The 142,391-nt window shown below is 51.0% G+C and overlaps 1 protein-coding gene across 2 annotated transcripts; it reads left to right on the top strand.

The window, feature by feature from the left end:
- Positions 1-41,481: 41,481 nt before the first annotated feature.
- On the top strand, positions 41,482-87,389 carry TLE3 (TLE family member 3, transcriptional corepressor). 2 transcript variants are annotated; one of them, XM_081095783.1, is made up of 20 exons: positions 41,482-42,549; positions 43,150-43,250; positions 43,727-43,790; positions 44,757-44,801; positions 60,534-60,596; positions 62,134-62,208; positions 71,057-71,261; positions 72,817-72,833; positions 76,801-76,920; positions 77,753-77,803; positions 78,455-78,607; positions 79,036-79,168; positions 79,667-79,851; positions 80,644-80,720; positions 81,481-81,730; positions 82,095-82,342; positions 82,750-82,897; positions 83,633-83,783; positions 84,630-84,706; positions 85,405-87,389. In XM_081095783.1, the coding sequence occupies exons 1-20, from the start codon at positions 42,526-42,528 to the stop codon at positions 85,510-85,512; spliced, it is 2,295 nt and encodes a 764-aa protein (XP_080951909.1). In that variant the 5' UTR covers positions 41,482-42,525; the 3' UTR covers positions 85,513-87,389. The 2 variants fall into 2 exon arrangements, with proteins under 2 accessions (XP_080951909.1, XP_080951908.1); XM_081095782.1 differs by lacking the exon at positions 72,817-72,833 and having other exon boundaries at positions 62,134-62,238; positions 71,057-71,341; positions 79,667-79,866.
- Positions 87,390-142,391: the final 55,002 nt, after the last annotated feature.

Genomic DNA, 142,391 nt, shown 5'->3' on the forward strand with positions numbered 1-142,391 from the left:
GCCTCTCAGGAGCGGGAGAGGTGAGGAGCAGTGGGCAGGGACAGCTGCTCGCACTTTTAGTGTTATCCAATTTCTGGGAATTTCCGGCAGTTCCCAAGGCTGGGGCCCCTGTTTACTCCCACTGATCTGCCCCTCGCCGGGACGCCCGCCTCCATGCAGGACGCCTGTGCTTTCACCTCCGACTTTCTGTGGAGTTAGAGATGCTCTTGGTTTGCTAGACTCGGCACTCCATTTCCTCCTTCAGTTCCCAGCCTGGGTGGAGGCTAACAGCAGACACGTCTACAACGTGCAACCCTGCCCACCGGCCACAGCTGAGTGGAGCAAGGATGACCTCCTGACCCAAGCAGAGCCAACCCTGGTCCCTCTAGAAAATTCATAATTGAGGTTGAGAAGCAGCCAGACAGCTGGACTACTTTCTTGCCTAGTAGAAATGTAAATATGTGGCTGTGGGCATAAAGGATGGACAGTCTAGACAGAAAGTGATGGGGGGGGGGGGGGCAGAAGGTAGAGAGGGAGGAGACGGGTGAAGGGAGAGGGAAGAAGAAGAGGGGAGAGAGGCCCAGATAAGCAGGGGAAGCCTACTCAAGAAATGATGTAATCTCAAGTAGAAAGACAGGCCAACAGAGAGGTTGGGTCCTTGGATGACCTCCCCTAAGACTTTTAATTCTTCCTGGTTTCCTTAGGGGAAACCTCGTTTTTCTGATGAAGCTAGCTTGAGTTGGATACTGTCACTTACAACCAAAAATATCTTAAGTAAAAACCAACCCAGCCCATCTCTCTAGGCTCTGAATGGGGAGGCCTGTGAAGAGTACACATTTGATTGTGGGGAACTTCAGCATCTGTTCTTCTCCCCCGAGTCCAGCATACAGTCTTAGTTTATAGTAAACACAGGAGGCCTATGTTTCCCTGGGAAACAATCACCGCAGACCCCTTTGCTGGAAACTTCCTGGGCCAGGGGATGGGCACTGACTAATGAGACTTTTTCCTGGGACTCTGAATCCTGAGCAGAAGCAAGGAAGGAGACAGGCTAGCCACCAGCAGTGGCCAGCCAGGGAGGTAAGGAGGGCTGCTCCTCAGGAGCCCAGGGGCCACCCCGCTTCCTGTCCGTTAGTTCCTGGCTGCTTTCATCCTTCCTACTACCCTGTGGTCTCCTCACCCCCTCTCTTCAAGCTCCCCTTTTTGTTGAAGTTAGCCCAGTTAGCCTGCTACTGCGTGCAGCTCAGGAACCCTGCGGACCTGGGAGGAGGGACCAAGCAGAGACTGGACAGCTGTGTGTGTAGAACCTGCAGCTCCAGCGGCCTCCCCTCATCTTGGGCAACAACTAGAGACAGCGCCCTCACTTTCCACTGGGGCAGTGCGAGGGAATCCTGTTTGGTTTGACAGGCAATGGGGTCAGATCTCTACGCAGGAGCTTAGAGAGATTTCTGATTTAAAAATAAAAATAATAAGATGGAAAATGAAATTCATGTGGCAGATATGATTTTCAGATTGGGGGGTTGGTTGTGGTTAAAAATGATAAAGGGGGGCTCTTAGTGATAAATAACTTGCAGTGGGTTAGCCCGAGCAACGTTGCTGAGAAGTTAGGATTCCAGTTTTGCCTCCTGTCTTGGGTCCCTCCCACCTCCCTTCCCATCCCTCAGTGATCACCTGCCTGCGCCTCTCCCTCCACCTGTCTCCCTGGACCCTGCCCTAGGCAGGCGCCCGCTTCTCTCAGGGCTGCTCTCCACAGTCTGCCCCCACGGGAGAGGTGCAACTTAATGTGAGCTCTGCCTAAACGTTACACAGGCTTTCCAGCCCCACCCCCGTGCCCTCCCATCTCCTCTCAGCTCACCCTCACCTATGAATCTTCTGGAAGAGTCGCCCTGAGGACAAGCCATTTACTAACTCAAGGGAGAGCAGGGAACTCACATCCCGCATATCAATGAAATTTATGAGTCATGGATATCACAGGGACCTGTTTTCATTCACCACTTCCTTTCTTCATATTAATTTCTCCCAACAGCCCACTTATCTTCCCTCTTGGAGCCTTGCCCACCATTACTTTCCCTGATACGGGGGTATCTCTAACAGCCTGAAGCACTCAACACAGTGATGGCTTTGAAGTCGGCTGGCTCAAGCACTCACAAGTTACTCTCTGTGGCTAATCAAATAGCAAAACAACCTCCCCCGGCGATTTGGAGGAGCTTGGTGACAGCAAGACATTGGCCACAGAGCTGTCAGAACAGGCCACGTTAGCCTGATGGCCGGCAGGGAGGCCAGCTTTGTCATGCATTCCTGGTGGCAGTGGGCAGTGGCTTTTCTTGAGAAGTATTGCTCTGTGGTTACTGAGGTTTGGAGTTTTTTCCTTTTTTTCTTTTGAAGGCAAAGAGATGCTCCATACCAAGGGTCAGCTGGATGGTGGTTAAATTTTTTCTGACAAAATGAATCATAGCAGCAATAGTGGTGGTTAAAGGGAAGAGACGGTCTCTAGGAGCTGGTCTCAGTTCTGCCAGAGAACTTTGGACAAGTCACAGCCACTCTGAACTTATGTTTCCTCACCTGAAAAATGAGAAAATTGGGTTAAATCCTCCCTAAGGTCCTTGAAGCAGAAGGTAATTCAACTTTTTACTGCACCTTGCAGCTTAAACAACACACTTTCATGCTTGTTACTTCAGTTGATGTTCACAGTAACCCCTGAGCTAAGAGGGGGATTATTGTCTCCACTCGGCAGCAGAGAAATGACTTGCCCATGTTACACATCCTGCAGGAGATGGGATTGAACCTCCTTTATGGCCTGATCTCTGGGTCCAGGCTCATCCCACCTTCTGGGGCTGTGATCCAAACCTCTCTGCCCCTTCATCTCCTCATGGACGTTCTGTTCAAGCCAGACTTCAGGGGTCATCCTGTCTACTTCAGCTTCTGCTAAACAACTGAGACCCATAGAGGGAAATAAAAGGACCTCCCCACGATCACACCGCAAAGTACCCCAGTCTCCTGACAAAAACCCAGAGCCTTCCCACCCCACCATCCTCCTCATCAGTACCATCCTCCTCATCAGCACCACAAGGCCAAGAACACCTGCATCTCAGACCTGTGCTAAGGATGGGTCTGTCAAAAAGGTGACACTGGCAAGTCCTGGGCACATCTGGGACACCACCACTCTGTCATCACTACCCAAACTGTCTGCGTGGGGCCTTGAGAAACTGGCACTGGGGTCCACTTGGGGCTGACATGCCGAGAGCCCATGACAGGATCGTCAGCGCCCTGTCACCCCTCAGTGTCTCCCTGGTGGCCCCCCAGGTCGGCAGCACACAGTTCATCCTGTGGACTCCCCCAGTTCCTCTGATTTCTGCCGAGGCCCAGTCCCACCGTACTTTACTCCCCACGCGCATGCCCTGTCACCAGGAACACAGGGCGCATGCAGGGTCTGGCCAGTTACAGGGCCGGCAGTGTCCTCTCCCTCCTGCCTGCCTGGAAAATGCCAGCTCTCTCAGAACTTAGCTCAGTGGGCCCCTCTTCCAGATGTGGCCCCGCAGAGGGAGTGCTTCCTCTGCCCGCCCTGTGGTGCTCCTGAATTAACCTCTGTGAGAGCGTGATGCTCACACACGGCCATTAGGTCTAAAGGGCGCCCCTCCTTTCCACTGGCAGCTCTGTGAGGCTGCACTTGATTCTCCTCAGTATCTCCACTGCCTGGACCTGGAGGGAGGGAGGACCAAACTTCCTCACTGAGAGGAGCACTCCAGGCCCATTCACACCACCGTTGATCAATGTGTGAGTCAAACCTTTCCAAGCCTCCACGATCTAATCAACAAAATGGGGACGACAGTACAGACCTCATCTGGATTGTAGTGAATTCATGATGGAAAGAGCTTAGCACACCACGCACAGTAACAGGAGCTATTGTCATTATTGGGGGAATCCCCTGTGAGGTTCTCCCCTGAGCTCACAAGAAAGCCCCAGGGTCTTCACGCCATTTGCAGGAAACACCCAGAGGAGCTGACAGCGCCTGCTCTGTCCTCCCTCCTCCAGCCCCAGTCAGAAAACCCCTGGTCAGGTCCCAAACACAGCCAAGCTGCTCTCCTTTCCTTTGTTGACACAGGAAGAGCTGGCCCCTGGCTTTGGGCTGGGCCTCCCACTCTAAGTGCAAACACTGGGCTCTGTAGTTTGGGCCCCTCTGAAGGGCCGTTTCTGGTGAAATACCGGGTTTTGAAATAATTCACTGCTTATTTGCATTCAGAAGCCCATACAAGCTCAGGTCTCACAAGTCCTGTGTTCAGAGATGCTGAGGCTCTGTGTGGGTACAGAATGGGGCCCCAGTGGGGGAACGCAGCAGCCCCCTGCTCTCTGGGCTGGGCCTGCTGGGGCCGCTTGGGAGAGCAGATAAAGGCCCAGGACACACTCCACAGCAGCAGTGAGGCAGCCATGTGCACGGACAGATTCAGACCAAGGATCAAAGGCTCAGGCCAAGGGTTGGAGTGAAAGCTGAGCCTCCTGCAGTGCTTCTGCAGACATGCTGGGCCCAGATCTTTCCAGTCCCCCTCCTCCAACCACCGGCACCCACCTCTCCACTCATAGGGACATGGAAACTCCTCAACCTGCCAAGAGCCAGTTGGAGAAGAATGGACGTTGATTTGAGCTGTGTGGCTCTAAGGAGCCATTAGCCCAGTTGCGTGGGGCCGAGCTAGAGGTTCTGGAGAGGGAGGCAGGGTGGACTTGACGGAGACCCCATGGGTTTCAACTGATCCCCAAGGAGGATGAGCTACCATGTCTTGAGTGGTCATTTGGGCCAGGTGTCTTCCAGGCCTTGTTTTCTTTAAAACTTCGTGACATGGCTATGCCATTCCCATTTCACAGATAAAGAGACTGATGCTAGAACAGATTGGGCTCTTGCTCAAGGGCCAGGGCCCTGGGGGAAGCTCCTGGCACAGGGCCCAGTGACCTGCCTTATGTGCAGGGGCTCTGGGAGGTGTTTGCTGAAGGGCAGCAGAGTCAGGGCTCACGGAGAAGGGAACATGGAGGAAACTGGCCCAAGAGCATAAAGATGAGATGTTTGGGACAACTTGAGAGTCTGGAAAAGCCCAGTGTGGCAGAGAGAAAGGAGACTGGGGACATGAAGCCAGACAGAGGCAGGCGCTAACCAAAGGGCCTCCATCCTTCCTTCCCTGTGGTGAGGTGCCCAGCCCGGGGCCATCTGCCGAATAGGCAGCAGCAAATACTGACTGAGCACCTTGCAGGTGCCCAGGGCCTGGGAATACCCCAAGAAACAGACAAAGGGCAGAGAAGTGAATTGATTGATTTATACAACCATCATGGGCCCTCCATGAGGAACACAGATTTCCAAAGCGTATGTCCTAGAGTTCACATGCATTTCTAGGCCTCCATTGGAAGCCTGTTTCTGGTAGTTTGCATGCAGTGGAGCTGTGTCTGTGCTATCATCCCATTTGTCAGGTGGGAAAACAGGCTCGTGGATATGAATTAATGACAGGGTGAGTGACCTGAATCCCAGCTCCGGGCCAGTTAGAAGCTTGGGTACAGAGTGGTGCTCCTGGAAACTCACTGCGAAGAAGGGGATGGGACTACCAAAGCGAGGTGGACAGAAGTGCTCCTGTGCAGAGCGGCGAGGCTGTCGGACCAAGCAGGGCTGTGGCGGACACAAGGGGCGCTCTGACTGCTGTGTAGCTGAGTGAGGGTGGGCTTGGCGGACACAGGGGGCGCTCTGACTGCTGTGTAGCTGAGTGACGGTGGGATGCTTCCTGCTCCTCAGAGGCTCGGTCTCCACTTCTAAAAATCAGGCCTCAAACCACCGCAGGAATTAAAGGGCACCAAGTATGTGGGTCACCAGTTGAGAGTCTGGCTCAGGAGCTGTCACTTATATCATGATTATTTTTTTATTATTTTTATTATTTTTTATTATTGGAGGAAACTCAGCACATCCTAGAACAGTCATTCTCAAATTTGTCTCCACATTGGAATCATCTGGTGAGCTTTAATAACACTCTTGCCTTGGCTCCACCGCCCAGAGATTCTGAATTAAATGGCCTGAGGTTGCGCCCAGCAGCAGGACTTTTTGAACTCTCCAGAGGGTCCTAACATTCGCCCTCAGCTGAGAACCCTAGCCCTGGAGACAACTGCAACCAACCCAACCCAGAAACAGATGTGGCGGGTCCTAACCATCAGAGTTGCCAAGAAGGGACTAAATCTGTATCTGGGTACAGCCTCTGAGAGCAGAGGAACATATTTTAGAAAGCTGTCAAAGTGGTTAATTTCTTTTAAGCCTTGGCTCTTAGGGGAATAAAGTTCAATTATCTGGAAAACTCACTTATGTGGAACTCCTCACTCCCTAATGACACTGGCTAAATGAGGTGTTACCATTCTATAGATACTCAAATTAGAGTCTTTGTGATTCTTCACCCAGAAAAAAAAATCTTCCAGAGGCTTGGCTTGAAGCACACCCTCACTGCCCTGCTCCTTAGGCAGCAGGCCCTGCTGAAGGCTCGTCATGGGAAGGGATCCCTGACTTCCTGGAAGATTTTTTGTTTCGAGCCCAGCCAGTCAAAGCGACATGCCCACTTCCATGTTGCCCTGGCTCCTGGGGGCCACTTAACCCATTTCCTCATGCACGTACCCTCTTCCTCCCGCCCCCATCCAACCACCACATTCCGATCCACTGGGAGAGTCACTCGCAGGCGTCCTGCAGACTATGGCTCCACGTGAATATTTTGAATGGCTTCTCTTATAAAGACTAAAAATAAAGCATCTGTTTCATTTGTTTTATTAGCCCATTTTTAACCAGAGGGGTGAGAAAAAGAAAACAAAAGGTGCTTTCATTATTAAAATCTCATCTTGTTCTTACGAACCCCACGCAAACAAAACGCAGATATGGAACACTTATCACTGAGTTTTCGTGACCCAGATAAGGGAAAGAGAATGGAAAGAAGGGTCCATGTCCCAGGAGCCTTTGCAGCTCTCAGATTAGATGTTTACTTCTTTGTTTAATGCCCATCTTTTCCCATTTGACAAGGCGCTCCAGGAGAGAAGGGACTGTGTCCATTTTGTTCATTGCTATATCTCCAGGACCCACCTCGCCAGCAGTCAGCATGCCAGAAGCCAGAATTTGTAGAATAAGATGATCCTTGAAGGGGTCCTGGTTTTTGTAAGTTTTGAATTAAAATTCTGGGAGGGCCGAAACCGGTTTGGCTCAGTGGATAGAGCGTCGGCCTGCGGACTGAGAGGTCCCAGGTTCGATTCCGGTCAAGGGCATGTACCTGGGTTGCGGGCATATCCCCAGTAGGAGATGTACAGGAGGCAGCTGATCGATGATTCTCTCTCATCGATGTTTCTAACTCTCTATCTCTCTCCCTTCCTCTCTGTAAAAAATCAATAAAATATATTAAAAAAAATAAAAATAAAATAAAATTCTGGGAGGCACTAGCTATGTTTGCTAGGGCTACCATAACACAGTAGCACAGATTGAGTGGTTCCACACAGAAATCTGTTGTCTCACAGTTTTGGAGGCCGGAAGTCTGAGATCAAGATGTCGGCAGGGTTGGTTCCTTCTGAGGCCACCCTTCTTCTAGCCGCTGGAGGTTTGCTGGCCACCTTTGGTATTCCTTGGCTTATAGAAGTGTCACCAATTTTTGTCTTCAACTGGATTAGGCACTATTCTGGTGTCCATGTCTTGTTCAAATGTCCCCTTTTTATAAGGACACTAGTCATATAGGGTTGGGACTCACAGTGATGACCTTATTTTAACTTAATTACCTCAATAAAGATCCTTACTCCAAATAAGTTATATTCTGAGGTACTGAGGACTTCAACACATGAAATGAATTGGGGGGGGGGGGAGGGAGGGGGATCCTGACCTATGACATCATTAATTGACTTAATTAATTAAATAAATAAGTTCATATCACAATACATAGTAGGTACCTCCTATCTTCTAGGTGCTTTGTTAAGTACTGGAAAGCTATAAAGTTGATATAGAAAAAGTGGCAGATATCAAAATCAAAATCACCCAAGGAGTGGAGGACCATGAGAGCATGCTCACGACATGGCACAAGGCTCAAGTAATTTACTCTATGGAGGGACCAAGGAGTCTGCATGGAAAGGGTAGCATTTGAACTGAGCCTTTTGGAGATAAATGGTGTCCCCAGTTGGAAGAGGGAAGAAGGCTGATGGCCAACAGGAGAGAAGGCAGGAAGGTGCTGGGCATTTGAACGGTTTGGTGAGGCTGGGATGTAATCAACATGAAGGCATGAAGTAAGAGAGATGTTTGTAATGAGGACAGACGTGGGAGGCTTATATATGTTTTGCTGTTGGCCGGGAGGAGCCAAGGCATGTGGTTGAGGTGGGGAGTGATTTAGGGAGATCACACCTCCAGCGGTGCAGGAAGAGGAGTGTAGAGAGCAACTTTCTAAAAGCCCAGAACTGTTGGGGTTGCTGGAGTAGAAATGAAGAGCCACAGACTCCAGGCTTCCCCAGATGTGAGCCAGGACAGCTGGACAGTGAGGAAGAGGTGGGGGGTGGGGATGGTGGGAGTACCACATCTCAAGAGAGGGGCATGGACAGAGAAGATGGGAATGAACGGAAGCTCTGAGTGAAGTGGTGGAAGAGGTGAGCTGAGGCTGAGGCACTGCCGGTGGGTATGGCAAGGCAGGAAGCATTCAGGAGAGATCACGGCTGGATTGAGGTGGGAGAAGGGGACATTATAAGAGATGAGGTCACCTGGAGGAGAATGGTGGGCATTTGGAGGGAAGGGGTGAGGACAGGCCCAGGGGCCTCCGTGATGGTGAGTCTCAGTCATGGCTCCATCTGGAGAGCCTGCGGTCATACGAAAGAGTGAAGGCCCCTTCCAGAAGAGCCTGATTCCCTGGGCAGCAATGGGAACAAGCATTGGATGTGATTATACTCTTCACCTGAAGCTATGTTCATTGGTGAGAGAGAGAGAGAGAGAGAGAGAGAGAGAGAGAGAGAGAGAGAGAGAGGTTTCCCCAACCAGGGTTCGAACCAGCAACCTCGGTATGTGCCCTGACCTGGAATCAAACCTGCATTCAACTGAGCCACCTGGCCAGGGCCAAGCATTGGTGTTTGTTTGTTTTTAGACAATGGTTCTCAAGCTTGGCTGCATATTGGAGTCACCTGAGGAGTTTCAAAAACTCCTGATGCCTGGATCACATGCCCAGAAATGCTGGTTTACTTGGTCTTGGGAAAGGTCCGGGCATAGGAGTTTTCAACGCTCCCTAAGGGAGTCTGATACATCGTTCCGAGTGAGAAGCACTGCTCCTCAGACCAGGGAGGAGTGATGGGGAGCGAACAAGAAGTAGGACCTGAGGACCCTCAAAGCCCTAGAAGCCCAGGGAAGGGGTGAGGTAGTGAGAGGAGGGCAGAGGGGTTTGCACAAAGAGGTCATCATCGCCATGTGATGGAGCCATCTCCCACTGGCTTCTAAGGGCCATTTGTACACATTTCTTCCCAGCTTTGTGCTCAGTGGCATTCCATTTGAACCTTGAAATCTGCCATGGTGAGAAGATGGGTACCATGGAAATGGGTAAATGCTACCACTCAGGATACAGACAATCCCTAACTTCCCACCTGCTACCCCCAAGCCAATTATTAAGCATTTACCAGCATGTCACTATTTTTATGTTTGGCCTCCATCTGAAGTCAGAGTTTTAATCCACATACCTTCCATTCCAAGACAGATTCCCTCCTGAGATCTCCTATTTTCCAGCTGGAAATATGTCTTCTGTGCCCTTGGCCCAGGTCCTTTGCTCTCCATCCATCCAAGCAGCTTTCCTGCCTCTATCACCTGCTACCCACAGCAGCCCACAGTGGCCTGCACAGCCTGGCCCTGCTCTTTGTGGGCCCTGGAGGGACCATGGAGACTCTAGAAGTGGCCTTGGCCCCTAGGGATCCCATCTCACTGCAGAGACACCAAGGGCAAAGAGCTGAATGACCAGGAAGACATGGGTGACAGATAAAGCGAGAAATGAGAGACTCTCACAGCCCAGATTGTCAAATGAATGTGTGACAACATTGGGAGCCTTGCAAAAGGGGTGGGCTCTGCTGAGAGGCAGGTGGCAGGTGGGTAGGAAGGTGTCAGCTGCTCAGTCATCCGTGATCATCTCACAAGGGTAGGACATCTCACATAATTTTATTGCTCTAAACACATTCCTACATGGATTTATACCTCTTATCCTCTGCACCATTCTGGCATGTCCCTGAAGCCCCTGATGGACTCTCTGGGAGATGGCCGTAGTAGAGAGCCAGGCTCCCTGAAGAGCCTCTGATGAACCCTTGCCCAGCCCTACCCAACCCTCCTGTCTTGGTCTCCCACCATGTTTAGCTTTGGTCAGGAATCCTCTCTCCTTCCAAACCCCTGGGCAACGGTGGGTGAGCTGAGCCGTCGGCTCCAGCTGGCTTCCACGCGGATCCATTGGAAGCACCTGCACAGGAGAAATAAGATGGCCCAATTTCTGGGGGCAGCATTAATACATTGCACTGGGTCCAGGAGCAGGTAATTAAGCTACGCCCCAAAAGCCAAGCACAGGAGAGTGGGTAGAAGCCTGGCATTATTGGTTATGGTGAGGTTCTACCCCAGGAACGAGTTGGGAAGCTGACCAAGCCACCACATGGATATGGGATTTGTCTTCTGTGTGACGGTGGAAGGCATAACTTGACCAAAGGAGAAGTATCCACGAGGCAACACACCTCAAGTCCAGGAGGTGCTTGGCGCTTAAAGCTACAGCCTGCTGCCTGCACAGGCCTCTGAAGTTGGCAAAAGCAAGGGCCAGACTGGTCTCCACATACTGGAAACTGGTCAAAGAGAAACCTTTAAAATCACCACGGCCACCACACAGGGCAGTGCCCTCGTCCCCCATGCCACTGCAGCCCACAAGGTTAAAGGCGCCGGAGACAGTCAAAAGGTGGCACTGCCATGTGTTTACCTCCTGATGTTAGCACCTGGCCGCACTCTTCCTCTAGCCCTGAGACGCAAGACGGTTATGAAGCTGGTCTCAAAAATGCTTGTTGAGATGGACCAATAACAGTGAGGCCCTCTCAGCATCTAGGGATAGAAAGGGATGTTAACCTGGACCACTGCCTTAAGCTAAGGGAAAACTTACAAGAAGTAACGTCAGGCGCTGCCAAGACGGACATAGCCATTACAGACCTCGGTGTCAAGCCCTGGGCTGGGTCTGGACCTTTGCTCCCATTTAACATCACTGCTCAGAAGACCACTAAATATTCCCCATAAACCTCCCTGGTGGTAGGCAGGCCTGGTGTGGAGGTGGGAAGGCGAATCTCTTAAAATATGCATCTCTGTACTCTCTCCTCCACAGAATAGCATTTTACATTATTAAACAGAACACCACACCTGAGCACACCTTGCAGACAGGCGAGATAAAGGGTAAGCCCCGCCCCATCACAGGAGGGTCCCTAGGCCGGCCAGCGCAGATGATCCAGGGCCCCTGGAGGTAGTGTCATTGCCAGTGTTTGTTTTCAGGTCATTAAATACTTAAGGGAAGGAGAGACGAAAGCCAAAGTGCTCCAAGCCCCTGTTGATTAAGTATCAATCAGAAATTAAGACAGAATAAGTCTGAAATTGTAATGATCCTTTTAAAGGACAGCTCCCAGTCCCCTTGATTTTTTTTTTTTTAAATCTGTCCGGCAGGAAGCTAAACAACTAAAGCATTGCTAAAACACAGGCCACCCAGCACCCTTGCCTCTCCCATGGGCATCACTCTCCTCAGGGTACATGAGGAGGCCTGGGGCCCTCAGAGTGTCGGAGTGCCCGAAGTCACAAGGCTACTGAGTGTTCACACATGGCAAACCGACTCCAGGTGGCCAGAGCCACCCTCACCTCCACTAGAGCAGCTCGGGAGTGCAGGCGGACAAATCCCCGCCCCCTCAGATAGCAGGCGGAGATCTGGGCTCTGGGACACACGGTGAAATTCATACTTCCTGAGAATTTACTGTGCCCTGAGTTCACACTGTTCCGTTCCTCATGTCATGTAATCGTCACAACCACCAAGTGAAGATACCATTATGAACCCCCTTACTGATGAGAAAATTGAGACCTAAAGGTGGTGAGTAATTTGCCCAAGCCACCTGGATGGTAAGCGCTGGGCCCAGTTTACAAACACAGTCAGTTTGATTTTAGAATCTCCACGTTTGACATCTGCGCACCCCACCCATCCCAGCTACTGGGGAAGGGGCCCAGTCCTTGTTTCAGACTGCGCCCCAGTCCTCTCCTTGGGTTCCCACATATCACTCTGAAAATGAGCAGATGATATCTGGCTCCAGCCCTCTCTCACTGGCTCCAAGAAGAATCAGTGGTCTCTTGAGGTTCAGGAGTCAAAGGGTTAGCTTTAACTCTATTCCCCTATTCGGGGTAGGTTCTATGCCTGAGTTATTTTGGTTTTTAATTGCTTATTATTTAATTTCTGTATTGGGAAGCACAAAGTGATCTACTGCAACATTATTAGCAAATTCCAGTTTTAAGGAAATAATTACTGAATTCTCCCTCCCTGTGTTGAGTAATTCCTTCCAAGATGCTCAAAGACATTAAGCATTTTCACCAGGATGGATAGCAGTTCTGTAATATGCAAATAAAGTAACTCGGTAATTACCAATAAAATGCTTACTGAAGTGACAAATTTTTACTCAGCAATGAGTTGGGGGGAAATGGCATCATTTGTTTTTTAAGGGTCCTTTAACCTTGTTTGTTGGCATTCATTTCTGTCCTGTGTTTTGGTCATTTAAAAAGACAACATGCCGAAACCGGTTTGGCTCAGTGGATAGAGCGTCGGCCTGCGGACTGAAAGGTCCCAGATTCGATTCTGGTCAAGGGCATGTACCTGGGTTGCAGGCACATCCCCCGTGGGAGATGTGCAGGAGGCGGCTGATCGATGTTTCTCTCTCATCGATGTTTCTGACTCTCTATCTCTCTCCCTTCCTCTCTGTAAAAAATCAATAAAAATATATTAAAAAAAAAAAAGACAACAGAGCCAACAGGCCTCCCTCCGTGAGGAGAAGGCTCTCCTGGGAGTTCCTCTGCCCACCAGCCTCACCTGTTCTCCGGGGCCTGGTGCTCCACTCTGGGCGCTGCCGAAGCCCAGGCACTCCGCAGACTTGCCCGGATTTCCTCTGTGTATGCTGGGAGTTTGGCCTTCAATGGGGTGCATCACTGATCCTTCCAGACGGACAAATAGAGAGTGACTTCTCCGCCAAGAGCAGCTGCCAGGCTGATCCCAAGTGTGGCCGTGTTGCTCCTCTGTTTTCAAATGCTTCCCTTGCGCTCCGGAGGTAACAGTACAAACAGTATAAACATCCATTGTCTGTTCTCCGGCCTTTCATAATCAGTCAGTCAGGGCACTGGGCACCGTGAGGGCTCCAGTTACCTCTTCTTCAGGCTCACCCATGCCTCCCCATGCAATCTTGATTTCTTCATCTGAAAAAAGGTATATTGGTCTACATAAGCTGGGTTATGCAGCAAGCAAGTCCAAAATTTCAGTGGCTTAAAACAGACAAAACTTAATTTTTGCTCATCCTGCATGCCCATCATGGGCCAGCCTGAGTATCTGCTCATTATACTCAACTAATAGTAGGCTGATGAATCATATGCAGCAATAAAAAAGAATGAAATCTTATCATTTGTGATAACATAAATGTACCTAGAGGGTATTATGCTAAGTGAAATAAGTCAGACATGTGTCTACCAACAAATGTCATATGGTTTCACTTATCTGATAAATCTAAAACAAAAAACCAAAACAAACAAATAAATAAGTAATACAAAACAGAAATGAACTCGTAGATAAAGAGAACAAGCTGATGATTCCTAAAAGAGAGGGGGTAAATGGATGGGTGAAAAAATAATTAATTAATAAGTTTTTCTTTTTTTAAAAAAGCAGGCTGATGATGCTGTCACGTTCTCAAACATTGCTGGCCTGTCACCATGTTGGAGGGAACATGGAATGTTCTCCAACTTGGAATGTTATGTACTTGTTCTCACAAGTCATTGTCACACATAACAAGAGGCTCAGGAAGTGAAATTCTACTTGGTACTCAGAAGGAGGAGAAACAGAAACATATGAGGATAACACTGAAGACTATCATAAATGCCGATTTGAAAATTATATGTTATCTCCCTCATAGGGTTGTTGTGAGAACAAAGTGTGATCACATTTGTAGAGAGCTTAGCACAGTGCCTGGCACCTGGTAAGTGTTTAGTCAGTATCAGTTACTGATAGGCGCTCAATGCATGTTTATTGGATGAACATTCCAGTGCAACGTTCTGTAGTCACAACCAGCTCTCTCTCTCTCCCTCTGGATCCCTATAAATTGTGGGAAAGTCTTCGAAGAAGAGGCAACAATTGAACTCAGTTGAGCAGGTTGCAATGCCAGGAGATGACACTCCAGGAGGAAGAAAGCATGAGCACAGGCTGCGAGCTGGAAAGTAGGATCCCCAGAGGGAAGAATCAGGTGACGTCACAGGAGTAGTGTTTTTCAGGGGTAGTCTTACATTCACTAGGTGCATCTCTTCCAAGAATAAGGAAAGAGCTTCATTCTAAAGCCCAAGTTAACAATTCCCAAATCAGAAAAATTCCTTCAGTGTGCCCTGCACCTAATTCTTGGCTTGGAAACTGTCACAGGAAAATAAGGTTGAGGTTAGATTATCAGAAACCTTGATCTAAAACCCAGATTCCAGCTGAGAACTTAAGCCTCCTGGCTCCAGGGCCAGTGGCCTTTCCCCTTTCAGTGGCCCACACTGATGGCTGACCTGGTTTCTTCTCCTTCTCATTGCCAGAGGGTCCGTTTCTGGGTGACCACATTTGCCCCGGGACAAGTCTTTCTCTGCTATTTGCATTGCTCACTGCTCAAAGGCCCACCGAGGCCTTGGAAACGTGCCACCCACATCCTCTCACACTGGCCCAATTGTTTGTGGCAAATGCTTTCCTTTTTGACTCTGGACCTTCTGGAGGAAATGGTTTCAATAGGAATAACTCTGAATTCTCCCAGGCCTTGCCATCTGGGCGTCTAGAACGGAGCTTCCAGGATATATGGTTCTTTTGAAGGAAACAAATTCAATTGGTGATTGTGTTCCTACTTAATATGCCTGAGGAGTGCTCTTGTACTCTTGCCAGGGCATTTTTTTTTCATTCAACAAACACTTACTGATCTCCCTCTGTGCACTTGGCACTGGGCTGAGTGGGGGAGGGAGAGGTAGGGAGAATGGAGATTTGTGAAAATGACTTTGACCCAATATAATAAGCGACATAATAGAGGTAGGCAGGAAAGACTGGGAGCCCAGCAAGGGTGGCTCACTGCACCTGGCAAGTCAACAAGCCTCAAAAAGAGGCAACCAGGGCCACCAGGCACTGAAGAAAAGGGATCTGCTGAAACTTAGGGGTCCTGCACTTACTCCACAATCTTTCTGGACAGCTTTGGGATGCATACAATAAAGCATGATTCCAGTGAACCGACATTTTAATGTGGACCTGTTTTTGCCAGGCACAGTGCTAGGGGACCAAGGAATCCAAAGAGGAGCCAGGCAGAGTCCCTGTCCTCAGATTGCTCACTGTGTAGTCATGGCACTTTAGGCTTGGGCACAGATGACTCTACCACATCCTGCCTTAGAAAGTCCTGCTGCAGTCCTTCCAAGTGGAAAGAGAAAACTAGTTCCAGGGACTGGCAGATACCAGGGCAGGCTTCCCAGAGGAGGTGGTAGGATTGGGTTTTTGGAGAGATGGAAAGGTGGGAAGGATGGGGTAGGGGGCTGTGGCACAAAAAAGTCAAGGAGACCACAAAGCCAAGTCATACACACACACACACACACACATACACACACACACACGCACACACACACACACGCGGATGGATGGAGAAGTGAGGGCAAAGCTAGCTGCAGTGGGATAAGGTTAGACGTGACCCTGCTGGCCTGAAGCCACCAAAAGTTCACCACCCAAGAACTTTGTCCCATTTCCTCTAAGGATCTCATCTTTTAGCGGGCCTTCTTTACTGAATATCCCCATCTATTAAACAATAATCTCTGTGTTTTCCCACAGTATAACCAGTGTTGGCTCAGTTGAGATTATTCTAGCCAAAGAAAAAATAAAATTTTCTGAACATGACACTCTGGTGTTCCAGACCCTTCAATGGCTTCCGTTGCCCTCAGGATAAAGTCCAGCATGCAGGGCAGTTGGCCTCCTGGCCCCGCACCTCTCTGCTGGGCCTTGCCATTGTTTCTTCAGACCTGCACACTCCCCCTTCAGACTTCTGAGTATGCTGCCCCTCTCCATGGAAGCCTCCCTCCCGTTCGTTCCCACCTCCATGTCTTCTGGCTTCTCTAGGCTCAGACTTCAATGCTTCCTCCAGGCAGCGTTGCCTGAGCCCAGATTTAGGTGAGGTGCTGAGCTCTGATCACACTGTGAGGGCTTGCTTTTTCCTTGCCTGTCTCCCTCAGGAGGCTGTGAACACTTGGGGCAGGGACTTCGCATGCAATCCCAGTGGCCAGCACTCTGGAATACAGTGGTGTTCAATAAAGGTCAAGTAATGAGCAAGCCATGAATGAGTGAGTGAATGTGATGTGTCATTGCAGGTTGACCTGGAGAGCCATGGCAAAAGGTACCATTCACATCCACCAAGCTTCCTGAAGGAATGGAAAGACCCTACAGCCTACCCAGGTAACCTCGTCACAGCAACCATTGTCACAGCGACTAGACCAGGGACTCCTAGCACAAGAACTGAGGAGCCAGGGGGATTTTGACCCAGGGAGGGGCGTGCCCTTCTAGTCACAGTCTGTCTGGGAGCCCCTCTGCACCCCTCCCCCAGTCAAGAGGGCTGGGCAATGGTGGAAGCATCAGCCAGGTTGCACCTATTTCTTCCATGGGTGTTTTTCCTGGTCGTCTTTCTATATTTCTCCACCTTCTGACCCCAAGTAGGAAATAGGATCAGTGCTTCTGATTTCTCATGAGATTCCCTCACGTTTGAAACTCATCCTTTACATGGTTACCACCAACAAGGGTTAACTGTGTGCCTACAGTGTGCCCAGGTTGTGGTCCCTGCTTGTGACGGGTTTGGAGAGAGGATATGAAGGGTAAACCTGTCATTATGTAATTCCCATAGGAGCCCTAAGCAGGGTGGGCAATGGGTGCACAGGAGTCTCTGCAACTGAAATTTAGAGGGTGCCAAGATGTGAAGGAATGTTTTTAAAGGCCGCGTGTGTTTTTCAGCCCTCCTCTCTAGCCCCATGCTAATCTACAGAGAAGATGGCGCAGGCGACTAGTTGGCCAGAGGCACCCTCACTCCCTGTCCCGTGTGGCTCCCACCTACTGGTGCCCCTCTCATGCTTCGCTCCCAAGTTCCCATATTGTGGCTAATGACTTTGGCTATCACTTATCCCAACCTTGAGCTGCTTGGTACACACACACAGCCCCTGGAACTTCACTAAACCACCTGAGAAGTGGGGATGATTTCCCCATTCAGCCTGAGTGTCCAGCTGTGCACAGCAGTGATTTGAGCTCAGATCTGGAGACCCTGAAGCAAGGGCTGCAGCATCCGTTGTCTGGTTTGGCCGTCACTGCAGTGGGTTGGGGAGTTTCCTCACCTGGCAACCCTTTGGCGGAGCTCTCCACGGTTGGACATTAGCTCACATTACCACTTGCCAGTGGGTGTCAAGGGCCCACCCACAAAGGCAGACTAAAGCAACTCCCTCATGGCCAGCCATGCAATGCCAAGGATAGTGGTTGCCCTCTGGGCAGAGGTCTGGCCATGGGAGTAAAGATAAGGAGGGGCAAAGGAAGATAAAGAGCCCTTCCCTCCCATTTGGTTCCCAACCTCTAATCTTTCCTCACTCCAACCCACCAAAATCCACTTGTTCATCCATTCATTCCCAGTGAGCACTCTGTGCAGATACTTACCTCACTCAATCCCTGACAACCTGAGAGCTTCACTATTATCCCCTTTTTACAGAGAAGAAAATAGGGGCTTAGAAGCTTGCTGATCCAAGGTCATGTAACTGATAGGGGCTGGGATTCCAAGGTAGAGCTGTCTGGCTCTGCAGGGGGCCCACCCCTCCCTGCCTCCAGTTATACTGCCGTCCTCTCAGGGGAGGAGGAGCCTGAGAGCTCAGAACACATGAGGAGGAGACTCCAGAATTTCGGGGCTCCTCCTTTTCTTCCTCAGACAGCTTGCTCAGCCCAGGACCCTCAGGGAAGTCCCTCAGCCTCCCTTAGGTTTCTCTCCCAGGCCCCAAAACACTTATCTTCATCATGGGGTGCAGGGGAGAGAGGGCTAATTAACAGTCTGCTGAGGGCTTTGAAGATGAAAAACAGCCTTCAAGTGGCAGCCTATTATCCCTAAGCTTCACGCACAGAATAATGAAATTCCAGGTTCCAAATGGAGAGTAAAAATCCTTTAACAAGGTGATAAAGGGAGGCAGGCGCGGGCCAGGGTGGAGGGCAGGAGGGCAGTTCACTGGCGCCTGCAATGTGCAGACCCCAGCGTCTTGGGTTAAAAGCCCGTGACCTGGGTCAGCCTAAGGCTGGGAGGCTTTTTCATCTCTGGCTGCTGTCCCTGCCAGCAACCTGAGACATCGGAGGAAGGGAGAACCAGGCTCTTTGGAGGAGCCGGGCCTGGGGGAGCCAGGATCTGAGGACCCTGAGGCCGATGGTAGACTTAAAGGATCTGGGTTGGGAGTGGGGAACCCTGAATTCTGGTCCTAGCTCTGCTCTGATTCTGTTCCTGACTGTGGACAGGTCCTGCTCTCTCTGAGCTGTTGGCCTTAGGAATTGCCCTGCATTGCACCCACCCTGTCCAGCCCCCCCACAAAGCCCTTTAAGGATAGGCGATGCATTCCCAGCATTGTGGAGCCCAGTGCCAGCACAGGGCTTAGGGATTTTCTGGGGTTCTTGGACTTTAGAAGTTTAGTGGGGCCCAGGTTACCAGGGCTGGGAAGGAGTAGCCTCCTGTCCCCTCCAGGAGTTGCATGATAGGCAATGCCTGGGGCAAGGCTGAAGCCCTGAAGGAAGCCGCCCCAACTCAGCAGCCTGCAGTGCCTCAGGACCTACACTCCCAGCTGCCCCCCTCATAGGCAGTGGGTTCACTGAAGGCAGGGATCAGCCCCACTCAACTCTGGACCCCTATGTCTACCACAGGGGCAAAGCCACACTCAAACATAACTTCTTGGTGTTAGCAATCCAATAAACAGTCTTGAAATTGAAATGGTAAAAAGTTACTAGATTGAAGAGATTGTGGAAAATTCTCATCAAAAATTAATGACTCAGTGGTTGAGCATCAACCTATGAACCAGAAGATCACAGCTCAATTCCCAGTCAGGGCACGTGTCTGGGTTTCAAGCTCTATACCCAGTAGGAGGCAGCCAATTGATGATTCTCTCTCATCATTGATGTTTCTATCTCTCTCTCCCTCTTCCCTCCTCTCTGAAATAAATAAAAATATAATTTAAAAAAATTTAAAACTTGACCCCATCTCCATTCTTTGGATAAATCACATAACCTCTCTGTGCCTCAGTTTCCTCAACTATAAAATAGAGATAGTGATAGGATCTATTTCATAAGGTCCCTCTAAGATTATATGAGTTAACTAGAGGCTTGGTGCACAAAATTTGTGCATGGCGGGGGGGGAGGGGTGTCCCTCAGCCCAGCCTGCACCCTCTCCAATCTGGGACCCACTGGGATCAGGCCTAAACAGGCAGTCAGACATCTCTCTCACAATCCAGGACTGCTGGCTCCCAACCACTCCCCTGCCAGCCTGATTTATGCCTAACTGCTCCCCTGCTGGCACGATTGCCCCAGACTGCCCTCCCCTGCAGGCCTGGTCGCTCCCAACTGCCCTCCCCTGCTGGCCTGGTTGCCCCCAACTGTCCTCCCCTGCCAGTCTGGTCACCCCTAACTGTCCTCCCCTGTTGGCCTGGTCCCCCCCAACTGCCCTCCCCTGCTGACCATCTTGTGACCACATGGGGGTGGCCATCTTGTGTGTTGGAGTGATGGTCAATTTGCATATTACCTCTTTATTATATAGGATTCCTATAAAGAACTGAGAACAGCTTCTGACATATGGTACTTAGTCAGTTATTATTAGTTATTATTAGTAGTATGGTTAGTTATTTATTATTCTCTTCACCTCTTCACCACTATCTGGAATTACTTTCAGCCCTTCATCGCACAGGGAGAGGAGACAGCCATTAGCACAGCTGTGATGAGTAAGCCCTAGCACCCCAACAGCACATTGCAGGTACTCAGAACTCCTAATCAGCATTATATTTCATCCTTAAAACAAGCTTGAAATCTAGAAAAGTGGATACTGTTCTCCCCGTTTACAGATGTGATCACTGAGGCACAAAGAGCAAGGGAGTTGTGTATGGTGACTCAGCTGGGCAGGGTCGAAGTGTGGATCTGAGCATGGATTAGAGCTCATTTGTACAGTTGAGAAATGTGTATTGAGCACTGCTGGGCCAGGCACTAGGGATGTGAGGATAAAGAAGACAAACATGTTCCTTGCATAACAAGCCAGAAAAAGGTGAGTAAATAAATAAATAGCACAGCTTGTGATCAAGGCTCTGAAGAAAATAAACAAATCAAAACTAATGAGGAGGCTGTTCAGAGAAGACATCTCTGAGGAGATGGATCCAGGCTGTGCCCTGGAAGATGAAAGGTGAAAAGAAGCCAGTGCCTTCCCATTGCTCCTGGCTGCCTCACCACCAGCTCTCGCTAAGGTGTAAATGATTAACTGTAGGTTGGAGCCTGGAAGCAAGATTAGTAAACCGAAGGGGAGAGGGAAACTGAGGGAGCGTGGAGTCCCTCAGGGAGGAAGGGAAGCATGTGCGAGAGAAGGAGGGGGCTTGGAAAGGCAGCGGTGCCTCGCAGGGGTGAGGACGAGAGTTGCAACGTTACAGGGCTTTGCTAAAAACAAAAGGCAGAGCTTGGAGGAGAAATTCCCATTGGTAAGAAGGAAGGGTATGTGCCTGAGTCCTCTCTGTCCTGGAGACAGGCAGCAATTTGAGGCTCTGAAGGCAGGAAAGCGAAAATCATCTGTGCCTGCGAGGAGGGATGCAGGAAGATGGCCTCCTTTCTCATCAAAACAGCAGAGGCAGCGCTCCACGCGGGTCCCCGAGGGACGGCGCTGCCCTTAAGTGGTCCCATGTACCCCTCACATCCTAAGGAGTCCCCACTATGTGCCCTGCACCCTACTTAGCTCTGAAGAGAGACAAGAGAAATAAGCCTGTAACTGCAGGTGTGGTCAGGCCCCAAAAGCAGAGGAGGTGTCTTGGAGGAAGTCTGTTTGCACTGAGACCTGAGGAATAAAAGGTGAGGGGCCGTGTTCCCGGCAAAAGGAGCAGTATGTGCCACGGTGTGCTGGCTGATGTATAATACCGTCTCTGGGGGCAGCGGGGGAGCTAACTGGCAGTGTTTGCCAACTTCTGTGGTGTTAAAACTCTGGCTGTGGCAGGATGTCACTGACATGGGCAATCATAAGCCAGTGGGTGGCAGCTCCAGCCCATCACTGGTGTGCGAGGCCTGAGGCAGGCACTTGGATGGTTGAAGGGACAGGAGCCCAGCCAGGGGCACCAGAGGATGGTGCTGGCCTTGGAGGAGGTGTGGGCTTTAGCCTGCAAGTGGTATGTGTAGACTGTGAGCGCAGGTCTTTGTTTCACCTTCCCATTCCCCTCAGAGCTCTGCCAGGTTACATCCTGGGCCCAGAGTTCCTGGTGTTAAGTAAGGAGGAGAGAATTAATTAATTAGGTCCTCACAGGAGCAGTCGCTGGCTTTTCATCTGGTGAGAGGGGGCAGGCGCTTTGTAACCATGGGTGGGATGTCCCTGGAAGAACTCTGTCTACCCCTCAGTGGCAGGACCCAAATTCCAATCAAGCTGTCGGTACACCAGTCCTTCTGCCTGAGGAGGTCCAGCTGGGCAGCCAGGCTGGGGTGGAAAGGTAAGATACAGACCTGAATTGTGCCCCTCCAAAACCCTGGGAGCTCTTGGCTGGGGGCATCTCTCCATTCCCATTGCAGAGAAGGTTAGAGCAAGGCAGAGGGGGACCAGGTGATGGCAGATAGGCAGAGAGCTGCTCCAGCTCCAGCCCCAGCTCCAGCTCCAGGCTCATAGGAGGATCAGCCACTCACAGGAAGGAGGAGGGGCTTGGAAAAGGCAGGACTGAGTGGCGGATCTTGAGGACAGGGCACTTCTTGAGGACAGGGCACTTTCATTTCCCACCCCCCACCCCACTGAACCTGGCACCCTGCACCTGGGCCTCCTAATCTTCCCAGTCTGAGCCCGCCCTAAAAATCCCTGCGCTCCACCTATTCCCTCTCCCCTACTTCTAGCAACCACTAATCCTGTTACTGTCTCCATAGTTTTGCCTTTTCCAGAATGTCATATCATTGGAATCATACAGTGTTGTTAGCCTTTCAGATTGGCTTCTTTCGCTTAGTAATGTGCATTTAAGACTCCTCTATGTCTTTTCCTGTTTTGATAACTCATTTCCTTTTAGTGCTGAAAAATATTCCATAGTCGGAATGTACAGTTTCTTTATCTATTCTCCTACTGAAGGATATCTTGGTTGTTTCCTAGTTTGGAAATTATGACTAAAGTTGCTATACACATCTAGGTGCAGGTTTTTGTGGAGACATAAGGTTTAAACTTCTTTGGGTAAATACCATGGAGTGAAATTGCTGGATTGTATGCTAAGAATATGTTTAGTTTTGCAAAGTGACTGAACCAGTTTGTATTCCCATCAGTGAATGAGAGTTCCTGTTCCTCCACATCCTCGCCAGCATCTGGTGTTGTCAGTGTTTTGGATTTGGGGCGTTCGAATAGGTGTGTAGTGGTAGCTCATTGTTGTTTATGTTTGCATTTCCTTGATGACACATGAGGTAGAGCATCCTTTCATATGCTCACTTGCCATCCACATATCTTCTTTGGTGAGTTGTCTGTTCAGATCTTTTGTCCATTTTTTTTCAATTGAGTTGTTCATTTCCTTATTGTTGAGTTTTAAGAAATCTGTATATGTTAGATAACATTTACCAGTATGTCTTTTGCAAATATTTTCTCCCAATCTGTGGCTTACCTTCTCATTTTCTTGATGAGTTAAAATTGTCATTATTAAAACAACTACTGTGTACACAGCATGTTGATAACAAAGATCAAAATAAAAGAAAAATATCCTTGATTCTATTTCTCTAAGGATGACAATAATGACGACTATAGTGACAACCGTTCCTATCTTTGTGACTCGCTGTGTTCTGGGTGCTCGGCCATTGTCTCAGGTCACCCGCCACAGAACCTGTGGGGGCAGATATTATTATGTCCACTTTACAGCGGCTAAAAGAGGAAGCTCAGAGAAATGAAGTGGCTAGATCCAGACCACACACGAGGAAGGAGTGGAGCCAGAATGCAAACCCAGCACTGTTAGTCCCAGAGTCCTTGTTCAAAACCAGGCAATTTTAGACTGTGCCGTTTTCATCTTTAACCTTCCCCAGTAGGAGGTTTAAGTACAGTTCATGTCTCTCCCACCCCCAGATCCTCTTAATTTTTATCATATTTTTTCAACTTGAGGATTGCCTTGGGAGAAAAGCTTTTTGATAAAAGGACAAATTGAGATTCTGAGGTTAAGTGACTTGTCCAAAGTCACACAGCCAGCCAGTGTGTGACCTCGGACAAGCTGGTTTCCAAGGACTCACAACCTGTAACTCTCCTCACGACTCCAAGTGGCCCCAGAAAAATCTCCCCTCGGCCTGACTGCTGCTGTCATCTCCTGTCTTGCTTCCTTTCCCCCCTCTTCCACCCATCCTTCTGTGGCTACTAAAGGGATCATTACACACTGCCCACCAATCATGGCTCTCCCAGTGATGATCAGCCCGTGTTCTCAGAAAGATTCCCCAACTCCCTGGCATAGCACTCCAGGGCACCAGCATCCTAGCTCTTCTGCCTCCGCAGCCTCGCACCACACATGTCCTCCTCCCCTGAGCCAGGCCTCCTGCACCTGCTTTTTCTTGAGCCTGCACAACTCTGTCCACGTTGCTTCTATGCCTGGCACACCTTTTCCTCTTCCTTTACCCACTGACTCCACCTGAGCCCAGAAGAGCAGAGATGGCTCCTCTCCTCCAGTGGGATAAGGAGAAGCACTGACTGTAATCTAGGGCAATGCCAAGCGCTTCATTCAAATTTTATTTAAATCTCATAACAATTCTGTAATAGGCATCATTAGTTCGTTTTGCAGAGGAGTAGACTGAGGCTTAAGAGATGTTCAATAACTTGGCTAAGGTCACACAGTGGGTAAGTGGCAGAGGCAAGATTTGAAACACTATCTAACTTCACGTCTGAGGGTCTTGACCCTCATCACTGATTCCCACCCTCCCAAACCCTTCCTACCCGCTACCCCAAACTGCTCTACAGCATTTCTCTATGATCATATTTCATGTGCTCTTTAATTTTCTACAGACTTTTCTTTTTAGCAGTTTTAGACTTTCAGAAAAATTTAGTTTGGAGTACAAAGAATTTCCATACACCTCCTTATCCCCCTCCCAGTTTCCCCTATGGTTAAAACCTTGCATTAGTGTAGTACTAATGCATTTTTTTATGATTAATGAGCCAATATTGATATATTATTAACTAAAGTCCACAATTTACATTAAGTTCACTGTTGGTGTATATTCAGTGGGTTTAGACAAGAGTATAATGACACGTATTCACCATTATAGTATCATACGGAAGAGTTTCACTGCACTAAAAATCCTCTGTGCTCCATCTATTCATCCCTGCCTCCTCCCTAACTTCTGGCAACCATTGATCCTTTCATTGTCTCCATAGTTTTGCCTTTTTCCAGAACATCATATAGGTGGAATCATATAGTGTGTGCCTTTTCAGGTTAGCTACTTTCACTCAAACAATATGCATTTAAGTTTCCCCCATGTCTTTTCATGGCTTGATAGTACATTCCTTTTTATCACTGAATAATATTCATTGTACGGATATACCACAGTTTGTTTATCCATTCACGTACTGAAGGACATCTGGGTGATTTCCAAGTTTGGGCAAGTATAAATAAAGCTGATATCACAGTCCCTCCTTACCTGTGGTTTCACTTTTTATGGTTTCAATTACCTGTATCAACCTCAGTTCAAAAATATTAAATGGTAAATTCCAGAATAAAAATTCATAAATTTAAAAAAATATATTTTTATTGATTTCAGAGACGAAGGGAGAGGGAGAGGAATAGATACATCAATGATAAGAGAGAATCATCGATCAGCTGCCTCCTGCACGCCCGGATTGAACCCGGGCATGTGCCCTGACCAGAAATCGAACTGTGACCTCCTGATCAAGGAGATCAACCACTGAGCCATGTCGACCAGGCAAAAATTCATAAATATTAAATTGCACACTGTTCTGAGTAGTGTGATGAATTCTCACACTGTACCACTCCAGCATGTCCACGCTTTATATGCTACCCTCCAGTTAGCCACTTAGCAGCCATCGGAGTTATCAGATTGGCTGCGGTAGGCTCACAGTGCCGGTGTTCAAGTAAGCTTTATGATAGGCTCACACCATTGTCACAATGCCTATGCCACTTATTCACTTCATCTCATCATGTAGACATTGTATCATCTCACATTACCTCAAGAAGGGCGAGCACAATACAATAAGATATTTTGAGAGAGACTATATTCACATAACATTTATGATAGTATATTATAATTGTTCTTTTTTATTAGTAGTTATTGTTATTAATCTTTACTGTGCCTAATTTATAAATTAAATAGGTATTATAAATTATAATAGGAATGTATGTATGGGAAAAAACATGGTATACATAGGGTTCGGTACTATCCGCAGCTTCAGGCTTCCATTAGGGGTCCTGGAACGTACCCTCATAGATAAGGGGAACTACTGTATACATATTTATGTGCAGGTTTTTGTGTGCATGTAAGTTTTCAATTTGTTTCAGTCAGTACCAGAGAGAATACTTACTGGATCATCATGGCGCTTTTACACGATGTCGCTACCTCTCTCCCTACCCCAACCGGAGAAGGCAAAGAATGTACCTTGTACTTCTCTGTCTCCAAGATTTACACATAATCGGTCCTCAATGAACGTCTATTGAAATAAAAACACACACAGACAATTATGTAGCTCAGATTTTCCAGGACACTTTAAATTCCCTATCATTTTATTCTTTGTAACCAAATGAAGATTAAAAATGCCTGTGTAAGGCTTTTCATGTTAAAACATTTTACAAGCATTTTTTTATTTGTTTGTTTGTTTGTTTGTAAGTCCTTTGTCAGATACTGACTCCTGCTTTGGATTCCAAATATGCAGCTGCTGGAGGAACAGTGCGCGAGGTCTCTCTAACCTTGGTCTAGGCGCTTTCCCACGCTGGCCTTGTGCTCCCCTGGGGCACAAACACAGGGCTGGGACCAGCTGACCGGAGCTCCTTCAAGCTAGGCTGGCCTAGCATCCCCATCGGATGAACCACCTATCCCCACCCTCCTAGGTAAGATGGGCTGAGAAGGCAGCTGTGGGGGGAGCCAGCTAAGATCCCACTCACAGAACAGGTCCCCAGGCCCCAGCAATAGGAAGGAGGGTTGGAGCATCCTTCCCCTTTTCACCGAGATGCCCCTTCTTTCTAAACCATTCATTTTACCACACTCATAAGAACATTCACTGAACACGTATCACATGACAGGCACTAGGCTAAGTCCTAATGGACTGATTTAATTCTGGCACCGCCCGATTATGTAGGGACTATTGTCACCCCTGTTTACAGGCCCCATCCAATCCACAAATATGCACTCAGTGCATACCACATGCAAGCACTGTTTTAGGGCCACAACAGAGAGCAAGGCAGAGTCCCTGGCCTCATGGAGTTGGCATCCAGGGCAGGAGACAGGCCATCCACACAAGGGAGCTTTATGTTTTGTTTCAGCGGTTCCCAACCTTTTTGTGGCCATGCCCCACCTAAGCATCTCTAAAATCCTGGTGCCCACCCTGTGACATGTAATTCTTATTCAAAAAGTGACTCCCATTCACGTGGAGGAAGCCTAAAAGGCCACTAACTTGGTCTAAAAAAGCTTCCAAAGAACACGGCATTCATGAAAGAGAAAAATAAAGGAATGAAAGGACAGTTGAAGTACTGAGGAAGAAATCACTAAGAAATTGTTAAAAAAATAATAATATAAAGTGTTATGAAAAAAATAGCAAAAAAAAGTTTCAAAACATATAATAGAGAACTGAAATGCATAAACATGTCACAATATATATTTATATACTGTATATGAGGCCCCTAGCACCATAAGAAATGCAAAAAATTCACTGTTAATAACTCATCCTCGAATTGCCCCCTCCTTAAAAATCAAATTGTGCCCCTGTGGGGGGTGTGCCCCACGCTGGGAACCACTGTTGTGCTTGAAGGTGACAGTCCTACCTTAGAAAGAAAAAGCAGAGTAGGGAGGGCTTCAGGAGCGGTGGGGAGAGCAGCAGGCCCACTTCAGTATTAAACAGGGTAGCCAGGGGGCCTTGTTGAGAAGGTGGTCTTCTTAGCAACCATTTGAGAGAGAGTTAGCCGAGTGGATTTCTGGGGAAAGAACCTTCCAGGTAGAGGGAACAGCCAGCGTGAAGGCCCAGAGGCAGGAGTGTGTCTGAGGAGGAGGCCAGCGGAGTGAGCAGAGGGGCAATGGGGCTGCTCATGGAGGGCCTGGTGGGCCCTGTCACGACCTGAACTTTTCTTGGAGAAAATTGTTAAGCTGGGCCAGGTTTTGAGCAACAGGGTGGCCCCATCATCCTGACTTCTCTGGTAAGAGCAGACTAAGGGTGGAAACACACAGCCTGTGGGGCTGCTACCCTCATCCAGCAGAGACCTGTGCTGGCGGGACCTGCTGTGGGCAGTGGAGAGACAAGTGCTAGATTTGGGATCTACTTGAAGGGTGGGAGCCATCAGGGTTCCCTGAGGACACCGTTCATGTGAGAGGTGTGAGTGGAAGCCCTGACCCAGGCAGGCCCTGTCCTAGGAGGGAGCTCTCTCGGGGGACATTCCAAGTGTGCTTTTTCCCAGGTAGGCTGGTGATGCAGGGGCCACCCCAGCAGTGGAAAGCACCTCCTACACCTCCCCTTTCCCAGCAGCATGGGCGTCAATCCCAGTTCCTCTTGGTGTTACCATCAATGGCTTCCTATTGCACTCCCCAAAAGCTGACCTCCCAGTCACCCGGCCAGGCATTCCAGTTAAAGAGGAGGTAGCACCAGAAGTGGAACTCCTACCCTGGCATCCCCATGGCCCTGGGGGTGGAGGGGGGAGCAAAGGGAAGCTTTCCTCTCAGCATTATTGAAACTCATTGGACATCTCCAAATTTTTGCACAATCTCTGTTTCACTGCAATTAATTCAGCATTTAATAAGCTCCTACTGTGTGTGCACCTAGCCACTGAGCTAGGTGTTGTTTGCACATAAGAGGGTTAGGCCAGCCTTTGGTAGAAACAGCACTGGTGTTTGACTAAGAAGATATGGGTAGTTGAGTTGTGTTCTGCAGTTAGTAGCTATATGACCATGGACATATCAGGGAACTGTCCAGGCCTCTATTGCATTATTTTAAAAATGGGGACAGTGGTTCCTCTCCAAGGGAGCATGAATGTAAAGGTGACTTTACAAACTGAAAAACACTGATCATGCACAGTCTGGGGGGAGAGACCCTCATATACCCAGCTAACCACTGTAGGGAGGACATCAGACACCAGTAAGGATGCCACAGAGCTCCGATGGGCATGACTCATTCTGACCAAGGGGGGACTGTGACTACTTTATGGAAGAAAGGGCCTTGAAGAGTGGGTGGGATTGCATTCGCTTAAACAGAGAAGAAAGGGCCTTTCAGGTAGAGGGAACACACAGGCCAAGGCAGAGTGTGAAGGTACATTGCGCATGGCTACTGGGAGCTACGGAAAGGTTTGGAGCAGGGCAGTGGCAGAACCAGATTTGCCTTAGAGGTCACACTGGCTCCTAGAGAGGGATGGAGTGGCATTGCTATGGCCCAGCTGAGCAATCTGGAGGCTTGAGCCAGCTCTACTGTTGGAGAGGGAAGCCTGCGGGTGTGCATGGGGCAGTCCAGGTGTGTGTGGGGAAAGGCAGATGGAAGTGGGGAGCCAGTGAGAGTGGGAGCTTGGGCCAGGCTGAGCCAGCTGGCTGCCCACACCCCCTCCCCCAGCCCTCCTTCCAGCCCAGCCCACTCCCAGCTCCTGGGAGCCTAGAGACCTGTTTGTTTTCCTTGTAAAGAGGGGAGCCCTGCCCTTTGTGAGATTTCTGCTTGGGTAGGAGCAAAATGTCTACTTGGGCTGATGCCTGGATTTCCAGCTATTGACACAGACTCTGACAATGAAAGCAAAGGCCCCCCCCCCCGGGCCCCCCCCCTCCTCCCGAAAAAAAAAAAAAGACTAGGTGGCTGATTAAAATGTTCTTCCCCAGGGTTGTTCAGCCCTGCCCTGGGAAGGCTGGCTGGAAATCCTGGGGAGGAACTCTCTCCTCCAGAACTGCAGGCCCAGTACAAAGTGGGGATTGAAAATGGTTGGGGATTTTCTGCACCACCACCCTATCCAGCTGATCCAGCTCCCGAATACATTGCTTTTGTTGTTTCAGGCCTTCCCTAATAATCAGTGTCACTGAGATGATTGTAACTTCTTTGAGGCTCAGTTATGTTTCTAAAGCAAGACAATGATATTACCACTTCAAGAGGTTTAGTATAGGTCAGATGCCCCAAAGAATGAACTCTGAGACGGAGCAGGGCTGCTGGATAAAATATAGGGCACCAGTTATATTTGAATTTCAACATCGAAGATTTTTTTTTTTAGTGTATGTCCCATGTAATATTTGAGACACTTATATTAAAAAAATTATTCATTGCTTATCTGAAATTTAAATTTAATTGGGTGTCCTGTACTTGTATTTGTTCAATGTGACAACAGTAGGATGGAGACAGGCTACGTGCGGGGGTTGAGGAGTGCTCTCAGTGTGTGTACCCGCCCAGGAGCCAGGGAGCAGACCAGAGCAGAGCGAGAAGTAGGGCAGTGGTGCTGTCACACAAAGGTCTCAGCCAACCTGACATGGGGCGGGTGGGGGGGGGAGGGGGGGCGGGGGAGAGGGAGCTCTAGAGCTGGGCTGGCCTTCCAGAGCTGCCCCACACTGAGGCTAGGGCTCTGGGCCTTGATATTCCCATGTCCCGCCTGTGATCAGATTCCGGCTTTCCTGGAGGCGGGTATGATCTTGGGCAAGGTGTCTCTGCTGAGGGTAGTTCCAGGAGAGGGACTTAGCTCAGCACTGTCAGCCCCCAATGCTCTCTTCCTCTGGGGCATGGAGACTGCAGTCCTGAGGGGAGTCTGGGCAGCAGCCCACCACAGCAACCTTGGCCCAGTGTTATCCAGTTGGTGAGACAACTGTGTAAATAGCTTAGTTTAGTAGTCAGTGATTTCAGCATCCGCCAAGAAAGGTCAGGTCACTTAACATGGCCTTCGAAACCATCAACTATCAAGGTTCAAGTTACCTGCTCTTCCACTTTCCCTCAGCGCCTTTTGGGAAGCCCTTTCCCCAATCAGGGGCATGATCACAGTTCCCCTGTGCATTGATGACCAACTCTGCTCCAGCCTTCAGTTTCGCAGATCCCAATCGAGAGCGTCATGCAGATCTTCTCCTAAAGATTCTGTCTCAAGCCCAGACCCCAATCACAGTCATGGAGGCTGTGGTCTTCCTCTGTCTGGGTCTGGCCTCATTCTTGTCTTAGTTATGAGTTATGAGGCTGCAGTCAACTGAGTTGGAGAAGACATGCTCACCACTGGCTGAAAGGGGCTCCCTGCATTGCCCGTTGCAGGGGCAGCCTGGCTGTGCTTCCCAGCGTCTCTCTGGGTTTAGCCTTTGTAGGGTAGGAGGCTGTCGGAAGGTGGGCAGGGGCTACCTCTATGTCAGGGCCTTGCTAGCTCTGGATGAGCAAGTCCACAACCTCACTCCCCGCCTCACGTCTGCGACTCACTGAAAACCCACCCACCTACCCGCCTCGCATGCTCTCTTTTCAAGGTCTCCAGGGGCCCTCTGATTAATACTGACCTCCAGCATATGAGTCCGCAGCTTCCCTTTTTCCACCTCTCCCACAAATGTGAGACATATTTAAGTTCTGGGTACAGAGAATCTGCTCTAGTAGAAAGATGTGCAAGTTTGGATATAGATAAAGAGGCTGAGGGGTCTGAACACACCGAGACAAAGTGGTTGGTGTGCCACTGACAGCTGTTGAAAACTTGCTGCCAGCTGGGGTTATCCTACTTAGTTCTCAGAGCCACCCTGTCGGGAAGGCACTATTAATATCCCCATTTTACAGATGAGGACACAGAGCCTCAGCACAGTGGTTCTCAACCTTCCTAATGCCGCGACCCTTTAATACAGTTCCTCATGTTGTGGCAACCCCCAATTTCACTGTTACAAATTGAACATCATTAAAGCATAGTGATTAATCACAAAAACAATATGTAATTATATGTGTGTTTTCCGATGGCCTTAGGCGACCCCTGTGAAAAGGTCGTTCGACCCCCAAAGGGGTCGCGACCCACAGGTTGAGAACCGCTGCAGAACCAGTGCTTGCCCATAGCCTTCCACCCACCTGTCTACCAGGAGAAGCACTTGAACTCTGAATGATAGAGGTGAGCCCTCTGCTAAGTTTCATGGATTCCTCTGTTTATGCTCAGGTTTAACAGCCTTGAGTTATTTTTCATCACTATTCTTGTAAAACAGGTAAACAGCAAAGAAAGACCAAACACCCCAAAAAGCCCAAGTCAGGCTGAGATTGGCTCAGTCGGAAGGTTTGCTGGGAGAAGCAGGAGTGCACCAGTCAGGACGCAGGTGCAGGGAGCAGGAGCCACTCTAGGAATGTGACACAGACAGCGTTCAGTGGAAGGAGTTAGCCACTGCAAGGGCTGGAGGAGAGGGCTGGGGAACTGGGCTTCCAGGAAGCATGCCTAGAACTCTGAAAAACTCACCTGCCAGAGGGGCTGCCTCTTTTTTAAAAATTGTGGTTAAAAAAACACACAAGCACATAAAAATTATCATCTTAACCAGTTTCAAGTGTCTAGTTCAGTGGTGTTAACTATGTTCACATTGTTGAGCAACAGATCTCTGGAACTCTTTCAACTTGCAAAACTGAAACTGTACCCACTGAACAGCAATTCCCTTTCCCCTCCCCCAGCTCCTGGCAGCCACCATTCTACTTTCTGTTTCTATGAGTTTGACTACTCTGGATCCCTCATATAAAAGGAATTATATAATATTTGGGTTTTTTTAAAAAAATATATTTTATTGATTTTTCACAGAGAGGAAGGGAGAGAGATAGAGAGTTAGAAACATTGATGAGAGAGAAACATCGATCAGCTGCCTCCTGCACATCTCCCACTGGGGATATGCCCGCAACCCAGGCACATGCCCCCGACCGGAATCGAACCTGGGACCTTTCAGTCCGCAGGCCGACGCTCTATCCACTGAGCCAAACCGGCTTCGGCATAATATTTGGGTTTTTTCTTTTAAATATGTTTTTATTGATTTCAGAGAGAGGAAGGGAGAGGGAGAAAGAGATAGAAACATCAATGATGAGAGAGAATCATCATTCGGCTGCCTCCTATATGCCTTCACTAGGGATTGAGCCTAAAACCCAGGCATGCGCCTGACTTGGAATTGAACCATGACCTACTGGTTCATGGGTCGACACTCAACCATTGAGTCACACTTGGGTGGGCAGTATTTGTCTTTTTGTAACTGGGTTATTTCCCTTAGCATAATGTCTTCAAGATTTATCCATATTGTAGCATCTGACAAGAGTTCCTTCTTTTTAAAGACTGAGTAATATTCCATTGTATGTATATGCCAACTTTTATTTTTCCATTTAACTCTAGATGAACATTTAAGTTGCTTTTTCTTTTTGGCTATTGTGAATAATGCTTCAATGAAAATAGGCCTGCAAATATCCCTTCGAAATCCTGCTTCCAATGTTTTATGCACATCTTCCAGTTATATACTCAGAAGTGCAATGCTGGGTCAGATGGTAAAAATAGAACTATATTTAATGTTTTGAGAAGCCTCTCTACTATTTTCCACAGTGGCTGTATCAGTTTACATTCCTACCAACAATGCACAAAGGTCTGAATTTCCCTACATCATCTATATTTTCTATATTTTTTTAAAGGTGGCCATCCTAATAGAGTTGAGGTGATATATCTCTACTTCCCCATCTTTTTCCTACCCCATCAACTTCTGCAGTTCCCAGGACCTCCTTAGAGCACAATTTGAAAACCAGACTGGTTTATGGAAAGTTCATTTCAAGGTCCAATTCTGGTTGAACTTGCTGTTATCAACTTGTGCGGTGATGGACGATTAACTCTCTCTGATCCTCAGATTTTTGAGCTTTTAAATGGGGATAATTTTCCCTGCTGTATGTGTTGTGCTGTGCCTGAGTCCATAGATATAACAGTGTTTTAAGCTGAAAACAAACACAGAAGTAAGGTGGTGTTGGTTATCTGCACCTTGCATTATTCTGCAGATGTTTTGCAGTGGGTTAGTGGTCAAATGTTAAGTTAAACCTTCAGACTTTCAAAATGAGTATCGTTTTGCAACTTTATTCCAACATCAAAATTTGACACGGTGTATCTGCCTTATTTCCTCCTTTCTTACAACTGAAACCCCCTTCCTCTGTTGCTACCCCTATCTCTCCATGTTACCAGAATCCCAGGCTCTATCTGCAGCCGGGCTTTTATTTCTTTTAAAAGATTTTTAAAATATATTTTTATTGATTTCAGAGAGGAAGGGAGAGAGAGAGAGAGAGAGAGAGAGAGAGAGAGAGAGAGAGAGAGAGAAACATCAATGATGAAAGAGATCATTGATAGGTGCAGCCTGGACTTTTAGAGTCCCATTGCCCTCTTCTCTCTGCCCCCTAACCTCTGCCCTGCCCACCCTTCTCTGGACGCCCTCCTACAGAACCTCAGTTCCAGGAAGGGGACCCCCAAAGAAGGCAAAGTATATACCATTCCTGGGCCAGACCTTTCTTTACGCCCAACTGCATACAACCCTGTCCTCTTTAGCTCTTCACCTTGATGTATTTCAGAGCTGAGCCAATGGCTACTTTCCTGACTATTTTCTAGTGTAACAATGCCCAGAGGCCCAGGCTTGTGGGCGCTACCGGGGGATCTCAGAACCTTGTCTAGAGCCAGCTCTTCACAGAGAGACTTCATTTGAACAACCACATAATTGCTAATTTATAGGGCAACCTTATACATGAGATAAAATTCCAGAGCTGGTTGGTTTTAATCCTTTTCTAGTGGAGAGAGCACTGAGAATAGAAAAAAAAGAGAAGAAAAGAGGTCTGAAGACGCTGCTAAAGAGTTTAAAGATAGAGGGTCTGAGTATGACAGCCACTCCCTCCCTGCCTGCACACGTAATATTTTCTTTCCGGTATCTCAGTTTGTTCATCTGCAAAGTGGAGACATGAGAACTACCCTCCGTGTTAAAATTGTATGAGATAGTCTCTGCCAGGGTTCTGTGGCCTCACTGCTATTGGTATTTGGGACCAGATCATTTGTTGTGGGCTGCTCTGTGCACCGTAGGATGTTTAGAGGCATCTCTGGCCTGTACTCACTAGATGTTAGTAACCCCCTACCCTGAGTTGTAACAACCAAATATGTCTCCAGATATTGTCCAATGTCCCTTTGGAAGCAGAATAACTTCCAGTTGAGAACCACCCCTGTATGTGAATTTCACTTCATTGCATCCTTGTGACAAAAACAGAGTTATCAATTCATTTCCTGAAAGGACAAAAAGTTGAGAGCAGATTTGGAAGTGAAAATCAAAGCTGTCAGGCAAATCCCCTCTCCTCGTTCCTCTCCACGCCCACCCACCATAAAAGCCCAGGTGTGCTTGGTGAGAGGCCTGCCTTAATCACCCAGGGGGACTCAGAGCACTCCCCTCCGCTGGCCTGGATCATTCTCACAGCATGCGCCTCACCCTTGTGAAGCGGGGTGCATCAATACCAGCAAAATATTTTTTAATCTCCTAAGCCTCTGCTTCGAATCCTTAAAAAGGAAAGAAAGAAAGGGCACAAATCTCTTAATTAGGACGCCCAATCACTTCAATAAATATTTACAGGGTTGGACATGAGGCATGGAAACTCTGAGCCATCAGTCAATAGAGGTCAGTAAAGGGCACCTCAGAAACGGTGGGGTGCAATTCAGTTTGGTTTTGCATGGCTTGCTGGGAGAATGTTTCCAGTCTTATGCTTCTGCTAAAGACAGGTGAACAAACATATTCTGTGCCTCCTCTGCACACCTGCCCCCCATAAAGTCATTGTAAATCACCGCCTGGCTTCCTTAGCTTTCTGAAGAGCGGTGGTGGCCTCCTCTGCCAGCTGGGCTACCAAACAAACCAAACCATCCCCACTATTCTCTCGAGTGTCCTGGTTGGGCACCTGGGCCCTCTCTGGAACTGTCTCCCTTCCTCTCTACCTGGCCACACCAAAGGGCCACCCGCTACAGGCAGCTTCCCTGACTGTCAGCCCTCACCCTTCTACCCAATATTGCTCCCCTGCATAGACTCGTGTAGCTCTGAGGGCCTACATACAGGCTTGAATCAGGAGCTGTCTGGTGTCCCAAAGGCAATGACTTCCCTTAGATTTTGGTACCTCCAAAGCGGTCTTACATAGAATAGGCTTTCTGTAAATTCTCACCGTGTAAGCGAGATGTGGAAACCAAGTAGCTGCGGGCTTCTTGCAGATCCTCAGGCCTTCTGATGCCCAAGCTGGGTTTGCCACATAATACTGATGCGTGGATTCCTCTCTCCTGACCTTAGGAGCCCTTCAGAGACAGATTTCACTGGAGCCAGAAAGGGAAGTGGGGATGAAGGAATTAGCTCTTAGCTCCCTTCTTAGGGAGCAAAGACAAAACGCCTTGTCAGAGGCAAAACACAGAAAGAACCCAAGGAAGCAAGCTGAGGGGGAGGAAAGGGTTTCTGTTAGAAGCTTTTGCTTATTCTGGCCCCACAGCCCACTGGAACTTCTGTCCATCCTTCTCGGCTGAGCTCAAGCTCTGCCCTTCCAGGAAGCCCTCTGAGAACCCCCTTCACACACCCCTGCTGTTCTCCCTGAGAGCCAGACTACTTTATACTCATATACTTCATTGCTGTGGCTTGTCTTCTCAGAAATGCTATGTATGGGCTCCACTGCTGTCCCAGTGAATTACTCTGCCTCTGCCTCAGTCCTCCACCCCATTTCCACAGGCCTATCCCTTGATTTGTCCCCTCATTCTTTCCTCGTATCCCCCACATACCTCAGTGGTCCTTGGGCAGTAGAATAGGCCAAGGTCATCTGAGGACCATGATAAAGAATGGGAATTCCAGAAGGAAGAGAAAGTCCTGCTGAACTCAAGAGGCCCTTGCTAGTCAGGAGCTCAGGGGAGGGGGGCTGGGTGTTCCCAGCTGGGTTTAGCTATGAATGTGTACAGTAAGGTTGGGGCTACTGCCTGGTTTATTCCCCCACGAGGGCTGGGACATTAGACCTTCCTTTCTCTGCAAGCGCCCAGAAAATGTGCAAGGTGTTGAATCACTGGATGATTCCACATCATCACCATAGCCACCAAAGCTAATAGCTATTGATCACTTAATGTACCAGGTTCTGTACTAAATACACCACAAGAGTTCTCTTCACGGTTCCTCCGAACAATCCTTTGAGGAGGACTGGATTGTTATCACCACTTTACAGATGAGGAAATAAAGGTTTAGCAAGATTCAATAAGTCCCCCAAGGTCATACAGCTTAGACCAGCAGAGAATTGGAGGAGAACTTGGAGGACCTGTGAGAGGTCCCGTGGCCCCTCAGAGCCTTCCCTGAAATGAGGTGGTTCCAGGAGGAGCTCGACAGGGGTTCCCTTTGGGATTTTCTGGGGCCCTCCAGTGTCTTGTGTTCTGTCCTAAAACCCAGATCTGCATTTTCAGGAAAGTCAAGCTTGTAGAGATTGGGGTGTGGTAGTGAACCCAGCCAAATTGCCTGGGTTCAATTCCACCAGCCATTGAAGTGACCTTGGGCAAGTCATTGTAGCACTGCATGTCAGTTGCCCCTCTATAAAATCCTCCACAAGCAAGCACCTCACCAAAGAGGAAAGAGAATTTTTATTTATTTAACCAACTCTTACATAGTGCCTACTCTGCCAGACACTGTTCTAAACACTCAGCCGATGTTAAAGCACTTAATCCTCTCACAGTGAATGAAGTGGGTGCTATCAGTATCATGGGTGACTGGTGGGTAGTGAGGGTGAAGGTGGGGAGACAGAACTGCCTTAGCAATGGAGTCAAAGGCCAACAATCGCAGGAGTCTTACAGTCAACCAAAGGGGGTGGGCAAGGGAGATTTCCCCTCTCTTTGGGCAGTCCCTCCCAGAGACCTCCAAAAAACCAACGCCAGAAAGGCTGTAAGGGAAGATATACAATCCCCACCCAAGGCACTGGGATTAGTTCCTCAAATAAGAGGCCCCAGCCTGGTGACTGACCTGAGCCAGACCCTTTAATTCCTGAGAAAGGAAGAAAACATTTATTAACATTTATCTAAAGTGTTTGACAATGATTTTTAGAGAACTAGAGGAGCAGCTCTTGGGGCTGGCAAACAGCTGCCCACCAACCACCCTGCAACCCCAAGAGGGGCTGGAAGCCTTTGTTCAGAAAATCCAGGCCGGACTTTCTGGTTTACCAGGGTGACTTGTGTGTGTGTGTGTGTGTGTGTGTGTGTGTGTGTGTGCCAGGAATTCCTCTCCCACGTGGGGTGGACTCCCAGGTACTCAATTAAGCAACCAATGAAAAGTCAGCTCTCTGGTAGCAAATGACCCTGACACTTCTTGTAACATAAACAGTTGAAACCTTTCCAACAGAATTGGAGACAGAGATGTTTGAACTCTTTCTCTCCACTTCCCTCCTTTAAAAATAAATGTCAAAAGCTTTGGACAGGGTGTTGTATACATTTTTTTTAAAATTTCATTTTCTCTTTCTCAAGCATAAAAAAATTATTTTTCTCCTTGTTTTTCCTGATTTGTGGTGTGGTGTGGAAGTAGGGATAGAGCGGTGGAGAGCTTAAAGGGGTGCTGGCCTGGTTACCTCGCAGCTCCTCCTCCTCAGGCTCGGGGCTCAGGCAGCTCTGGAGAGCTGGAATTGACAGTGGGTGTGAAGCGACTGGGAGCCAAGGGCTGGTAGTGAATGGATGGATGGATGGATGGATGGATGGATGGATGGATGGATGAATAGGAATGCATGAACAAGTGCCTACCTTTCAGCAAATGCTCCCGCAGATCCAGTTCGAGCAAGCAAATGGGAAGCTGAGGTTGACTGTCCTAGGCTGTCCTGGATTAGAAGCCTGACACTCCTGCCCCGCATAGGGCAAATTATTGAGCTTTTCCGGCCCTTTTTACTCCGTGAAATGAGGCTACCAGCCAGGCCACTTCCCTCAGGAGAGCGGTGAGGAGAGCGTTCTCGCCTGGGTAGCAGCGCCCTGCCTTGTACATAATAAGCACTCCGGCGCAGTTCTCATTCCTAACTGCCAGGCCACATCCATCACACACTGCCGCAGGCTCTACTGAAGTGCCCGGCCAGGAGCTGGCGCTGGGGCTCACAGTTGAACTCGATGGGAGTCTACCCGGCAGTACGCTCGGGTCGTGGGGTCCCCAGGAGTATGGATGTCGGGGTAGGAGCTACGCACAAGCCCGAAACGAAGCTGCTGTGCTCTTATGTCTACAGTCCGCGTAGACCCGGCCTGGGGCCTGAGCTCGTGGGCCCACTTGGGGCGGGCGCCGTCGGAGCCAGTCCAGATTGAGACCGAAAGAGGGAGGCGCGAAGAGGCGCCGAGTCCTGGCATCTTGAAGGCATTGTGCTTAATAAATCCGGGCTAGACGCACACCCGCTCTCCCCCTTCTCCTCTCGTCTCCCAAATCGAGACCTGCTGTGGGATCCCCAGTTTATGGGGTCTTAAAACCCCCCTCTACTTTGATTAGCAGCTTCAAAGGGATCGCTTTAAAGTTCGCCCCCTCCTCGCCCCACCCCTTTTACAGGCCACCCTTCCCCCATCACTCCTTCTAGACTTCAGGACAACAACAAAACAATTAACACAATTTTAAGGGGGGTGGGGTGGGGGGGTGAGAGAGAGCAATCTTGCACACGGGCGTAGAATTACCTGTTTCAGGCCTGTGTAGAAGTCGGGGAACCATGGAGTTTGGATGCTTTTCTTTTTTCTCTTTCTATTTTTTTTTTGGGGGGGGGGGTTGTGTGTGTGTGTTTTACCTTTTATTATTTAAATTGATACGTTTCATTACTAGGGAGAAAAATAAAATATTCCTTTGATACACAAAATCAAATTGATATTTAGCCTCTGCTTACTTTTTTATGCATGGCTCCTTTATACCACATGGTAGTGACAGATTGTTTGAGCTGGAAGGAAAAGCCATTCAAAGCTAATTAAGCAGCCATTCCAAGCACTATTTGCAAGCGGGAGGCTCAGAAGCCTCCGCATTTGTCAGCGCTCCCCAACCCCGCGTGGTTTTGACTGACAGCTCTGGCGCGGACTGACAGCTCCCGGAAGCTCCACCAATCATTAACGGAGAGTCCCCCTAGCGGTCTCTGATTGGCCTTTCTGACCTTGCTCAGGGGTGGGACTGGCGGTCCCCACGTGGGCGCAGGAGCGAGAAAGGGGCGGGGCGGGTAGGAAGCGGGTGCGCCCACCCGTGACGTAAGGGGGAGGGCAGAGAAGGGGAGGGGAAAAGAAAGCTCCAAAGAGGAGCCATTTTGTTTCTAATGAATACTGCGGAGAGATGCTGCTCGCATCTGTCGAGCTCGGCTTCTCCCCACCCTATCCCCTTCGTTGCGCGCCGCACACGATTTATGTTTTTATTTAAGAAAATAAATAAATGAAGAGAGGAGCCGCGGCTAGGGCGGGCGGCCGGCCGGCGCCTGGGCGCGGGGAAGTTGAGCTCCGAGGCGGGCGCTCACGTGTAACTCCGCGGGCCTTCCAGCACCGGCTCGCTAGCACCTCCTCATTAAGATGTGCGGGCGAACGCGGCTCCTAATGAGGGGAAAATATAGATCGGGGGGCGCGCGCCGGGCTCGCGCGCGCCCGCGCGGGTTGGAGCTGCTGGAGCGGGGCTGGGGGCCACCTGGGTCGCCCACGCGGAGTCTCCCGCGGAGGGAGGTGCGGCAGCTCCGGCCTCGGAGCAGCTCTGGAGTCGCTGCCCCGTGGCCTGTCCACCCTGACGCAACCCCGAGCGCAGGAGAGCTGGGCCGTCGGTTTGTGGGCCAATTGGCAGGGATTTGAGTGATGTGTGCGACCGCGCGGGGAGTCCCGGAGTCGCGCGGGGGCGGGTGAGCGTCTGCGTCTCCCGGGGCATGGAGGCTGGCGGCCGAGACACCCGCAGGGTTGCACGCGCCCCTCCACAGGCCTTCCGCGACGCTGGGACACTGGCGGGACAGGCCGAGGAAACCGGGTCGGAACTCGGAGCTCCCGGGCCGGGCCGGGGCATGGTCACCACCTCATCCCCTACCCTACACCCCTGCCTCGGCTCGCGGTGAGGAACTGCGGCCGGGGCTCCGCTGTTCCCAGCGGGAGAGAACCCCCGGTGGGGGCAGCGCGAATTGAGCTGTTTGTCCGCGGGCAGCAGGCCCTTCCTTCGGAGCTGCCCGCCTAGCAAGAGTTCCCCAGACTTCTCTTTGCAGGCAACCGCTGCACATCAAAGAAGTCGTTATTTGGCTTTCCGAAAAGAAAGACGAAAGAACAAAGACTAGCTGGGGGCCATGGGGGGAGGGGGGCAAGAGGAGTAAAGAAAGGGACACCCTCAGTTCCGAGCCGAGTTGGGAGGCAACTTCGGGAGCCACCATTTTCTCCGTCCTAAATCTTGTGAAGTGAAAACATTAACGTGACAAAGTGATTTTGTTTGTTTTATAGTATCTAATTGGGCTGCTCTGCAGACCTAATGAGATTAAAGGGAGGAATCGTTTGCCGCCACTGCAGAATAAACTGATACATTACACCAGCCACAGGTTTTCAGGACTGTACAGCTTGTCTTTTTTCCTTTTGTTGTTATCCCTGTTCTCTCTTTCCTCCTTCCGCCAAATAATTGTTAGTAGACCGAGGGGGGGCGGGGAGAGGTGGAAAAAAACTCTAGCAGTCCAGGGCTATAATATATATCTATTTATTATGTGTCTTTCGGTTAATTCCTGATCTGAGGAGCGCTGTTTTTCACTCCCAAGCTAAAGTCACCAGCGGGTAGGGCCTGATTGCTACTTTTCATGCATAGTTTTAGACACAAGAGGGCATTGTGACGTAGGGCCCGGCGGCGCCCAGTCGCAGGCCGAGTCCGATGGCCCCACGTGGGGGCCCTGCGCTCCCATTGGCCAGCGCGGGTAGAAGCTGCCACATTATTTTGTTACTTTTCAGTCCCTATTTGGAACTGCTCTCGCGGCAGTTCAGACCTCGTGCTTGTCCCCCCTCGCCTGTCTGTGTGTGGTATCCGCAGGTCCGGGGCACTTTTTGGCGTGTGTGTGTGTGTGTGTGTGTGTGTGTGTTGGGTGTGTGTTTAGGGGGTTTGTCGTGGCGCAGAGCGGAGAGCTGAGCCGAGCCGAGGGGAAGGAAGGAAGCCACGGAGCTCCCGGGTCTCCGGCTACGTCTCCCTCCAGCCTTCTGCCTGCGCGCTCCGAGGCGACTGTGGCGGCGCTGAGCGCTCCTCGCTGGAGACACGGCGCTGCAGCTGGGAACGGCGAGGACCCTTTGCGGAGGCTTTCTGTGCCGCTGGAGTTAGGATACCAGGTCGGCTGATTTGCACCCACTGAGCCGGAGTTTTCTTCTCGGCCCTGGGAAGGGCTAGCGGCGGCGGCGGCGGCAGCAGTAGCAGACGGAACAGCAGGCTCTCCTCTCCGAGGGGGGGCGTCGGAGCGCCCGCTCCGGGCTCCCGCCCTCACCCTCCAGCGTTCCTGAGGCCCCTACCCGCCACCTCGGAGCCGGCCTTCTTCCTCTTCTCGCCGACAGCCGCCTCTGGGTTCGGACCCGCGCGCCACCAATGCTGGGTCTGCCCCGGGGCGTCCCCGTCCCACCTCAGTGATTGGAGGGGACCCGCGCTCGCCCCTGGAGGGGCCCTGGCCTCGGGACCCCGTGCCGGACCCGCCGGGGAGGAGACAATGTCCACGCAGCCCCCGGTTCTGACGCGCTCCACGCAGTCGGGAGAAGGCGGCCGGCCACAGCCCGCTGAGTCCTAGGCTCACAAAGCCCGCGCCCGCCGCCCGACCTCGGCGCCCGCCGACGACTTTGCCGCCAGCTCCGCGGTTCTTTGTCTCCGCTTGGGTGGGCGCCCGACTCTGGGATTTCGCTGTGAGAGCGGGCTGGGGGGGCCGGGGGCGAGCTCTCGGTTTGCCGGCCGCCCCCCGCTCGGGCTTGGCTCCCCCCTCCCCCGCATCTCCCCGGCCCGGACTCTCGGCGCTTCCACTCTCTGGGAATCACGACCCCTCCCTGCCATGTATCCGCAAGGCAGACATCCGGTGAGTAATTGCAACTCGGTCTAAGCATCTATCATGGCAGGGTAAACGGGGCAGTTTATCTGGCACCTCCATTTTGCTTGTTGCTACCTTTCTGGTGTGTGTGTGTGTGTGTGTCTGTGTGTGTGTGTGTGTGCGCGCGCGCGCGCACTGCGCGCACACGCACGCGCGTTCATACAAAGAGGATGGGGGGTGCCTTTGAGAGAGGAGGCTCATTCTGCCCGGGAGTGGGGGTGGGGGGGCGCTGCCTGTGTTCCAGAGACCTGTTTGTTTTCACTGCTCCCTCGCTTAAGTCTCCCAACTCATCCTCGTGTCTCCCCTGCCCCATCTTACTTGGGAATGGGGGACCCCTTCGTTACAGAGGTGGAAGCTCTACAGCCAATCGCAAGAGATTGGGGTGTCCCTCCTCCCGCCCCATCCCCATCTGGGAGCTGAGAAACTTGCTGGGAAGGTGGGGGTCTGTGAGAATGGCCCCTCTGGTGGGGTGAGGATGGGGTGGGGGGAAGCCGAGGGCGGCTGCTGAGGGGCCCAGGCCTCATGGAGCCCCAGCTGATGTCCCCCGCCCCCATTCCTCCCTCCCTGTCTTGTCTTTGCGGTCTTCAGGCTCCCCATCAACCCGGACAGCCGGGATTTAAATTCACAGTGGCTGAGTCTTGTGACAGGATCAAAGACGAATTCCAGTTTCTGCAAGCTCAGTATCACAGGTAAGGCCTTGGGGGCTGGCCGGGCTGGTGGGGAGAGGAGTCCCTGCCGTGGCTTCTGCCACCCCCGCGGGGGCTTGGGGGTGGCCGGGCCTCTGCCTTTTGTTTCCCCTTTCCAAGTGCGTTGCTTTAACCCTTCTCCACCCGCAGACTCCCAGCTCCCCGCACAGCCCGCAGGGTCCCCAGGGTGAGGGTAGGAGCCTTGGGCAGGCTCGCTCTGGGTTCTGGGGGTAGATGCCTGGGTTCTGGGGGTAGAGAGCCAGCATCAGGGACCTGCCTCCCTGTGGCCCTATCAGTCTCCTCACTTGGCCGCGGGAAGTTTTCGTTTTTTCACTCTCCCTCCGACCCGAGGCTTTGGGGTAATGGGGTACCCAGGGGGGCATCAGGGAAGTGAAAAGTGGCTCTCAGAGGCCCTCCTTTGGGGCCTCGGGGAGGCTGTGCAGGCCCCAGGCCTGAGCTGGCTGCTCCTGCCCTTGCAGCCTCAAAGTGGAATACGACAAGCTGGCGAACGAGAAGACAGAGATGCAACGCCATTATGTGATGGTGAGAGGCGGTGAGGGCCGGCCTGGCGGGCGCAGGCGGGCGGGCGGGCGGGCTGGCAGGCTGGCAGGCAGACCGGAGCCCTGGGGGCGGGTGCAATCTTAGTGTGCCTTCTGAGCCTTCCCAGCCTCCTTCAGCCGGCTACTTGGGGGATGGTGGGGGCTACTTGGAGGAGGGTGGGCGAGAGGAGAGGCAGAAAGAGAAACCCAAACCCCAGGCCTGGCATTTCTGCCCTGCCTTTGTGCCCCTTTAGTTCATGTTTTAAAGGTTTCCCAGAGGACTGGTTGCCCTGTCTTGGCGAGTAGGACAGGACCCCACATCAGGGTTGGATAAAAATTTCCCTTAGAGCCCTCTTGGGAGTGTTTGGAAACTTTGCAGCCCAGGGATCTAGCCAGTGGGCTATAAAACCCTCCCTCCTATCCATTTCCTTCCCCAGACATTTCTGAGTGGAGGAAGAGCCTCCACTGCCCTCTCAGAGATTTCCCAACTGAGAATCTTATCAGCCCTGGGCAGTAGATGGCCATTCTCCCCTTTTCCCAGTGTCTGTTCCAGCGGGTTTACATCATCCGTCTGTGAGAGGGCATGGAAAGCACTTAAGCGCCTCCCTGAACTGCTTTCCACATAAGAGGCCTTCGACACATTGCTAAATAACTCTCAGAGGACAAGAGGGTCCCAGTGTACACACGATTCCCTGTTGAACCCGAACCTTGTATAAACAGGATATATGGCACATGTGCTTGTGGAAGGGAGGGCCCAGCTTCTCTGACTACTGTATGTATAATGTTCTTGAGAACAGCACTTGCTGGTGTTCAGCCCTTAAACCACACTATTACTGGCTGGGGTTTGATTTAAACTTCTTTAGCAAATGTATCATGAAAGTACAGTTTGACCAAAACTTTCCCAAAAGCTGATTTAGGAAAATGGAGAGATTTCTGAGTTGTATGTTAATGTAGTTCTTTTCACTTTTAGTACTATGAGATGTCCTATGGCTTGAACATTGAAATGCACAAACAGGTAAGTAATTTTCTTTAAAAAAATTATATATATATATATATATATATATATATCTCAAAAATTTAAAAACATATATCATACATGGTTTCTTATGGCCCCTTCTGTTTGAAAATGAGCCTACTTCTTCTCTTCCTCCTACTTCACCTGGAAGAATGAACGGATTGAGTCCTTGAAATGCAGGGTCTGAGGCTTTGCTAATTTCTTGGACATTGAGCTTTCAAGCTTGTCATATTTGTTCTGGTCTCGAGGATAAAGGGGCAAAGGGAAAGTTGTACCTTCAGGGTCTGCTTTAGAACTCCTGAAGCCCAGAGGTGGCTGGCTGCTTTTATCTGTTTTAATGTAAAATTCTCAAGAGGAAATACAGGAGGGGTGTGTGTGCGCGCAAAAATGTGATGTTCTGCCTTGATAAGATTTAACTTCAAGAGTTTTAAAAGCCAAGCTGAGCTGTCAAAACTTAAAGGGAACAAGTCACTAACTGCTTAAAAAATATAACTGGAATGAAATAAAACCCTAATGCTCTGTCTGCATTTATGAGGGAACTTTCTCAGCTCTTTCTTAATTTGAAAGCAGTCTCCTTCCCATTTTACAGAGAAGGAAGGTGAACTGGAGAGGCGAAGTAACTTGCCCAGGGGCAGCCTGGCCAGGACTTTTGAGATGACTGGGAGTTGAGCTCACCTTTGAAATCCTGAAGTCAAACCAGTTTAGCTAGTATGGTGCTGCTTGATGGATATGTAAACTACTCATATTGTCACTCTTCTAATAACAGTATACCTCAAACTGAGCAAATACAAACACCCTTTATCTGGGTGCATATCAGTGAGTAGTCCCTGGTGCTAGGCTGGGCTGTGGGAGAGGCCTGTTTGTGTATTTGTGTTCCGAGGAGAGGCTGCCTATAATTTGGCTTGGCCAACGATTAGTGTTGGCATGTATAAATGGCACAGGCCTGTTGTTCTTTTTAACAATTGGTGTTCTTGAAATCTCAGAAGGCTCTTGACTCATGCTAGCTTTTGGTGACCGTGACTTGAATGGATTTTCTGCTGTAAATTAACAGCCGTTTACAAGGTTTTGCTCTTTCAGGGGGCAGGACCCAGGGCGGGTGAGAAGGGCAGGTGATCTCTGGAATGCTCCGAGATTCCTGTCTGCTCCAGTGGCTGGCATAGAGCCTTGTGAATCTTAGTTTCCTTTCCCCTCCTGGAGGGAGCCCCAGTGTTGGGTGAAGGGCAGCCAGAAAGGGGCCAGAGTTTACTGAGCAATGTGGGAAGTCAGCTTGTGGCTTCCTGAGGGATTAGCTCTTTAGGAAGGCACATGAAGGCTACCAGGTTTTCACTCCTTGAGTCACAGAAATCATAAACAGATACCGCTTTGCATGTAAAAGTTTCTTCTCAGGAGATTGGTTCTGCCCAACTTGAGGTGTAACTGACTGGTTCTGATTTGTGTGATAAGATTGCTTGAAGTGGAACTGGGGTCCCAGGTGTTCATGGACCTTGGGGTCTTATGCAAGGTGCCACCCCCTCCCTTTCTCTACCTCCTCTTCTTTCTCCTTCAGTGCTTAGTATCTTGGGTGTGTTTAAAGAGGGTAATTGCACTCAGGTTTAAAATTTATAGCAGTAGTTATTCTAAGAGCTTCATAATTAAGGTGTAATATGTTGTTGCATGTTGAGGTCTGAATGGGTGGTGTTCCCTGTGTGTGTGAGTGGATGGTTCTTTGGCACAGAAAATCTGCCTTGGTTGGCAGAGCAAAGTTGTTCCCAGAGTCCTTAGGACACTGAACTCAGGAAGAGTTGACCACCTTAACACATTTGGTGGTGGGGTTTGTATAAGAGCAGCTGTGTGCATCTGGGACCTCTGGCCATTCCCCAAACAGAGTTCTTAAGGGGAGAATGCCTGAGGTTTGGCTACATTGTCTCATTTAATCCTGTCAGTTGCCAGAGGCAGATAGATTCTCCACCCCCTTTTTGTAGGTGAGGAAAGGAAGGCTTCAGGGGTGCCAAGAAGGTAGACCTGGGACTCAAATCCAGGCCACCTTTGCCTTCCAGCCTCAGTTCCCATTGGCTTCCCAGCATGATTATGTGTGCTCTTGAAGGCTGTGCCTTTGCAGAGTTTATGGCAATCTCTGGGTTGGGTGAAATCACCCATGGCTGTGTAGGAACAAAGAGACAAGGAGGTGAAGAAACCTCTGCAGAAAAGTGCAACCCTGACCTAAAGGGGCTGGCCACTCCCTGGGCTTGCGAGCTTTGTGCAGAAGAAAATCCAGCCACTAATTGTAGAGTGGGTCTTGGGTGCATTTGGCGGATGGTGGTTAGGCCTGAGCAAACAAGTTTATCAGCTGACCTGTTTAGCGGTTGACTGGTGTTTTATCTGCACACACAATCAAGTGACTGGAGTGCTTGAATTATTCATGCAGTGTCCTGCCCTCTAGACTTGACTGTTCGTGTGATTACATCTGCTTGGAACAAACAGGCTGGATTCTTCATCTTTAAGCTCAGGGCTGGGGGTGGGGACTGTCTGTACTTCTTTATATAATAGATGATCTCCTGAGCTAGCACCTTGGGAAGTGTGGCGGTCCTCAGCCTGTTCTCACACACATCCTCACACCAGCACCACCATTGGAACACAGGTTCTGCCAAATGGGCCCTGTATTGACAGAGGGCAGCTGATGAGGTGTGTCCAGCCCATTTTCATTTTACTGAGAGGTTAAACTCGCTGTGGCTGGCTTCTCTCCTGGCCGTTTCACTGTCTCCCTCTCATTCTTTTTCCAAGCTGTCAAACCCCAGAGAAGTAATAAATGGTTTCTCCTCTCACTCTTCTGCCTCCGTCCCTAATTATGGTAAAGCAAAAATCACAGGCCTGGCCTGGGACTTGAAGAGGTCACTGACCCCTCCAAGCCCTTGCTTCCAGACATAATGTCAAGAGTGATTCAGCGAGGCAGGGAAGCGAGGATGGCTGACCAGCTCATCAGTTTCCATCTTATTCTTGTGCAGGCTTTGCAGCGTCAGCCACAAATCACAAAGCCACTTAGAAACAAGCACCTCAGAGCAACTGTTGTGCCTTGGGTTTGAGGCCCTGACGCTGTGAGACACTGGGTCAGGCCACCTCCTCCGGTGAGCACTGAGGGTTTGAAAGAGGACTTGAGGCATTTTATTTGGGGGCCGCCTTATGCCAACACTGTGTGGTCAGCTTTTTCTGGAAACTGAGCAGCTCTTTCTCTAAGTTTCCTTTTGCCATGCTGGAACTGGGGGACCCTGTGGCTTCTCATTCACACCTTCCAAGTTACAGATTAGGAAATTGAGGCCCAGCGGGGGAGCTGATGCATCCTGACTCATCCAGCCCCTCCTTAGCAGCAGAGCTGCCACTGAAGCCTTTTCTCCCAACCCCAGGTCTCCTCAGCAAGACTCAAGAAAGGAAGAGTGCTCGGGTACTAATAGCACTCTGTGCCTTTAATTACTATTGCTTTTTTCTGTGCTGTTATCTCAAGAGGCTAAGGCTACAAACCTGGTTACACCAAAGTCCAAAGTACCCCACTTTGGGTTGTATAACCATATCAGCTGAACCCTCTCCCCACGGTCCTCATCTGAATTGCCAGTTATTTGCACAATTAATGATTTGAGGTGCGAGTGATACATGGAATGTATAAGTAGTAAAGATCCCAGAGGTAAGGTTCATGGATGAGGTAAAGCGGTAAAACCTGTCAATTTTTTACTCAGGGACACAGAAAGCCATGGTGATGGCCATGAACATGGGGCTGAGGGAGAGATGGGAAATCTCCATGTCATCTCCCCCTCTGGGTCCTCTCACATAAGTAGTAAGGGGCTTGGGCTGGAAAATCTCCCGGTATGACAGCTTGAAGTTCTGTGACCAATGTGAGGGTGTGGGTGGCCAGAGGGAGCCAGCAGGTGGCGAGATTACAAAGACCTTGCCCAGGAGTAGTCTGTCTTGGTAGGGAGAAGGTGGCACCACTCCCAAAGTTGAAGGGGACACAGGTACTTACGCTGGGGCAGTGCCTGTTTGTGTGGCACCTGTGTTGAGCTAAGAAGGAATCCCAGTATCAGTTTGGCCACAGTACTGGCATCTAAGAACCCCTCTGCACTCTGGTTTCCATCTGACTTTTCCCTGGAACAGTCTCCTCCAATCACACAGCTCCTCTCACTGTCCTGGGTCCCTGCCTTACTCAGCTGTGGTCTCGACTGAGCTCAAAGCTCTCTTCATTCTGCCCCATCCACCCAGGAGGAGACCCACCCCCCATCTTCCAGGCTGTCACTCCGGCCTCTCTGAGTGCGATGTGGTGCTTCCCTGGGTCTTTTTCTTCTACATGTGATCACTGAATGACCTGGGAGATGGACAGATGCTCCCTTGTCTACCGATCAAGGAAACTGCCTGGGAGGGAACCTGGCTTCTTAGTTAAGACTCCTTCCATGGACTCTCTGCCCAGAGCTCTTTCTCTGGATTCCTTCCTCCTGACCTCACGTAGGAAGGGTCTAGTCCAGGGGTGGGCAAACTTTTTGACTCGAGGGCCACAATGGGTTCTTAAACTGGACCGGAGGGCCGGAACAAAAGCATGGATGGAGTGTTTGTGTGAACTAATATAAATTCAAAGTAAACATCATTACATAAAAGGGTACGGTCTTTTTTTTTTTTTTAGTTCATTTCAAACGGGCCGGATCCGGCCCGCGGGCCATAGTTTGCCCACCCCTGGTCTAGTCTGTGTCAGGCCCTTCATTTCCATTTTGTTTTGGAGTGAGTCAGTCAAGGAGTGAATCCCCTTTTCTTCCTGCGTAGGAAAATGTTGTCCTGTCCCATCTGCTGTACAAAATCCTAGGACACCGGGAAGAAAAAGGTCATCAGTATCAGTGGGGTTTCCTCTGCGATCTGGCGTCCGTGATGCCTTCTCACACTTCATTATCTCATTTCTGTAGTAATGGGCTAAGGTCCTCTGTTGGGGTCTCTCATGTGCACTTAGCACATGGTAGGTGCTCAGTAAACCCACTGGTTTTTCTTTACTGAGAGGGTAGAATTCTGATTCCCTGAGCCCTGTGTGTAGGAAGTGGAGGTTTTAATTGTGGGCTGGCCTCTGGCTCTGCAGGCTTCCTCCACAGCTCAGCATCCAGTTTCTTCATCAGTCAAATGAGGGGGCTGGCTTCATTCCCAAAACGGTGATTAGGGACCTGGGATGTGCCGGGTGTGGGCTGGGGCTGGTGAATGAGACACCCTTCCTTCCACTAGGGAGTCAGGCATCTAAATAAGTCATTGCAATGCAGTGAGGTAAGTGCTAATATGGCCGAGTGACACAGGAGCAGAACAGCTTATTCCTCCTGGGAAAGGGGAGTCGGGTTGAGGACTGCACCAGGGCTGTTACTTGAGCCGAATCTTAGAGGGAGGGCAGGGGTTTATTAGGCAGAAGCCATTGGAGACTCCTCCAGAAGCGGCAACAGTGCGTAGAGAGGCAGTGAGTGTGTTCCGGAAGCCACAAGTCCACAAGTCTTCAGCGTAGTGTGGAGGGGGGTTCCACTTGGGGAGTGAGGCGAGGTGGTGACATTTTGCAGGAGTGATCTCCAAGGACTCCTGCTCTCACACTCCCGACTCTGTGGCTCCTGCGTCCCCATATGGCTCTGGGCTGGCCCGAGTCCATCTGCCTGGGGTGGGGGTGGGGGATGCTCTGTGTCTGCGGCCTCCCCCGTCTGTGTCCTCATTGGAATACTCTGGGTTGAACTTTATTTCCTAATGTGGCATTGTCTCCTTTCTCATATGGGTAATTCTGTAATGACTGGTTGTGACCCGCCCCTCCCCCATATTTAATTCTCATCAGCCCAGCTCTCCACTTTGCTATTAATGATAGCAGCCAGCAAAATAGCTTTCAACATGCCATTGACAGTCTGGTTTAAGAGCGCACTTGAAGTAGTGCTAGACAGCTGAAAGCACCCATAATTGTGTACCAGAGTGAGAACTGCGTGCTCAAGGGCCTTGTTTTTATATGCTTAAAGGGACAATATCTTGTTTTCAACAAATGCTCTCTGAGACTCACAGCCAAGATGCTTTCTTCCCTTCTCTCTTTGCCTTTCTCCGTTGGCGATTTCTTTTCTTTCTCTTGCCTTTCAAAGTAAATGTTCCCCCTTAAGTGGGGGCTAAGGAGAAACTTCTTCTGGAAGAGGGCGTTTCCTGCTGTCACATGAGTAAGGATGATTTCCTGGGTTTGTTGCTTTGAGTCATCCCTTGCAGCGCCTCCCCCCTGAGGGTCCTTAGGACCTGGCATTTCTCACCAACATTGATTTTGAGTTCTTTTGTTTGCTAAGGAAGTTGCACAGTCAGCACAGCACAGGCAGCAGGCAGCCTCCTCGCTGTCACTGAATGTTTAGGCAGAGGCCACCTTTGTGGGGGTTGTGGGGGATGGGTCCTCCTTTTGGAGAGTCGGATCAGGGACCTCTCAGCCCCTTTCAAATCAGATTCTAGGCGGCTGTTCTTGTGCAGAGGCCCCTCTTGAAATGGGAGGGTGAGTGGGGAAGAGATTTATATTCTCAAGTGGAGGCTCATCCAGGCTTCGGGAGTTACTCAGGGGTCCCATTTACTCAACCCTGAGGATTTTGCCTGAGAACAAATGCCTCCCTCCCTTTCACTCCAGCCAACTTCATTACTTTGAAAATGCAACAACCGTTTGTTTTGGGAAGTCTCCCTTCACCGCACTGTCACCAAAGCTTCCCTTAAGCAGTTGCATCCTTTGAAGGGTATAGAAAGAGCCACATTCCCAGTGCTGGGAGGGCCAGGGGTGGGGCTGAGAGGCAGGCAAGCCCTGCTCTCGCTCTGGAGTCTGGAGTCTGGCTGTGGCTGCTGCCCTGTTCTCTCAGAGGCCGGCTGCCCTTCATTTACCCACCATGTGAGTGACAGAGAATGGGGTTGGGGATCCTGGGGCAGCTGCCACCACCACCAAATAACCTCAGGAAGAAGGCCTTTGTTGAGGATAAAGAGTTTGGAAATTTTGATCTTCCAAATATTGTTAGTTATAATAATATAACCCCAAGTAGCACTTGATTGTTCATAAAGCAGTTTAGGCATTTTCATTTTAGGAACCTAAAATAATAGGCATTTGGGTCTGGGGCAAGCAAACACCAGAATGAAAGCATCAGAGCATGATGTGACTGTACTGGGGTGTGAAGACGACCTGCATACTTCCAGGGCCCCGGAGGCCTGTGTTCTTAAATTGGGCCTGGCGTCAGGGTAGGGAGAGGAGTGTGGATTGACAAGGCTCTGAGCTCCCTGAGGAACGGGACATTTGGTGTTCGCTGAAGCCCATCAGCCCTGCGTGCTGCTTGGCCTCGTACCTGGGTGCACAGAGTGCATTTTGTGGACGACTCGAGTAGGATTATGTTCCAGGTTGGGGTTCTCCCTAACCCTGTATAGCATTTTGAACTTCTTGGGAAGGAAGGAAGGCTGGCTTTCTCGGGTTCCTGAAAGAAGCCTGTCAGTGTAAAAGTTGTTTATAGAAAGAAATGTGTCATAAACCTTTTTCCAAGTGTGTTTAATGTAGCTGGAGCATTTTTTTTTCCATCTCACATTATGGATAGGTTAAGTGTGAGAGGGTAAGAAAGGGGGAGGTGAGAAAAGAGATAGCTAGGAGGAGAGATGATAAGAGAGATTTGGGGATATTTGGTGAACATGCTGAATTTGGATTACAAGAAGGCACTGAGTAGCAGGAAGCCAGGGTCCATGGCTTGGAGGTAAATTAGTAAGTATGCTTGTCATGTCTTAGGTGTCTATTTAGGTGTGGAGTTTAAAGTGTTGTGGCCTTATCTCATTGCCCTTCTAAATCCTTGATAACCATTATTCATAGCTCAATTTGTGTTTTTTTTGTTTGGGTTTTACTTATTTTTCTAAAATCTATTTTTATTGATTTCAGAGAGGAAAAGAGAGGGAGAGGTAGAAGCACCAGTGATGAGAGAGAATCATTGATCTGCTGCCTTCAGCACGCTCTGTACTGGGGATCAAGTCCTAAACCTGGGCATGTGCCCTGACTGGGAATCGAACCATGACCTCCTGGTTCATAGGTCGATGCTCAACCATCAAGCCACTCTGGCCAGGCCTGGTTTTAATTCTTAATGAAAACTCTACTAGACCACTGGATAGCAGTTTGGGAGGAGGTGGGTTTGAGAGGGAGCTAGTCATAAAAACAAGTTTCTAATAACTGATTTTGATTTTGGTGGCCTATGAAATGCCACCGCTCCTGCCTTCCTTGTTTGGGGTGAGAGGACCCTCTGACCCTTTAAGGAACACACGTACATGGTCTTTGGTTGTGAACTTGGTGGTAGGTGGATAAAATGGGGCTCTGTTTCTGCCCACAGTCTGTCCTCTCCCCCTACCCCTCATTTTCCCTTCCCTGCCACCCAGGTTTCCTAGAGAGCCTCTGTTCTTTAAAAGTAATGGCTACTGTTTCATTTGCAGTCCTGCCCTCATGGGGAGACCCCCCAAAATTTAAGGAGCTGCCTCTGCAAGGGTAATGTGACTTTTACAGTCTGCTGAGGGGCAAAGGGAGACTTTCATAATGTTCCCTGGGCATTAGGTGGGGGTTTGCCATGGCATCCCCAAGGGAGGAATTGAGAATTTTTCCTGCTTGTGGAGAGTTGGCCAATGGAATCTGGGGAGGTGGGGGAGGCTTTAGGAAGTTTTCTGAGGGATGGGAGGGGGAGTGACAGTGCCTGGGATGAATGGACAGTGTTGGGGGAAGGTGTAATCTGAAAAGACTTCCCGTGTTCTGTCTACATAAGCAAGCTCTCTGAGGGCCATCCCCTGGAGTGGGGGTGGGAGGCAAGCAGTTTTTAATGTGTTTTGGGAACCAAGTAATTAAAGTGAACAAATATTTAAAGATCATTGGATCTTGTTAACAGGAAGCCTGGTGGATGGAAAGCCAGAGACTGAGAAATGAAAGTCTCCGTCTTAGAGCTGGGCTTGGCAGTCATCTAGGGCCAGGTCCCTCCCATGGAGAGGTATCTAGGCCAGTGATGGCGAACCTTTTGAGCTCGGCGTGTCAGCATTTTGAAAAACCCTAACTTAACTCTGGTGCCGTGTCACATATAGACATTTTTTGATATTTGCAACCATAGTCAAACAAAGACTTATATTTTTGATATTTATTTTATATATTTAAATGCCATTTAACAAAGAAAAATCAACCAAAAAAATGAGTTCGCGTGTCACCTCTGACACGCGTGTCATAGGTTCGCCATCACTGGCCTAGTGCTCCTGCGGAGGGGCACTCACTAGTGCACAGCACTTAATTCATTTTTGAGATTATCATATTGGACCCAAATCTGCCTCCTTCATGGAACGGAAACGGAGGCCCAAGTGCAGGACACACCTGGACTTGGAATGCAAGATTTTTTGTTGCCAATTCTCCCAAGGTCAGTGACCTAGAATCTTGTCCATCCCCACCGCCCCCCACTTCCTCACTCAGCCTCACTATTTCTAGTTCCCTTATTCCCTAGACTCTTGGCAGAAAATATCTGAGATTTCTGGTAGGGTGAGGAAGAGAAGGCACATTCCTCTCAGGGAAGCACGTGGAAGGGTCACGTCACGAACTCAGGACCCCAGACTAGCTGGGTCAGGGTGAGTGTTTTGTGTCCTCCTGCCATCCGTACCCTGTGTGAAGGGCCTGGGGTCTGGTGCCAGCCAGCGTTCCATTTCCTCCCGTGGGAGACAGATCCTCGGGGTCACACCAGGGCTGCGCCTTTTCTTGTACCAAGCCCTCCCAGCATAAAGAATTCAGCAGGCTTCTTTGGAAGCATAAATATTTAATGGTGTTGTAGTTATATATAATTTGATCAATATGTCAGTGCTAAAAGGGCCTTTAAGGAGGCTCACCTATCATTGAGTGATCTGTGATGTAAACCTCCTTAGCCCCTCCAGGAACCAGGGTCATTATCTCCCTTGGCTGCTAAGTGGATCATTTATTTGCTCCCTTCTTAAAGACACTGTGGTGCTGCTTTCCCCTAGAGCAGTGGTTCTCAACCTTGGCTGCACATTAGAATCACCTGGGAATCTTTTTAAAATCCTGATTTCTGGGCCTCAACCTCTGGAAATTCTGTTTCTTTGTTACTAATGTTGTGGCCCCACCCCATAACAAAGAAACAGAATTTCCGGAGGATGAGGCCCAGAAATCAGGATTTTAAAAAGATTCCCAGGTGATTCTAATGTGCAGCCGAGGTTGAGAACCACTGTCCTAGAGCCTGTGGCAGGGATGGATGGGGCCTGGGAATGCCATGCCAACTTTTTCTGGAGGTCTCACCCCTTTCTGTCCCTGGACTTCCGTCCCATCAGCAATAGAATACCCACTTGCTTTATTTCAGCTTGGTCCGAGGAGAAACTGCCTGGCAAGGAATATCATCTTGTAGTCCAGTAATTGAAGGCCTATCAATTTAGAATTGCTTTAGAAATGCAACGGGGTATTTTAATTTAAAGTTGCCCAGACACGTTGTTCTGGAATCTTCCAATATTTTATTGCTGGGTGATTTTGGCACCCAGCTGCTGGAGCCTACTTCTTTTGTACAGCCCCCCAGTCCTCCCTGTGCCCCTGTGATTTTAATTCAAAATGAAGCAGACTCACTTTGAACACCCCAGGACGTGAGTCAGAGAACCAGGTTAAAGCTGATTCAAATTAAAGAACCTCAGCGCGGACCGAGTCCCCACCTCAGACACACATGCTTCTAGAAGAATGACCTGAGGCCCAGCCAGTGGACATGTCTTTCCAGCGGTCACATGGCACGCCAGACCCAGAGCTGAGTAGAAAACCACCATTTCCACATGGCTTGGGAGCGTACGTAACTCACGCTTCACATAGGCAGGTATCTTTTTCCTCACTTCCCTTTTCTCATACGCATCCACAGGCAGGTCTCTGGATTCACAACACACCACACAGGTTGTCCCAGGAAGGAATCTTGGGTGTAGAAGTGAACCAGGAGCCCCTGGCTGTCTCACAGACATGGAAACTGCTGTTACTTCCCACTGAATGGTACATCTTGAGAAGGCCTTGCCTGGCTGTCCAGCTCACAGCCAGTTTTCCTTGTGAAGCAGAGAACCCGTACAGTGGCTTGAGGGGTTGAGATTGAGGACCCCAGTGCTCCGGCAGTTCCCCTGATGGTCACATTTGAATGGTTCCTCCTATGAAGACTGGCTCTTGGGACTGCGCCCCGGCCTAGCCCACCACCAGCAACCATCCCCCTCTCGAGGTGGCTTGCTTCTTAGTGCATGTGCTCATCCTTCAAACTCAGGCCATGCACTGTCTTACTGAGCTTTATGGAGAAAGCGACATGCCACAGAGCAATTCAGGAATGTTTAATATTCTAAACTCTACCGGTAAGTGGTGGCTCCTGGATCTTATAAGTTATCCAATTCATCCTCCGTTTTACAGACAACAAAATTGAAGCACAGTGGAGGGAAGTGATTTGCCCAAAGCCACACAGCTCGATGGAGGCAGAGCTGGGAAAAGAAATCAGGTCATTTCTGTGTGCCCTTGGGTCATAACATGCTCTTTAAAGTGGTAGGTTGCTCCCTCTCCTTGTTTTTATTTGAGGTTAAAAAGAAGGGTGCCTTCTCAAGAGCTGACTGGTACAACTGCCTGGCAGCTTAAAACTAAATAGTGGAGAGACCGTCCGATGGAAGTGCCTGTCAGCTGTGCCTTGAACAATCAGCTAAATTAAAAAAAAAAAAAAAAAAATAGGCCAAAGCCTGGCTCAGTGCTGAGACCAGGGGTAACAGGTTGCTGGGGGTGAGGACCACCAGCACATTCCATCTCCCTTAATTTAGTGTCCTGGGTCAAAGGCCCAGGGGTGGTAAGCAGCAGCAAAGTAGATGCTAGCGTATTGGGAGAGAAATATACTTTAGAATGCTCAAGTACCCTCAGTTTACAGTAAGATGCTTAGAGGTCCTGCTTTAATGAGGAGATGATGGGGCAGATGGGAGTTCCTAAGGCGCACTGAGCAGATTGCTCTTTGGGAAATTAAACTTGCCCCCCACTATCTTGCTTCCTTGTTTATTTGACTAACAATCTCGACAGAGAGACAGAGACACAGGGCAGATGTTATTCCAAGAGCCCAGTTGGGAGCTCAGATTCAGAACTTCTCAGGATCTCCGTGCACATTTCTCTGAAGTGCCTGTGTCTAGTAGATTAGTTCCTTCCGAGCAGCACTGTTTTCTACCAGCAAAGCCGCCTTCTTTGAACCATACTTGAAAAGAAACTTTCAAAGGCAGCATCAGGCTCCCCACACACCTTTTTCCAAAGGAAGCAGTCTTTCTGCCGCAGGCACCTCTCCTCTCCGCTTCACATCTGAGGTTCTGACTCAAAGGCAGTGGTTTGGTGGGACTGAGATGGAGGGAAGGATGGAGGGCGGTGGCCTTGGTGATAACAGTGCCCTGAGCTGCCAAAAGGAGTTTTCCAGCCGATGATCTCCTTCCAGTTTGTGGTTGGTAACTATCCCGATTGTTGAAGTCACACATCTTGATTTTGTTTTCTTCCTTCTTGGAACCGTTGTTTGCATTGGATAAAATGCTGTTTTAACAGCTGCTCTAATCAGAAATGTTGTTGATTATTAACCCTGAGGGTAGTTTTTCTTTCAAAAATACTTCTCTAAGCTCCCTCAAAATGTGGAAATTTGGTTTCTTGGTAGGAAGTCATTTAGTGAAGTTGCTTCATTGCTGAGCGTCAGTTTCCCCATCTGAAAAATGGAGATTTTAGTAAGTGCCTTCCTGTTAGGGTGATTGTGAGTTCACACACATATGACGCTTGGAAGAGCTGCAGCTGCGGATGTCAGCCGTTATTATCATGTTAAGAGTGGTCCTCTCTGGCCCACTATTTTTCTATTTCCAGGACTTCCCCTCTTGCTATCACCACCCTCAATTAAAAAAAAAAGATTGTGAAAAAAAATCATGTAGTGGACAGTTTTCCTGTTCATTCTTTGACTCACCAGAGTATCCCAAGCTGTTCGGTGGCCTGTATAGAGATGGGCAAGGCTCAGTCCCTGCTTCCACTCTTTAGGAGATGGGGAGGGGAATGCTGCTGCAGCAGGTGATGGCACGGGTACAGCCAGAAGGGCCAGGAGGGATGCAGTTTGCATACTTTTCCACCCCCAGCTCTTGCCAACCCAAACAAATCCCAGACCCGAGGACAGGGCCGCTGTGGTTTATTATAAAGCCCTCGGGGTGGAAGACTGCCCCTTCTCTGCTGGCCCCAGCCCGGTACAGTCTTGTCTCGTGGGGTACTAAAGTTCAAACTGTGCCTGAGGCCTCTGCATTGAGGTCAAGCCCAGGAGAGAGCCTGGATGCCGAACTCAGGCCTCCAGAACATTCCATGTCTGTGTAGCTGTTCCGAGGGCCCTGTTTTTGGTGTTGGAAGACAGGTGAAGGAGGCAGAAACCACTTTCAGAGGGGTGGAAGTCAGAGTGGGAACTTACTCCGATGACACTGTGGTCACCTGGTAGCCTGGATACCAAGCCTTGAACTGGGCACAGCTACCTGAAATCCTGGCAGATCATAACGAGAGGACGCTGGACTCCAACCAGGCCCGGGGAGAAGTTCCCACGGAGGAGAAGCCTATGGCTGCATGTTTGCTGATGAGTGTGGGGAAGGGGAAGTCAGCTACTTTTTCCTGTAACTATCAAGACTCCGACACTGGGCCTATCTGCTAGAGGAAGTAGGCAGTAGCTGGGAACCCTTTCATAACCACCTACCCCAGAGATGGTGAGAGTTGTAGCTGCTGAGTAGGCCAGAGTGACCCTGAAGTTCAGAGCCTGCTGCCGGCCTGCTGGCTGTGGAGAGGGGCCACAGCCAGAGACCCACCAAGGCGGCTGTGGTTGGTCTAGCTCTCAAAGGGCGTGGCTGCTGCCCACCCACCTCCCACTAGTATGTCAACACTTCATCCACCGCGGTCCCTCCCATAGATGCTGTCCACACTGGGGCAGGCCCAGGTCAGCGGCTAGGGGGACACTCCACTGTGAAAAATAAATACAGGGAGGCCAGTGAGATTCTTTTGGCAAAACATTTATTGAGCACCTACTATGTGCTGGGCAATGCTATGCTAGTTATTTGAGGTAAGAGGCCTTGGACCAACTGAGCTTCCTAAGCAGTGAACCTAGTTTATTTCTGTTTGTTTTTATATCTCTTTCCATCCTTAGTTGGCACATAAACATGACTATTGAGTGACCTTGTTGCTCTATGCGGCTTTGGACTGAGATGCAGGCTAGCTGATTGTTTCTAGAACTCCTGCCATATGCAGCCCTGACTTTCAGAATTCATTTTCCTTCCCCACTATCAGTTGATTTGGGGGAGGAAAAAATGAACAGAAATGTGAAAAACCCTCTTTGGGAGTCGAATCGTCCCACTTACCTAGATTAATAATTTATACAACAATTACTTAGTAATCTTCCCAGGTTCCTTACAATACGAATGACAGGTTTCCAGTAGGTGGGGCCAGGGATGCTGCGAAAAACCCTACAGTGCACAGAAAACCCTACAGCAGTGGTTCTCAACCTTCTGGCCCTTTTAATACAGTTCCTCATGTTGTGACCCCAACCATAAATTATTTTCGTTGCTACTTCATAACTGTAATTTTGCTACTTTTATGAATCGTAATTTCCCAGGGATTCAGAGGTCCAGGGCCTGTTTGTAAGCCGGCATTGCTTTTATTTTAAGTGCACAAGGATTTCTTATCCAGAATCATTTGACATGCAGATGATCACAGATTTTTAAAGGCTGTTGTCATGGTTTTGTCTCTGGAAGATTGCTGTCTGCTGATGAGAGCTCTGAAGCCAGTGCTGGGCCCTCAGCCTCGGTGGCCTCAGGATTTAGAAGGAGATAAGAGAAGCAATTGTGAGACTTGTCTGGTAGTAGATCTAAGGTCTTCCTGGTCTGGCCTCAGTTAACCGTTTAGCACCACTCTCTTTTAACCTCTTTCTACCTGGCATTCACATAGCACATGGGTAGCTAAACCAGTTGGTGTTTTTCTAAATGTGATCTTTTCTGGAGAGTTAGGAGGCGGGATAGGGAATTGATAAGCCTTTCTATGATCAACTTCAATGAAGCCTTAGGAGTCTAAAGAGTTGCCTCCTGAGCAGCTTCTAGGAAAGGTGATACTTTACCCTAAGAAATGCAGTGTTAACGGTGAGATTTTAGGCTGGGCAGCACGTATATGGGAGAAGCAGCAGTGAAAAGTGGGGGTACAGGAGACCCTGTAAGCCTGGCATGAAGCTGGCCCCACGGGACCCTTTGATACATGACCCCCCGGGGGCTTCCTGGCGACCTCCCGATTTGTCTGAGAGCCTGTGTTGCTGTTGCCATTTGGGCCACTGGGCATAGCAGTCCCTTCCTCACCGCTCTATTTCCCTCTCGTAATAGGTTTTGCTGGGGTGTGCGGGCTGTGTGTGTGTGGGGGCGGGGGGGGGGGGGTTGGGGGAGCGGTCATTCTTGTTTTGTATTACTCTGTTTTTCATTAGAGCTTTCATCCAAAGGAGACAAACTATATTCTGACCCAAACAGCTGGTCCACCTCTGACAGAAAATTGGAGATCCCCAGAATGTAGGCAGAGTGGTTGGGGAGTTGGAAGACTACTTCATGCTGTGATTTAGCCAAGAGGCTCCTGAGGGTGGAAAAGATGAGCCGGTGGGAGGGTCTGTGGTTTGGGGCAGTTTGCACTTCCACTTGTCTGACATTTTGGCGACAATTTATTTGCCTGAACTTCATGAGGTCTCTTTTCTTTTGCAGACAGAGATTGCGAAGAGACTGAACACAATTTTAGCACAGATCATGCCTTTCCTGTCACAAGAGGTAAGACTTTTTGTTGTGTCCTTGTCTTTCCAAAGCAGCCACTGGCTGATGAGGTCCCACCAGAGCTCTAGCCCCTGTTCGTTCATAGGACTGAAGTTGAAGTTGACAACCTGGGGTTTACAGAGCCTTCTCCAGCCAGTTCAGGGCTGAGAGCCACATCAGAGGAACAACGTGCTCCTTTTTCTGGTGGGACTAATTCTCTGCCACTATCTGAGACCAGAGAGGGCGGTTCTGGCCTGCCACTGGGGTAGCAATGGGCAGCAGGTGCCTCTGTGCCCCCATGCTGTATCCAGTTCAACCTCTGCTTCCCTGTGCTTGAAATTCCACACCTAGAGCCATCTAGGAGCAAGGACACCTTGTCAGTCAGTGTCAAGACCCAGACCCTGTGAGGGGAACCAGTACCCACAGGGGACCCCACCCTTCAGAACAGTGCACTCGCCAAAGGCACACCTTATCGCTCACATCACCTTCTAAGCCACTTTGCAAGGGGCCCCCACCTGAGGAAGGTGCTGAGCTAGTGGAAACGTCTCCAAGGACGCTCTTTGGTACAGGGTGGACAGATGGGCTGCCTGCGAGGCCCATTTCCGTCTGGCAGAGCTCACTTCGGCTGGGGCAGGCCCTGCCCTCCATGCCCCTCCTGGGCCCTTCTCAGCTCACTCCTGGAGCCCTGGGTCAAAAATGATTGACTTCTTGTAAGAACAGGATATAGCCATGTCCTCAGAGTTTGCAGCCTGGTAGGGAAGACAGCCGCATACGAAGCTGGTGCTACCTCAAGGCTGAAGGGAATGAATACACCGAAAAATGTTTTTTAAAAAAACTCTTTTTTACAGCAGTTTAGGTTCATAGCAGAACTGAGTGGAAAGTACAGAGATTTCCCATAGCTGCCCCCACCAGAGTGGTGCATTTGTTGCAGCTTTTGAACACAACATGGACACATCTTCCTCACCCAAAGTCAACTCATTGCTTACTTTTGAGTTCATTATGCTGCTTTTCTTTATCTTTCTGTGTAGACATACATTTTTGTTTTCTCTCTATTTAGATAGATACAGATTTGATTAAATTTAGATACACATGTATTTCTTCTGAACCCTTTGAGTGTAAAGTGCAGACATCCTGACAGCTCACCACTCACTGCTCCCACTGCGTCTTCTAACAATGGGTACAGGCTTCTGCGTGACTCCAATACCGTTACTGCATTTAGAACATTAATAATCATTCAATAATGCCGTCCGATGTCCAGCTTGTAGTCTAACGCATGGAAAAAAGTTTTTTTGTATGTCTGTTGGAGGGGGGCCATTGACCAATACCCATCTTTTGGTTCATTTATATTTTAATTTAAAACAATTTATATGAAGTTTTGATTACAAAAGTAATACATGCTCATTGAAAAAGATCTAAAGAAGAAAGTGCAAATGCCCTGTCCGCGACCCACCTGTGTCCCCTGCCAGTGTCGAGGACCTCCTCTGCCTATGCCTCTGTGCGGCTAGGCGGGTGCCTGGCCCCAGCCGCCGCAGTTAACCCCTTCCGTTCCCTCCAGCACCAGCAGCAGGTGGCGCAGGCTGTGGAACGTGCCAAGCAGGTCACCATGACGGAGCTGAATGCCATCATCGGGGTACGTGGACTCCCCAATCTGCCTCTCACCGTGTGTATAGCCCTTTTATTCCTCTCATTTATCATAACCAGAGATCGATTTTGATCTCAGCTGGGCTCAAAGAATGGCGGCCCCAGGACTCCATCTCCTGAAGCATTTCATAGGCTTGGGTCCGTTTGGGGCTCTCTCCCCGTTGGGCCCCTCATTGCCCACCCAAGTCCCTGAATTAAAGACATGTCTCAAATCAACCTCTAAACTCATTATCCCTGTTCTCCCTCAACTTTTGGTGTCCCCGCCATTGAGGGGGATGGGCTCTGAGATCACGTTTAAGACCAGGCTGACTGATGGGGTCCCCCAACCTCCTCATGACTCCCAAGGGCCTGTAGCTCTATCCCCTCTCCCGGGCAAAGGGCTGCCTTCTTTAGCCATCTGGGGTCAGAACTGTCTCTGCTGTACTGTTGATGTGAAGCGTGCTGTGGAATTTGGGGTTGGGCCTTGCTCTCCCATGCGCTCGGCTGCCTGGCTGAGCCTTCCTCATGTGCCCTTGGGAATTCCAGCTGCGGGACCTAGACAGGTTATCCTGACCTCCGAGGTCAAGGGAACAGGGAAAAATATCCCAGAGCTCTTTACGAACCCACTTCTTGTTTGATTCCTCAGTGAAAGGAGGAAGCCAGATCTTTCCTCAGCCCCTACCTGGCTTGCATCTTTAGTTCTTAGATGCAAATAGCATCTTTCTCTTGATTGGTGCTTTGGTTGAGGCTAAGGATGTTTAAGGTAAACATCTGAGAAAAAAAACACCTTTTCAGTGTGACTTTGGACAAGATCCTTACCCTTGGGGTATTCTTGTTCACCTTTTGTCCCTAAAGTGATAAAACGCAGGGAGTGGATGAGATCACTGCTTCCCATCCACAGACAGCTGGGTCAGGGTCCCCAAGGGGTCTTTGGAACAATGTAGATTCCAGGGAATTCGCCACAGAGTTCTTTTCCATAGATCTGGAATTATTCTGAAGGATAGTCAGAATAATTGGGAAACAGTGGACTCGTTGGCCGGGGGCCCTTCAGCCCTAACGTTCTGGGGTTCTGGCTGGTTTTCATTCTTTTTTCTCCTTAAATGAGGTCATTATTTCAAAGTGGAAGTGCAGGCTCCAGAGTTTTCTGCTTGGTGGGGTAGATGGTGACTCTTGGCTTTTCATTTCGGGGCAGAAACCTGGAGACTTGTGTTCTGGTTCTGGCTCTTCCCGTGTGACCTCGGGCAGGCTCATTTCTTCTTCCAGCCTCAGTTTCTGCATCTGTAAAAGGAGGGCATGGGCCAACTCATCTCTCTGGCTCAGGAATGCCTGGAGGCGGAGGTCTGAGTGACAGAGATGCTGGTGGGTCCCGACCCTCCCTCTGGCCATTGGGATCCACGATGGTTATGTGGTCCTGTACTCCTGATGTGAGCTCTGTGGCAGCTCCCCACTGCTGCTGGGGAAGGGCATGAAGTGTTAGACCGGTCCTGGTAGCATTCGGGGAGGAGCAGACCCTCATCTGTTATGTGTGAGGAGCATGGGGGAGTTTGGAAAGGGGACTGAGCAAGCAATGTTTTTAGCCATTGAGTTTTGGGGGGCAGCACCCCCAGGGGGGACATCATAATACCAAAGTTTGACGTCTCTTTAGGATCCTCTAACCCAGTGTTGGGACCAGGTGCTTTGTGGGGTGCTGTCCTGTGCATTGGAGGTTGTTCAGCAGTCCTGGCCTCTACTTACTGAATGCCAGTAGCAGCCCCCCACATTGTGACATCCAGCACTGTCTCTAGACATTGCCGAGTGTCTGTGTGGGAGGGGCAGAATGGCTCCTGGTGGAGAACCACTGCTCTATCCAGCCAATGCCCTTGTTTGTCAGAGAGGAAAAGTGATTTAGGGACGGTCACATACGGTTCAGGAGCAAAGCCAGGCAGAGGCCCAGGGGCCAACTCCCAGGCCAGGGCTCAGCCCCATCCTGTGTCCTCTGTCTCAGTGGCCAGTTCCTGTCTCATGGCCCAGCTGACAGGGGTAGAAGGGCGATCAGGGGTAGCAAGCACACTGTGAGCTCTGTCCTGGAATTTCTCCTCTTCCAGCTCCTCATCCCCATGCCCTTTTCAGGATGAGTCCTCCCCTCCCTACAGTGGCCACAATGGGGTCCCCTCTCCCCCTCTTTTCCTCTTTGGAATTAAAATCCTCTTATGAAAATAGTTTTTTTAAACTTCTACAAAAGAGTGAAATTGGGGTAGAAGCGCTGCTTGGATTAGCTCCACTTCCTTTAAGTCTTTAGGAAGCTACAAGTTAGGTCAAGGCAGCGCCAGGCAGATATTGGAATTCAATTAAAGCCAACGAGTGGGGCCTGTGACCCCCATTTTCAAGGTAATTGCTTCTGCAGCTCTGAGTGAATGCAGCCGTTGCCCTGTCATTAAGCAGGCAGCCGTCTAATCGCTGCGCCTGACAGAGCCTCACAAGGCAGGAATTACGGACAGCTGAGGCCCGTTGCACTGGGAGCCAGGCTTGTCTGCAAGCCAACGAGAAGATGGTTCACCTCCTCAGGAAGGAGAGGGGAGAGTGAGCTTGCAGCTAACTAAGCTGACTTTAGAAAGTGAGGTGGAGAAGGAGGGCAGGGGGCAGGGGGCAGGGGGCCAGGAGAGTAGATGTCTTGTCCCCAGCCATAAAGGGCAGTGAAGAGAAGGTCCAAAGAGGCTCTTAATATGCCCATGGTGCTGTGGAGCAGCCCCTCTAGAGGGGGAAGTAGCCCAGCCCCCTGGTCTGGGAATTAGGAGAGCTTTGAGCAAGTTGCTTCATCTCCACCCCCCCCCCCCCCCCCGGCCTGGCCAAGGCCTCAGTTTCCCCATTTGGGAAAAGATGGAGAAGAACTAGGCAAGTTTCATAAATGTGCCTCCTGCTTCAGTCAGTTGTTTAGGGCTCTCTTGGGCATGGAGTTAAAGGATTCTGGGGCCGTGTCTTGGCTCAGCTCAGAGAGAGGTGAGAGATAAGTTAGGTATGTCTGGCGTGGGCATGCCTGTAGCTAATGGAATACTTACTGCGTGAATTGAGATACCTCTAGGGCGGTGGGGAACGTCCAGCCTGCAGACTGTAAAAGACCTGAGAAAGCATTTGTTCTGGCCCTGCCAAGGCATTAGGGGTGAGTTAATTAAATGTTTGACTAAATATAGCAGGTTAATTTTTAAGTTGATAATTTTGTATGGCTTGTGAATGATGTTACAAATATCCAAATGGCCCTTGGCAGAAAAAAGGTTCCCCACCCCTGCTCTAGGGTCTCCCTTTCCTGGTAAGAAGGGCCAGGATCCAGCATCAGATTAGTGTGAGAGGAGAGGAGATGGGGGGCTGGTCCAGGGAACTCAGGCTCGAGGGCCCAGCCCACCTACTCCCCTGTGAGGCCACAGGGAACTCGTGTCCATCTAGGAAAGACAGGCTGGAAGATATCTCTGCTAGTCGGGGCCTGGCAGGACCCAGTTCCTATAGACCCCCTACTGTTACATGTACTTTATTAAAATGTGTGTGTGGGGGCGGGGGGGAGGAGAAAGAGGGAGTTTGTATTTATCTAGAGTGGTGAAGCCATACCTAAGGTTCTTGCATTCACTCCAGGATGTCGTTGAGCTGGATTCTGTTGACTGAATTTTTTTAAATGTATTTTTCTTGATTTCAGAGAGGAAGAGAGAAACATCAATGATGAGAGAGAATCATTGTTTGGCTGTCTCCTGCATGCCCCCTTCTGGGGATGGAGCCCACAACCTGGGCATGTGCCCTGACTTGGAATCGAACCATGACCTCATGGTTCATAGGTCAACGCTCAACCCCCGAGCCACACCAGCTGGGCAGTTGATTGAATTTTACAGGAGGAAGAAGGGTGGCAAGAGAGTAGGCCTTAGAATGCATCGTTTCTTTCAGCCAGGCGGCCGTGGTGGAGACAAGTAATGTTGGGGTTGAGTCCTGGCTCTGGTTGTTTCTGGCAGAGGCCCTTTGCCTCTCTGACCCTGACCCCAACTCTGAACTGGGGATCAGAAGGGTTGTTGTGACCCCCACCAGCTATGGGTCCACCAGCCATGAGAAGCAAAGGAACGAGTGGAGGCTTGGGGCTGCTCCCCCTCTCCTTAAAGGGCAAGAAGTGTTCATTGTATACAGTGAGGACTCTGTGCTTGCTTTGGTGGACATCTTCAGTGGGTCGTGGCTCTGGAAGCATTTAGAGAACACAGAACTTCACTAAGTTCAGCCCAACTCGTGAACCTGAGGAGTGAAGCATTAAATGAGCTCACAAAAACATAGAGCACGATCTGCATAATCCAATTACATATACTCTACAAACAATCTTCCCAATGGCCTCGCCTGTAAGTGGCCATACCTCCTAAGCCCAGGGCACAGGCATTTGGCACACGTGTGGAGGATGGGGACACACGAAAGCCCCATAGGACACCTTCTTGGACATGCTTGTGTTCTGGTATGAAATGGTAAAGAGGCAGGAAGGACATTCGTGGGTCGGCTTGGTCCAGTTTCCTAGCCCCTCTTCTGGGGTTGGAGGTGGAGCGGGGCGGGCGGGTGGTTGACTTCCTTTCACATCATGGATGGAGAAGTCCCAGAGTGAGAAGGAATAGTGGAAACCGGAGTCAGGCTGCTGCAAAGCGGTCAGCTCAGGGCCCTCCTCAGACTATGGACTTGATTCCTTTTTCCTCAATTGAAAATATGGTCATCCTCTCACTCACATGTGACTGTGTTTTAGCACATTGTCCTCTGAAGTCAGGGATGTCACAGGGGGTAGAAATGCAGCCTGAGGAGGGCCGTGCCCTGCCTGCCTGCTTGCCTGCCTGCAGAGGGGCTGGGCTGTGACATGGGGGTGGTGAGATGCACGGATCGTCAATTGCCAGCTGGCTCCCCCTGCCCCACTAGGGAGAAAACTTTGTTTCACTGTGTTGTTACGAAGACCTGTGCCCAACCAGCCCTTGGCATCTGCCCCCACCCTGAGAAGGAAGCCTTGGAGGCTGCCTCTTCTGTTCCTGTTTCGTGGAGCCTGTCGGGCCACTCTTGACTGCCTTCAGATCGCTCAGAGGAGACCTTCTGGCTGTGCAGGGGGGGAACTCCGGTACTTGAAGATGGAAGTACATGGCACCATGGAAGTTTCCTTTCCTCGTTGTAAAGAAGACTTGTGCTTGACATGCTAACAGCAGAAACCACCCCTCAGTCTTGGAAGTGCAACAGCTTTGCAAGCCTCTGTTCTCCAAGTTTCTGATGCTGGTTCACTGGTTCATGTTTCAGGGAAGGAAGCAGGAAGCCACACTGATGCTCCTTGTCCCAAATAACAGTTCGAGCTGCATCTAAATGGGCCTTGGAGAGGAGGCGTGGATGTGGGAGGTGGATGGTCACTCTTGGACAGAGCCACTGTGCTGTCTTACTTCCCAGCCCCTCTCTCTCCATGTTTACCTTTTCCCGGCAAACACGTCAGGCACCACATTTGAGGTGCTGGGACAGATAAAACAAGGTCTCTGTTTTTCTGGAAGCCACAAGGTGCCAAGCATCATATAAAGATAAAAGACATAGTTATATTTGCAGTCCAGTCATAGATTTTGCTAATATTAACTGAGCACCTGCTTTGCCTTGACATGTAAAGCATGTGATCCTTGCACAACCTGAAGAAATGGGTTGCATTCTGAGTCCCATTTCACGGATGAGGAAATTGAGCCCAGAGAGGTCCGCTGACTCATCTAAGGTCTCAACTGGTAAAGGACATCTGGCTGTCCACCTTAGTCTGCCTGATTTCAAGTCTGAGCTGTTAGAACTCTTAGAAGGGAGAAGCTGACCAGGAGGATGGGAGCTTCTAGAGGAGGTGGCATTTGAAAGATGAGCCTAGAAGGTTGGGTCCCAGGGCAGACCTTACCTGGTAAGGTAAGAATCAGGGTGTTTCCATGGCTACCAATCTTCAATAAGCTCTTTCTGTAGACACAGAATTGCTAATGGAGGAGTTAGCCCTGTTCCCAGGCAGCAGAGCTACTTCTTTGAAGCCAGGATATCCTCCCTTCCTCTTTCCCTTCTCCCTCCAGTGATCTTATTGGCCATACACAGTAAAGAGTAGACTAAATACCTCCATTTTTGCTTTCTGGAATTTTACTGAATAGTTAACTGTAGTAGTATTGGAGGGCCTACCAGCAACTGGTCTAAAACCATAGGGCCCCCAGCAGAGACTCTTTTTAAAACTTGGTATCTAGATAAAGTTGAATGGTCCAGCCCTGGCCAATTTAGCTCAGTGGTTAGAATATAGATGGAAGGTTGAGGGTTCAATCTCTGGCCCCCAGTCAGGGTGAGTGTGGGAGGCTACTAATCGATCAATTTGTCTCTCAATGGAAAAAATATCCTCAGGTGAGGATTAAAAAAAAAAAAGTTGAATGGTTCAACCACACCAGGGAATACTATGCAGCCATTAAAAAGGAAATATTGATTTGTTTGTAACCCTCTAAATTAAAATCCAATTGTATAACAATAAAATTAACAAGAGCCTATTTGTATAGAAATACATTTGAAATTTATGGATTTTCATAAAGGAAAATCTAGACAAATGAACAGTCAATGTTCCAGGGAGTGGGATTGAAGGGTAAGATTTTTGGAAAAAATTGTAAATCTCTACTTATTTGTGATATTTCTGACATTGAGCATGTATTACTTTTGTAATTAGATATAAAAATTACATTTTCTTGACACAGAAAAGGTGGGGGACCTCAGCTCTAAGCTCCAGTCCCAGAAAGCTGAGTCCAGCCGGTGGGTTGGATCTCTGCACTGGGTTCCTGTGACTCCAGCTCCTCAGTCCCTGCACTTGGTTCCTGCTTGGGCATCTTGGGGACAGAGCTGGGGTCAGGTCACATTGGGACCAGTGCCCAACAGCAGCTTCTGTAAACTGCCCAGCAACAGACGTCCCAGGTCTTGGCTGCAAGTCCCAGTCTTTCTCCCAGAGCTGAGAAACGAGCTCTCTGGGCCAAGAGTGCGGTGGTAGCAGTGATTGCCATTAACTTTGGGGTGGGCCAGGTTGGCAGTTTACAGCTTAGCTGTGGGAGAGCGGGATAGGTAACTTCTGACCTCAAATACTGCCTCTTGGAGCCTTACCTCCAATCAGAACTGTGGGCCTTTACTGTGTGTTGCCATGGGCCAGCAGTGGCTCCAAAGCCACAGTTAACATTGACACGCAAGCTTATCAGACTTTGGCTCTTTGTCCCCCCACACCCCCAAAGAGCTCTTCTTGCTTTGGGGTCCTGCTTAGGAATATTCTCTGGATGCGGTTGGTGGCTGATAGATTTGAGCCCAGATCCCACTTACTAGAGATGGGACTTTGCTAGTTACTGGCTACTCCCCCTACCCCCTCAAGCGTCAGTTATTCATCTGTAAAATGGGCACAACCCCTCCTTTGCCAGGTGAATGGAAGGGTCAGAGATAATATTGGAAATGCCCAGGCATTCATTAATGTTGGTTCCCTCCTCTTTTGCTAGTTGAGAGGAAAGATGTATGTACAGGTGGGTACCAGCACATCCTAGGCCCCAGCCTAGGAATGTTAAGACAAAGAGCATTTTGTCCTGACTGCAGAGGAGAGATCTAAGGCTGCCCTAAGCCAGTGATGGCGAACCTATGACACGCGTGCCAGAGGTGACACACGAACTCATTTTTTTGGTTGATTTTTCTGTGTTAAGTGGCATTTAAATATATAAAATAAATATCAAAAATATATAAGTCTTTGTTTTACTATGGTTGCAAATATCAAAAAATGTCTATATGTGACACGGCACCAGAGTTAAGTTAGGGTTTTTCAAAATGCTGACATGCCGAGTTCAAAAGGTTCGCCATCACTGCCCTAAGCCAATCCCTTGGGTGTGGGAGGGGGGAGAAGGGAAGAGAGGACCCCGAGGCTAGTGCTGGGAAGGGGTATGGTGTCTGGAGCAGGGAGCCAAACTCCTTTGCTAGGGACTGTTATCGTTGCTGTTGTTGATAATGCTGAGTTAATCAGATCAAGGTTTAGAACAGAGGGGAGATATTGTAAGCCCTCTGGTAAATGTTAGCTACTGCTATGAGCTCACTTAATGAGTAACCGGCCTGAGGTCACACGGTAAGAAGTGCCAGAGCTGGGGTTTGCATCCTGCACTGGTTCTAAAGAGTCCACTGATTTCTTCGTTGTTTATTGATTTGAGAGAGAGACATAGATGTGTTGCTGCACTTACTTATGCATTCCTTGGTTAATTCTTGTATGTGTCCTGACTGGGGACCGAACCCACAGCCTTGGCATATCAGGACTGCTCTAACCACTGAGTGACCCAGCCAGGGAAGACTCCACTCTTGTTACCCTCTTCTTCACTCTGATGTCCAGTGACATTAGCTCTCATTTCACAGCCTCGGCCTCCTTTTGGTCTTGGACTTGGCTGCTGGAGCCAGCCCTCGCTCCAGGGCAGGCCTGGAGTGCCTCAGTGTTAGGGGAGCCTTCCCTGTGATAAGGGCTCAGGGTGGGGGTGCTGGCTGCTAATGTTGAAGGCATGTAAGCGTGAACAAACATAAACTACCAGGAGCTTAGAAATGGACCCCCTCCACTGAGAGGGAGCCCCGATGGCTGGTTTTTAAATGCATGCTTTATTTATCTTTGACTTTTAAACATGGAGAATTTTTATCCTGAATTGGGTGGGGGGACAGGTGGCGTGTTTGAAGACGTAAATCTTGTATCTAAATTGCAGTCCATTAACAGACTTCCTTTAGCAATACAGCATGTGGACTGAGCTGGGGACAAAGGTTTTGGGGGGCCTTTCCCCCTGCTGCCACATGAAGGAAGCCTGTGGCTTCCCCTGCCCTTTTCTGCTCAGCTGTGCTCACCACCAACTTCGTTGCAGCAACAGCAGCTCCAGGCGCAGCACCTCTCCCATGCCACGCATGGCCCCCCGGTCCAGCTGCCACCCCACCCATCAGGCCTCCAGCCTCCAGGGATCCCCCCGGTGACAGGGAGCAGCTCGGGGCTGCTGGCACTCGGAGCCCTGGGCAGCCAGGCCCACATGACAGTGAAGGACGAGAAGAACCACCATGAGCTGGACCACAGAGGTGCGGCCTGGATCTGGGGCTGGGGGCAGAGGGCAGAGGGCAGAGGGCAGAGGGCAGGGCTGGGCTGGGGCAGAGGTCCGGTAGGCCCCACTGTAAGTGGGCACAGCAAATGCTGTCCCCCTAGGATCAGGAGTTAGCAAAAGCTTTGGAGCTGTCTCTTGAATTCCTGGTGGGTGGGAACACGAGTCCCGTCACCCATGCCAATCCCGCCCATCCCCCCAGTCCCCAATGTACACCGGATTCTCTGCCTTGGAAGACACCTTGTTCATTCATCCTAGAGTGCCCTCCACTCCTACCTTCTAGACACCCTGCCTAGTCTTAAGGGCCGGCCTCAGTCCCACGCCTTCAGGATGCCTTCCTGGCCAGGCTGGGGTCTTTTGCAAATTCACATAAGAGTTTAAGAGGTAGAGTCCCAAGAACTGAGCCTTTGTTACTGTCCTCTTGTATCCTACCCCTGGAAAGCGTTTGTCCTCCAGGATTATCGGTCCTCTGAGGGCAGGGGTATTGAACTGAATGTGTGTCTCACCCACGCAGGTGCCTTGGAAACGGCACGCAGTCAGCACTCACGTAAAGACTTGTGAGCTGACTGTCTTTAGGCAGAGGTTGCCACCACACTACTGCGGACGGTGCTTGGGAAGACTTGCAATGAGGACCTGCCCCCACCCTTCCCTGGGTCCTTACATGAGGACCCAGGAAGCTGCACAGGGCAGGCCCTCAGGAGGACTCAGTTCGAATGGGAAAGGAAGGGGCCAGCTTCCTGGGAGACCCTTTTCAAAAACCGCCACCTTGTGTGCTCTGCCCTGAGGTGGTCTTTCGAGCTTTATTGAGCTATAATTGACATATAACATAATGCCAATTCAAAGTATTCAGTGGGATGATTTCATCTGCCCTTAGATGTTTGCCAAGGCACACAGCTGGCACCTTCCGAGCCCCCTGGGCACCACATTCTTGGGCACTAGGGGCTTGGAGTGTCATCATCCTGCCCAGGATGGGGCCCCAAGGTGGCACCAGGCTGTGGGAGCCAGAGGCTTACATCTCTTCCCTGCAGTAGGATGGGACTCCCCCCCAGCAGGCAGGACAGTTAGGGTGCTAGTGCCCGATTGGTTAAGTAATCAGAGGCCTCTGCTTCCAGGGGCTTCTGGGAAAAGAGACAGAGAATGGTGTTAACTAAACAACAAACAACACCATTCTCACAATTTCTTTTTTTTAAAAAAGCAGTAATGTTCTCAATCCCAGATCCTATGGATATTTTCCATAGCATGATCCTTCCCAAGCTTATGGCTTAAAAATGGCTGGCTGGTAGCCGTGGTGTCCTCCTTGGCATGCCTGGGAGAGCCAGGCCACACAGGCTGCCCAGGACTGGTGGCCGGGGGAAGTGTTAGAATTGGGGCAATTAATTTCCAAACTGAGCCACGTCCCCTAAAGCCCTGCCTTGGCTGACCCACAGTGAGGCCAGCACTGCTGCTTCCTTGAAAACATTGAGACTGACCTTTTTTCTTTCTTTTTTGTTTTGGGGCCCTGACCCTCCTCCTGTCCTGGCCTTCGGTCCCCAAAGAGAGAGAATCCAGTGCGGTAAGTGTCAGCACTCCGGAACCAATTGGGTGTGTTTGGGGGCGGGAGGGGGGCACCAGGTGCTTTTTTGGTGGTGGTGGGAGGGGGGGAGTGTTGTCAGGAAATGGGAGTTGTCGTCACCTGTTGAGAGTGACCTTCAGTTGGGGAAGCCTTCATCTCCCTCATTTGTCAAATAAAGTGCTCTGGCTAAATGAGCTCTAACTCCCTTTACAGGAGAAGTGGTTAACCAGAGAGGTCTGCTGGCCGGCACTGGGGCTTCCTAGGGGGTCTGTGGAGTCTCTGGGCTGATCCAGGGCTTAGGACAGTGATGGCGAACTATGACACGCGTGTCAGAGGTCACACATGAACTCATTTTTTTGGTTGATTTTTCTTTGTTAAATGGCATTTAAACATATAAAATAAATATCAGAAATATTAAGTCTTTGTTTTACTATGGTTGCAAAGATCAAAAAGTGTCTATATGTGACACGGCACCAGAGTTAAGTTAGGGTCTTACAAAATGCTGACACGCCGAGCTCAAAAGGTTCGCCATCACTGGCTTAGGACCTAGGTGTCCCACGTCCTGGGTGGGGGTGCTTCGCCACCCCCCGGGTTGGCTGCCCCCATATGATCCTGCCTCCTCATGTTCTGAGGTTTCTCTCTGTTCTGGGTTTAAGAAAGTGCTAGGAAGTGAGCATTAAGGCCAGGCTGCCTGCACATCTGCCAGCTCTGAGATTTGTTGTAAATCTTTCTGATCACAGTGAGGCTCAGAGGTTCCGTTTCAAGTGAATAAGCCTTCTGAATAAGCACAGTGGAGTCTGGATAAAAAATGTCCTCCAGCGATTAGCAAAGGCATTTTGTTCCTCACCGCTGTCCTTGTGTCCGGGGCCACCTAATCTGCTCAGAGAGCGTTGTTACCTTGTGCTAAGTAGGACTTGGAAGGTCAGGCGGTTAACGAACCATCCCGACCCACCTCCCCTTGGCAGCCACTGCCCAGGCTGAGTGGGAGCCCCTCTGAGCAGCAGTGCGCGTGTCCCCTCTGGACTGGTCCTCGTGCTCAGAAATCCAGATCCACATGGGCCCCGGGAGGGGCTCACTACATAAGAAAAGAAATAACTGAAGTTGAAAATTCATTCTGATGGTTTTAGTGTTGGCTCTCAGAAGGTGGCATTTGGAGAAGTGGCTTGCCTCAATAGGAGAAGGCCGAGACTGGACCCCTCAAAGCTTAGGTCTGGTCCTGGCTTCATGGGACATTGGCTGACTCTCTTGGCCTCTCCCAGTCTCAGTTTCTTTATCTCTAACACTAGAGGCCCGGTGCACAAAATCTGTGCACAGCAGGGATTGGGGGGGGGGGTGTCCCCTCAGCCCAGACTGCACCCTCTCCAATACGGGACCCCCGCCTGCCTGATTGCCCCTAACTGCCTCTGCCTGCCAGCCTGATCCCCCTAACTGCCCTAACTGCTCTCCCCTGCTGGCCTGATCTCCCCTAACCACCTCTGCCTCGGCACCCTCCACCATGGCTTTGTCTGGAAGGATGTCCAGTCTAATTAGCATATTACCCTTTTATTAGTATAGAAGATAGATGGACATACTCCTGCCCAGCCAGCCTCTCAGCTTAGTTAGGCAGACCCCACCCCTCAGAACAGAACCCAGGGTCCCAGACCTGACCTGGTTAATGGACCTGTTGCAGAACAAAATGGGTCATTGAAGCCCAAAACCCTCCCTGTTTTCGCATCGCCCTCATCCTCATAGCTATTTGCTCTTGGCTTTGTGCCCCAGTTTATGAAAGCTTTCTGCTACAAGAAACCCCCAGGGAACCCTCAGGAGCTAAGCTGCTCACTCGATGTCACTCTCCCATATCCATGCACATCAGATGTATAAAGCAGCGGGGCAGGCTCAGGCCCCTGGAGAGTCCAGTGGGAATGAGTCAAGATGCCATCTGGGGGCGGGATGGGCAGCTTGGGAGAGGCAGTAGGGCTGTGTGCATGCGGGGATGGTGTTGGGGGGGGTGTAGACTGAAGCAATCAGCCCTTTGGAAACCAGGTTGTCAACAGATGTGGCCCACGGCCGGAAGGACAAGGCTTTGTCGGGGTGGGAGGGGGGAATGGCTGGACGGGCTGGAAGCTGTCCCAGAGGGGTTAGTCTAGAGTCCAATTAGAGGTAGCTTCATTCATATTTCCTTGCCTAGCCGAAGCAATAAAAAATACTTAGTTTTTTGGCCGCCTGCCAGCCAGAGGCGGGCTGGATCGATGCCGCTAAATGCCTGACATGACTCTCCGGTAGCAGCAGGGTTTTCAGCCTGACTGCATGAGAAGAAAGAGCTCGCTGTGCTCTGAGCTGCGCTCTGGGGCGCACGGAGAAACACGAGCTGCCACACGCCCCCTCCTCCCTGCCCGCCTGCAAGGATAGGGCCTGGAAGCATTTCTGCTTAGCGTGGGGCGGCCACCGTTGGAGGAAGGGAAATGAAATGATGGTGATTTTTCTGCCAGGCTTGCAGCAGCTAATTGAATTGCGGCTGTGCGCACATCGACGTCACTCGCAGGGCTGTGGGGAAGGCTGAACTGCAGTTCCATTATAACTTCCATTTTTTCTTCAAGGCTTGATAACTCTGCCATTTTAATTTGCTTTAGGCAGAAACTTGGCCGGGAAGGGATGCCCAGAAACCGGCTTAGCAAAGGAAATTAAGTTTGCAGCTGGTTTCCACACCATTCCCCCAAACGCCGGCGCTAACCCCCAGGAAAGTGGGAACTCGGAGGTGTAGGCTCATCCCACCTGCCCTTTGATGCCCTCTTGTGTACGGACGTCCCTCTGTGTCCCCACGTGTCCTCATCACACACCTCTGCACTGCATGGGTGTTGATGGCTTGGCCTTTCCCTTCTCTCCGTTTGGACTGGAAGCTCCCGGAAGGCAGCCTCTTCCTCCATCCTGGGCACCCGCTCCCCCCATCCCTTGCATGCTGGGTACTCAGAACAGGGGTGGGTAATGAGAAAGTGAGGGAAGGTTACGGATTTGGCTCTCAGACCAGAGTAAACCTAACCAGCCGCCCCAAGGGGGACATTGGTTCTGGCTTTATTCTCTGGGCACAGAGGTTTGCCAGCAGGTGCCCCTCCCTAGGTCCCAGCCTGGTGTTGACAGCCACATGGTGCGTTTCTGCTGCCGTCACCCCGGGGAGCCCACAGGTCCTCCTCTGAAGGTGGCGCTCTCACCTTCCGGAGAGCGTTGTTTCCAGGCTGCCTCAGCTGTAGGCCCATCTTCCCCAGGCCTCGAGTTCCAAAGTGGTCTTGTCCCTGCTTGCTTTATATTTGAAGGGAGAACGCATCAGGTCCAGGCCGGAGGAACTTGGCTTTCCTTCATGTTGCCTCCTGTCAGCGGGCCTTGGGCACGCTTCCCGCTGCTTTCCCATTGTGACAGGAACAGGGGGGACTGCCGCCTCCCTGATGCCCTTTTCCCATCTCTCGGAGGGAAGGCGCTGCATTTCTGTCTCTTTGGAATCCTGGTATTTCTCTAAAGCCGCGCCTCCACTTAGAAAGCCTGTTGGCAGCAGTCACTCCTGTCGGGTCAGCAGAGGAAGATTTGCACACGGTTCCAGTTTGTCGGCTCAGATCCATCTTTCCGGACTTGGTGCAAGTTTTGCTTATCCCTTCTTGGAACAAATACGCGTGACAGGCATGAGATGGGGGGAAGGCGGCGGGGGCACTGCCGCCCTGCAGGAGCACAGTCTCATGGGCCAGAGGGCACAGGGCTAATGGCAAGGCTAATTACTTAGTAGCCGCTTGGCTCGGCGACAAAAGTGAATTGTGATGCTCCCAGAGCCCCTCTCAGGGGGACCTGGTCTGTGGAGTCAGGAAGGCTTTCCTGGTGAGGGGCTGATGCAGCTGTGACCTTCCAGACATGAAGGACACGTGCACTGACCTCCTGAGTTAGCGCACTTAGTTAGCTGGGACTGTGTGTGTGAAATGATCACACTGAACCTCCTTCCTGCTTCCAGAATAACTCAGTGTCGCCCTCGGAAAGCCTGCGGGTCAGCGAGAAGCATCGGGGCTCTGCAGACTACAGTATGGAAGCCAAGAAGCGGAAGGCCGAGGACAAGGACAGCCTGAGCCGATACGTATGTCTGAGGGTGTGGTGGGCACTGCTGGGCCTTGTGGTGGGCAGGCTGGGGTGTGGGAGAACCCACAGGACCTGTTGTGGGTGAGTCAGAAAGACATACTAGTAAGTGGGGCCAAGGGCAGGAGAGGGTCCCACCAAGGATAGGTGGTGGCCTGGGGGAGGTGGGCGGCGGGCGGCGGGCGGCGGGTGGCGGAGCCTGGGAACTGAGGGCATCTCTCAGGGACACGGGGTCCTAAACCCCGGCTGCCATCGGGCCCTCCTGGAGTGCCCATCTGTGTTGCTCACAGTTTGACCCTACAGCCTGACCGTGGTGTCTGCTCTGCAGGCTGTGCAGTGTGCAGGGGTGAGGGCTGGCACAGAGGGAAGGCCGATGCTATGCTGGGACCTGGTGGTCTTGCGCCAAGGCCTCTTTAGCCACTTGGCTGCTCTGTGGCTTTGGACACGTTGCACAGCCGAAGCCCCAGCTGCATTTCTGGGCGCTGTGGCTCATCTTCCCTCCCACACAGAGTGTGGAAATGGTGAAGTGAGACCAGATCACTTCCTTGTAAATGATGGCAGATATAAACCCACTGGAAAGTAGTGTCTGGCTTCAAAGAGACAAGTTAAAGGGGCTTAGAAATATAACGGGCCAGCTGTCGGTGTGGCTGCCAGTGGGTGTGGGAGCAGAATGACCCCAGGGCTGGGGGCCAGGCTAGAATACAGTGAGGAGGAGGGCCGCCTTTGGTGGACTTCGGGTTTCGCCTGGGTTCAGATCCAGCTGGTGGAAGCAGGGTGGGGATGGTGCGGGGTGGGGAGGGTGTGGCCTCTTACTGGCTTCTCTCTCGGTGCAGGACAGTGATGGGGACAAGAGTGATGATCTAGTGGTGGATGTTTCCAATGAGGTAAGGGCAGGCCTGGACTGCAGGGCGGCTCTCGGCTTGGGCGTGTGAGAGTGCTCCTGCCTGGTGGGTGCTCTTTGTCTCAGCTACTGTGCTAACATACTGGCAGCCATGGAACGCAAGGAGGTCTCTGCAATTGGGGCATCAGGCTGGTGGGGAGGAGCAGAGCAGGGCTTTGGTGACTGGGCCTTCATAGGCACTGCAGGTTTCCCAGGACAGGTCCTCACAGAACCCCCCAGAGATCCCAGATTAGGGCCAGGGCTGGTTCCTCACGGCCTCCAGGTCAGCTGTGTTCTGCCCACCACCCTGGGGTCTGGAGGTGGAGTTGTGACCCCTGGGTCAGCCTCAGCCAGGAGGAGGAGCTGGAGCAGATCCACCCAAGGCCAAGAGGCCCAGCTGCTCAGATCTGAGTCCTGAACTGTGTGTGATTTGGGCAGGTCACCCCATCCCCATCCAGGCCCCAGTCTCCCCACCTGGGAGTCGAAGGGATCAGACTAGATAATTAAGAACTAGTTACCCCCACTTTGGGGTTCCCAGTCTCTCAGCCAAGCTCCTTTTCCTATCACCCATGCCCACTCCCTTCCATCCCAGCGCAGGAAAGAGTTTAGGCTGGTTGCTGCTTTGAGTACAGTTGTGCATCACTTGTGTTTTTAGGACCCAGCAACACCCCGGGTCAGCCCAGCACACTCCCCTCCTGAAAATGGGCTGGACAAAGCCCGTGGCCTGAAAAAGGATGCCCCCACCAGCCCCGCCTCGGTGGCCTCCTCCAGCAGCACACCTTCCTCCAAGACCAAAGACCTTGGTCATGTATGTGGGGTCTGCCCTTGGTGCTGCGGAGGGTCGGGGTGGAGGGGAACCGTCGGAAAAGAAACTGGAGCTAGAGTGATCCTGACCAGAGGGCAGAGGGATGGAGTAAAACAAATAGGTTGGGCTTTGCCCAGGTTCAAATGCCGGTTTTACTGCTTGGCCTGTGTTAGCTACTTAATGTTTCTAAGCCTTGGTTGCTGCATCTACAAAGTGGGAAAGTCACCATGGCCTCAGCTAAACAAGGTTGGGCAAGAATGAGTGGCTGTTGGGGCAGAAGATTCAAAACTGGGCTGGGCTGGGGGGCGGGGGGGAGGGCTGTCCCCATTCTTCATGTGGTGACCAGCACGAGGCACTGTGGCTCCGAGTGCTCGGCACTTGGGATAAAGAGCGTCATGGTTTCCCTTGGTCTCTGCATCTTCTCTTTTTAGAATGATAAATCCTCCACTCCTGGCCTCAAGTCCAACACACCAACCCCAAGGAACGATGCCCCGACTCCAGGCACTAGCACGACGCCAGGCCTCCGGTCGATGCCAGGCAAACCTCCGGGCATGGACCCGATAGGTATAATGGGTAGGCACGATAGGGCTGGGGTATCTGTGGCTGAGGGAGGGGTCTGCCAGGCCAGGGCTGGAGCTGCACAGGTGGGCCAGAGACCAGGGAGTGTGCTGGGGCTGAGGCTCTCCAGGGCCTGCCTTTGGGAGGCTTCCTGGTCAGGTTTCAAGAGGAGACAGGCTGGTGCTTCAACACTGATATGGGGCTTCCTGGAGCCACTGGGCAGGGAACTTCAGACAGGTTGGGGCACCCATGGTTTGCTCCTGCCTCTGTTCTGTGAGGCTCTGAACAACCCCCTTCTTTGGGCTTCCGTGACCTGCCCTATAAAAAAAGGTGGGACCTCTCTCCGCTTGAATCTTCTTAAGCTATGCAGGTGGGACCCCAGTGAGGTGGGTTCCTCTGAGAGGACTGCTGGGGCAGGCAGCTCTAGGGTGCTGGCAGGATCACTGCTGGGTGGGGCCCACTCCCCATGACGTCCACTTCCCACTGATGCCTGCCTCCTTGCAGCTTCGGCCCTGCGCACGCCCATCTCCATCACCAGCTCCTACGCAGCGCCCTTTGCCATGATGAGCCACCACGAGATGAATGGCTCCCTCACTAGCCCCAGTGCCTACGCCAGCCTCCACAACATCCCGCCCCAGATGAGTGCGGCCGCTGCAGCCGCTGCTGCCGCCTATGGCCGATCGCCAATGGTGAGCTTTGGAGCTGTACGTAGACTTTTTGGCTCCTTTTTTGGGGACTAGCAAGGAGTGGGGAGCTGGTGAGGATTAGGGGGGCACTTCCTGCATACCAGAAGGGTCTTACGACCAGACAGCTAGCTGCCTTTGGGGTACAGTGCTCATTAGAAAGAAGAAAACACCACCTTTGGGGATCAGCAGCCCCAGATCCCCCCTGCTTGCCCACCAGCTGCCATGTCCCTCACATGATGCAGCCTCCCTGCCTGCCCTTTCTGCTGGGAAATGGGGCTGATCCCTGTCTTTCCGGGCTCCACGGGATGGGATCCCGAGATGAGTCAGATGACTTCCAGGGAGCCGGGGGTTGGCAAATGGGGCTGCCTATGACACCGAGAATGGTCTGTTGGTGTTGATGAGCAGTTTGGATTGGGTTGGTAGAGAGAGGGGTCTTTTTTCAGGAGACAGTTTCTGTCTTTACCTCCTATACCTGTGGAGGCCTCCTCTGTCTATGAGAGCCCACTGGGACACTGGGGACTGAAGTGGGGCAGAGGCCGCTGCCTGGTGGGGCAGGGGGGGACAGGGAGGTGGGGAGGGTGCTGGGTCAGCATTGGGAGATCCGGACTGTCAGCCCTTCCCTGCCATTGTCCCGGGTGAGGCGCTTCTCCTGGGCTCTGCTCTGCTTGTCTGTCTCCCGGGTTCTGAAGAAGCAGTGATGTGCAGGCAGGACCAGGAAGCAGAGGAGGTGGCGGCCAGGGTTGGGGGATGTATGGTGTATCCCTCACTAAGGGCTGGCCTTGTCTTGCCTTACAGGTTGGTTTTGACCCTCACCCCCCCATGCGGGCCACAGGCCTGCCCTCAAGCCTCGCCTCCATTCCTGGTGGAAAACCGTAAGCTCTGGCTGCACTTACTGCATGCTTCTGGGGAGGGCAGGGGAGAGCACCTGGTGGACCGCCCTTGAGAAGCTGTTAGCCTGCCCTTTAGAGGTTCTTCTAGGCCAGACGGTAACCCCAGGAATTAGCTGCCTGTCAGCTCAGGGTTCCCTCTGAAAGGGGAGTTGCTGAGGGCTTTGAGGTATGCTCACTGGCCTGGGAGAGAAGGAATATGGCAGACATTAGGGCCTTCTAACCAAATGACACGGTTGGCCTGGGGGCTCCATTGGGCTCTACTTGTTTGAAACACCCCCAGCTGGCATCCCCAGTACCTGAAACAGCAGGCAGCCCACACTGGCTCACACACTGGCTCTGCTGTATACTCTCCCGTTTGTTTGAGGATGTAAACAGATCCCCTCCCCCAACACCACTGGCTCCTGAAGGAGGGGGTGGCATTCTGCTGGGGATTTTTAGGGGTGGTCGGTGTGTTAGGGATGTCACAGGTGGTGGGAGAGGCCATTCCAAGGCACAGGTGGGGCTAGTGAACTGGTTTGGAGCAAGGATGTGTAAGCAGGAGCAGAGTCAAGGCTGGAATATTGAGCAGTTCCCACCCTGGTGGAGCCTGGCCAAGAAGGTTGGGGTTACCTGGTTTCCTAAGATTTGGGGGGCAGCTGGAGGCAGCGAGGCCAGTTGGGGTGGTTCTGGTGGAACGGGGCAGGACCTGGGGAGACTGGGAGAGGACTGGGGACAGCAGGAGTGACAGTTCTTGCCCTTTCAGAGCCTACTCTTTCCATGTGAGTGCTGATGGGCAGATGCAGCCTGTGCCCTTTCCCCACGATGCCCTGGCAGGCCCTGGCATCCCCAGGCACGCTCGGCAGATCAACACGCTCAGCCACGGGGAGGTGGTGTGTGCCGTGACCATCAGCAACCCCACGCGGCACGTCTACACGGGTGGCAAGGGCTGTGTGAAGATCTGGGACATCAGCCAGCCAGGCAGCAAGAGCCCCATCTCCCAGCTGGACTGCCTGGTGAGGATTCTGGGCTGTGGGCACCTCTAACTGGCATGGGAGAGCAGGGTAGCCTGGCCAGCAGGGGAGCCCTCTTGACCTGTCTGAGCCCTTTATTGGCTGGGTGACTTTGGGCACACTGGCTGACTTCCCTGATCCATGGTTTTACTGTCTAGGTAGAGATGATACTGACCTGGGGTGTGTAAAAAAATGCGTGAAAGATTGAAGGGTTGTGAATGAGCAGTGGAGATGGCCTGGCAGCTGCCAGGAACAAGGGCGGGATGTGATCAGGGGTGGCAGGGGTGCCCGGAGGTGCTGGATGTGACTCTCCTGGTCCCTGGGAAGGCAGGTGGGCAGTGCTGAACACTGTCCTTTCTTCCTCCAGAACAGGGACAACTACATCCGCTCCTGCAAGCTGCTCCCTGACGGGCGCACGCTCATCGTGGGCGGCGAGGCCAGCACACTCACCATCTGGGACCTGGCCTCACCCACACCCCGCATCAAGGCCGAGCTGACGTCCTCCGCCCCTGCCTGCTATGCCCTGGCCATCAGCCCCGATGCCAAAGTCTGCTTTTCCTGCTGCAGCGATGGGAACATTGCTGTGTGGGACCTGCACAACCAGACGCTCGTCAGGTACGGCTGTGGGAGGGACCTCGTGCAAGTCACCTCGCCCCGGGTCTCAGTACCTTGCTGGGGGCTGGCTCAGAGCCAGCTTGGCCATCCTTGTTTATCACATTCCCATACGGCTTGCGTATGGCCTCACCCCCTCGTCATGCGTGTGGGGTAAGGAGGGGGATTAAGAATGCACACTGAGGAGACACAGAGTGTCCACCTAGGAGGTCCCTTTGTTATACACCTGCCCCTGGACATGACCCTTGAGTGGAGTGGGAGAGAGGCCTGGCTTTGCTGTAAGCTCACTAAGGGACCATGGGCATATGGTGTACCCTTTTCTGGGCCTCATTTTCCTCTTCTGCTCAGAGGCTGCCAGCTTGGTATTCAGTGGTCCCCCAGGTTCACTCCTCCCTGCTTGGCCTTCATAGGCAGTTCCAGGGCCACACAGATGGGGCCAGCTGCATAGACATTTCCCACGACGGCACCAAACTGTGGACTGGGGGACTGGACAACACCGTGCGCTCCTGGGACCTTCGGGAGGGCCGGCAGCTGCAGCAGCATGACTTCACCTCTCAGGTGAGCAGCCAAGACTCCTCCCTCCCCTCCCCTCCCCGAGGGCCGGTCAGCGGATGGAGGGGCCCTTACGAGTGGCCGTTGCACATGACGAATCTGAGCCATCTGAGAAGGCTTCCCGGAGGAAGCGGCTATGAAATAGAATTGGCAAGGCCTTGGAATGGCCACACTTGACCCAGCTGCTTAGGTTTGATTCCCAGCTCCTCCACTGTTGAGCACTTTGGCCACAGTTTTCTCATTTCTGGGATGGGAATAATAGTAGCTACCTCCTAGATCTAGTGTGAGTACCTGGAATGGTCCCTCTGAAAGCCTTTGCCATTAGCCTGGCTCATAGGAAGCATTCTGTAGATGCTAGGTATTATGATTTTGTTGTTGTTGTTATTACTCATTCTAATATTTTAGCCACACATATTTAATATTTTAGTGTTTTATTTGCTCGCTTTTTTCTTAAGGAAAGGCAGAAGTCACGGAGAGTACCTTTTTGAAAGCAGAAGACCCGTACCACCTCTGAGTTTGAATCCTAGCTCTCCCACTTACTATCTAGAGTCAGCCACCTCTCTAAGCCTTAACCTCCTCACCTATAAAATGGGGATGAAAAATGACATCCCCTACCCCTAGGCTATTGGGCGGAGGGAGAGGAAGGCTTGGCTTTGCAAAGGGCAGTGGGGAGGTGATGGGGAAGGAGTGGTGGGATCTGGAAAGCAGCGAGGCTGAGCTCATCTGGTCCCTCCCCTGCAGATCTTCTCGCTGGGTTACTGCCCCACTGGGGAGTGGCTGGCCGTGGGCATGGAGAGCAGCAACGTGGAGGTGTTGCACCACACCAAGCCGGACAAGTACCAGCTGCACCTGCACGAGAGCTGCGTGCTCTCCCTCAAGTTTGCCTACTGCGGTGAGCCCTGGGGAGCGGGGTCCCGGCAGCCTGGCCTGCCCTCTGTGTGTAGATGAGGGGCCCAAAGTTTAGGAGCAGAGCCCTGATGGGAGCCAGGCCTCCTGACCCCAACCAGTGTCTCCCCATCCTTGTCCCTCAGATGCAGATACTGCCACAGGGTACTGAGCTCTCTGGGCGCCAGGCCAGAGCCAGTTGCTGCTGGCCGGGGGCAGTGGAACTGCCCCCAGCCCTGTGGGCAGTGCCTCTAGGCAGTTCTTCCAGGCGGTGAAGACTGCAGCCTCTGACGGCTCAGAGCCCTGGAGTGGAATGTCTGCTTCTCCACTGACTAGCTGTGCAGCCTAGGACACATCTCCTCCTCTCTGATTCAGATGCATCTTACTCTGGCCTGGGATTGGCATGGCGCCCACCACATGGCTTTGGGGGGCACAGTGTGTTAATGCTGGCAGTGCCCTGGCAGAGTAAGGGCACCCGCTGACCTCTGTCCCAGCTGGGTCTGCAGACTCGGGGCTTTGCCATTTTCCAGCACCTCCTGCTATCTTCCCATAGCAGTGAGAAGGATCAGTCTACCTTGGTGGCTTTAAAAAAATGTTTTGGGAGAGTGTCATTGCTTCCATTTTGTGCAAACCCTACCTTATCAGCCCTGCCCACCCTCCACCTTGATTGCAAAGAAAGGCATTCTCTGGGTGTCCATGTGTCTGTTATGTATCTGCCCCTTGAAAGCAGAAAGTCGGCTGAGCACTGGTTAGTGGTTCACACCGTGTTTCCATGGCAGCCACCACACCTGGGCTAGGTCTTACTTTGGAGGCAGCCGGTCACACCCTGACGCTCTTTTCCTCTCACCTGCAGGCAAGTGGTTTGTGAGCACTGGGAAAGACAACCTCCTCAACGCCTGGAGGACACCGTACGGAGCCAGCATATTCCAGGTACCGCCTGCCAGCCAAGTGCCCTCTTGGTTCTGCCCAGAGTCGGGGCCAGGCTGTGGTGATGGGGGTGGGGATGGTGGGAGCCGAAGCAGGACCATCTTCCAGCCCCTCCCTGATGGGGTCCCAAATGGGTGAGCGAGGACTTGGCCACATCAGCAGGGCTCTCTCTGCTGCTAATGGCATCTGGCCCCTCAGGGTGAGGGCTTTTAGGTGGGGCTCTTGTAGGATTTCCAGAGCCAAGCAGAGAGAAAGCATGCTCTTGGCTCTGGCCTGTGCGCTGAGCACTCAGGAGGTGTGTGAGGCAGTGGAGCAAACAGGGCAGCTTTTTTCAGAGCAGTGTTACCTGATATTCAAGGAAGGTCGAATTTCATCTCAACCTTTCAGTGTAAGGAGAGAGGTGGGGCGGGAGGAAAAGGGTCCAGAAAGAGGTGGGAGAGGGAGGAGGCTTTTTATGATTCTTCAAGATCTGGGGCCAGGCATCTAAGATCCCCGTGGGCACTGCAGTGGCTGGGAGCCCGTGGAAGGGCATCTCCACCTGAAAGCACCTCCTGGGCTGCCTTTGAGGGCCACGCTGTGTGCACTGCAGGTTGGAGGTCCGGGCGGGGGAGGGTTTAATCTGGATCATTGAAGTGGTGCGGCGCTAAAGTGACTCCTGTCTTTCTTTTCCGTCCTGCACCTTCCTGCCTCTCCTCCTCCAGTCTAAGGAATCCTCGTCTGTCTTGAGTTGTGACATTTCGGCGGATGACAAATATATTGTAACAGGCTCTGGTGACAAGAAGGCCACGGTTTATGAGGTCATCTACTAAACAAGAACTCTAACAGGGCTGTCAAACTCTGGGAGAAACAGACTCAACTGTGACAGGGAGATCCTGGTGCGGGCCCCCCAGGACGGCGAGGCCCGGGAGCAGCCGAGCGGTCCGGCGGCGCTGTGGCAGGCTGGGCGGGCGCCGGCACAGTGCGACTCCGGGCCGAGGTGATGTGTCTCACAGACTCCAATGGATTTCTCTCCTCTTCCCCTTCACCGTGCTGGCAGATGCTACTAATAGATTTATGTGGAGGCTCACGGCTCCAGCTCCCCAAAGACACCCTCGTGAATCTCTGTCTTTCCTTCCCCTTTCTTTTGACCCGTCCCCTGCCCTGGGGTGGGGACACTGGAGTGGACCACATACCTGTGCCAGGGATGGGGATCTTATTTTCCCGCTTGTGCAGCGCACAAGATTTGTGAAAAATGTAAATAACAGACTCCTATCTCGGACTGGTCAGTGGGGAAGGAGGCCCCTTCTCACCAGAAACGCTAGCCGTGTGTTTCGCCTGCTGTATTTGTACTCCACTCATGGTGGTGGTGGTTTGTGTTTGTTTTTTTTTTTAACAGAAGTTTCCAGTTCCCGCCTGGGGAGGGGAGTCAGGGAGAGGGAGGAATGGGGAGAGAAGTCCCGGGATGGAGAAAGGGAGCTGCCCTGGTAACCAGGCTGACCAGTCGGGTCCCTTGGAATGAGGGTGCCTCCAGGAGGCTTGGGATGGTCCCAGGAGGGTCAAGACCATGCCACACAGAGGACAGACAGTGCCTGAGGTGGGCCCGGCCCGGGCTGAGGGCAGCAGCGCCCGTCAGATTTTTCTGTGGCCTCCGCGCTGCCTGCCTCTTGCCCTCGGTCACCCTCTCTCAGGGCTCTGACTAGCTCCCTCACTCTCCCCACCTCCATCTCTTTGGTGCACAGTTGGTCATGTTGGGAAACGGAGTTCAGAGGACTCCCTCTCCAGCCCTTCTTAATCAGCAGACAGAACCTAAAAAGGACAGAAAGTTGGAGGAAAGCATAGCAACTCAGCTCAGGGAGCTACCAGAGAAAAATAGCAACTGATGTGGGTGCTTTTTTTTTTTTTTTAAATTTGAATAAAGAATTAGAAGTGATGTCCTTTTATAAAATGCCTTCTCCCCTTTCCTGCCGGTGATCCCTCCCTCCCCCCGCCCACAAGGGAAAGTGTATTTAATCTGCGGGATTGCGTCTGGCAGGGCTGCAGGGGCTGAGGACACTAGGAGGCAGGTGGGGGCACCGATGTCCTGGCACACTGGTGACTTTTGCAGCTTTCAGTCTCTTCTGAGCCCAAACAGGTTACAAGTAGCTGCAAGTGACACTTTTTGGTACCAAAATGTTCCGAGGAGTTAGGCTTTTTTTTTTTCTTTTGGTCTTTTTTTTTTTTTCTTCTTCTTCTTCTTTTAAGGAAAAACTAAAGGCCCTTTGAGTCCTGGTGGTGGGCTCTCCATGGATGTAATTGTATGGAAGATAATTTTTATACTGCATTTTTATGGCTTATTTTGTAATGTGTGATTCTGTTTGGTGAGAAGGAAGGAGGGGCTCTGGTGAAAACTGCCCGTATTCAGTGATCTTGCTCCTGGGCCAGCAGCCCCCCTGATGTGATGAGGAGGCCATGGAGGCTGGCCAGGCACCCTGTACCTTTCTGAGGTTGGGGGAGAGGTGGCCAGGGGTATGTCTCTCTCTCTCTCTCTCTCTCTCTCTCTCTCTCTCTCTCTCTCTCTCTCTCTCACTGTCTCAGATGTTCATCTGCCACTGTTGTTAAGGCTGTAGCCACAAGGGAGGGTGAGGGTAGAAGTTGATTCCTGAAGAAAGAAGAAAATGAAAAGTAATTGTAATGAGCTGTTTTTATATTTTTAAAAGTTACTATTTAAAGGTTGGCTTTATTGTTGCGTTTTAATTGCCCCCCAACCTCTCTACACACTCACAGTTCCACCCTGACCCTCAAGTTTGAATCCTGGGTGATTGCCTTTGTCATTGTGAACATGAGCTCTTCTTCCAGAGTCTGCATGCTGACTATGCAGGGTGGTGAAGGAGGGTGCTTTCACCACATCCTGCCCTCCCCGTCTAAGCCCCAGGGAGTGGGGTGGGATCAGGGGTTTCCTGCAGGCAGGTGGGCAGGACAAAGTTCCCTGAGGGGAAGGCTATATATAGTAGGTTACACCAAAGTCTTCTATAGCTGCCAGTGCAAAGCTGGAAAAAATATGAACTGCAATTGAAATCGCAAAGTGTCCACGAACATCTGGACCCTGAAAACCTAGATCGTTTTTTTTTAAAACCTTAAGTTTAGGTGTTTGTTGTTTTTTTTTTTGGGGGGGGGGGGGGCTTCAATCCCTTGGTCACAAAGGCTTTGGAAGGATTTGCAGAAGGGGCAGAAAGGAGTGCCGTCAGTGACCCAGGGAGGGGGTCGGGCTGGGGTAGTTTCCAGGCTCTTGGATTTCCTGCCCCCATTGGCGAAGTCTCCCAGAACTGTGGACTAAAGGTTTCAAACTTCTTATTCTGTCAAAGTCATACATCAGCACAAACAATTGCCTGCTGTTATTGCACACAAGAACACAAATTTTTTTAAAGGAGTGATAATTCTAAGTCTGAAAGGACAGCTGGGCTGCACTGAGTCGTTCAGCTGGAGAGAGGATGTCCCTTGGCTTTTACTAGTAGAGAGGCTGAGCTGCAATTCAGCTTACAGCTCTGTCGGTTGACATGCTCGTAAAACGGCATCTCTTTGGGCCACACTCATTTGTCCAGAACCATACATTGCAGCAGAGGGTGAGATGGCAGGCTCCAGCCAGGAAATCTGTGTGCCCAGGGCTGGCCTGGCGGTTGCCCACCGGTGCCAAGATAGGGTTGGAGTCGGAGCTCGCTGGCCGCAGTGTGTGGAAGAGGAAAACCTCTATCAGCAAATGCTTGTCCTAATGAGAGTGAAGGCCAGAGTTACTCCATTTCTGAGAAGAGGAGGTATTCTCTGAAAGGCCATCTACCAAGATTTCCCGGGCATGGTCCAGGATGGGAGGTGACCAAGATTCAGTCTCCACCATAGAAGCTCACAGTTGAGGGCGGGGAGAGACAACACAGCCCCTTGACTTGTGCAAGTGGTGTTGGGGACATCCTTCATCTTCAGCTGCTGGTGCCTCAACCGCCTGTTCTGTCATTGTAGGGTCTATGGGAAGGTCTGGAGGTACAGAGCTGTGGCTGCTGAGTAGAAGGGTCTTTAGCGAGAAGGCTAAATGTTATAGACTGGCCATCCAATATATCGTGATGATGGGGTGTAAATTTTCTTTCAAGAGCATATTTGAAACCACTATTTATATGAAGCACAGCAAAAAAACATGATCAACCTTTTTTCATTTGCATGGTTAGGCACCATTTGATTTTTTGTGTGTGTGAGATACAAAATGTACTCTATTGTGGTACCCATGAAGCATTTTTAAATATTGCACCAAAATTAGGCCTGTTCAATTTGAAGAGACATCTATACTGAGCCCCAGATTTTACAAATGGGATGGTTAAGACCCAGAAAGGGCAGGTGACTTACCATGAGTCACATAGCCTGAGCTGAGACTATAAATCACACTCGGGAGTGGGGGAGGGTAGGAGGGAGCTGCCCAGTGGACAGGACTGCAGGGGGTTGAGGCCTCCTGCCCCTTCTCCAACAGAACTGGTGAAGTTCCTCACCGAAGGAGACAGCCAAAGAAAGTCATGGAAACCAGCCTCCTGCCTCGAGATTATCCTGGAACTCACACACCCATCTTGCCCTTGCTTCCCTCCTTCCCTCTCACCCTCTCTCCCTCCTGCCCTCCCCCACCTCCCCATCGCCTGTCTATGCACCTGCCCATCTATCTGGCCATCCTAGCCCCCATCCATTCAGCCAACATTTATGAAGTCTAAGTCTAGCATGTGTCAGGCATGGGCCTAGGTACTGGATGCAGAGATCAATGAGGCAATGACTGCCCTCACAGAGCTCTCACCAGCTGGGAGGAGCAGGCACATCAACTGGCAATCACTACTCCGGGAGCTATGTGATGGCACAAACCAGAAGATGTCCCAGCACATAGCTGAGACATTAGCCTGGGTGGGGAGAGTGAGCAAGGGTTCCTGGAAGGTGTGAGCTGAACAGACCTGAAGAATGGAGAGCTGCTGCGCCAAAGGGTGGCAGGGAAAGTGTTCTGGACAGAAGGAACAGCATGTGCTAAGACCTGGGTAAGAGGAAAGGACCCTATCTGTACCGCTCTCCTACCCCCACCCTGTGTGGTTCTCATCCTTCCCTGCTCTAGCTCCAACCCAGCTTGCTCAACTCCCAGTTCCCGGTGCCTCTGGCCAGTCTCCTCCAGCGCAGGAGCGAGGCTAGGATTCTGCACTGAGCAGGATAGTGAAACTCAGGAGGAGGGGCCTGGGCAGAGGCCAGGGCTTCAGCCAGAGCCAGAAGAGGCAGGAGGATGGGGAGGAGGAGAAAAGGTGGGCTGCAATCCAGGGCCAAGAGAATGCCTGTGATGACCCCTCAGGGATCTAAGCCCCTGACACAGCTGCCACTCAAAAGCTTGGGGGTCTGTGCACTGGGCTGTTGTACATGGTCAGTCCCCCCAGCTAAGCTCCCCATCCACTCATGCAGCACCTTCATAACCTGCACACCTGCCCTCAGCACTCTGCTTGGAACTCCTCACTGGCCCTCTGCATAGCAGTGCCTACACTCCTTAGCTTGTCCCCAGGCCTGGGCCCTGCACCTCTAGAGTCAGTCTTCACCTCTTCTTGCTTCACTGCACACACCAGTCCACAATCTCCAATGCCCTATAAAAAACAACCTGATTTTATGTTTCTGCCAGGATTGCCTTGCAGCCTTCTTTGAACTCCTGCTCATACTTCAGGACTCGGCTTCAATGTCACCTCTTCCAGGAAGCCTTCTCTGCCCCCTCCCCCACTCCCCCCTCACTACTCTAGTCTGAGTTGGGGGTGTCTCCTTTGCGCTCTCCACAGCACATACTAAGCATGGTGAATTGTGACTATTAGTTTCATTACATCATCCTTTCATCTGATGTCCACTTGGCCCTCCACCAGACAGGGACCTCCAAGAGCAGGAATTGTGTCTTGTATCTCCAGGACTTAGCACACAGTAGGTGATGTTAGTTGAATGAATCAGTGAGTGTGTGATGGAGATAACAGGCAATAATAACAGAGTGATTAGTATGTGTCATTGCTTCATAAGCACTGTCTAATTCCATATTCATAACTATCCTATGAAGCAGCAGTTGCCAACTGATGGTCCGCGGACCACTGGTGATCCACAAGGTCCGAAAGGTTGGTGACCGCTGCTATGAAGTCAATGCTATTATGCTCATTTTATAGATGAGGCAACTGAAGTTCAACTAGCCCAAGTTTATACAGCTTAGAGCATATGTATGATATTGCTGCTGGCTGGCTGGCTGGATAAATGAATGGTGGACTGGATGCATCATTAGGATCGGCTCAGAAGTTTGGAAAGAACTGATCCCACAAGTGGAGGAGGCGATCAGTGACCTTGAGATGAAGAGCATAGGAGGGAAAGTCAGGGACAGAAGTGTCCCCTGATTAGCTTTCCTCATGTCCATTAGGAAACCTCTGTCATTGCCCAGACAGCTCCACAGTGTGCCCACCTGAGCTAACCTAGGCAGATCGCAGGGCATGGCTGGTGGCTCAGGAGAGGACCCTTGGGAACTCTGGGCCTGCTGAGGCCAGACGGAAGAGTGGGATGAGGCATGGCCTGTCTCTCCTGGGTGTCACTAATGAGAGCTGCCCTGTTTGCTGATAATCCTATCTAATAAAAGAGAAACATGGTAATTAGCCATACCTCTGCTATCCTTCCCATTGGCTAATCAGGGTGATATGCAAATTAACTGCCAGCCAAGATGGCGGCCGGCAGCCAGGTAGCTTGAAGCGAACATGAGGCTTGCTTGCTTCAGTGACGAAGGACTCCAAGATTCCCCGCCTGCCGCTGCCGGCCTCTGAGCTTGCAGTTTGAAACATTGTTACAAATATAGAAGCTAAACAAAACCCCAGAAACCTGCTTTCAGCCAGCCGGGATCTCAGAGCTGGAGTTGAAACAGTGTTTCGATTATAGAACCCAAACACACCAGATACCTGCTTTCAGCAGCCGAGGCCTAAGAGCTGGAGCCAAGCCTCAGAGCTAAAGTTGGCCCAGAATAAAAAAAAAAGAAAGAAAAAGGAGCAGTTGGGAGCTTCAGTCACCCGCCAGCCTGAAAACAGCCCTCAGCCCCTCATCCAGGCTGGCCAGGCACCCCAGTGGGGACACCCACCCTGAAGGGTGTGTGACCAGCTGCAAACAGCCATCATCTCCTCATCCAAGCTGGCCAGGCACCCCAGTGGGGACCTCCACCCTGATCCAGGACACCCTTCAGGGCAAACCAGCCAGCCCCCACACGTGCACCAGGCCTCTATCCTATATAGTAAAAGGGTAATAGCTTCCCAGCACCGGGATCAGCGGAGCCGCGAGGCCTCCCGGCACTGGGATCAGCGTGACAGGGGGCAGCGACCCCCTGATTGCCCTGCGGCTCTGTGTGTGACAGGGGGCGGGGCCACAACCTCCCTATCTACCCTGCTCTGTTCATGACAGGGGAAGGCGCCCCAACCCCCTGATCAGCCCTGCTCTGTTCCTGATAGGGGGGAGCTCCCCAACCCCCTGATCGCCCTGCGGCTCTGTGTGACAGGCTGCGGTGCCCCAACCCCCTGATCAGCCCTGCTCTGTGTGTGACCGGGTGCGGTGCCCCCCCCCCCCCCACGGGCCCTGCTATGTGTGTGACAGGGTAGAGCCATAACCTCCCCATCGGCCCTGCCCTGAGTGTGACAGTTGCGGCGCCCCAACCCCCTGATCAGCCCTGCTTTGTGTGTGACAGGGGGCGGTGCCCCAACTCCCTTATCGGTCCTACTCTGTGAGTGACAGGGGGGAGCTTCCCAACCCCCTGATGGGCCCTGCTCTGTGCATGACAGGGTACGGAGCCCCAACCCCTCTGGTGGGCCCTGCTCTGTGAGTGACAGGGGGCAGTGCCCCAACCCCCTGATTGGCCCTGCTCTGTGCGTGACAGGGGGTGGCGCCGCAACCTCCCCATCGACCCTGCCTTGAGTGTGACAGGGGGTGGTGCCCCAACCCCCCAATCGGCCCTACCCTGAGCGTGACTAGGGGTGGCATCGCAACCTCCCAATCCACCCTGCTCTGTGCATGACAGGGGGCGGCGCCCCAACTCCCCAATCGGCCCTGCTCTGAGCCCGACCAGGGGCTGCACCTAGGGATTGGGCCTGCCCTCTGCCACCTGGGAGCGGGCCTAAGCCAGCAGGTCATTATCTCCCGAGGGGTCCCAGACTGCGAGAGGGCACAGGCCGGGCTGAGGGATCCTCCCTCCCCACCGAGTGCACAAATTTTTGTGCACCGGGCCTCTAGTCCTATATAATAAAGAGGTAATATGCAAATTAACCCTAACGCCCTCACAAGATGGCTACCTATGACCAGGCTGGCAGGGGAGTTAGTGAGGGATGACCGAATGACTGAACAAGCAGCCTGCGTGGGGCGACCAGGCTGGCAGGGGGGTTAGTGAGGGACGACCAAATGACTGAACAGCAGGCTGCATGGGGTAACCAGGCCAGCGGGGGGGCCATGTGGGGCAACCAGGCCAGTGGGGGGGGGGCAGTTGGGGGCAACCAGGCCAGCAGGAGGGGCAGTTGGGGGCAACTAGGCTGACAGGGGGCAGTTGAGGGTGACCAGGCCAGCAGGGCGGGGGGCAGTTAAGAGCGACCAGGTCGGCAGGGAGGGGGCAGTTGGGGGCGACCTGGCCTTCAGTGGAGGGCATTTAGGGGAGACCAGGAAGGCAGGCAGGTGAGCGATTAGGAGCCAGTGGTCCAGGATTGTGAGAGGGATGTTCCGGGTATCAGGCCTAAACCGTCAGTCGGACATCCCCCAAGGGGTCCTGGATTGGAGAGGGTACAGGCTGGCTGAGGGGACTCCCCCTTCCCCCGTGCATGAATTTCATGCACTGGGCCTCTAGTAGATTATAAAACTTGAAAAAAGCAGGTCTGGAATCTTCAATTCTGGCAAATGAAACAGCAAGCTAACAAGGATTCCCTTTAATTGTGTGGACAGACAGACATGTTGAATAAAATTAAAACAATTTTACTTGCCTACCCTGAAAGAAAGGGAATCTTTTAATGGCATAAATAAAAGACTTTAAAGGCAGAGTGAGGAACTCTCAAGCTGAGAATAATATGTGAAAACTATATAAAGCAAAGCCTGACAGAATTACAATGAGGAATGGGAGGTCTTAACATACCACTAACAGAAATTGGTAGATTGAGCTAAAAGAAATTTATAAGGATATAGAAGACATGGAATCCTACAACCAACTATTAAAGAGGACAAAGAATTTTCCAACAAACCCAGAAGATGTTGGTTTTACAATCAAATGAAGCAGATAAGGCACTTTACAAAATTTAACACTCATTTATGACTTTTCTTAAAGAACCGAACTAGGAATAAAAGAAAACTGACAATGGGAGCTAAACCAGACTATAGGCCTAGTAATAGATCGTGTTAAATTTTAGATACACTGTTTTCAAGTCAGTAACAAAACAAAAAGACGTATTACTGCTTCTATTCAACATAGTGCTAGAAGCTCTAGCCAATGCAATAGAACAAAATAAAAAAAAATAAAAAAGGTACAATGATTAAAATGAAAGTTGAGTCCTGGCCAGTGTTGCTATGGTTAGAGTGTCAGCCCACACACCAAAAAGTTGCAGATTTGATTCCTAGTCAAGAGCATGTTCAATACCTGGCCCCAGTTGAGGTGCATGCAGGAGGCAACCAATTGATGTGTCTCTCTCACATCAATATTTCTCCCCCGACCCCCCACTCTCTCTTAAGAAAAAAAAAAATCAAATCAACCAATGACAAGTGCTGGCGAGGATGTGGAGAAAAAGGAACCCTCCTGCACTGCTGGTGGGGATGCAGACTGGTGAGGCCACTGTGGAAGACAGAATGGAGTTTCCTCAAAACACTAAAAATGGAACCTCTATCTGACCCAGTGATCCCACTTCTAAGAATATATCCCACGAAACCAGCAACACCAATCAAAAAGGATATATGCAGCCCTATGTTCATAGCAGCACAATTCACCATAGCTAAGATTTAGAAACAGCTTAAGTGCCCATCAGCAGATGAATGGATTAGAAAACTGTGGTACATCTACACAATGGAATACTACGCCACTGTAAAAAAGAAGGAACTCTTACCATTTGCAACAGCATGGATGGAACTGGAGAGCATTATGCTAAGTGAAATAAGCCAGTCAGAGAAAGACAAATATCACATGATCTCACTCTTATGTGGGATATAATGAGCAACATAATTTGATGAACAAGAACAGATCCAGAGACAAATGGTAGGGGAGGGGGGTTAGAGAGCAACCAAAGGACTTGCATGCATGCATGTTAGCATAACCAATGGACACAGACACTGGGGCGGTGGGGGCCTGCCCAGGGTGGGAATGGCTGCGGGGGAGGGGGGTTATCAATTGGGAAAAAGGAGACATGTAAAACTTTAGACAATAAAAAAAATCAATAGGAAAAAATATCCTTGGGTGAGAATTAATAAAAATAAATAAATAAAATGAAGAAAGTTGTAATTATTTGCAGGTGATATAACTATACATAGGAAATGTACAAAAATTTAAAACAAAAGTTTAGTTGCTGGATTTAAGATTACCATTTATTAATCAAAAGCACTGCTATTCATAAGCAATAACCAGTTAGAAAATGTAATATAAAGAAATAAAATGCATTTACAATAACAACAAAGCTACCAAGAATAAATCTAAGTAAAGCTATATAAGAACTTCATGGAGAAAAGGATAAATTTTTATTGAAGGATATAATATTTAGAAGACGTATGTAGATCATAAGCTATGCCCTATTCATTGATGAGAAAATTCGATTTCATTTTAAAAATTGTCTTTCCCACCAACCTATATTACAATGTTAAGCAAAATCCAAATAGGATATTTTCTATGTAATTTAATAAGCTAATAAGTAAAGGACTAAGAATAGCAAATATAACATTGAAGGGAGGACTTGTCCTCCAGATATCAAGACGTGTGTAAAGCTACAGTCACCAGGAAAGTGTTCTTGGTGCATGTATAGAAAAGACCAGTGGGACAAAATGGAAACCGTAAACAGGCCTCTATGGAGATGTGAGTCTGACCTGGGTGGCGTTATGTGTGAATGAAGAGAAGTACTGTTCAGCAGATAATACTGGACAGTGGGCCATCATTATAGGGAGTGTGTGTGGGGAGTGAATCTCTATCTCACACACTAGACAAACATAAAGTCGTTAAACTCTCAGAATGAAATATTGAAGAGAACAACCTCAGTAGCCTGAGGAGGGAAACAATTAGTGAACACAACACAGAAAACAAAAGCTATAATTTAAAAATTAAAAGAGATCGAGTTGACGACATTAAAATGTGAAACACCTGTATAGTTAGAGATGCCATAAAGCTACACCACATAGACCTATGATTGCAGTACCTGCCACTGACAAAGAGTGGTATCTGGAATGTGTAATGAGTTCTTCCAAATCCGTTTGTGAAAGCAAACAATGCAGGAGGAATGGGTAGAGGACAGAAGCAGGTGATTCACAGGAGAAGAACGGTCAGTAAACAGGTAAAGAAGGCCAGACCTCACTAGTTACCAGGGAAATGCAAATTCCAAACAAAGGAGACAGTACCGCTCACTCGCATCGGATTGGCAAGTTTTGAGTTTAATGATACGGAGCTTCCATGAGGGCGGGGCACGACTAGTACGTCAAACACCGCTGTGGGAGCATAACTGAGTCACCCACTTTGTGGAGCGTTTGGCAATAGGCGAGTAGAAGCAACACAATCCTATGACCTGATAACCCTGCTTCCGGGTATATGCCCTAGAGAAACTCTTACACAGGCACACAGAGATGTACGTGGAGATATTTACTGCCTCACTGTTTGAAGTAACAAAAATAACTGGAAATGACCTGCTCATTATAGGGGAATGGGTAAAGAAAAACCTATTCATTTTTGTATAATGAAATTGTGTATAGACATTAAAGTGCATGAGCTAGGTCTTTACGTATCAACTTGGATAAATCTCAGAAACACAATGTTTTGTGAAAAGAGCAAGTTGCAAAAGAAAATACATGATATGATATTATTTATGTCAAGTGTAAATCCACATCCACATTAAACAATTATAAATTTGTATGCACACACACATGCACATAAATAGAAAGAATATATAGCCCTCCACCAGGATAACGGTTAATTGTGGGGAGGGAAGGAGGGGAAACATTGTATTACCTTTAAAATTTTTTTTAAAAAATATTAAAATGTTCCCATTTTAAAAAACCTGTGTGGTGGCCTCAGTAGTGTCACATTATTTTCTGTTCTTTTCTGCCTGTTTGATATATTTCATAATTAAAGATTAAATGGAGAAAGAAAGCCATAAATCAGGATTTGGTAGGAAGTCACCCCCAGCATAGTTTCTGGTGACTGAAAGGAGAGTTTTGGGCACTCGGGGCACAGGCTGGGGACACATGGCCAGTGGCACGGAGCAAAGCCCCAAGCTCACTGTGTCATCTCAGCTACATCACTGGACCTGTCCACTCCCCTTCCTTCTCGTGTATGGAGTGATGCTTGAAAGCTGGATGAGCAATTTTCGTGTCCTCTTCAGCCTAGATACTTTGTGATTCTGAAGATTTTGTAGGTGTCCAGGGGCCACTATCATCAGAGACACCATGGATTAAGTTTGTTTAGCTTTTCATTACAAAATATGCTAAACAGATGCCAAGCAGAGAGAACATCACAATGAATCTTCATGTGCCCATCACCCAGCTTCAACAGTTGGCAACTCGGCTAGCCTAGTTTTATGTTCGCCTACCTATCTCCATCCAGCCACCATCACTGGAATATTATGCAGCAAATCTCAGACATCTCATCGTTTAATTAGTAAATATTTTACTATCTCCAAAAAGTAAGATCTATTTTTAAAAATATACAGCAAAGAGAATATAGTCAATAATATTGTAATAACTGTGTAGAGTGTCACATGGATATGAGACTCATGGGGTGATCGCTTTGTAAGGTATATAAATGTCTAATCACTATGTTGTGCACCTGAAATCAATATAATATTGTATGTCAAACTGTAATTTAAAAATAAATTTAATCCAGCTGGTGTGGCTCAGTGGTTGAACATTGACCTATGAACCAGGAGGTCATGGTTTGATTCCCAGTCAGGGCACATGCCTGGGTTGTGGACTTAATACCCAGTGGGGGATATGCAGGAGGCAGCGAATCAATGATTCTCTCTCATCACTGATGTTTCTATCCCTCTCTCCCTCTCCCTTCCTCTCTGAAGTCAATAAAAACATATTAAAATTAAAAATGCAACCCAAGCCCTAACGGGTTTGGCTCAGTGGATAGAGCATCGGCTTGCAGACTGAAGGGTCCCAGGTTCGATTCTGGTCAAGAGCATGTACCTCGGTTGCAGGCACATCCCCAGTTGCGGGTGTGCAGGAGGCAGCTGATTGATGTTTCTCTCTCATCGATTTTTCTCACTCTCTATCCCTCTCCCTTCCTCTCTGTAAAAAATTAATAAAATATATTTTAAAATATGTAAGCCCTAACCAGTTTGGCTCCGTGGATAGAGTGTTGGCCTGCGGACTGAAGGGTCCCAGGTTTGATTCCCGTCAAGGGCATGTACCTTGGCTGCGGGCACATCCCCAGCAGGCCAATGTTTCTCTTTCATTGATGTTTCTAACTCTCTATCCCTCTACCTTTCTTTCTGTAAAAATAAATCAATAAAATATATTTAAAAAAATAAAAAAATGTAACCCCAATATTACTAACCCACCTAAAAAATAACAATTATCTTCAATGTCATCAATACCCAATCTGTATTTCAACTTCCTCAATTGTCAGAATATTTTAAAAAATGTGTTTACTTAAAGTAGGATCCAAATAAGGTTCACACAAAGTGACTATAATTGATATATTTTAGATTCCTCCTCTCTCTCTCTCTCTCTCTCTCTCTCTCTCTCTCTCTCTCATCACACATGCAAACAGGCATTTATTTCTTGAAGAAACAAAAGTATTTATTTGAGAACTTCTCACAGGCTGAATTTAGCTGATTGCTGACTTGTGGCTAGATCTTGGGTTGATTAGCTGCGGGGAGAGTGGAGGCTAGAATCCTTCACTGACCCCTCAGGAAACACACACTATCAGATGTTTCTCCTTTTGCATGGTAGCAGTCACTGATGAGAATCGCCTAGGTTCATAAATTTATTAGGGGCTACAAAATGGTGATGTTTCAATCTATTACCCCTTCATCTATTTGCTTAAAGAGAAATTGCTATAAGGAGAAACTGCTACAAAGAGAAACTGCCCCTTATAAACCATTTGGTTATGTTGAAGTTTAGTTTAAATGCAGAATAAATACTTTATTCATTTGCTTCATTTGCTAGTTTTCAAAGTAATAAGTTAGTTTCTTAGTATCCTCAAAAGCTTAATAATCTTAAAATATTATTTTGAATGTGTGGATTTAAACATATTTGATATGTTTCAGTTAAGTTATTGTTATTGCTTCTCAAATCATCCTGCTTTAGGAAATCTCTTGAAGATGCCTCCTGAGTCTTTTTGATATGACCCTTCTACTCTTTGGTAGCTTCATTGCTTTCTTCATTGTTTCTGGATAACATTGTGCATTTTCTGTCCTAGGTCTGAAGTCAGTCATTTCTCCAAGGAGTCCTGGTTCCTTTTAGTGGAAAGTGGTATTTAGAGACCATGATCTGGGTGAGGGCTAGGGGTGCTTGATGCTAAGGGACTGGTCAATGTTTTTAGATTGTTTTAGTAGCAAAGCTACGGGGTGTGTGTGTGTGTGTGTGTGTGTGTGTGTGTGTGTGTGTGTGTTTATATATTTGTTAAAAATAAAACACATGCTGTCCCTTCCCCTCTCTGAAATCAATAAAAAACCCGTATTTTTTAAAAAAGATAAAACACATAATGAGATATATTGATACTTCTAGCTCAAATTCAGAGTTGTAATTTTTGTTTTGTTTTGTTTTGTTTTTGTTTTAGGAAGGGAAAGGGAGAGAGATAGAAACATCAATGGTGAGAGACAATCATTGGCTGCCTCCTGCACACACCCTACTGGGGATGGAGCCTGCAATCCGGGCATGTGCCCTGACCCACAATCTAACTGTAACCTCCTGGTTCATAGGTCAACACTCAACTGCTGAGCCACACTGGCTGGGCAGGGTTGCAGGTTTTTACTTCATCACATTGATCTTCTATTTTAATTTTTTTAAAGAAATTAAATTCTGAGTGATTTACATGACGATGAAGTTAAAATCCTTCCCTAGTTGTTATCCATCACTGCTTGCCTCATTCTCCAACCTAAGTATGAACTTCATGAAGGCAGAGATCAAGTGTGGTTCACTGTGCATTCCTGATTCCTATCAGAGTACCGGATACATAATAGCTGCTTAGCAAATCATTATTAAATGCCTGAAAGAATGATGTTTTCAATGAAAAGTTTCCTCTTAAATAGAAAAGTAGAGTGAATGAAATCTGAAAACAAGCTATCCACCCACCCACCCATTAATTCAATAGATACAGACAGAAGATACCCAGTGTTGGAGACTAGCAACACAGGCTAGAGAGATGAATGGTCCATGCCCTCCAGCAATGCACTCATTAGTGGGTCAAACAAACTCCAACAGTTAGAACAATTATAAAACAGTGTTATTAATAAATGGTGGTCTGGCCTTGGCCAGTTGATTGGGTCATGGGTTCAACTCCCTGGCAGGGTATATATCTAAGTTTCAGGTTAAATTCCTGATCAGGGCACGTGAGGGAGGCAACAGATCAATGTTTATCTCTCTCTCTTCCTCCTTCTCTAAAATCACTAAAATAAGCAATTTTTTCTAATAAAGAGGGAATATGCTAATTGACTTCCCCACCCTCAAAGATGGCGGCACCCACAGCCAATAAGGAGGGAATATGCTAATTGACTGCCCCACCCTCAAAGGTGGCGGCACCCACAGCCAATAAGGAGGGGATATGCTAATTGACTGCCATGCCCTCAAAGATGGCAGCACCCACAGCCACGAGATGGTGGCACCCAATCCCCTCAGCCCCACTAAGGCGCACGGCAAGGCTGGGCACCCCCCAGGCAGGCCCGGCCACTCCGTGTGCCTGCCTCTGGAGACCCTCAGTCCCCTCAGCCCCCCAGCCACCCAGGGCTGGCCCGAGGCATAGGCAAGCCTCAGCTGCCCGAGGCTCAGGTAACCAGGGCCGGCTGAGGCTCATGCTGCCGGCAGTGGCAGTAGCAGAGGTGTGATGGGGTGTCACCTTCCCCTGATCACCAGGTCGCCTCCTGCCCCTGAGGGTTCCCAGACTGTGAGAGTGGACAGGCCGGCTGAAGGACCCCCCTCCAGTGCATGAATTTTCATGCACCGGGCCTCTAGTAGATAAATAAAATAAATGAAGAGTGATCTGGGCAGCATGCTGCGTGTGTCCTGAGAAGGATCAGGCACCTTTTAGAAGGGTCAGAGAGGGAGGTATTCATGGAGGCTCACAGAGGAGACCACATTTGTTCTGAGTGTTCAAGGATGAAGAGGAGTTGTAGGTTGGGAGAAGGAAAGGCATTGTAGACCCACTACTCCCTGAGTTGCCTGCCCCATGTAGTGCTGAGCTAGTTTGCTCCTGGGTGGCTGAAGGCTTTGCCACTCCTTGGATCTCCCGGACCTCTAGTATCTCCCCCAAGGGAGCTGCAGGAGGGCAGGAAGGAAGGAAGGGAGGGGAGGAAGCCCACAGGCAGGAGTCACTTGGAGGAAAGCAGAGAGGCTCCCTCTGTCAGGAGCATTGTTTAGGAACTGCAGTGGATCAGTTTATTTGCCAGCCAAAGTAATTTGCATTCAAGAGTGTCTGGGGACACACTCCCTACTCCCTGAAGAGTTCCAAGTCCCTCCCAGTTGATTCACCATCACCTTTTTATCAGGGGGGCCTGCGCTGGCCCTGCAGGCCCAGTTCCGGGAGCCATGGCTGTCAGGCCTCGGAGTCCTGCCCCCGGTGAGCAGAGCTACCCTCCCCACGCAGCAGTCCCTGGAGCCACGGATCAAAGAATTGCAGCACTTGTAAATTATCATCCAGTGATGGTTCCCCTGGTTTGCTAACCCTGACCACCTGTGAGTTGCTTAATAGTTGTTGTTGTTTAAAATTCATTTTTAAAGCCTAAATATAAGTATTTAAAGAGAAAACTTTATATTATTTTTCTAAATGAATATCACTCACCTTAAAAAATATCTACGCTAATAACTGCAATTAGGACAAATCTAACAGGCTGTGCCCCCAGCCCTCCCTGCTTCCCTTTTGTTAAAAAAAAGAAGGGGTGAGGGAGCAGTGCTGAGAGGCGCTGAGGACCTGTCGCACCCACATGAAACTCGCTCCCTGAGCTTGTCAGAATGATTGAGAAGCAGAAAGGGAATAACTTTCCTACTCTGTCCAAATCGAGTCCCACGCTCCACTCCGTATGGGGAAACTGAGGCCCAGAGAGCACAGTGACTCGGAATAGAGTTCCATGGAGGCAGGGCCACTGCCAGCCTCGGCCCTCTGTGCCCCGAGCTGCGTTGGCAGAGTGAACGAGTGAACAACCTCACACAGCCGTGAGTCAAGATTGAAACTAAAACCCAGATTTCTTGACTCTGAGTGATTTTTGCATCACAGATTCCCCACCCTGCCCAGGCCCCATCACCTCTCCTCAGCTTCCTCTTTCAGTTCTTCTTGGGGAATTCCAGAGACTGTGCTTCTTGGGCAGGGCCCTGTGGTCCTGCCGGGACCTCGCGCTGGTGCCCTGCCTCCAGGTGTCCCCCGTGGTTACAGCCGGGCTCTAGATGCTGTGGGATGTGCAAGAGAGAGAAGGCAGCAGCCCCATCTTCCCACGCTTCGGCCTCAGCAGCCAGAGCTCCGAGGCCCACTCTGGGCCGCCCCCCACAGCCGCCGCTGAGCGTGGGCTGAGGGCCCTGATGGATGTGCGAGAGGCCAGGGCTGGACAGTGGCTCTTGTCTCTTCACCTTCCCTTCCTTACTCTTCACGCTGAGGACACTGCTCTCTGCCCCCACCTGTGGGCTTGGCTCTGTGCTCTCTGAGGCTGGTCAGTCCTCTGGGCAGCCATTTCGTCATCTCCTATCTGGGCCACCCACCCACCCCTGTTCAGCATTTCCCAGTTAGCCCTGAGACTTCAGAGGTGAAGAGGGCCCAGCCCTTACCCCCACGGTGCAGCCAGGGTTGGCGGGGGGTGGGGGGGGAGGCGGGGGGTGCAGACCTGCTCCTGATGACCCTAATATCCCTCGGCCAGTGCTGTAAGGGGATTGACATGGAGTGTTGGGGCCCAGAAAACAGGTGCCCAGTAAAGGGACCAGCAGCCCCCGCCTGGCCTATGGTGACTCCTGGAGGTTGGGATGGCTTCTTGGAGGAGGGATGCCTGAGCTGGGCTCTGAGGCAAAGTGGGATGAAGGTCAAAGGAGGAAGGGCAGTGCTTCCATCATCAGCATGTGCAAAGGCCCTGGTGGGAGGGTGAGACATGAGGCTCAAGGGAGAACCCCTGCGGGGGCAGATGTATCCAGGGGAGCTAATGAGCAGTTTAGCAAAAGAGGCCTGTGGCAGAATCCTGGGCATCAGGGAGTGCATGCTAGCTGTGGCCTTGGGCAGAGTTTCGGGAGGGGCAGCAAGCACCACCACCATGGTGACTGGCATCAGAGCCTGGCACCACCGGGAAAGTGTGCTGGGTGAACTCAGCCCCCCTTTACCTCTCACCCCCTGCCCCCCACCCCCCACCAATCAGCAGGGCCTCACGAGGGAGGCTCCTCCAGATGGGGACGAGCATGTCAGCTGGTCCTAGCACAGGTGTCCCGTTTTCTGGGGCCTGGTGTCCTGGGGAGACTGGTGTCATTGCTGTCCTTTGACAGGCCACTCCATCTGCCCCATCCCTCTGCCTCCTGGGCGTGCAGACCCCAGCCATGGACTTCTGCCTCCCCTCGTCCGCCTAGTTCCTCTTGGCCACCCTGCCCAGGACCCCCCATGTCTGGATCTGATGCCTGCTGGCCAATGACCATCTCCTGCAGCCTCACTCCCCGTAGCCCTGCCTGTGCGTAGTGCCACCTGCATTGTCCCCAGGCGCCCTCCTGTCACCGCCCTTGACTCACTCTGGACCCCTAGGGTCTCAGGCCTCAGCTCCACCCCTCCCATCTCCAGGCAGCTCAGAGTGGCCCCAACCTCCCCAGCCTCCCTCTCTGCATGTCCTCAAGAGGGAAAGAGCAGGTGTGAGGTTAAGCTCTGCCCCAGGCTTAATGTTGGTGATCCTCCTGGGCCTGTGCCTCAGTTTCCCCATCGGAAACATGGAGGTGAAAGCCAGATATCAGAGTCCCATCCTCTGCCTCCATCGGCACAACCTGAGAACAGTAGTGCTGTGGCTTCCCCTCCTCCCTCCCAGATGCTGGGTTTCTGGGCAGCCCTGTCTGCAGAGAGGGGCACCGGCGCACCTCCCCAGCCAGCACCCGGCTCTCGCGGTCCCAGCCTGGCCGCCCTGTGGCAGCGGCTCTCTGCTGCGCGGCCTTCCATTAGCCGGCCCCTCAGTGGGCCCCGCGCTGAGCAGATGGCAGGGGAGGCAGCGGCAGCGTCAGCTGCTGTTATCGCTCCTTGATGACATGGAGTGTAAATTTTGTTGGCAACACTCCCTCCTGCCTCTGCGCGCCACCAGCTTTAATCACCGTAATTGAGTTATAATGAATGATTGTGTGTTCACATTGTCTGATCCAGGCGCAAGCAGAGCAGAGCTAGCAAGACGCAGTCACCTCTCTCTGGGCTTAGGGGGGTCCTCACCCTCGGCATGTCACCCCTTGCCCCCAAGCCCTGGGCTCGGGTCTCCGGCACCTCTGCGGCCACCCACCCCAGCGGCCTCTTCACTTTATCACTCTGAAACAACAATGACTTCGGGAACATGGAAAGAAAAAGGAAAGCAGAAATGAAATTGGAGAGGCTGAAACCCTGCCCCTTAGTGATAACCGCCTCTGCCCACACACGTTTTGGTGAATATTCTCAGACCTTTTCACCAGGCGAATAGTTACAGCTGTGCCACACACACACACACCTCCCTCCCCCATCCCTGTGGCTGATGTCGGTGCCAAGTGCATTGTCACCAGCTGTGCCTCACTTCCCTTACCAGCAGCTCCAGGAGGTAGCACCCAATGGCCTTGTTGGACAGAGGAGGCAGCGGAGGCTCAGAGAGCTGAGAGCGCGGCCAAGCTCAAGCAGCTGGTAGGGGGCTGCCCTGTTTCAAACCCGGTGTCTGAGTCTGTGCACCCCTGCGAAGTGTGCACATGAAAGGAAAGGATTCTAACCCCGCCGCTCACACTGTCCCCAGCCCCCCTGTGCACAAGAGAAAGCAAAACTGGCTCCAGAACTTTAAAACTCTTTCTCACTCCAAAGGGCTGGCGTTCCCCTGGGAGAGAGTGCTGGACAGGCCTCTTCCGAGAAAGTAGCCCCAAGCCCCCGATCCACATGGTCCTGCTGGCTGCTGCCCCTTCTGAACCTGAGGCCCTAGGCTGCTGACTGTGTGTAAGGGAGGGGTGCAGGGAGGCTTCCCAGGGGTGTTCTGTTGGATCTGGCCATCTCAGGGTCCCTCCCAGTAGGGTAGGTGGGCAGCTAGTGTGGCTCTGCTCTCCTGGCTCTCATCATCTCCTGGCTGAAGGGGGTGGGCCTCCCGAGTGACTGACAGGAGCCACCCAGCCCAGAGATAGCACAGGCCAGGCGGGGGCTGCGGGGGCTACCAGTCCCTTCATGGGGCTGAGGCTCTATCAGGCAGTGAGGGAAGGGCTGGGGTTTGATGGGCAGGGCCCTGGAAGCCAGAGGCTAGGGGCTTATCCCAGCTCCATTCCTGACTTTCTGCATCACTTTGGCAAGTCTCTCCTTGACAAATTTCCTCTGAGGATGTCCAAAATGATGAATTTCAATGACACCTGATTGCTTCTTCCACTCTTCCAGGTAGTGACATTCATTTTTTATAGCGTGATAGCATTATTATATACTTATAAAGAAGTAATATTTATAACATGTAAGTAATTATTATAGTTGTCATCTACTGAGACTTGTGCATGCTAAGCACTATGCTGTTTCTTTTCTTTTTGACAGACTGGTCCTTTACACCAGCATCCTAAGACCCATTCACAAATCATGCTCCAGCGCCTTAAACCCCGGGCATTCCACCGAGCTCTGTGGAAGGAGCTGGCCCAGTCCGTGGCCATGGGCCCACCCTCACCTCTCCGGATCCGGGTGGAGCGAGGTTTGTGAGTCTCCTTGTCTGAGGCAGCCCTCACAGCAAGTCACGGCCGTTGTTCTTCTCGGAGCACTCCTTGGTAAGGCATTCCAAGTGCCCTCTGGAGAACTGCTTCTCAGGGAAAACAATGATTACTTTCGTGAAGTGTTCTCAGTAAACAACATTCCCCAGGTTTCAGTTTTCCAGCTCCTTTAACCGTCTCCTTTGATGATGGTTCCAGTTTCTAGTATCAAAAGACCCTCCTCCTGAAGGCTGGGAAGCCAGGAGAGCCCAGGTGCCAGCCCTCGTGTTTTCAGATGCTCTGGGGGCACAAGGGATGCCAGCACAGATGGCATATCTGGTCCTTTCACTGTCGCCTCAGATCCTTCCCACAACCCAGCACCAGCTTTGTTTTACAGAAGACTAATCTGAAGCACAGAGAGGTAGGTAACTTGCCCAGGGCCGCACAGCTAGGTGATGGTGCTGTGTGATAGGCACTGGGGGGTGAGCGAGACACACGCAGGCCCGGATCCGAGACACGCCTCAAGGCTCCCATGACATCTGCACTCTCCCCATGACTCACACCCACAAACACCCCCGTGCCAGCACACTGCCCGCCGCTGGACTTGTCCATCTAGACCACCCTGGCAGCCCTCTGAGCTGAAGGGGAGGGACTCCTGGAGACTAACCCCCTCGCACAACGTGCAGGCAGCTCAGAGGAGCCACTGGTGGTCACCCCGAAGATGCTCTGCAGCCGCTTCCAAGTGGGGTGCGCACAGCTCCCTGCAGTCAGGGTGCAACAGGCACCCCTTCCACCCAGCCTGGGCCTTCCTCTGGGGCTCTGCTGCTTTCTCCGGGGCTGGGGAGAAGGTCGCTCCATGGAAGCCCACCTGCCCTCCCTTAGTCCCCACCCCCAGGAGACTTATCTCCCCTTTTGGCACCAGACTTTCCTCTCAGGATGAAGGCTTTTCACTGGACCTGGAGAATCCTAACCACTGTGACTTAGCCAAATGGTTGCTGGCCTAAAGTCTTCGAGCCCCCTAAGCTTTTCCCGTTTGGGGGTGCAATGGCCTAACAGGTTGGGCTGCTGACCATGGCAGTGCAGGGGTCAGAGCACTGGGCTTGGCTAAACTGGCTCTACCCGGGCTCCGCCCCTAATACGCTGAGGACGTTGGAGGGCTCAGTCTCTTTGGCCCTTAGTTTCCTCGTCTGTGAAATGGATCTAAATAGACCTGCCTCCCTGCGACATGAGGTTTAAAAAAGCTTCTGTAAAAATACGCTTGTAAAAAGCCAAACGCTGCCTTTGTGAGGACGAGGAACTGTTACTGTGCCAAGGTGCCTGGCCACCCCAAACCGGCCCAGGCACCCACGTTGTTGGCGAGGTTTGTCTCCCAGGCCTGAGCTCGGTCCTTCTTCTGTGCCTCATCTGGACTCAGCCCTGTGTCTCCCTCCCACCAGGGCCCATGATGCTGTGGAGCTGCCTTTTGTAAGACAGGACGCTCAGCTAGAAACCTTTCCTCTTAAAAAGAGATGCTCAGAGAGGCAGTCCGTAGTCCCAGGGATCGGAGCGTGGTCCTGGGAGTGCGGCTCGCCCAGCCTCCTTCGTGGTGCCTCTGGAGGACGCTGGGAAGCTCGTCTCACCTGGGCCTGCGGACGCCCTGGGCCGCGGTGCTCAGCTCAGCCGCTGTGCCGCTCTGGGCGGACCAACCTGGGCCCAGCGGTGCAGGCCCAGGCCTGGGGACAGCTGAGATGGCTGCCATCTCACTCCGCCTCTCCCCACAGGCTGGTGCCACTGACAGCCTCACTCAGTGGGGCGGGGAGCCCAGGGCCACGACGGTGACCCTTGAGGAGAAACTGGAGGGTGAAGGGAAGTGGACATGGGCCTGGGAAAAGTGGCCCAGAGCTTCAGAAGAGAAGAACTGGGCAGAGGGCAAATCCAGCCCAAGAAAGAGAGGCCTCACTCTCTCATGAGCGCCCATGAAAAGGGCAGGGGCTCCTCCAAGTGAAGGGTAGATGGCCAGAGACTTGGCTCATAGGGGCCTAGCAGAGGTCCGCATCTGACGAGGCTTGGCGGGCAGGCGAGCAAGGCGGGTGGAGGAGCCCTGGAGGACAAGGGCTCCGTCTAGCCTGTTTGGAGGAAGGAGGGCAGCTGGTGAGCCAGAGGTCTGGGATTCTGCTTAGACTCACCGGGAAAGGCACCACAGACAGGGCAGAGCAGGGCGCGGCCGTGCTCGGGCACAGGTGACACAGCCCTGGCTCTGAGCCCAGCCCTTTGTTTGTGAGCTTTCCCCACTGTGGGCAGTGGCGTGGTTATGAGCACAGGCTCTGCAGTCACTGCCCAGGTCCAAACGGCTCCTTTGCCAGTTACCACTGAGCTTCTCGGTGCCTCAGTTTACTCCTTTGTAAAAACAGATCATAATAGTGTGAGGACCAAGTTAGGTAAAACATGGGAAGTATTTAGAAGATTTCCTGGCTCCTACTAACTAGTCAATAAATCAGGGGTCCTCAAACTTTTTAAACAGGGGGCCAGTTCACTGTCCCTCAGACCGTTGGAGGGCCGGACTATAGTTTTTAAAAAAAAAACTATGAACAAATTCCTGTGCACACAGCAGTGGCAAAAACACCCGGCGGGCCGGATAAATGTTTTCGGCGGGCCGCATGTGGCCCGCGGGCTGTAGTTTGAGGACCCCTGCAATAAATGTTAGTTATTATCCCTTGGGTGGCTTAACTTCTCAAATGTGAAATAGGGCAACAAGCCTGTTAGGCATCTTCCCAACGCTGCCACTGACTTCGGGATGACCTGAGCCGAACACACAGCAGAGCCATCATGGTGGTGGCTGACGCAGCCTCTGGACCGGACTGCCACCCGTGCTGGTTGGCACCATTAGCAGTGGCCAGCGCTCCCAGGAAAGGCTGGTCGAGCTGTGATGCAACGAGAAGGCACCAGCGGGAGCTCGGCAGGGCCCGGTGGAGGCAGGAGGCGCCCACAGTGTCCAGGTATCAGGTGGGCCCGAGTGCGGCAGGCCCCTGCCTCACCCCAGAGCTGTCCTTCGGAAGCAGAGGCCTGCTCTGTGTCCCAGGCCTGCAGCCCCGGGTGTGACTGTCCCCATGCCCTTGCTCACTCACCAGCAGGCTTTTTGTCTTATTGGAAGGGAATACATTTTAGAATTCCTTGATGACCCAGATTAGTTATTCGATCAGCTATTCCCTTTATATTTTCTCGTATTCTACCCATTTACTCATAGATGTGCATCCTTAGGATCTAAAAATGAGGTGAAGTAGCAACATCAATGAAAAACAAACATTTGTCTTTTTAGAAAGTCATTAATGAACAGAGAAGGAGACACACCGAAGCTGGGGTGTGGGGCGGAGGTGAGGGCTGTGGGGAGGCAGGAACAGGGTGGGCACCTGATGAAATTTACACAATGAATAAATGGCCCAGATGCCAGTTTCCCCTTATGACGTGATGTGGTTTCTCTAAGCAGACAATTCAGTGGGGAGGGTGGGGAGGGTGGGGAGGGCGGGCAGGCAGGGGAGTGACAGAGAAACATCACCAGGGATTCTGTCTGTAGGTACAGCTGTCATTGTCCTCAGATCAGCCCCTTTGTGCATCAGCCGTGCGGACACAGGTCAGGCAACTTACCAACTCAACGTGTCTCTCACCTGTCACTCTTGTCCCCACCGCCACAGTGCTCCCAGGTCAGGCTCTCAGCCCAGGCCACCCTGCAGCCCCAGGGCTCTGCCCCCAAACCTGCCACCGACGAGGCAAGCGCTTGCTGTCTGAGGCCGTGACCATGCCACCTTGCTTCCAGGAGAGCGGTTCCCAAACGCCTGCCCAAAAACTGGCTTTGGAGCCGGTCCTGAGGTCAAATCCTGCTCCCTCAGTATCAGCCGGTGGCCTTAGGCAAGTTTTTGAACCTCTCTGAGCCTCATTGTCTGTTCCTCAGACGCAGGAGAGAGACAGCAACTGGTCAGGGGCCCACACTGTGCGCTATTATTATCTTTCGTATCTGCAAAATGGGGACAAAGATACTGACCTCACATGTTGGTTTGGAAAGTCAATGAGCTCAAGCATTTGAAATGCCAGGCACGGCCTGACACAGGAGGTTTTCAGATAATACTCCCTTTGGCTTTCCCCAGAACTAGTCCACTGTTCACCCACTCAGTGCAGAGAGAGGAGAGAGGAGGAAGGGGCTGTTGGAAGGGGCGGGAGGGGAGTGTGTCATTTAATGACCCAGGCGGTTTGAAGCCATCTTGAGGCTCCAGCCCAGGGCCAGCCAAAGCAGACTGTCCTCTAGAACCTCTTCCCGCCCTGTTTCTGGCCCCCAATCTCTAGGTAAGGTTGCACACCAGCCACTCTCACTGCCTCATGGGCCTCCCCAACAATTTCAGCAAACACCCCCACCTAATGATGGTCTGCTGACTGGGCTTTCTCCACCTCCTTGGCTAACAGATCTCAGTGTGGGGAGAGTGAGGCAGGGTGGGAGAGCTGGGGTGGGGAGGGGGCATGGCCTGGGCTCTGGGCTGAGGAGTGCTGGCTTCCTTGGGACATGGGGGTGGTCTCCGCCAGTGCAAGGAAGGCACTTGAGCCCTGGCCCCAGAGTAACTGGCGGTGTGTGGAGGTAGCACCTACGCCTCCCTCACTGCAGGGCGTCTCTGTGGCCGGCCTGCCTGTGGAGCCCTGCCCGTGTGCAGGAGGGCAGCTCACGTGTTCCCCACTCGTCCCGGCTGAGTGGGCCTGCCTTTGTGTCTCTATCTTTCTGTGTGCCCCTGGGCAGCCTGCTTGTCTGTGGTCTGTGCCTGGTGTGTCTGAACATTCGTGTGTGTCATTGTGTGTCCGGCAGTGTAACATCTCTGAGTGCATGTCTCAGTGTGCATGGGTGTGGTGTGTGCGTGCATGCACACCTGGATTGTGCCCATGAGCGTCTGTCTGTGTGGGGCTTTCTTCCAAAATCACCCCCACAGAACCCACACCTCCGGCCGCACTGGCTCTGCCTGCCCTGGCGCGGAGCGCGTGCACCCGTAGCCAGTTCGGAGGCGATGGGAAGTGAAGGCAGGCCTTTCTTCTTTGAAGGTAAATTCCAGGGGAAGCGCACTGCAGAGGAATTGTCCCTGAGATAGCTGGCTCATGGCCAATTCGTCTTGTCAAAAAGATCCTGGTGCCTGTGGAGCCAAGATGAAACAATTCTTTGGAATTAACCAAGCTAATTTTGACTAGCAAACATTTTGCTACAATGAAAGTTTTTATTGTAACACATAAAAGTCAAAACAACACCCAGGCCCCTTGGGGGAGACAGGGGGAGGGAGGAAGAAAAACAGTGCACACACAAGGTCTAACTAATCATTTGAAATCAAAAGTGCTCGGTGCTGCCAAATTAAATGTGACTAACAATGCCCGTGAGGAGACGCCACTTTAGGGCAGCCCCAGAAGCCTGCTGCAAACCCCAGCCATTATGTTCCAGGGAAGAGTCAGGCGGGAGGGAAAGAGCCTGGCCAGCTGCTAGAACATTCCTTAGGCCTGGGTCAAGGTGGTGTCACCTGGACCAAGTGGGGAAGCATGCTGCCATTTCTGTGGTGCCGGTTGGCTCTCTGAAGCCAGCTCTGACTGTGCCTCGGCCTGTGGGTGGGCCAACCATGCCTTTGTTCATGCTGGGCCCTCTCAGGGGGTCACTCCCACACCCCTTCTAGCTCAGACCTGCAGCCAGGTCAAGTCCCTACTCCACCAAGCTGTCTTTTTTGATGACTGATGTCCTGGGTTCCCCCTGTGGTTCACATGACCATTGTGCTTCTCAGCATGCCCCCTAACCTATACCCCGAATTTTGGAGGAAAAAGATCCCTTTGGTGGACAAGGATTTACTCTGAGCATTGAATGTGGCTAAGGGGATGAAGCTGACCTGGGGAGCTGTCTTTACAGAGCGTGTGGTTGGCGCCGAATGATGTCACGTCAAACCAGCAAGCTTTTCCTCATCTCCCACTTGGCCTCAGAACTGTGCTGGGTGCGGGGGCACCTGTGTGCAAGACTCAGTCCGACCCCCAGGCACTCACACTCACTTGGGAGGAACGGTACATATGCACATGATTAACTAAAAAATGCATCCGTAAGAAGTGGGTGAACAGATGCAGTGGGGGCCCAGGTCTGCTTGGGACAGTCAGAGCAGGCTTCCTGGAAGAAGAGACACTTGAACTGACCTCGAAGGGCCCAGAACAAAGGGAGCAGAAGATATGTTCTTTCTCATGTTATTCACTGTTTCCAGGGTGACCATCCTGGGTTATTAAAGGCAGCCTTTGAAGGGCAGGACTGGTTTCATCCCACACAGGCCTAATCCCATTATCTCTACTTTTTTCAACTCCAAAGCACATCATCTGTTGGACAGGACACATTTCAACATGGTGCTCACTGAATACTTGGACATGGGGGCATTTCAAGACAGATCTTGCCTTTTCTCTGATGCCCCTTCAGTGGATCCCAGCTCTCTCTGAGGGCAGGACTGTGTGGTGCACAGGTGTGGGGTCAGACAACCTCGCCCAATTCCCATTTAGTCTACTTGCTGGGGGAGGGGATAAAGTGGACAATTCAGCATTTTCTCTAAACCTCAGCTATTCTATGGGTGATTTCCTGTATGACATTCCCTCGTGATGCTGCGCAGTGGCATAAAACTGCAGCTCCCAGTCAGCCAGGCGAACACGGTGTTGCCAGAGTTTTGGGATATGGTGTTGTGTGGTTTTGCATCCCATCATCCTACCAAACACCTATCTGTGTCCTGATTCTGATGAGAAGAAGAGGAAGGCAACTACTCTAAAGATAAAGCTCAAGATAATTGCCTAACTGTAGGCTAAGGATGTTCAATAGATTAGGTGAATGAAATGCATTTTATTCATTTATTTTTTATATTTTAGTTATCTCTCTTTTTACCCCCCTCCCAACTTAAAATGGGGTTTAACTCCAATGCAAATCAAGAGCATCTGTATATAAAACAGTTGTTAGAGTGTCTATTTCATAAAGTGTCTATTATTATTACTATTATCGCTTTTACCAGTTGGGATGATCCTAGCTGCAAGTAACAAAATATCAGATAGTGGTATAATCAATACATACATGTGTGATATTACTTGACAAGAACAGTGGTTCCAAGGATGATGCAACTGTGTCAGCAAGTGTCCAGTTCTCCCTGTCCTGCTCCGCCATCCTCAATAGATGATGCCTCATGGTCACAAGACAGTTGCCATGGTTCCAGGCATCATATTTTCACCCAAGACTACTGTGAGCAGGAAAGAAGGAGGAGGTGAGAGAGGAGGAGCCAAAGAGCTCTTTTCTCACAGGCCTATTTGTTTGGGAGGGGAATTCTTTTTCTGAGGGTCCCTGTGGAATCCCTCCCCTCCTGTTGGTTGAAAGCGGGTCCTTTAGTCACTGGCAATGGAAAGGATTACTGTGAATGAGTTAGACCAGGCATGTTTGCCACTTGAGGCTGGGCATGTAAATGTCTGAGCACAAGTCTGAAGGAATACTAGCAGACAATCAACAGCATGTGTCATCGTGCCATCCAGGCTGTGATGGGCACTGAGATGGGAGAAGAGGAATGCAGCCATAGCTGGGTGCACATTGGGCTCGTCTAGGGAGAGGAGGAGGCTGCACTGCCCACATCTCATCAGAACCTAGACAGCAAAGTGTTGAGGGACACATGTGGATGCTTTTATTTATTTATTTTATTTGTTATTTTTTAAAATTCCCATTCAAGGACATGCTTAGAGAGAGGAAGGGAAAGAGAGAGTGGGGGGAGGGGGGGAAGAGAGAGAGAGAGAGAGAGAGAAAGAGAGAGAGAGAGAGAGAGAGAGAGAGAGAGAGAGACATCGATCAGTTGCTTTCCATATGCTCCCCAACTGGGGATCAAACCCACAACCCAGGTATGTGCCATGGTCAGGAATTGAACTTGCAACCCTTCATTGCACAAGATGATGCTCACCTAACTGGGCCACTCTGGCCTGGCACGGATGCTTTTGGACAGAGAAGTTTCAGGGACACTACCCATCCCTCACCCAGCATTGAAGGCCCCCAGCCCCACCAAGAACACAGGGCACAAGGCTTTGCAACAAAGAGCCTGCAGGAGGGGCTGGAGTCCCAGCTTGGCCTCAGACTTGCCATTGGCCTTGGGCAGGTCACTTGGCTTCTCTCAGTCTCACCACCCTCCTCTGAAGGGAATACCTTCTCTGTGGATGCCTTGTGGCTGGTAAAGACCTGTCAGATACAAGGACTCATCTGGGAAGTTATGACACAGGTCAAGGTGGAGGGGTAACTCCCTAGATGTTAAACAGGTGGTTGACCAGGTGTATTTTAAGGCTTCATTCGGCTTTGATTCTGTGCTCAGTGAAGCAGTGAAGCAGTGGCTGCTGGGTTTAAACGAAAGCTCTCCCACTCGGCCACGCTGCTGGGCCTCTCTGAGCCTTAGTTTCTCATCAATAGAAGTAGGGATAATTATAAGGTTGCAGAGGTGAGTCCCTTGAAATAATGCTTGTGAATTCCTTAACAATGCCTGGCACACTGGTAAGCGCTGAACAAATGGGAGCTATTGTTGACGTATTATTTATGTCATTCTCACAGCAACTTCATGAGTTTAGTGGTTATTTTTCCATCCGCTACCCTCACTTTATTGGTGAGGCTCTGAGTGGTGAGGGAACTTGTCCAAGTTCCCTCAGGCTGTAAGAGCAAGGGCAGACTTAGAATCCAGGTCTCTGACCACTAACCCCGTGCCCTCGTTACTGCACTCCATCCAGTCTGGAGGGAGGTAGCACAGCAAGCAGGGAGGGAGTACTGAGACACGGGAAAATAGCTATAGTCTGCCTGTGGGAAGGCCTCAACGAAATGTAAATAATAAAAACAGCTGTTCTGCCTGTACATATATTATTTTAATCTTTAAATTACCTCAAAACAGAGTCTTTTTATTCACAACAACATGACGTTCAGAGAGCTTCTGAATATCCTCACCTCACACGGCCAGGCCTAATGGTGGGAGCAGCAGGTGTCAGCGGTGTGGGGCAGACATGTGGGAGCAGAGAGCGGCTGGCATTCCTCATCCGGGAACAGCCTCGGGCCTGGATGGGGACGCTGTTTGCCCAGTACCTTCACCGGCATTCCCCGTCTGTGCCGCCAGCCACCCAGGTAGGAGGCTGGCAGGTCTTGCAGGCCCATTTGCAGATGAGGAAGCCAGGACTTACCTGTGCCCCGAATCACAGAGCTGGTAAGAGATAGCGGGGCTGTGCTTGGCCCCTGCTGACGCAGGAATCCTGTCCATGATGGAATACTAAGAGGGGAGCGGCCCTGACTGGCTTGGAGTCCTGCCTGGGTGGGCAGCGGGAAGTGCATTCCCTGATGGGGCAGCTTGAGGAAGCCCATGGCTCTCAGAGAGGCTGGCCCACCAGCAAAACAGGCTGAACGGGGCCGAGCCCAGCATTCTGCAGCAGGTGAAGCAAAGCACAAGTATGCTTTGGCCAAGAAGACCTGGGGCCACGAACCAGCTCATTTCCTTTTCGTGCCTCTTTCCTTAGGCCTTGGGTGTGATGTGGCATTGTGGAGGCTTGAGCCCGTCACCTGGATCCTCAGGCCCTCCCTCACTTCCACAGCTCTGCCATCGCACCACGAGCTGCCCGCTTGGCCTTCTCTGTACACACACAGACCTAGACACACACACAAGACACACAGACACACATTGACCCAGATGTAAACATGGAAAGACAGACACATGCATTAACAGACACACACACGGACACAGATGTATGCACAGATACACAATGATACACAAGCACATGGGTACAAAGACACACACATTGACACAGATACACAAGATAGACAGACAGACATAGGCATACATACAGACACAAGTTTACAGACACAGTGGACCAGACACACACCAGCACAGAGTCACACTCACAGATAGACACACAGACTCGCACACACACTCACAGACAATGCTTGTCGTGGTACACCTGCTCTGCACTTAGTCACAGGCTCTGACATCATAGAACTGACCCCCGTGGCTTGGTTCAGCGGTTCTCAGACTCAGCTGCACATTAGAATACTCTGGGGAGCTTCTAAAACCCCACAAGGTGGGACCACACCCCAGATGAGTCACATCGAAGTCTCTGAGGGCCCGCCCAGGCACCCTGTTTTCAAAAGGCCCCCAGGTGAGTCCATTGCACAGCCAGGGGTAGGAGCCAGTGACCCTCAATTCATTTCCTCACCCAGCAAGGAAGCCCATAGAGTGAATTACCCAGCGTCAGATAGAGCACCCACATTTCCAGGACTGGCTGGTCTCCCTCCAGCTTGTCTAATAAACCTTTGACCCTAAATTGCCCCAGGAAGGGGCAGGGTGAGGAGGACTGTGAACCGAGCCTGTCCTGACACTTGGAAGAGAGGTGAGTGAGACTCACAACTTCCCCCTGTGCCCCCTGTCCCCTATGCCCCTTGTCCCCTGTGCCTCCTGTCCCCTGTGCCCCCTGTCCCCTGTGCCCCCTGTCCCCTGTGCCCCCTGTCCCCTGTGCACTCTGCCCCCATGCAGTGCTGGGGAGGGTGTTTCTTAGACTGGGGGCCCATTTACACAGGAATTCCCCCGAGCTTTCTGGCACACATGTTCCCTGGCCCCAGCCCCACCAGCCGAGTCCCGGTCTCTGAGGGCTGTGCTTGGGCCTCCCTTGTCCACACAGTGGCGGGTCTGGGAGTGGGAAGACCAGGGCTGTCTCAGCCCTGGCTCTGAGCGTCTAGGTCATGTAGTGGGTTTGGCCTCTTGTCTGTGATCTTTCCACGTAGGGCAGCTGTTCTCAACCTGTGGGTCGCGACCCCTTTGGCGGTGGAACGACCCTTTCACAGGGGTCATCTAAGACCATCCTGCATATCAGATATTTACATTACGATTCATAACAGTAGCAACATTACAGTTATGAAGTAGCAAAGAAAATAATTTTATGGTTGGGTCACAACATGAGGAACTGGGGAAAGACTTTGCAGACTCTAAGGCACACTAGGGGTGATTGCTTTATTGCTACTGTTGGTTGGTACCTGCCATTTCCATTCTGCTGGACTTGCCCTGCCTGATGCCTCCGTGATGAACCTGGAGAGCTGGGAGCCTGGGACCCTGTGAGAACAGTCTTGTGGTCATCGTCACAGGGCAGGAGTGTGGGGACAAGCGCTGGGTGTCAGACTGTCCCCGCACCCCATTAACTCATCTGTTCAGCAGGCAGTGAGCGAGGCCCTGCCACCGTGGGGGCACCCATGAGCCTGGCCTGACATGAAATCCTAGTGTGGGAAGAGGGAGGTAGAGGACGCAGAGCATTTTGGAGCACTGCTATGTACCAGTAATCCACTGGGCATTTCACGCATATTATCGCATAAAATTGTCATCCTCAGTGTTATCCCCAAGAGGAGAAAATGAGACCCCAGGAGAGAAAACAGAAGCTCAGAATTCTGACCTGTCCGAAGGCAGCATTGGCAGAGCAGGGTAGAGCTCCTGAACCACCCTGTCTCCCTGGGCACCCTGTCCTCCTGCTCCTGATGCACTCTGTCCCCCTGGTCCCACTGTCTTCTGGGCCCCCTATGTACCCTGTCCCCTGTGCATCCTGTCCCCTCAATCCCCCATGCACCATGCTCCCTATGCACCCTGTCCCCCTGGTCCCACTGTCTCCTGTCCCCCTATGCACCCTGTCCCCTGTGTACCCTGTCCCCTGTGCATCCTGTCCCCTCTATCCCCCATGCACCATGTCCCCTATGCACCCTGTCCCCTGTGCACCCTGTCCCCTGTCTCCCCTGTTCCCTGTACACCCTGTCCCCCTGTCTCCCCTGTCCCCTGTGCACCCTGTCCCCTGTACACCCTGTCCCCTATGCACCCTGTCCCCTCTACATGCCAGGATTACAAGACTAGGAGGTGCCTCTCCCTTATCTGGTGTAGGCTTTGGCTGCAACCCTAATTCTTGAAGGGTCATTGCCCAGGTGATTTTCAGGGGTAATCCCACCATATCCCCTGGTCCAGGCCCACCTCAGCTGTGCGTTGGAAGGATGAGAACATCTGAAATCAAAAGGTTTCTAACAACCTAGGGTTTCAAAGAAAGATAAAGATCAAAGGCAGAGGAGGGCAAGGAAGTCAAAGTCAGTTCACACCAGGTTGAAGCAAAGTAAAGGAGCCGCTCCCACAGGCTGAGTGCAGGGCTGCCAACGTGGAGACTCTACTCCTCTGTCAGCTGAAACTGTGGGACAGACAGATTGACAGACATACTGAGCAGGGAAGGGGGGCCTGAAAGAGACAGTGAGAGAGGAGTAGATATGGAGAAAATGAGAGAGGAAGCAAGGCACACAGAGAGAGAGAGCAAGACAGAGAAGCAGAGAGATGGAAGGAAGGAGGGAGGAAGGGAGGGAGGGAGAGGGAGAAGGAGGAAGGAGAGAGAGAGAGAGAGAGAGAGAGAGAGAGAGGAAACAATAGAAAGCAAAACAAAGAGAGAGCCACAGACAGAAGTGAGGCGGCGAGGCATGAAGAGACGTCAAGAGGACAGAGGTGGAGAGGAAGCCTGACTGGAATGGGGCTGCACGGCTGATGGAGCTGTCGGCATGGGCTCGGGGCAGAGCTTTCCCTTTGAGCTGCTGCTTCTAGCCTGGCAGCTGGACCCTTGGCCTGCCCTCCTCTTCCTCCACATGGAGGCTGGCCTGCTCTCGGATGGAAGGCGGAGCCTGCCAGGCCAGCTGCTCCTTTTCCACAGATGTGGTCTTCAGAGGCTGTGCTGGGAGGCCTGCAGAGTCCTGGTTCCCCACCCACAGGGCCCACACAGGCGTGCAGTGGCCATGGCCTCCACCTACCCCCATGTTCCCAGGCCCCTCCTGCCGCCTGGGCCTGCCTTTCTCCCTTCCAGCTGTGTACACTGTGCCTTCAAAGCCCAACGCAGGCTCCTTCTCCTCTGAGAAGCTCACCAGGCCCATGGGCCCCTAGGGCATTTTCTGGACTTCTTTTCCCCCTGACTCATCCCTCCATCTTCCTCCCCTTTGGTAACCATCAGCTTGTTCTCTGATCTATGGATCTGTTTCTGTTTTGTTGTTGTTTATTTGTTTTGTTTTGTTTTGTTTAAGATTTCACATATAAGTGAAACCATATGGTATTTGTCTTTCTCTGTCTATTTCACTTAGCATAATACCCTCCATATCTACCCATGCTGTCACAAATGGCAAGATTTTATTCCTTTTTATTGCTGAATAATATTCCACTGCATTTATACCACTTCTTCTTTACCCATTCATCTACCAGTGAGCACCTAAGTTGCTTCTGTATCTTGGCTATTGTAAGTAATGATGCAATGAACATAGAGGTGCATATATCTTTTAAAATTACTGTTTCCGTGTTCTTTAAATAAATACTGGAAGAGGGATTGTTGTATCATATCATAATTCTATTTTTAATTTTTTGAGGACCCTCATGCTGTTGTCCACAGCAGCTGCACCAGTCTGCCTTCCCACCAATAGTACCCGGGGGTTGCCTTTTCTCCACATCCTCGCCAACACTTGTTGTTTGCTTATTTATTTATTTATGTTTAAATATATTTTTATTGATTTCAGAGAGGAAAGGAGAGGGAGAAATAGAAACATCAATGATGAGAGAGAATCATTGATCGGCTGCCTCCTGCACGCCCCCTCTCCCCTCGCTGTGGATGGAGCCCACAGCTCACACCCTGGGCACACGTCCCAACCGGGAATGGAACCGTGACCTCCTGGTTCATAGGTCGGCACTCAACCACTGAGCCGCGCTGGCTGGGCTGTTGGTTTGTTCTTTTATAACAGTCTTCTCCACACTTATTTTGCCTGCCATGCTGGGCCACATTCAGTGATGCAGTATTTGTCTACCAAATGCCATGCACATACACCGTCTGTCTCCATCCTCCCATCTGGATGTAAAGTCCTCTCCCCAGCCCCGCCCAGGCCTCACAGCACATGCACAGGCAGAGTCTACCAGGCTCTGATGTGCAGCTGGTTCATACTGTGCTTCTATGTTTCCAAATTCACTCCCGTGGATGCCGGCACTGGGTCCTCAGCTTGGAGAGCATGCAGCAGAGGCACCGGTGCCCGAGGGCCGAGGAAAGCAGAGGCCAGTCAGGCAGCTTGCCAAGCCTTGAGCTGTCTGCGCGCACTCAGCCCTAGAACCTCGCTCTTGCCGCAGGCTGTCCCGCCCCAGCCCCTCTTCCTGAACCCCACTCAGGACTAGAGCCAGGTGCCTGTGCTGGGGAGACGGGAAGGGAACGGGTGACTGTACCTGCTGGCCTGGGGCAGACCTGAGAACCCCTCCCCTAGGCTGCACCCTTGTCCCCGACCTGTCCTCTCACTTCCCTTTCTCGGTGGGTCAGCACCTGCTCATCACCCACACCCTGTTCCCTCCCCTGCCAGGCACACCCTCTTTCTTTCCCCAGAGGCCTTCTTCGGGGCTGGTCTTGCTCAGCCAAAGCAAGACACTTGGTCAGGTAACTTCCAGGGGCTGCAGCAGTGTGGCCTCCACACTCAGAGCAGGGTCTCTGCCAGCGGGAGCATCTCGAGGGCTGGGGCGCCAGCCTTCATATCCCCCAATCCTAACACAGGGTTTGGCACATGGTCACTGCAGAGCAGGACATGTGGCCCCGAACAAAAGGCAGAAGGCGGACAGCTTTGACCGGCCCTGCCCTCCCTCCTGCCATGTGATGACACTGACAGCAAAGCACTTACATTGTCAAGTGGACACCCACAACTCAGACCGGGGCCTGGGACACGGGTCAGTGGCTTGTTCCGGGTCAGACAGCAGTGAGTGCAGAGGGGCCACAGTTGGACTCAGTTGCACTCTAAGCAGAGTCCGAGCTCTGGGCAGCCTGCTGGGCCCCTGAGCTGGAAGCCAGAGCTGGGGATTCGGTGGCTCTCCTGTGTGACCCGCTGTGCCTGTCACCTCCCTCGTACCTTCGGCTCCGTATATACTGAGGACACACACTCCCTGGGTCTGTGTTCCTTTTCCTAGTTGATATGTTTTGTTTATAAGAGAATTAGATCACCCATCTCCACCCCTTGGGGGCATCCTGAGGATTCAGACTCAAGTAAGAGTTAGAGGCAGGACTCCTGCCTTCAAAGACCTTCCAGCCCAGTGGGGGGCAGAAACAGCCACCTGACCTTCTATTAGGTTCAGGTTCTAGTTCATGTTCAGACAATGGAGCCATGGTGAGAGGATTGGAGGGGCTCCTGGAAGAGGGTGAGGTGCAGGGCAGGCCTGCAGGGATGGGTCGGGAGGGGAATGGCTGGTGGTACTAATGGGGATGGAGAGACAGCAGGGGTGTGGCAGCCTGTGAGAACCCGGCCAGCTGGCATGGAGAAAGCGATGACCTTCCAGCACTTTCCCTCTCCAAGTCCCCTCTTGTAAGCCAACGTCTTTAATTTATTAAGGGACTGATTTTAAATCATCTTCCTTCTCTCCCTGCCCACCTTCCCTCCGCCCCTGCCTATATTTCCCTGATCATAAATTTTGTTTAAATGACAGTTTAGAAAATGAGCAAATCTTTGGTGACACTTTTATCACCTCCAGAATACTTTTAATAAGAGGTTTCGGTAGATTGCATTCTGGGAGACAGCGAGGAGAGAAGCAAGACAGTAGCTCCATCTACCCAGCCCTGCCCCTCTCCCCCTACTCCCTCCATGGGGAAGGCCCTGCCCCCCCCCCCCACACACACACACACAGCCCATCCTGACAGCCACTCACCTGTGGCCTGGGGCTCAGCCCTCCACTCCTCCCTCTTCCTCTCATCTGTGAAACCCTGCCTGGTTGCAAGAGGGTAATTAGTGCGGACCTATTAGTAATGGTTAAAGCAATTAGCTGCTGACATTTCGCACCACACCTAGTCCTCAGACTGGCACATCAGGCCCAAGAAGATTTCTCAAACTAAAAGCAGCTGCTGAACTGGATCTGAAAGCCTGGGCCATGGGGAGCATCTGTGCTGCGGCCGCTTTTGTGCTCATCCTGTTAGATGTCGGGGAGCCTGAAGGTCCCCACAGCACCTAAAGCGCAGGCCACAGGAGTTCCTGCTGGGCCGGGCCAGCAAGAAAGTCTGCCCAGGATGAGGGTCAGGAATGGAGGGGGGCAGGCAGAGGAGCCTCCAGAGTGCCTCCAGGGGGAACTGACCCCCGAAAGGGGTGACTGATTATGTGGAGTAGGTTGTGAAAGGGGGGGCTTGTCACAGTCCAAGAGTGAGGGGAAGGCTGGGCAGGAACCAAGAATAGGCCTGGGAATGAGAGGCATTTAAAGGGAAAGCAACAGGATTTGGGGGTTGGCTGGATGCAGGACACAAGGGCAGTAGGGTCTAGAAGAATGGGGTACCACAGAGAAAGGCAACCCTGGGAGACCATGGGGGGCAATCACTGGGTGACTTGTAAAATGATTCTGTCCTCTTAAAATATACAAAAGAAAAACCAAGTTTTGTTTTCTTTTTAAAAAAAATATATCTTTTTGATTTTTTACAGAGAGGAAGGGAGAGGGATAGAGAGTTAGAAACATCGATGAGAGAGAAACATCGATCAGCTGCCTCCTGCACACCCCGTACTGGGGATGTGCCCGCAACCAAGGTACATGCCCTTGACCAGAATCGAACCTGGGACCCTTCAGTCTGCAGGCCGACGCTCTATCCACTGAGCCAAACCAGTCAGGGCAGTTTTGTTTTCTTTAAGAAACACATCGTTGAAGGCAATCAAAATGGAATTGCTCCTAATTGACCTACGGTTTAAAAAAAGGAAAAAGGGCTGTAAGTTAACTGAGAAAGTGAGTTGGGCGCACAAGACTGGCATTTACCGGGCACCTGTGCGTGCTAGTCCCTGTGCGTGGCACCTTAGGATGAGGCTTTTGTAGAGCTCGCTCTGTGGAAGGGCGCTCCCCTGGCTCCCACCTCCATGATGGGAGGTCATTATGGCCTTGGGTGAAGCATGAACACGTAAGCTGTGGAAAATAATGAAGTGCTATTGAGACCAAATTCTGTGTAAACCAGTACTGGGGACTGCTAGACAGAACGAGAGAAGGTTCTTGCTCTTGCTTTGTTTTTCTTTACACTTTGCTCTACGTGTATGTGAAAGGGCCCAGGCGTGGCAGAGAGGACACGGGAGTGAGAAGCGTAGCCTTGCCGTGCGGTGTCTGTGGGATGGTGGGCAGACGCCGCCTGCTGAACCCTGGTGTCCTGGCTGCAAAGCACAGCCGAGCCCTGTCTCAGAGGTGGGGGCTGGTCACTGTGGGCGCAGCTAGCTCCTGGCCCAGATTTGACCTTCTGTATTCTGTAATTGGTAGCTATTATTATTATTATGGCTATAACTATACATCATTAATTCACAGTTTAAAAATGCTTCACCTATTTCATTTTGCCCTGCTTTATTGAAGAATTAAATTTTTATGGGAAATTCTCCTAATTGCCTAAATTCAATGTCATTCCTGCTTCTTTCAGGCGTGCACAACAGATAGACAATGACAGACACTACTTCCACCTGCTGGCATCCAGCCACCAAGCCACTCTTCTTGATCTCCTACCACCTGCTGCAGACAGGACGTCCCCGTTACCTTTGCAGAGAAGGACGTTGAGGCCCAGAGAGGTTAGATGGCTTGCCGGAGGTCACACGGCTGGGAAACAAGCATTCAAAGCCAGTGTGCTTGTCACTAAAGCTAGGCCTCCTCCCAGGTGGCAGATTCAGGGCTGAGGCAATTCTCTGTGGTGGCACTGACCTTGACATGATGGAGAAAGTGGCTAAAGGCTGTCCTGTGGACTGTACTAGTCCTCCTGGGATGACCCCCCTGGGGCTGAGCAGCCCCTCAAAGCCCCGAAGAGGCGTCCACCAGGAGGCTGCTGCCTCTGTGTCCAGTGTCCCCCTCGGAAGGGGAGCTGGTTTCTCCTCTGGAAGCCCCTGGGCCGGTCTCCCTGGCTCCCATCCTGGGCTCATCTGCCTGGTGTTCAGGGGACCAGATGTGATGCAGGGATCAGAGCCATGGGAATCCCATGTACTTGAGGGGCTGTGTGATTTGCAGGGAGCCTTTTCACATACACCACGCCCTGAGCTAGGACGAGGCAGCATCTCTACACGGAAGAACATGGGCCCTGGGAGCACTGACTGGGACTTTACATGCCATGTGACCTTGGGAAGCCACGCTACCTCTCTAAGCCTTAGTTTCTTTACCTGAGAAATGGGGGAAACACCTACTGCTCAAGGTTTTTGTGAGGGCTAATTGAGATTATACACATGCACACGTATATGATATTATATATTTATGCATAAAATCTCATGTAACTCTCATAATAACCCATCCCATCTAATAATAGAGAAACATGGTAATTAACCGTAACTTCGCTACCCTTCCCATTGACTAATCAGTGAGATATGCAAATTAACTGCCAACCAAGATGGCGGTCGGCAGCCAGGCAACTGAAGTGAACAGGAGGCTTGCTTGCTCCAGTGAAGGAGGAAGTCAAGGTTCCCCACCTGCCATTGCCAGCCTCTGAGCTCTGGATGAAACAATGTTGCAATTATAGAACCTAAACAAACCCCAGGTACCCTCTTTCAGCCATCCGGCCTCAGAGCTGGAGTTGAAACAGTGTTTCAATTATAGAAGTGAAACAAACCCAGAGACCTGCTTTCAGCAGCAGAGGTCTCAGAGCTGGAACCGAGCCTCAGAGCTAAAGCCGGCTCTCAGCTCCAGTGACAGCCATAGAAGGTAAATAAATCCCAGAATAAAAGAAAAAAAAGAAAAAAAGGAGAGTTTGGGAGCTTCAGTCACCCGCCAGCCTGAAAACGGCCCTCATCCCCTCACCCAGACTGGCCAGGCACCCCAGTGAGGACCCCCACCCTGAAGGGGGTGTGACCAGCTGCAAACAGCCATCAGCCCCTCATCCAGGCTGGCCAGGCACCCAAGCCGGGACCCACACCTTGATCCGGGACACCCTTCAGGGCAAACCAGCCAGCCCCCACCTGTGCATCAGGCCTCTATCCTATATAGTAAAAGGGTAATATGCCTCCCAGCACCAGGATCAGTGGAGCAGCGAGGTCTCCTGAACCTGGGATCAGCGGAGCTATAAGGCCTCATGCCCCAGGATCAACGGAGCCGCAAGGCCATCCAGCACTGGGATTAGCAGAACCACGAGGCCTCCCAGCACTGGGATCAGCAGAGCCATGAGGCCTCCTGGCCCCTGGAGCAGTGTGACAGGGGGCAGCGCCCAAACCTCCTGATCGTCCTGCAGCTCTGTGTATGACAGGGGGCAGGGCCACAACCTCCCTATCCACCCTGCTCTGTTTGTGACAGGGGAAGGCTCCCGAACCCCCTGATTGGCCTTGCTCTGTGTGTGACAGGGGGCGGTGCCCCAACTCCCCTATCGGCCCTGCTCTGTGCGTGACAGGGGGAGCTCCCCAACCCCTTGATCGGCCCTGCTCTGTGCTTGACAGGGGGTGGCGCTGCAACCTCCCCATCAACCCTGCCTTGAGTGTGACAGGGGGCAGTGCCCCAAATTCCCAATCGGCCCTGCTCTGAGCCCGACCAGGGGCTGCACCTAGGGATTGGGCCTGCCCTCTGCCACCTGGGAGCAGGCCTAAGCCAGCAGGTCATTATCTCCTGAGGGGTCCCAGACTATGAGAGGGCACAAGTGGGGCTGAGGGACACCATCCCCGCCAGTGCACAAATTTTTGTGCACCGGGCCTCTAGTAAGTAAATAATAAACACTGATACATAGCAATGTTTGAATAAGTTAATATTAACTAAGCATAAGCCACACCCAGAGGAGGATAATAAGAACTATTGTTTACTAAGCCAAGTTCTCTTCATCCTATTCTGTTTTATTTGACACTTTGTCTGCTCACCCACCAGACTACAAGCTCCATGAGGCCAGAGCCACGTCTGTTTGCTCTGTGCTCCACCCAAGCGCTCAGCAGCTTGTCTGACACATACAGGGGCTCAATCACCCTTTGCTGTTGAGTCAGTGATCTTGTTTAATCCTCACAAGAGCCCTTTTCAGAGGCGTTATTATCCCCATTTTGCAGATGAAGAAACAAAGGATCAGAGAGGTGATTAAGGTCACACAGCTCATGGCAGTGGAGTTGGAGTTCAAACTGAGGTTCCTGACTCACAAGTCTGTACTGCGAGCTCTCAACCACCCTGCCAGAGGGAACCATCCCTCTCCACAGGCAGAAGGCTGTGACGGGGCTGCTGGCTCGCACGCTCCCCTTCAATCAGAGAGGGGGGTGATCCCCCACCTCACAGCTTTCTGAGTAGCACTGGTGGGGCAATTGCCCACGAGGCCATGGGATAGGGCTGGTGGACTAGGGGGACTGTCCCAGCTGGTGAGACTTAAAGCAGGTTGGGGACAGCACATGCCGAAGCACATGATCGTGCCCCAGGAAAACCCCCCGTGGGCCATGTCCTCCCCAGGAGGAAGCTCTGCCTGGCTGGGTGCCTTCTCTTCAGAAGGAGGGACCGCGGGGAGCTGGTGGGGGAGCTACCTCCATGGCCTCAGGCCAGCCAGTCTCCTGTCCCTGCCGCCTGGACGAAGCTGTGCCTCAGAGGTCGGCGCCCTCGGCAGCCGCCTGTGAGCCTGCTCTGGGCGGTGGGTTCCCACAGGTGGCGGCAGGAGCCCATCTCTCCAGGTCTTGGGAGAGGCTGGCAGGAAGTCTCCTGAGGGGCAAGCTGGCCAATTTGGCTCCAGCTAACAATGTTAACTCTCCAACGAGTCCCAACCGTGTGCTGAGAGCCTGCTATTCTTTCGAGGCCTCAGGGGCCTGAAATCACGCACCAGCTTGTGAGAGAAACTGCAGTTTAAACCCAGACCTATCTGACTCCAAGTCTAGGCTCTGGGGCCTCCCTTAACCTTAGTCTGTATACTGATGGTCAGGGGGAAGCTGTGCTGCTGGGGTCAGTAAGCTAGGAGGACTCTACTGCCTGGGGATGTCCCCTCACTGCCTCTTCGATCCCCTGGGGAAGAGCAGGGGGTGATGAGGGCCCAGAGCAGGGGTGTCACATAGGGGAAAGGAGAGGCAGAAAGGAGGTTGGGGCTGAGTATATCCTGTTGGCTATCCTCACACCTCAGTCTGGGCAAGCAGTGTGGTGGGTGGGTTCTGGGAAGATGGAGGCTGGAAGGGGGAGACCAGTGTGTGTGTGTGTGTGTGTGTGTGTGTGTTAGTGGCACACAGAATCCGGAGTCTGGAAACATGGCAGCGCAGCTCAATTTTCAGCCTGGCGGAAAGAGGACAGAAGACCGTGGAAGTGACTTTTCCTCTATGTGCCCATCTGTCGCATCAGGGAATCGGGTGGGTGCTGTCTGAGGCCCTGCCAGCATCCCCGCCACCCCTCTCAGTTCCTAACCTGAGCAAAGACACAGTTGCCGAAGCTTGACTGCTTGTGTCCAGCCTTGGCGCTACCATTAGCCACTGTGTGCGTATGGGCAAGTGAACCACCTTCTCCGGTCTCCCGGCCCTAACTACAAAATAAGAATAATCATATCATTGATCCCATGGAGTTGCTATGAGGATTCAATGAGTTAATGCATTCAATGAGTAAATGGTCAGTAAGTAGTATTACTATCATTACTATCCAAATCCCTTATTCAAAATCCTGAGATATCAGGCACTCAGAACACCAAAAGTTTTTTTTTTTTTTAATGTACTTGGCACTTGTTTTTAGTCTCTATTTACCCATGGGCTATAAATATTCATTAGTTTCATCAGAAATGTTAATGTGTCTGCTTGCAGCGGTTCTCAACCTGTGGTTCGCGACCATCGGAAAACACATATAGCATATCAGATATTTACATTAAGATTCATAACAGTAGCAAAATTATAGTTATGAAGTAGCAACGAAAATAATTTTATGGTTGGGGGTCACCACAACATGAGGAACTGTATTGAAGGGTCGCAGCATTAGGAAGGTTGAGAACCACTGGCTTACAGGGTCCAGTCCCAGATCCTGCTGGAGTAATGCAAAATATATATATATATATATATATATATATATATATATATATATATATTCTGAAACACATCTAATTCCAAGGAATTCATATAAATAATTGTGGACCTGAATAATCACTTTGAATTCTTCCAATAATCCTGAAAAGTAGATGAACTTTATACCCATTGTGCAGATAGAGAAATCAAGGCTTGGAGGAGTGTAAGAACTTGTCCTAGATGCCAGGGTGGTAAGTGGCAGAGCTGAGTCCTGAGGCCTGGCTCCTGATTGCAGAGCCAACACTGGTTCTCTCTGCAGCCCTCCTAGGCTGCCAGAGCCCTGGGGCCCCTGAGGGCCCGTGTCTGGTTCAACACTAAGTCCACGCCACCGGGCATGTAGGGCTTGGCCAGTTTAGGTCTCCTGAATGAAGAAACCTGTGCAAGAGCAGAAGGCTAGGATTCTTCTCTTGGACAGAGGATCATCTCCCAAAGGAGATAGGAGAAAAGAGATGAACTCAAGCAGAGCATTGCCCAGGGAGACCACTAAGGTGCCCTGCCATCGGTGCCCAACTTAGGGGCAGGCCTATTTCTGGCTCTGCCTAGACTCACTTGCAAAGGGCCCTGCCTTGGTTTCTTTAGCTACAGCATGAGGATAACAGGTTTACCTGGGGCAGCCATTGGGCCTGATCAGTGCCGAGAACTGCTGCAACTGACCAGCTACCCTGCCAGCCTCTCCTGAACCCCTGGGAAGGCTCCTGCAGCCACCTGTGGGAACCCCACAGCCCTTTACAGCTCCACATGCTGCTGCCGAGGGCTCAGAGCCTCAGAGGCACGGCTTTTGTCCACGCGGCAGGGACAGGAGACTGGCTGGCCTGAGACCACGGCGGTAGCTCCCCCCGCCAGCTCCCTGCAGCCCCAGCTGTCCTTCGACACAGGAAACGTGTGCTGTTCCCAATCTGCACTAAGTCTTACCACCTGGGACACATATGCAGTGACACAAGGTGTCATTTGAAAGTTTCCTGTTCAATAAAGGAAGCCATCGCTCTGTAAGTGGAGCACAGGATTCCTGCTGCTCACACCTGCCTACGCCTGGTCATCCTGCGTGCTGGAGTCTCCGGTGCCCCCTGCCCTTGCCGGCTACCAGTACCTGACCAGCCCTCCCTGACCGGCCTTATCCAGCTGTTGCTGCAGCATCTCCCCTGTCTCCCCCGCTCTCCCAATTCCACTGTTGAAATAAAACATCCATCATGCTTCATTTGGCCAACAAGCTTGAGTCTCTTTTGCCGGGTGATTAGCCGTTAGAATGCCATGTGCTCTCATCAGGCTCTTGGCCATCCCCACAGGAGGGTGACTGGAGCAGCCTGTGCTGGTGGTGGGCATTCTTTCCTTCCTTTTGCTACCCACCCCCACCATCTTTTTTTATTTCTCCAAATGAAAAATGACCATGTGATTCCATTAAGTTCCCTGTGCAATAGCAATCATTCTGAGAAATTGATTGTGACTCTGTTAATGACTGCTTGGATGGATGTTAATGTACCAGGGGACTGCTTACACTGTCCTGTGTCCTGCAGCCAGAGTGGGGAAGGATTCCAGGGAGGGCGAGTGGGGCATGGGTGCTAGCAGGGCAGGGCATGAGTGTGAGGTGGGTGGGGCATGAGCATGAGGTGGACAGGCAGAGTTTCATTAAAGCAGTACTAATTTCTTCTCCTTTCTGTTTTGTGAGTCCAGCCCCTGGGTGGCAGTATGGGGGCCCCTCCCCCTGCCCCTCCCCCTGCCCCTGCCCCTGCCCCTGCCCTCTATATCACCAGAGGGGCTGTGTGCACTCAGGAGAGGGCAGGAGATCTAGACAGAGACTAAGCTGTGGCTGTGACTTGCGCTTCCCTGAGCAACTTTGGCATCTGTGAAATGAGCACCGTCATACACCTGCCCCACCAGGTCTGGCTGGACAGCAGAGAATTTGCCAGGGCTTCTGGAAAAGCCATCCCTTGCTTGTCAAAAACCACACCAAGAAGGACTTGTTGCTTCCCTGCTGTGGACACCGCCTGGAGCGCTTGGAGCTCTCTGAGCAGGACACAGGACCCCTCCCTCCCACAGCGTGGGGCTGCAGCAGTCCTCTTGCAAGCACGAAGGGACGTGCCTGAGGATGGCAGAGAGGAAAAGGGACAGGACCCTTGTCCTTGATGGCCTCACAGAGTAACTGAATTAACAGAAGCTGGAACTGTCACCCACCCTTCCCCACTTAACCGATCTCAACGGAGTCTTCCGTTTCCTGCCACCAAAAGTATCCCGTGGGCCCTATGCAGGAGGCGCTCCTCATCAGGAAGGTTATGACTGACGTAAGCTTTGGTGTGAGTCCTTTAAGGATCCTAGTTTGAACCTAACTTGTGCTGATCACTAGAGTCTAGACCTGCCAGTGACGAGCTGGTGGCGCAAAGGAGAAATGCATTGATAGGTGGGCAGAGTGCCTCCTGGAGGAAGCTCACCCGCAGGAAGCAGGAGCCTTTGCTGTGGAAGGAAGGAGGCGCCCGGAGTGTGCGGGCGCCTGCCGCTGGGTGCTCTCTCAGCGCAGTTCCCAGGGACTCATGTCTGGGCCCCTGGGGTGACTGGGAAGGCGCACAGCCTGAACAACCTGCGGCCCCCGCAGCTCTGCTCTGGGAGCCCCGTCAGCCATCTCTCCGCCCTCGGCTCAAACTGCCCGACAAGGCTGCTCTGGGGAGCCTCGCAGCAGCCGTGAGCAGAAGGGAGAGTCCTGCTCAGCGAATGCAGTGCTTGTCAGCACCTTGGCAGTGCCTACAAGACATCATAGCAACGGTGACGTTGCCAGGGCAGACAGGGGAGGACGCAGAGCGACAGAGGTGTGGTCTTAGTTCTGGTTCCTCAGGGAGCAAAGCCCGAGGCTCGGGGCTGGGTCAGGTGATTATTTGGGAGGGGATTCCCAGAAGCAGGAATGAGGGGTGAAGACAGGAAAAAGGAAGCTGGTGCCACGGAGCATTATGAAGGACCCTGCTGTGATGGTGGGGGCTCAGCCCACTGAGTCCTCTGAGTCCTCTGAGCCGTGTCAGGAGCCTCTTAGAATCTTTGTCTCTGGACACGGGGAGGCAGAGCTTTCATCCACTGGCTCCCACAGACCATGACGAGTCTGAGCACTGAATGTCACCTCAGCTGGGCTGCACTCAGAGGTGGGCTGAGCGGACAGGACGTGAGCACCAGGAGGTTGCCCTGGTGCACACGCAATAGGTTGGTTCACGAGCGCCTGTGAGCTACCTGCTGGGGGTGGCCAGGACCACTGGGGACTTCAAGGAGGACTGGGGTTGTGTCTTAGCAGGTGACAGCCAGAGCCAGTCAGGCCTGTAATTATCATTCTTCATGGGTCCAGAAGATGTGGGCCTGGGGTGCTCCAGAGGGGGCCCTGCCCCTTCCCCAGGCCCTGTCTCATTCCTCCTGGCCTCGCTGGTCTCTGACTACAGTAGCTGCAGAGGAGACAGCGCAGTTCTGAAGCCCAGGGAAGGAAGGACCTGGCCACGCTGAACTTTTCAAGCGGAGGGATTGTTTTAATGGTCGGGATTAGGAATGTTGCAATATTTTTCTTAATTGACTCTTCTAATTGCAAATCAATAAGACTAATTTGCCCCCTGGGTGAGTTATTTTGTTGTGAAGTGATTGGGGGCCCTGCAGGACTCTCTATGATGGCAGGACTTTAGGTGAGGTGAAGTCAGACCCATCTCAAATCCTTGTCCTGGATGTCAGGAGGAGCAGGGACCAGAAACAGAGGGGGTGCAGGTTCTTCTTCTTTCTCCTCACCCTCCAGTTCACAGAGCCGGGTCAATGCTCTGTGAGCAGGGAAACAGGAGGTGGACAGGGCTCTGTGCCATGCTGTGCCCTCCAGCTCCTGGGGGCTGTTTTCTGATGGAGAGTCTGACCCAGAGAAGAAATCGCTGTCTTCTCAGGATTTCTCTGAGCAGTGGTAGGGTAGCCTGGAAATTCATTCTTCTAGTCAGTACGCTGCAAATATTTCCTGAGCACCTACTATGTGCTAGGCCAGTGACGGCGAACCTTTTGAGCTCGGCGTGTCAGCATTTTGAAAAACCCTAACTTAACTCTGGTGCCGTGTCACATATAGAATTTTTTTGATATTTGCAACCATAATAAAACAAAGACTTATATTTTTGATATTTATTTTATATGTTTAAATGCCATTTAACAAAGAAAAATCAACCAAAAAAATGAGTTTATGTATCACCTCTGACACACATGTCATGGGTTCGCCATCACTGTTCTAGGCTCTGGGTGGAGACAGGGGATTCAATGGTGAACAAGAGAGCTATGACCTCTATCCTTATTGAGACATTGGCATTGAGTGACCGGATCAATCAGTATTCAGCTGCCAAGGACTGAATCCACTCTGGCTATTGATGCAGAAAGGGTATGAAATGGCCTTTAGAACTGCAGGGAGGTCTAGAGAAACGGGCATTAGGCTGACTTTTAAGAACCAGGCCGCTGAGCATGTCCCACTTGCATCACGTGGGGCGTCTATACCACAGTTGTATGCTCTAGACCCCGGTGCCTCTGTGACACATGGAAGCCTCATGCTAGCCTCTCTAAATTCAAGTTATGAGTCCATTGGTTGGAGAAACCCCAGTCAATGAAAACCTAGCTGAAAGGGAGTCTGTGCACACAGGCTTTCTCTCTCCAGGAGGCAATCCTGGGAAGAGGGGGTGGGAATGGATTGTGAATGAGTAAGCCAACACTCAACACAACAACTGATTGCACAATTTGTTAATTAAATACCTGTGTCAGTGCCTTTCAGAAAAAGCCGAGGAAATTGTTAGAAGGAACTTTACTAAACTTTTGACAAGAACTGAGAGGAAACTGAGTGTAAAAGTAAATGTTGGTACCATACATGAGCCCTCCGATGACAACAGTTTCCAGTCCCAAAGGCACATCTACCACATCGACTGGGACTTGGCTGTGCTCCCCCCCCTCCCAGTCCTCAGGCCCTGTGGTAGTCACCACTTTGTTCCCAACACACCCACGTGAGATCCTGATGATCTCTATCTGTCCTCATGCCACAGCCCCGAAACCCTTGTTCAAAATGGCCTTGGTGTCCCGGGCCCACCCATTTGACCTGAAATACCTGTACAGGCGGTGTGGTGGGCACATTGGGTGACCCGCCCGCTTGGCTTCCGCCACCAGCTCTGCCTGCCCCTATAGGGCTCCATACTGACCCTTTCTGGTGTGCAGCCACCTCCATGCTCAGAGGAGTGACTCAGCCCACTGTACAGTCACATTATCCCCCCACTTATTTCATTGTTTATTGAAGTTTGGTCTAGGGGCCAACCAACATTAGATTCTGCCTCTCCCCTCCCCGCAGGTTTATGAGGTATGATTGACAAATAAAGTTATATACATTTAAGGTATACAACCTGATATTTTGATATATGTAGAATTTGTGAAATGATTACCAATAATAACCAAGCTAATTAACGTTCCTACCCCCTCACATAGTTAGCATTTCTGTGTTTGTGTGTTTGCATGTTGAAAACTAGAGATCTACTTTTTTAGCAAATTTCATGTATACAACACATTATTATTAACTGGCGTCACTGCTATACATTAGGACTTAAGAACTTAATCTTATAACTAAAAGTTTGCACCCTTTGATCAATATCTCTCCCTTTTTCTCCCATCTTCCAGCCTCTTGTAACCACCATGCTGTTTCAATGAGTTCACTTTTTTTTTAGATTCCACACATAACTGAGATAATTTAATATTTGTCTTTCTGTATCTGGTTTATTTTACTTAGCATAATGTCCTCCACATCCATTTGTGTTGTTGCAAATGGCAGGATTTTCTTATTTCTTAAGTCTGTATAATATCCCATTTTCTATATATACCACACTTTTTCTGTTCATCTGTCTATGGACATTTAGACTCTTTCCTTGGCTACTAAATAATGCTGCAATGAACATAGGAATAAATACATCTCTTCCAGATAGTGATTTTATTTTGTACCCTGAGGAATTGCTGGATCATAAGGTAGTTCTATTTTTAACTTTGTTTTTTAATATATTTTATTGATTTTTTACAGAGAGGAAGGGAGAGGGATAGAGAGTTAGAAACATCGATGAGAGAGAAACATCGATCAGCTGCCTCTTGCACACCCCCTGCTGGGGATGTGCCCGCAACCAAGGTACATGCCCTTGACCGGAATCGAACCTGGGACCCTTGAGTCCGCAGGCTGATGCTCTATCCACTCAGCCAGACCGGTTAGGGCTATTTTTAACTTTTTAAAGGAACTTCCATATTGTTTCCCATAGTGGTTGTACCAATTCTTACCAACTGTGCATGAGAATTCCCTCTTCTCCATATCCTCACCAACTCTTTTCATATTTGACTTTTTAATAATAGTCAGTCTAACAGGTGTAAGGTGCTATCTCATTGTGGTTTTAATTTGTGTTTCCCCAATAATTAGTGATGGTGAGCGTGTTTGTTTGTTTTTTCTCTCTTTTTTTTTTTTAAAAAAATATATTTTATTGACCTTTCACAGAGAGAAAGGGAGAGGGACAGACAGTCAGAAACATCGATGAGAGAGAAACATCGATCAGCTGCCTCCCGCACAACCCTCACTGGGGATGTGCCCGCAACCAAGGTACATGCCCCTGACCGGAATCGAACCCGGGACCCTTCAGTCCGCAGGCCAACGCTCCTTCCACTGAGCCAAACCGGCTAGGGCTTGAGCATGTTTTTATGTACTTGTTGGCCATCTGCATATCTTCTTTGGAAAAATGTTTATTCAGGTTGTTGGCCCATTTTAAAATTTATTTATTTGTTTGCTGTTGAATTGTGTGAGTTCCTTATATATTTTAGATATTGAGTCCTTGTCAGATATGTGATTCACAGACATTTCCTCCCATTTTCTAGGCCGCCTTTTCCTTTTGCAGATTGTTTTCTTTGCAAACTTTTTCGTGTTGTGTAGTCCAGCTGTTTCTGCTGCCCGTGCTTTTGATGTCAAATCCAAAAAATTATTGCCAAGACCAATGTCAAGGAGATTTCCCACTATATTTTCTTCAGGGACTTTTATGGTTTCAATCTTACATTGAAGTATTTAATCCATTTTGAGTGTATGATATCAGCTAAGGGCCCAATTTTATTCCAGTGTTCTCAACACCATTTATTAAAGAGACTTTCTTTCCCCATTGAGTATTCTTGACTCCTTTGTTGAAAATTTGTTGACTCTATATCCATGGGTTTATTTCTGGGCTCTCTATTCAGTTTCATTGGTCTTAACGTCTGTTTTTACCAGACTCATACAGTTTTGATGACTATAGCTTTACAATATAGCTTGAAATCGGGCAGTGTGATGCCTCTAGCTTTGTTCTCTTTGCTTAAGACGACTTTAGCTCAACATTAGATATTCACTTGATAAAAACTCCATTGCCCAGGCCCTGCTCCAGCGGGTAGAACCGGAGAGTGTTAGTCTTTTGCACTCTCCATGTGACGCTGGTGCCAGCACCGAGGGCCACTGCTCTGAGCACACAGGCTGAAGGGAGGCAGTATGGGTCATGAAAGGCACACAGGACTTGCCGTCACAGCCCAGCTTTACCTCTTAGGTTCAATTTTCTGATTCTAGTTGTCTTGCTAGGAGACTCAGTTTCCTGGTCTGGAAATTGGGGGTATAATATCGTTTGCTTCCTGGGTTTGTTGTAGCTGTGAAATAATACATGCAAAGCCTCTGCCAACTAGAAGATGCTGTTTAAACACCTGTGTAGCCCGTAGGAGCCTCAGTGAGTATGGCATTTAGAAAGCAGTGTTCAGCAATTCCCAGTAATTAAAAAGAATTATTCTTTACTCAAGTTTCTCAAAGGAGATTACAAGAGATTCAAATACACAGCCCACAGCAACACTTATTAAACCCCTTTCTCTCCCTTCCAGTTTCCTCATACTCCACTGGGCCCGCTAGTTTCCCCAAAGACCCCAAACCTCCCTCTGCCCCAGTCTAGGCACCTTCCTTCTCCTTTTCTCCATCAATCTCCCTCAGTACTGTATTACTTAGAGGTCAAGGTAACCCCCTTCCTCCACAAAGAAGCCACCCTACCCTGCCCAGGAGGAGGGAGGAGGGCGGAACTGAGTGGAGGATGAGGGGTGTTTCTTTGGGGAACTAGGTGGGGTTGGTGGGGTTGGTGAACATGCTCACCTCAACACATTTTTTCTAATTTTATTGAGAAATAATTGACATGTATCCCTGTGTAAGTTAAGACATACAGCATGATAGCTTCATTTACATATATTGTGAAATGGTCAACACAAGTTTTTCAGCTAACATCCATCTTTTCATGTATATACAACAAAAAGAAAAAGAAAAAGAAAGTTCGTGTGATGAGAACTCTTGGAATTTACTCTCTTTGCAACTTTCCCTGTGTCATGCAGCAGCGTTAAATAGAGTCGTCATATGTTCTACGTGTTTTTGGTCTGTCACGCCAGTGCGTGTGACCATCGCAGTGCCAGAAGAAGTACTGATTTTCAGTGTTCACATGTGACCAGTGGTAAGGGCGGGGGCACCCATTCTCGAATAGGGGAATGGGAGCGAGACCCTCCCTTCTTTCCTCTCTCTGTCTCTTTTCTCTGTTTTTATGTCTGTTTCTCTTGTTTTCTTCCATTTATTCTCTTATCTCACAATCATTTAACTTACACGTAACATGTAACTAGTTTTATTTTTAATTATAAGTGAATAAATGCTGGTGTAAACATTTCAAATAGGGCAGATGAGCTTAAGATTAAAAAACAACAACAAAACACAGAGGAGTACTCTGTCAGTTTCCTCGCCCATAAAATGGAGAAAATCGCTCTCTAGGACGGCCTGGGGGATGAGGTGTCACTGCCCGGGCTCCTCACACCTGCTCAGGGTCAGGTGGTTGACAACCTGAGCAGCTCCTCACACTAGTAAGGGAGTAGGAGACACTAGAGAGGGAAGGAGGGGCCGGTGCTGGCTGGGGCAGGTGTGCGTGTGTTTGCGTGAGTGAAAATGCGGCTGGGGATGCAGATGTTAGGGCCAGCTCCCACCGTGGCCAGATGGTGAGGTGTCCTGTCCCCCACCTCTGCTCTGCAGCATTACCCTCCAGGCTGGTTTCTCCCCTCTCCTCCCTTCCCAGAACCAGATGGTTAGAGCCCCCAGATGGAGCTCCACCATGTCTCAGGGCCGGCAGAGTTAACAGGCCTCACAGCGGGGCCTGCTGATCTCCTAGCAGGGGGCAGAGGAGAGGCAGGAGGAGGAAGGCCTGAGGGAGACAGGGGGTGGGGGGGAGAGGAGGAGGAGGAGGAGGAGGAGGAGGAGGAGGAGGAGGAGGAGGAGGAGGAGGGATTCTGGAAGGCCTGGCTGGGGCTGAGGCTGGAAGGGGATCTTCCACACCCCCCATCCACCAGGCACAGGGGGCTTGACGAACTCAGGCTGGTTCCAGATCCTGTGTGTTCCCTGTCCTCCATAGGATTTATTTATTCATTTAATCATCCAGTCCATCACTTAGAAAATTCTTATTGAGCCACTTCCCTGCACCCAGCACTGTTTAGGCACTGGGGGTGCAACAGTGAATAAAGAAATAAAAACCCCTGCCCTGTGGAGCTCACGCTAGTAGGAGTGACTGACAACAAACGGGAAAATAAGACGGTCACAGCCTGGCTTGTGACGAAGAATGCCATGGAGAGAATAAGGAAAGTGTGAGTGATGGGTTGGCATTTGTGAAAGGATGACTGAAGGAAGCCCTGGGAAATGATGACTTTGGGAAAAGACCTGACTGGGAATGTGGGGGGAAGAGCATTCCAGACAAAGAGGCACGTGCAATGGCCCGAGGCAGGGGCGTGTCTGGGGTACAGCAAGGAGCAAGGACAGCAGCTGAGCAAGCGAAGAGCAGCAGGAGGTGAGGGCAGGGAGCACAGCCCCATCCCACAGCCTTGCCAGCTGCTCACCGTGGAGACTTGGGCTTTGCCTCTGAGAGCATGGGGGCCACGGGAGAGCTGAGCAGAGATGTGCCATGATCACACTTACTAGTATGTCTTAGCAGGATCACACTCAGCTGCCAGGGGGAGCCTAGCCAGTGGTCGGCAAACTCGTTAGTCAACAGAGCCAAATATCAACAGTACAACGATTGAAATTTCTTTTGAGAGCTAAATTTTTTAAACTTAAACTATATAGGTAGGTACATTGTTATTAACTTAATTAGGGTGCTCCTAAGGCTTAGGAAGAGCCACACTCAAGGGGCCAAAGAGCCGCATGTGGCTCGCGAGCCGCAGTTTGCCGACCATGGACCTAGACCATAGAACAGAGGGAGGACTGTGTGATGGGCGGTGCAGGAGGCTGGCTCCAGAGTGGTAGCAGCGGGAGGAGTGCTGGGTGGTCAGGTGCCGGGTGCGGTTTGAAGGCAGAGCTGGCCGCATTTGCTAAGATCAGCTGCAGGGATTTCAGGCAATGACGCGCCTCAGGGTGGCTGCAGGTGGCTGCTATTCCAGTGCTCAGTCCACTCAGAACAGGCCCGAGCCCGCCTGGGTATAGAGCTGGCCAGAGCTGGGCAAGTGTAAAGGCCGGGCTATCGAGGCTGGACTCGCTCCCAGCCTCGCCAAGCGAGCCCGTGGGCAGCTGAGGGCAGGCCACCTGGAGCCAAGGACCCCTGAGTCAGACCCGCCACAGCTGAAACAGGGCTGGCAGGGCTGAGGGGCCTCTGGTGACCCTGTCCTGCCCATGAGTGCCCATGTCGAGCAGAGCTGGCAAGGGTGGGTTTCCATATTGTACCGCCTGCTTCCCACTGTCAAAATCCTCTCTCTCTCTCTCTCTCTCTCTCTCTCTCTCTCTCTCTCTCCCTCTCTCTCTCTTTCTCTCTCTCTCTCTCTCTCTCTCTCTCTCTCTCTCTCTCTCTCATTGGCCAGCACTGAGGGGTGCATATCATAGGACCTGTGGGAACCCACTGAGAAGGGCTTAGGGAACAGCTTCCGGGGCCCTGAGCTTGGACCAGCAGTCCTCAAACAGGCCAATGCCCACCCTGCCCCCCCACCCCCACCCCAACAGGGACATTAGGCAACGTCTGCAGGCAGTTTTGGTTGTCACACTGGGTGAGGAGGCACTCTTGGCATCTAGTGGGCAGAGGCCAGAGGTGCTGCTAAATATCCTGAAATGCACAGGGCAGCCCCCATGGCAAAGGGTCATCTGAGTTACCTGGCCGGTAGGTCAGCTGAACCGAGGTTGAGAAAACCTGGTCAAGAGGCACCTTAAGTCACTAAGCTTCCCAAACGTGGCAAGTTGGGGGGAAAAAAGGCCCCAAATTCCCCAATTCCTCCCCTCTCTGTGTCTGCCCCTTTGCCCATCTCCACCCTTTGTGACTTGCTTTGAGCAAGGGAGTGCAGTGGGAATGATATGTGGGATTTCTGAGCAGAGCCCCAGCTAACGATAACGATCAGCCAACGCTCCAAGGTCATCTTAAGTCTCCCAGCTGCCAGGTGAGTGCGGCTGCACGAGTGCCCCCCAAGGAGACCAGCAGGCCCTGCCCAGGAAGCCCCGCCCAAACTGCTGTGCACAGAATCCTGAGGAAAGAGGATGGGGTGTGTGAAGCCACTGAGCTTCCGGACTGTCTCACAGCGATAGGTAACTGGTACTCTGAGAGTGGGCGGATTTTAAACGGGGTGCCCAGGGGCCTCATGGCTTCATCCGATGGATTAATGGACAAACTTCCGTCAATGGAAGGCAACTGAGTCTTAGATGGGGGCAGCAGCAGACACCTTCTTTCCGTTGGTCGAATCCCTCCAGGTGAGCAGCCACTAGTCTGGTCCACGTGAGGCTGGGTCCAGCGCACACACAGAACCCCTGGCGTCGGACTTTACTGGCCACAGGCCGGTGGGAGAGCAGCTGGATACTGGAGGGAGGGCTGATGTAAACTGCTGAGTAGAGGGGTGGCTTTAAAGTGGGACAGCTGTGGGCAGGAGTGCCAGCCCCGCTGCCTGCCAGCTGAGGGACCTCGTAAGGTCACTCTACTTCCTCTCTGAACCTCGGCTTTCTCCGCTGGAAAGGGACAGTCGCACCCCTCTCAGGTTTATTGGAGAATTAGATCAGATTGGACGGGACAGTGCATGTGGAGGACAAAATACTGACCCTGGCACAGAAAAGGTACAAGAATAGCTTTGTTAACTGATAAAACAGACCCTCTGTTTGAATAGGGTTTGGCTGACAGAGTAATAAAGAAAAAAAAGGACTTGGAGTGTAGGAACTAGGTTATCACTAGATGTTTCCAGAATGGGTGTCCCCAGGTGAGAAGAAAAAGCAGGTTTAAATCAGACTGGCATTGATAGCAGAAGGCAGGCCAACGGGTGGTCTTAATATTATTCCTGTGTGAGCCAGCATGTGGTGTGGGTTTTAATTTAAAGCAAGCATTTAGTGAGTTGATAAACAGGAATGCACACCTCCTGCCCTCCCACACCTCGAGCCCCAAAAGAACAATTATCCTGGAGAGGAGACGAAAGAAACATATGGAAATGAATCCTAATAATGTGGAGATTGCGGCGGCACCTGCTTTCCCGGGCTGGCTTTGGCGGGTGGGCCAGGACTGTGTACTCGCCAGCAGGTAACCAAGGTCACTGAGGCCTCCTTCCCTGGTCCACTCCAATGGTTCAGTCCGCACAGTGGCATGGAGACGGGCAGAAAACCTTCTGATCTTCCCTTAACCGTGTGGTCTGAGGCACATCCTCCGCTGGAGTGGCCCCGGCGGCGTTTTGCATGGGTTGCCCACTGGTGGTTTGGCTGTGTGTTTCTTTGCTTCTCCCAAAGGCGGCCACATGGTGGACGCATAGGAGGCCAGCCAGTCTCTGTCTAAGGGCCCCAGACCCAGCTGGGAAGGTAGTCATGAGGATTCTGAGATGCAGTTCATGGCAATCCCTTTCAAGCTAGTCGGGCAGAAGAGGGCTTCATGGATGTGTGGGATTGACCCACAGGAAAAGCAGGGCAGCGGGCTCCCAGGCACCATCTCCGAGAGGACCCTTGTTGTGTCCCCTCTCATCAGGTGTTAGTCTCTGAGATCGGTTTCCTTTATAAGACTGAGCGCCCTGACGCCCAGAACTCCCACCCATAGATTTCCAGCCTTTGTCTCAAATGGAAATCCCTGGGGAGAGCTCTATTGGTCCAAATTAAGTAATATGCCGGTGCTGCCCTGTGGCTGGGGTGGGTGCTGTGTTAGGTGATCTCCTCCATACCTCACTGGTGGGTAGGTGAGGGGGAGGGATAGTTCCCAAAAGAAGTGAGGGTGCTGTTACCCAAAAGAGGAGAGCTCTGGGCAGACAGATAGCACAGGAGTTACGCAATGAGGCCAACAGAGTTATAATGTCTCTTTCTTGAGTTATTTCTACTATTTGCTTAAAGCCTGCCAGGATGCTTGGGGTTGCAAACACACAGCGATTGCAGCATCAAACTAGATTGCTCTGAATCGCCCCAAAGGATGGGGAACACAGATAACTACTGCAAACTGACTTGAACATGACGCTCATGCTGCCTGCTGTCATGAATGATGAAGTCCTTTCTTTCTGACCCAGGAGCCTGGTGTCTTCTGTTAGCATTCATGAAATGGTGACAGACTAACTTGTTAGCTTACACATAGGGCACAATTTCCGGTCATTCACGGTTCTTGATAGTATACATTGGAGGGCTGGAATGTTGACTCCACAAAATAATCTGGGCCACACTCTCTTTACCTTTCTGCTCCACCATCTTCAATGCCACTTCATGCTCCACAATAGCTGCTGGAGCTCCTGTCAGCACATCTATAATTCCAGCAGAAAAGAAGGGAGGGAAGTCACCACCTCCCAGCCCTCTTGGAATTCCTATGTAACACCCACTGGCCATCACTTAATCATGTGGCCTTACCTACCTGCAAGGGAGACTGGGGAACGTCTTTATGCTCGGTGCAATGCTGCCCCGGCAGGACTTTGTTACTAAAGAAGGAGGAAAATGGATGTGCTGAGTGGCAACCAGCAATCTCAGTCCCAGGTCCCACCTCCTGTCTGCCCTCCCTCGTCTGGTGGTGAGGACAGGAAGGAGTTCCCCATCCAAGTACAGTGCGCACTGAGAATAGCGGAGACAATGGTGAACAGGTGTACTACATGTGGAACAGAGTGTACAAAGGGAAATACCCTCCCACCACCCCCAAGGAACTCAAAAGGTAATGGAAAAGATGGACATGTGGATTACTTATCACAAAGAATTGTGAAGAGTGGTGATGAGAGCTAGATAGAGATGATCCAGCCTAGGGAGCCAAGAGGGCACTAACAGGGGATAGCTACATTTATTGGGGTATCATGGTGGGCTTCCTGGAGGAGGTGATGCTTAATTTGAGTCTGGAAGGATGAAAAGAAGTTCACCAGACATGGGGTGGGGATAGGGCTGCCAGATAAAATACACTTTAAAACTTAATTTTAGATAAAAACATAATTTAAGGAAAAGTATAACCCATATGATATTTGAAACACTTATATAAATTATTTGTTGTTTATCTTAAATTAAGATTTAACTAGCATACTGCATTTTTATTTGCTAAATCTGGTAACTCT

Source organism: Myotis nattereri (assembly GCF_964212035.1).
Source record: "Myotis nattereri genome assembly, chromosome: 1".
Classification (NCBI taxonomy): domain Eukaryota; kingdom Metazoa; phylum Chordata; class Mammalia; order Chiroptera; family Vespertilionidae; genus Myotis; species Myotis nattereri.

Coding starts and splice junctions, on each gene's coding strand:
- TLE3 (XM_081095782.1), top strand. CDS start 42,526: ATGTATCCGCAAGGCAGACATCCG. Junction 43,251..43,726: donor CTGCAAGCTCAGTATCACAG/GTAAGGCCTTGG, acceptor CTGCCCTTGCAG/CCTCAAAGTGGAATACGACA. Junction 80,721..81,480: donor TCCATTCCTGGTGGAAAACC/GTAAGCTCTGGC, acceptor TTGCCCTTTCAG/AGCCTACTCTTTCCATGTGA.